This window comes from Epinephelus lanceolatus, chromosome 12 (assembly GCF_041903045.1).
Source record: "Epinephelus lanceolatus isolate andai-2023 chromosome 12, ASM4190304v1, whole genome shotgun sequence".
Lineage (NCBI taxonomy): Eukaryota > Metazoa > Chordata > Actinopteri > Perciformes > Serranidae > Epinephelus > Epinephelus lanceolatus.
In genome coordinates, this window is record NC_135745.1 from 16,696,006 (window position 1) to 16,818,351 (window position 122,346).

The window sequence follows — 122,346 nt, forward strand, 5'->3', positions numbered from 1 at the left end:
AACAGTCATATTCAGGAAGCTAATTAGCCATTACTCATTCAGCCAAACAATTTGTCAGCCAGAGAGGGAGGCAGACTTCTGGCCTGCACCTCAGTCAGTTATAACCAGGAAATGGAATTAGAAAGGAGAGGGGGGACGGCTTCATTTATGGGAGTCTGGCCTCCAATCTCTTGGCTTCAGCAGGGAGGAGACCAGGTTGTTTTGTTCAGGGGGAAATTAGGGTGGAGGGAAAGTCACTCGGTGTTGAAATTACCTTGGACACAAACTGTAATCCGCCTCGCAACCACCGGCCATCAAGGGAGGAATTTTCCTTGGATTTCAGCGTGACTTTCAATAAAGATTCAAATGGTAGGGGCTGAGAATGGGACATTAGAGCAGCACTTTGCGAGAGGCACTTAGGTACACCAAATGTGAATTTCCATTAGCTGGAATGGAGGATGGACACGTTAATGGCAGCGAGCACAGCAACACTTTGGGAAGGGTTGCATTACAGCGAGATTTGTTGTAACAGAGAGGCAGGAATTATGCAGTTCTTTAGCTAGATTGAGTTAAAAATTGTTGTGGCACTATAGCTGAAATAAGCAATAAAAGTAGCACCAATAAGCATTTATTACACCTCGCAATGATGCCCAAGCAGCAAAATGCAGCAGAATCAATTCCACAGCAGAGCAGAAAAGGATTTTGAATAATGTAGAGCAGAAGCTTGTGACCCTTCATCACAACTCGGGCTTAACTTTGGATATGTTTGTTTTTATAGGGAAAAGTAGCCCGAGACATTGTCAGATACTACAGCATTTATAGTGTATTCTAGTTTGCAATGCCCATCCCAAATACACACAAACTCAAAGGAAAAACATATACAGAACAATTCAATATACAATAACTAAAGTCCCTGAAATATATAAAAATTTTTACATAAAGGAAAACTTCACTGAAAACCATCTGTGTATTACTTAGTCATGCCATGTTACCTTGAACTCATGGAGAAAATGTTGTTTATCTCACATGCCTTCATGGAAAATGGCAAACATTGATTTATTAATTGGAGGCCATGTCGAACAGCAGCAAAACTATATCAAACATCTGTTTACAAATCCAAATCTTATTTATCCAGTCGTATGCTCAGTACTTGCCAAGCGCATGTATTTTCACTAATACATTATGATTTAAAACTGACCTGAAAGTGAAACTTATCTATACTCTCTTCAAAGCAAGACTCCAATACTAAGGTTTTTAGCAACAAAATAAAAAAGTTTTCTTCATAAATTCAAGGTGACTCAGCATCACTGATCGATATACAAACATTCATGTGAGGGCAAAATGTTCCTTTAAAGTACCTCCTGACTAAATGACTGATGTCTCCTTAGAAACTGAACATATTGGGCTTCTTGGGAACACGGCAGCAGGGAGATCTTATCAGCTTTATGTCCAAAGATTTTAATTGCCCAATCATTTTAAAAACACCACTTCACTGATTCTGCAAGGTTAGTTTACTCGTCATGGTTAATTAGCTTGTAAAAACACTTGTATAATGTCTTCTGTGGCTCTGGAGGAGCTTTGCAAAGTTTGCCTGTCTTACAAACTGGAGATGGCTGTTAGAAAGAAGAGGCCATTTAGGATGGAGACTGGGGTTAAACAAAATCAAGGCTGTTAAATGAAGGTTGGGACATGGTTTCTAACATCATGAGAGCTATGGGTATGACACATGCACAATGTAACTGGAGCTGCGATGTTAGAGGCTTAAAGCAGGCGTTGCTAAATATAAAGGGATGTTTTCTGCTCAGGTGCTCTTTGGGTGCTCTCAGTTTGACATAAGTATGCTTGCTGATGAGGATGTAAAAATAGACTAGTGTTTTGTTGTGTATTAACATTTCATTTGAGCGAGTTTATGAAAAGCAGGTCCCCAAAGTCTCCTCTCTCACACCATGTAAGTCTACTAACAACTTGCAGATTAATTTCATGACACGGTCCACGTTCCTCATATCTTTATTTTTTATATGAAATATGTTGCCACCTGAGGCTGACTGTGGACGCCTCAGTGAAACTAATCAATCATCCTCATATTCTATGATCGTGCGCCAGCTTTGGTACCAGCTATGGAGCCTTTCGGCAAGTGCAGACCAGATTTTACTGCACGTGTGTTGTGCCCCAATGATATGACATGGTATGACACCGTGTCCTAGCCTTCATTTATTGGCCTTGAACAAAATGTGCTCTTTGAATTGCATTATGAAAAATGTATGAGCTGGTGTTTCTGGAGCCTGACCAATACAAGGAGCAGAAAGTCAAGATATCTTGGAATCTACTGCTTCAATTTGAATTTTCTAAAAAATCTTTCTCTTGTTGGCCCCCCAATTTTATTGAAGTGCAATGCTAAACAAAAACAAAGACATTGCACAATAACGTAAAAGTCAAAAGATCATGAGATACATAAAACTAGAAAAACAAACAACCACTGATAAGTGTAATGGCACATTTCCATCATGTCCGGTGACAGAGGGTGTCTCAATGTTTTCTATTCATTTCCAATGGAGAGCAGGAGAAGCAGGAGAAGCAGGAGAAGCAGCCTTGCAGCGCATAGTGGGAGTGTTGCGGCAAGTTTGTAGGAGCTGTTGCAGTGGGTTCACCAGTCTGCAGCTGTACAAAGTAGACTAGATTTAACTTTATGCAAATGAGTCCTTCCAACGGCAATGCCTCTTGCTCCCAAAACTTGGACAAAGCTGTCAAACTAGGCAATATGGTTCTAATTAAAAGGCAAAAACATTTCTCTTATTTTGACATTTTCTTGATAAAAAATGTTGGAAAAAACTCAAATACAGAAACAGTTTAAACTATCGATGTGTACCTCAAGGTTAGTTGGTTGCATAAGTGGTGGGGGGACTCTGACACATCGCCACCGAGCTGCTTTCCCATTTGGCGAAGTCAGATTCTGAGTGCTTGTCTCACCTCTACCACAACAAAGCGCCGGGTCTCCCTCTGTACTCATGGCCCAGTCACCTCTGAAACTAGATTCCCTCTTCCATCATGCCTGAGGGAACAATTTAATTAAAAAGCCAGCTCAGAGCAAAGGACACCCATCACCCCTATTCTTGACGTGCCCACAGTCAACAAACATGGAGAGCAAATAAATCCTCTTGTGGACAATGTCCCGGCCCTGGTACACTAACTGTAAATACATACAAAGTGAACAGATTGTGGTATAATGACTGTAATTTACTGGCTAAAGGGGCAGGATTAAATATTGTTTGGGCTCTGGGTTATTTTCACGAGAATGGTGCTGATGATTGACATTATTTAATTGAATCCAGTCCTAGAAATCCTATCTGTTCTCTAATTTAGTCCAACCTGAATGGGCTTCATTTTTGGTCCCATCTGGTAATACAATCCATTCATTTCCCCTGTAATGACCTGTCAGCTGTTATTATCATGTTAACAATGTATTTATCACACAAATAGCCAACTCTACATTTCTAAAGAGATTAAAGTGGTCAAACTTTGACTGTATGTTTCATTTTCAACTACCACAATGGGCATTGTGTCCAATAATTAAAGGACTATACTGGAGTTTTTGCAGTTTTAACTCCTTGAAGGGGAACTGAGCCAATTTCACACATCAAAGTCTTGGAGAGCACTACTGCATGTGAGAATGACGTAACTTGAGGCAACGTCTGTTCGGGCTACAAGTTAGAAAATGTAAAAATCTAAAGTAATTGTACCAGACCTCTGTAGCCCACTCATCATGTCTGGCCAAGGCTTGAGGCTACATTAGCAGCTACGAGTTTACCAGAATCTCCAACCAAACTGTTGGCAGCAGAATCAAGTTTCATCCTGGATAATGTAGGTGCCAGGTTTTGACAGGGAAGACTAACAATACCTCTGGTATTGGTATCTTATCCTTTTTAAAAATTGGCCATTGTGATTTTGAGAATGTTATAGAGGTGTGTTGCTAAATCAGCAAAGCACTTTTTTAATTGTATGCTTAGGACTGAAATTACTTAATTTGGTCATGAGGTAAATAATCAATTAAGTAATTTATCACACAAAAAGTCCAGCTGGTTCCAGCCTTTTATATGTGAGGATTTGAGATTGTCTCTCTTTATGTCAGTCATGAACAAACAATCTGAAGAATTTCAAGTTTTATTGAACTCAGTTAAAAAAAAATAACCAAGAGATTGCTCAATAACCAAGGGGCTACTTCAAGAAAGGAAGTTCATTTTGGTTATGTAAAATAATCTCAACTCAAAGGTCAATTTACTAGCCAGGAAGCACTGCAAGTCATCGGCCAAGGCAAGAAGAGGAAGATCATGTATCACATCTTTGTGATCTCAGCCCCATTAACAAAAACCTGTTATCCCACACTGGGCTCTCCTGATTACGCCTGAAAAACAGTGTCATATGTGGTAATTTCTTCTTTTCTGAAAGTAATGGAAGCAAAAGTAAACTATTTTTTATAAAAAAAAAAATAGTTAGAAAACCATCATTAAATGATGTTACAATATGCACATGATCATTTTGATTTATATTTTTCACTTTCAGCAGTTAAAGCCTAAAATTGTTGTTGTTAACTTTGTTGGTGTCCACGGTTGAGACATGCTGCTTTTTAAATCTTTCTCTCCATCTTTCTTGTTCCTATTCTTTTTGTCACAAATGTGACAATCAATAAGCTGACCCAAAACCTTTTAATATAGTTTAAGTTGTATCATTCTCAACTGAGAATATGTTGCCTCCATTACTTTGGTGAGACTTAGACTTTTCTTTGTGCAGTAATGGAGGTGTAAGTGCAGACTGATGGAAAAAGTCTGATACCTCTTACTTACAGTGTCACTTTATCCTTTCTTTAACTTTGCATTAATCGATTTTTTTGTTTTGTTTATTTTATTTTTTGCTATTTGAAGGCAGCGTAACAAGCTGTAAACACAAAAGTGGTGAATGATCTTCTATAAAGTTGTTGTTTTGAATAAGCAAACTGTTGCCGACAACTCCTGAGTAGAACCTGGGTCTGTGGTCACTAGATATTGGTGCAGTGGTTGGCATTTTCACTTCACAGAAGAGGGTTCCTGGCTCAAACCCCGTGCCACTGTGGGTTTTCTCTGGGTACTCCTGCTTCCTCCCACAGCCCAAAGACATGCAGGTTAATTGGTGAGTCTGGATTGCCCATAGGTGTGAATGTGAGCGTGAATGGTTGTCTGTCTCTAAATGTTAGCCCCGCAATAATCTGGCGACCCCCAACAGGAAAAGCGATTACGGAGTGGATTCAAACAACATTAATGTCCTTATTATGTTACATTTGTCAGTTAGCCCACAATAAGTCTGTGTAAAGCATCAATTATTTATATTGCACTGCATGTGTAATTTGTTCAGACAGTAGTAGCTTCTATTTATTGCACATTTGCATAGCATACTGTATAGCTGGACTTGATTATGATAAATAAAATAATACAGTAGGAGTACTGTAAATTTATTATGTTGATCTGTTCTGTACGACATCTATTGCACGTCTGTCCATCCTGGAAACGGGATCTCTCCTTAGTTGCTCTTCCTGAGGTTTCTACCATTCCCCCCCCTGTGAAAGGGCTTAATTTGGGAAAGTTTTTCCGTATCCACTGTGAGGGGCCAAAGGACAGAAGGATGTCGTATGCTGAAAAGCCCTCTGAGGCAAATTTGTGATTTGTAATATTGGGCTTACTAAATAAAATCGAACTGAAATGAGTTTTCAAATTTTGGACAGACACCCTGTCAGATTCCCCAATGTTTATCCCATGGCTCTGGCCTTAGATACTCCACTTTTACTGTCACTGCCTTTATCTGGTTCATTTGGTGCTAGGCTTGTAGTGTACGGCTTAGTGTAGTGTAATGTAGTGTAGTGTAGTGTATGGCTTTATCAAAGCTTTTTAGCTGAAAACAGCTGTGTGCCACATCTGGAAAACAGTGCAAATGAGAGCAGTGAGTCTGAATCAAAGCAGAAAAGTTGCAGACTGCGAAACTAAAAGCAAAGAGCTGAAAAACACTAATGCACCATCGAACTAAGGGTTTGTCTGTGAGTTCATCTCTCTCAGATTTGACCCATTATTCATGTGAAATTATTAATTATTTGATGGATTCGGGCAAGTTTCAAGCATCTGCTAACTGATCTGCCATTTATAGAAACTAAACAGATGGAAATAAATGGAATACATAGAAAGAAGTGACTGCCTGAAGGACAAAAAAAGATATATATATATGTTTTAAAAATCCAAATGACAGCACAATTATTCTCTAATTGGTTGTCAGTAATTAAAAAAAGTGTTTAGATTTATGGTGACTCTTGTGGTCATTTAAATCTCAGTGTGTTCAGTCCTCTGGTGAAATGTGCAGATACTCTCTAAGAAGCATACATGTATAAAAAAAAACAGAATTACCTTTTGTGTAATATGATAACTGAACTACCTCGGACTGCGTCTCCTATCTCCCATCCTCTTGTATGCACTGTTGCTCATTCACCCCGAACGGGACAGCTAGTGAGCCTGCATTAAAGCAGGCCTCCTCATCATTTGTCACTGGGCCCAGGGGTAATGAACGGGGTGAATTGGATGTACTCTCTAATTATGGAAAGGACAAAAAGCCAGTCAGATTCCCTTGTCAAGGTCCTCCTCCTGCAGCACCATGGGGAGCAGCTTTCACTCATAAATCAGATCTGCAGAGGATTAGAGAGAACATAAAAGGGAGAAATATAGCACCATGCGGACCCTAGACAATCAACCATGTAACGGCCTACGACAGGCAATAAGTAGGTGCCTGGGCCCTCCTGTGTGTTAAAGGCATCGTAAACACCTGCTGATCAGCATCCACTGTCCACGTGCTCAGCAGCAGCGGCCATCTTTCACAGTAACCTCACCATCATCGTCATCATCATCGTCGAGCTGGCCCTGGCGATCAGACGCAGCTCTGTGAGCGCCATAACCTCAGTGTTACGAGGCCCATTAACATCGATCAACATGCTGCTGGTGCTGCTGCCGTGTTAGGTTGCTTGCATGGTGATTGCATTTTAAATTTGTATGACTGCTCACGGCCTGATCGTCATGGTAAGAGTACAGAGCGCTGAGCCGCCCACACGCAGCAGTGATCTGCACTGGCCCTTCATGAATACTCATAGTGAAACTCCTTTTTAAAAATGACTTGAGTTAAAGTTCACTAAAACCATAGTTATTTTAAGATTTTGTGCACATTTTTTTTTTCTGAATGCTTCCCCCTCGGGTCCCTGTGTGTTTGAAAAGCAGCGGTAAAGTGAGATTACACCAGCAGAATTGCAAGCACAGACTCTTAACAGCACATAGAAGAGAAACAAGCAGGGTTAGTGCTTTGGCTCTGACTTCTCTGTGTCTGGCTTTACAGCATTTGCCAGAAACTCACACTGGAGGTTTGATCCCTTTATCTTACAAAAGAGTCATGTATAAACACCAGCATACTATATGAGCTGTAGTAGTCGTAATATTTCCTTTCATTTAAATCCTTCTTGAAGTATGGAATACCACAACGAATCACATTAATCATTAGAACATTGAAGTATTTACTAAATCCCTGTATATGGGGATGTATCAGGCACATTCACCTCATGTTCATATTACATTTGGGTTAATCTCCAGTTTTCTCTTTTATTCTTTACTCGCGTCGAGGGACTGCAGATAAAACTAGCAGTTTAGTAACTCTGGGGGAATTAAAGTGCAGGTGTTGCCATACAGAAGTCCTGTTTTCTACTAAGTGCTCGTTGAACTCTTGGTACACTTTTGTCCTGTCTCCCAAGAGGAGCTATGAACATAAAAAACAGACTGTGCTCTTTTTTAAGCCGTACACCGAATGGTCTGATCGTTGTGTAGTTGGGGCATATTACAATTTTATGTCACAAATATTATCCTGGTTTTACTCTACAGTGTAAAACACAACTGCAGCCATAATGTAGATGCATAACACATCAAGACTTATGCAATAGTTACCTCAAAAAGTGCTTGTTAGTGCCCATTGGCCAAATTTCCTAAATATTCCCATTAAAGCTCAGAGATCCACATGCCCTTTCGCTGCCCTTCAGTAAGTGCACACTTCAGAGACGCCCTTTCTTTGAAACGGTTTTTCTGATGTGCTCTTGTTGTTGTTGTTATTGTTGTTGTTGTTGAGCCTTCCAACCTTACACCGTGTTATCACACATTCCCCCGTGACTCTGATGGCGATACTGATGTGGATTGTTGCTTTAGGGAAGTCTCTCCTGCATTTCCCATGAGGAACTTTTTTGTTTTATTTATTTCATAAGCAGATTGTAAACAATCACTGGCAAATCGGGTTGAAACATGCGGCATATTTCAGGTTTAACGTATTGTGATGTGCAGTTTAACTGTCGGTTGTGTGGTGGATTGTTGTGTGGAGGCTGCAGTGATGGGGCCAGAGGAGAGAGCTGGAGATGATGTGATTATATAGGCACTTTAAAGGATACGTCTGCAGATATTTTATGTTTTTTTAAATTAATATAGCTTATTCCTGTGCAGCATAGAGCTCCACTGTTGTTCAGAAATGCATCAGTGAGCCGCACTGTTGCAAGGGGCATGTTTTATTACAACAATTACAGCCAATGTTTATTTTGAGTCAATTGCACATACAGTATCCAAAAAAACATTACATCCATATTTAACAAATCTGTGACTCACATCCCAACATTCAGTGCCAAGAAAAGATGTGTGCCATTTTTAGGGTGTGGAAGTACAAACAACAACAAAAACAAATGTCAGTCAGTGTAGTCTGGGGTTTTGCAGGATCACTATCCTGTCTGGTGATGTGGTTGTCAGACACTGGTTTGGTACAGTTAATAATCACAAGAGCACCAAGTCTGTCTTATTCTGTCAGGTTTGCTAAAAACAGCAGTGACCCACTGTTTTAGGAGACGATGTAGAGGCAAACAATGCATTTCTGACTGGTTTTGAAACCTGCATTAAAGGTCCAGTGTGCAGGATTTAGGGGTGTCTGTGTGTTAGCGTTTTTTATTGGTTTATAATCACCTGAAAATAAGAGTTGTTGTGTTGTTGTTGCCGTAGACTGAGCCATTTATATCCACATACGAAGTGAGTCTTCTTCCATAGAGTCTGCCATGTTGTTTCTACTTTGTTCCAGAACAGACAAACCAAACACTGGCTCTAGAAGGGGCCATTCATGATTTCACGTTTGCCATGGTAGTTCTCCTACTCACTTGGCACACAGGAGAAGTTCCAGATGTACAACCTCACCACTAGATGCCACTTAATTCTACACACTTGACCTTTATAGGTTCAATATATGACATTCAGACTCTGGGCCAGGATTGCTCTCACAAACAAACATGGAGGTGGCTGAGCCGAAGTGGCGGCAAATGATGCAAACAGCAGTACAAACGTAACAGTGCTGTTGGTTTTCTGCTGTATTAATGTTAGGGAAAGTTGTATTGCATATTAAAACATCCAGTAGATACAGAACATCATAATCAATCATTCAGAGTCATGTTTCTGATCACCTGATAAATAGGTCTTTCTGGGTGGCACCCTAGGCAGCTGCCTATGTCACCTGTAGTAAGATCTGCCAGTGCTGGTGACAAAGCGGGACATTCAGCTGATTAAGAGTGTGACAGTAGGTCTGTAGTCAGTTCATCTTAATGTGTTCATCAGTGAGTGATTGTCACAGTCAGAACTAGAGTGTTGATGGGGCACTGGTGGATTGAAGTGCAAGAACAGATCATTGGAGTAGGAAAAATGAAAAGGAAAAAGACATCTGGGGCGCAGTACAAAAAAGAGACGAAGAAGACGACAAAATTTGCAAATTTTCACGTACCGTATTCTTTTATTGTTTGTATTTATCATAATTGTTTGTTAGCTAAGTTGTTTATGTGTGTTGATTTCTCATTAGCTCTTGTTCTTGCTTGTTCTTGTTCTATAGGACTCTGAATGTGCAAGGTCACTGGGCACTGGTCACTATAGTCTGCTGTTTGTACTGATGATAGATCCATATTCACATAAAGATATTAATTATAGTATTCTGAATGTGTTTGGGGATGTGATGCTTTGTTAGTTTAGATCTCATAACTTTAGTGTGAGTCAGAGGTTCTTTTTTCTTGTATCTGCTTATCTTTTCTAAGTTCTTTCTTTCATACTCATTTCTTCGTCTGTGAACCAGAAAACTTCTTCAAAAACACATTTTTTCCCACCCTGACCTGGTTAAGGTGAAATATGGTTTTATATCACCTCTTTTTTAAAAAATACTTCTGTGTGAGTCAGAATTCCCTCTCCTCTCTACATACAGTACAGACCGCAGCAGTGAGACTTCTGACTAAATCCACAAGACGTGACTATATTTCTTCTGTTTTCATCCTCGCCCCACTGGTCGATTTCAGAACCATCATTTTCAACATTTCATTGATCACTTTTCAAGTCTGGTGCTTGACGTTGCAAACATCTCCAGTCAAATCCCATCATGAGACCTCCGGGCAGTACGGGGAGCTTTTAGTTAATCCTGAAGCCGAGCTGTAAATGAAGGGATCTGACCTTCTCTGTGAGGTTAACATCTGTAGTATGGATGAAACTGTCAGGCTGTAGCTCCATCATTGTCTTGTTTTACATCACTCTTGTACAAACATGGTGTTACTTCAGTTTTGTTTGTCTCTCTTTTTTTTGTTGGTTATTTTATTTGACTTCATTTTCTTTTTCTCATTTTAAATGTTTTTGTTTTGTTTTCGCTACAGCATCACTACGACCTCAATTATTGTGATCAACTGGTGATGATTCATACACTTCAATCAAAAATAATTTCCTAATAACCTGAAGTATGCTGAAAAGAACCATGTAATTTGGCACTAGTTGCGGTCAAACTGTGCACCTCTAAATAATGAATATTAATTAACTGACATTGTCTTTTAGTCATTGCCCAGATATGTAAAATGTACACCTGCAAAAACAAGTATACACTTCAACATAAAAGTTACAATAAGAAATTAATTATTAATACATTTTACTTCAATTGAGTGGTCCTTTGAGGGAACTTCCTCTGGAAATCAACAATTGCTTTTAAACTAAACTAACAAAGAATAAATAATATCCTAGAATTCCTTTCCCTACAATTTGCACCAAATCACACAATTATTTCTAGTGAGTTTTCTTCAAATGATCAGAAAGTAACGACCGAGTAAAATAAAGTGTTATGAAACCAGCAGCTGTATTATGAATATATTGAACTTTGACTTTCTGCAGAGTTGTTCGAAGCTGTCTCAATACAAACTGTTGTGAATTCCAATTAAAAAGTCCCCCAAAAGTCTCCTGACATGTTCCCGCTGTTTTTTGTGGTTTGGTAGTTTTCTCTCTCTGCTGCTCTGTGAAGCCTTTTGAACTTTGTTTTGGAAAGTGTTCTGTTGCTTACATAAACTTTATTAATATTTATGCAAAACTGCTGTTGATGTTGCTTGAAACATTAAACACATCACTTTCAGAACTCCACACAGAGAGTTTAGAGTTGCCAATGTAGTTTTCATTTTTCAAGAGATGGCTGTTTCTGTGTGGCTAGAAAAAAACAAACAGCTATTTATTGTGCTGTATGTGTACATATGGAGGACTTTGATAGACAGATACAGTAAGCAACAGCACACACAAAGCATGGACATATGTTCACTACCAAGATACCAACAATAAAAAGAGGTGCAGCAGAGGTTCAGCACCAGAGCCATATGCTGCAGAATGTTGATGCAACACTGAAAATGATTGTGCTCACTTTCGTTTTAAAGCTGAAATACATGATGTTTGTTCAGGTTATGGACTGTGTAGTCTCATTTTAAGACTAATGGGGCTGCAGCTAGGTCAGATCGACCTAAAAAAAAGAAAGTATTTTCAGCTTTGCTTTTAACAATAGGTATCACATAAAGGGAAAGAAATGTAGAAAATGAAAAGGTAGCAGCACACTCAGTGATTTTTAGGTTGGGTGGTTTCAGTAAGTCAGTAAGCAATTTTTTTATTTACATTTTACAATCCATAGTATGAAAGAGAAAATTTGACAAATATTAAAAAAGAGGTGGATCAAAAGCTGTTGAACTCATGTTAAAAAAGGGTGTTCTGATGTAACAGCAGTGATGGTGGACGTTTTCATATCTTATAAATTTAAAAACAGTCCCCCGCACACACACACACAGGTTAAAAATACTGATTTAAGTTTAAGTTTATTTACTTTTATTAATCCCCCTGAGGAGAAATTCAATGTTTTCACTCTTGCTTGTCAATTACACACAGGTCTGAAAGACACACACATGCACAAACAGGACCTATACATGCACAAAGTGGAGAGATGTCAGAGTGAGGGGGCTGCCCTTGGTGAGGCACCCTGAGCGGTTGGGGGGTTCGGTGCCTTGCTCAAGGGCACCTTGGCAGTGCCCAGGAGGTGAACTGGCACCTTTTCAGCCACCAGTCCACGCTCCATTTTTTTTGGTCTGGACGGGGACTCGAACAGGCAACCCTCCGATTCCCAACCCAAGTCCCTATGGACTGAGCTACTGCAAGTAAAAGCAATGAAAGGGCTGCCCCGCTGGGTACTGTAAGTGAGTATGTGTTTATGAAGTGTGTGTTTTTTTACCACTGACCGGTTCAGATCGCCAGTGCTATCTCTGTAAATAGCATACTAACTTAGCCTTTCCCTTACCTCTGGGCTGTGTGATGTCACAAGCTTTGCTCCACTGTGTCTGTAGCTCTCTCTACTCGTGGGACAGCCGCTTTCTTGAGGAAGAGGTGTTTCGGGATTGGATGTCTTCTCTTCTTCAGCTGGCAGTAGTCATCATGGGAGAAGTGAGCACTGCAGACCCGATGGTCTGCAAGGCGCAGTGTCTGGACAGGAGTGTTAGCATCCATTTGTAGCACAACTAGACGCAACTTCAGCATCTCGCCGTCCGACAAAGGCAGCCTATGAAAGCTGTACGGGGTGTTGCGCGACATCCTGTTCTTGCGTTCGGGAAAAAGGCCCGTTTATTTGAGCACTCCAAAAACTCGGTAACACTCCAGGGGGTAGCACGTAAAAGACTCCGTCCTCTGACTCTGACTCTTCTAGCGTAACACACACACTTCATACACACATATTCACTTACAGGACCCAGCGGGGCAGCCCTCCGCCTCTCTGCTCCAACACTGACTGACAGCTGACTCCACTCATAGCACTGGCGTTCTGAACCGGTCAGTGGCGAAAAAAGCACTTTTAATGCGCAAACTTATACGGGACGTATTTGCCCCTGTTACCGTTTTAGCTCATTTCGCGGCTCCGGTTGCATCCGCCTCCCTCAATACTGAACCAGTTTTAGAACGAGTTGTACCCATGAATCATACGCACACATACACATGGGGAAATAGAGCCCAGGTTGAAAAATACCGAAGTTGTCCTTTAAACTGTCAAACAAATGTAGTGCCTGAAAGCATCTCTGAAATGTGAAGTGGAATGAAAGGGAAATACTCAAGTATAGTCCAAGGACCTTAAATGTGACCATAAATGTGTACTGAAGTGCAGTGCTACCTGAGTAAAACTACTTGTAACAATCCACCTGAATACCAGAGACTCAGTGTGTTTGCTCCAGGATATAATCGCTGCCGTTTAACTCCTCCTGCAGTCATACTCCACCTTATATTTTATCCAGCAGACGTCAAAAGATGACATGGCGTGGGCTCACTGTACCCCAGAGTAATCCGAGCAGAGATTCCCATCAAATACTGCTCAGCAGGAAATAACCATTAAACAAAACGGCCTTATCACCCTCTTGCAGGTAGTCTCTTTAATTAACTGCGCTGCGCATCCACTCCTCCAGCCTCACAAACTCGGGGGGCTTTAAGACCCAGCAGAGGTACAATAGTGAACATCTGTCGCCTCGGTCTCCACAGTATGAATTGCGCCTGGGCTCCGGTCTGAAGACACACAGGCAGCGGCAGGCAGGCTGGCACAGCGCGGACGGACTGGAGTGGATCCGGGATGCGGACAGCTGCCGCTGGACGATGAGAGAAAGTGGAGTGAGACGCACTGAGCCGCAGCCGTGAGATAGCGCGCCGCAAAATGAAGACACCTATGGTAAAGGTTTCTGTGATGCAGCCCTGTGGGCAACTGTTTGTGCTCGCTTTTACATCCAGCATTGTTGAGTGAAGTGCGCTCCAATCGCCATAACGCTGCTGTGTGCACTCTGTCGGATCAAAAGATTAGGATCTGAACAATGGATATCCAGCTGTGCACTCTGTTTGGCACTAAGCCCCGCTTTGCTTTTTTTTCTTATTATAATAAACACTACAGCATGGGGCACCGCGCGCTGGGCGGCTGTTTGTCCTGCGCTTTAATGCAGATGCACACATTTAAAAAGTGCTTTTTTGCTTCAGTATTCTTTCTATTAATGCATGTTATGAAAATTTAAAAAAGATGCAGACAATCAAGACAAAACAAACCAAAAGTGGCACAAGCTGCACGTGCAAATTTGATTTAATATAGATTTTAAAGTGGAAGCTTTTTGACCCTCAAGGTCAGGATATGAATATGAACTTTTACTTTATAGCTTTGCTGCTCCTGAACGCACCTGAGCATTAACATGCAAACTTAGTAAAAACTATCATTAACAACTTGACATTTTGTCAATGTCGCGAGACCGCCTATGCTCTTAAATTAAGCCGATAATAGCTTTTCTTTAAAGTTTTGGTCGCACGTGACATGACTTCCAGGAAGTTGGGGATGTATTGACAAACCAGCTGGGGATGATGATGGTGGTGCAGACTGCTCTTCATCTGTCGTTGCGCCTATATGTGCAGCCTGAGCTCAGTCCGGTGCAACAGGAATATTTAGTCAGCATCTGTTTGTGTCTTTTGTGTCAGCGCCATGGGATAGCTGTGCTCCTCGTGCTCCTCCTGTGCGCCAGCTTGTTCCTCGTCTACAACGGCAGCTTCAACGGCGCTTCCAGGGACGCTAACGACACGCACATCCGACAGCATGAACAGCTGCGGCGGCCCACTGAAGCCCCCGTCAGGGTGGCCAAGCCTCACAATCCGGTCCTCCAGGGATACAGTGGCATCATCGACCATAAGGTAAGCAGATGTGTTTGTGCGCGTGTCCCATAATGCAGGGAAGGGGGGCGGATGGATGCCTTCAAATGTTTGGCTAATGCGCTGCAAAGTGGGCACCACAGGCTTTGAAAGTGAAGCCAGTTTTATTTTCTGCTTTCAGAAACCCATTTGTGCATCTTCACTTTCTCTTCACTGAAACATATGCACACACACACTAATACACACACCTTTCCTCCTGTCTAATGACCAGCAGTCATCTATCTGCACAGCTCTTTAGAGGGAGAGAGCCTCCCCCCCTGTCATTTATCACAATTTTCTCCAGCACAGTGTTGCGCCACACTCAATACCCACCTGTCGTTACTAATAACAGCTTAGGCTACAAATGAAATCCTTGGCTGCATTCTTACGCTCTAATTGGTAAACCCAGGAGACCTGCAGCTAGGTGAACCCTGACGTCACAGCAGGAGCATATTGACTTCCATCTATTTACCAAGCCAGGGGAAAACAATCAATGTGAGTACTGGGGAGCGAATGCCCTGCGAGAAAAGCAGACCTAATCACCTTGTAAAGGCTTGTTTTAGGCAACATAGGAGACGGCTTGCTTCTCTGCAGGCAATTTGGTTGATGAGCTGTTGGGCGGTTTGTGTAGCGGTCTGCACCACTGAGCCAAGTGATGGATGCAACAGTTCTCCAACCGTTGGATTGAAGATGTTTTGAGAATGAGAGAAATAGAAAGTTTTGTCCCAACTCGTAAACAGATTATAAAACAATAGGCCCCTGGGCACAGACATCTGAAAGGCTCCTGAACCCTGCTACATAACAGGAAGTCACTCGGACTGAGAGAGACACAACATCAACCATTTTGAGTCTCTTTGTTTTAGTTTTGTGGCTTGTTGTTGTCTTGTTTGTCTGTTTGTAGTTGATTTATGACTCATAGTCGTCACCTTATGGCTCTGTAGTCACTTTTCATCTCTGTGTAATTGTTTTGCGTCTCTTATAGTAGTAGTTGATTTGCATCTCTGCAGCTGTTTTGTGTCTTCATAGTTATTTTGTGTTTCTTTGTAGACATTTTATGTCTCTCTGGAGTCTTTCTGTCCCACTGGAGTCATTTTGCAGCTCTTACAGTTGTAGTTGCTTTGAGTCTCTGCAATTGTTCTGTGTCTTTTCTTTATAGTCATGTCTCTTTGTAGCCATCTTGTGTTTCTTTGTAGTTGTTTTGCATTTCTCTGGAGATGTTTCGCATTTCTTTGTAGTTCTTTTACATTTCTTACAGTTGTGGTTACTCTGAGCCCCTTTAATTGTTTTGTGTCTCTTTGTAGTCGTTTTGCATCTCTTACAGTAGTAGTGGTATTTTGTCTGTGGGGGCATTTTGTGTCTCTTTATATCTGTTTTGTGTCCCTTTGTAGCCTTTGTGTTTCTTTGTAGTCCATCAGGAGTTATTTTGCATCTTTCACAAGGTGTTTTTCTCTGGAGTTGTTTTGTATTTCTCTAGAGTCATTTTGTGTGTCTCTAAAGTTGTTTTGTGTTTTGGTAGTCGTTTTGCATCTTTCTGAGGTCATTTTGAATATTTCTTGATTCGTTTTGCATCTATCTGGAGTCGTTTTGTGTCGCTTTGTAGTTGTTTTGCATCTCTCTGGAGTCCTTTAGTGTTTTTTTGTAGCTGTTTTGCATCTCACTGGAGTCATTTTGCAATCCTCTGGAGTCATGTTGTGTTTTTTGTAATTGTTTTGTGTCTGTGGAGTCATTTTGCATCTCCCTGAAGTTGTTTTGTGTCTCTTCATAGCTGTTTTGCCACCCTCTGGAGTCATTTTGCGTGTCTCTGGAGTTATTTTGCATCTCTTTGCAGTCGTTTTGTGTCTTGCTGGAGTCATTTTGGGTTTTCTTTGTAGGCATTTTTCAGCACTTTGTACTTGCTTTGTGTCTCTTTGTAGACCCCGAATGACTTTCTGACAAGAAATGTAACAGTCACTTCAACCGGAGGCTTTGTTCAGGGACCTTAGGAGTCAGGTGGCCCCTGGGCCTGTTTCCAGGAGGCCTGTTCAGTAAACACAGCAGTACTGATGACACCTTGAATGATGGGGCTACTTTGTGCTGCCTCACTCTTTCAAGAAAATTATATGTTGGCTGCTGAAAACATGCTTTAAATCATCAGATTATGTCACAGGTTGATTTGCATATGAGTAATTTGACAGCCTATTCCCTGCTTTCAAGACAGAGTGTTGCTGTGTGGTTGAGATGAATAGACAGCTTGAACATGTATCAGTTGGACAGATTTGGAAGTAAACACATTGTTCTTGAATGTCAGAAAGAGTAGACTGGTTGGGAAATGAACTTTTGCTAAATTAAACACCGGGGGCTCTGAAGAGTCACTTAATCTTGTGACAAAGTAATGCAGGTTGGCAACGGAAGTTGGAACTATTATTCATTAGAAGGAATCTCATTGGTGCAGAAACTACCAAGTGTGGAAACCTCTAATGTTGATGACTGTGAAAAGTTAAGCTGGCAGAGTTTGCTCAGAAGAAATGCTGCTCGTCTGTCCACTTAAGTTTCTCTCTTGAGTTGCTGCGCTCTGTAGGAAATGCATGCTGGAGATGTGCACTGTGAATTCACAGTTCACTTTACGTATGACACACTGCACTTGTAGTCACGGTGACTTAAACTCTATGTGAGCAGAATGAATCTTAACATTTTCTACATTTTTGTAGGGAACATTTTTAAGGGGAATATATATGTATTTTTGCATTTTATTTTCATCTTATTTTTTCCCTCATTTAATCATCTTATATGTCACAGTGACCATAGAGACATGTCAGGGATAGAGGGGAGAGAGAAACAGGGAGTTACATGCAGCAAAGGTAAACTGGGAATGTTGTGGTTCACGGTTGGAGTCTGACCCCCTCAGGGTGGTAAAACTGTATTAGGCTAGGGTTTGGTTTAGGCATGTGGCTGTAAAGGTGAAGGTTAGAATTAAGTGCAGATTATACTTTCCGTGTCCACAAGGCCATGAGGGTCTACATGGACTGCCTCGCATGCAGACATTAATCACCGTGTTGACAGTGATGTGTGAACACACCTCGATATGCAGACGTCCCATGCAGTGTAAACAGAAAATACATGAACATCGGCTGTTATGTCTCTAGCCCTTTAGGGTCCTGGGACTTTATGTCAGATGAAATGTAGAATGAACAATTTCACATGCATTCATCCTTTCACCTGTAGATAATTTGGTTGAGATATTTGGTTTAAGCTGGTGTTTTTACACAACCTAGTTGCATTAATGTGCTCAATTAAAGAGATCTCAACAATTCAGTTGGTGTTTCATTCGTCAAGTTTTTATGGAAACTATTTTTAGCCAATGCCCAAAAACAGAATTTCCATTTAAATGTGTAGACTTTTAAAGTTGCGATTTTGTTTTTAAGTGGGATGTGGATGTCGGACCTGATGTGCAAGAGAACATTAAAATCCAGTTAATATTTGTCCTGAGTCGTGGTCAATATGCCAGGGGCTGTTTTAGCTTTTGGTCTTGGAATCAGAATTATTGCACAGCTAAGTCTCGCAGTTCTGTCAGAAGTCGAGCGGTGCACAAATAAATATGAAATGAGTCATTCATATTTTAAGACAGCTGACGGGGCACACGGCAGCATCTTTTTTCTTACTGCCTGAAATGCCAATATTCAGTGACAGTGTACGTTTTGATTTGATGAGGATTTGTCTGTAATGCGTCAGTAAACCCAGCTTTGGATGAGAATTGATTTTCCCCTCTGACGGGAGCAGCCGAGCATCGTAAGTAAACCACCAATTTATTTTTTCTCTTGGCAATAAACTTATTGACATTTTAGCGACAAGGGACATCAATTAGGGCCACGGCTCCACTGAACATCGTTTATACTTCTTCAGTCAAACCTGCTATCATGTCACCCTTCACATTCTGCCACTGCGAGCTTCAATCAATGCTTTATGATATGAATGCACTTTTGTACTACAGCGTGTGAATGTGCATAATGCAGTCCAGCCTTCAAATATTTTGCATTCAGTTTCTAGAGACATGCTGTCCTCCCTGCGGTCTGACAACATGCATAACATTTCTCTGTACATGTCGGGAAGTGAAAAAGTTATTGGCCTTTCCTCACATTTGTTCTCCCGCAGTGCTGAATGATTCGTGTTTAGAAAAAAAACCTCTGACATGAACATTTGTCTTCTTCATCTTTGCTTGCTGACCTCTCTGCCATATTGATCTTTCCAAGATATCAGCTTGCTGGCACAGAGGGTGCAGTGCCAGTCAGCCTTTGACCAGTTCACTTTATCTTCCACCAGAGAATTCAACTCATCACAACCCAGGAAAAATTTTGAAGCCTATAAGTTTTCTGCAGACTTTTGGCCATGATGCTAAAACATTTACAAGAACATTGGAAATTATGACATAAGAAAACTTTATGCTTTTTTTCCCCTCCTCATTGGGTTATGAACCAAAGCAAAGATATATTTTTTCTGTGCTACAGACAGTATTTGTGCGTCTGAAATCCATTTAAATCCAGTGTAGCAAGTATTTTCAATACAACATGTTTGATTTGGGTCAGAATGAAGGGTAATTTATTTCTAGTTATGCAGCAGCATTGGTTGGCCTGGACATGTGATGTGAAGCCTGTAGGAGGTGGAGGGACGAGATAAGGAAGCAAAGAAAAAAACTTGGGAAGGAGATGAAAAGGGAATGAAACTCTTGAAGAGTAAGGGCATAGGGAATGAGACGAAAGAACAAAACTAGGAAAGGGTAAGGACGGAGAGAATGATAAAAGAGAATATAGGACCCAGGAAAGGTTCAGCCTGAGAGAATGAGACAAGAGAGTGAAGGAAGCAGAAACCGAGAGCGAAAGATAGAGAGTTGAAATCCCAAGGGGTTTCCTTTCTTCTAGCAGTATCCTCCATTTTATTTTCTCTATAAGGAGAAAGAGGAGGAGGAGGAGGATGAGGACAGGAAACCACTCTCCCCCGTCTCTCTGTGGAGATGGAAGGACGAAACGGCGTAACCATCTCCCTCTGATTGCCTCTCTGACACTTGTATCATGTAGATTCCGAACCGATACCATGCAAGACAGGTGGAGGCGAAGTAATGGGGGAGATTTCGGTGCAGACGAGAGCGAGGAGTCTTATCAAACAGGAGGGCACCCTGATGTCATGCTGGAAAGGGATGAACTATGCTGACTTTTCCCATCTAACAAATACAAGATGGTTTCATATGATTTAAAAGTCAAACCTTTGGCTCCTTAACAAACAAGACAAAGAGTGTACAGCCATGTTGGCTTCTCTGTGAGAAAGAAGGGCACTCAATATCAAATATCACACTCAAACAAGCAGAAGCAGAGATTTTGTCTCTTTATTGCACGTATTCGTCCACAGTGATAAAGCTAACATGCTGATGCTTAGGGATAGTATTAAGTACATTTGCTAATAAGCACTAAACACAAAGTACAGCTGAGGCTCATGAGAGTGTCATTAGTTCTGCAGGTATTTGGACATAAAGCAAAGTACTGGATAAATTGTCATTCCGACCTGATGTAAGGGAATCAATAAAGTGATTTGAAAAGAACAAGAATGTCTAAACAGAGTTAATGGCAATCTATCCAATAGTTGCTCAGATATTTTACTAAAAAATGGCTATCGTCTGATGCCAAGTTAGATTTATGTTTGCTTTTTTTAAAATGTATTTGCATTCATATGCAGATTTCTCTTCATAGAGATTAGCTGAAATGACTGGCACATGGAAGAGGAAGTCTTGGCTCAGATATCAGCCAGAAATATTGGCCCTCACCCCAGAGTCTTATTGTTGTCGGCCAGATAGTTGATGGGTTTCAAGATTGGGTAATCACCAACATCATCTAGATGCATCCTCTTTGAACCATAATTGTCTGAACCAAATTTTGTGCTTATATATTTGATGTATAGAAGTTGAGATATTTGACTGAATAAGTGAAAGCTTTGACATGATAGTGGCGCCAGATGATAAAAAGTCATTATAATATGATGAATGCTTGTCCTAAATTTCATGGCAGTCCATCCAATAGTTGTAGAGATTTTTCAGTCTAGACCAAAACAGTGAACCTACTGATCCACCAACCAATGCCAGAAGCTGTTGTGCAGCTGCAGACAATCCCGCTGAGATGACACAAAAAATTTACAAAGCAGATTCTTCTGCACAAACTGTGGGCAGTCAGTTTTAGACATATCTGCGCTCTGAGTAGGTACACTCTGCTTGAAGGCAGGAGCCAAGGAGAACGGAGCCATCTGTGCCAAGGAGACATGACAAGGCATCTTTCTCCCAACCACAGCTTTAGTGACAGCTGGAGAAGTGAGATGTTTAATATTTCATCTCAGACAGCCACATCTTCTACGGTTTTCTTCCAGCAACAAAGCCATTTTTCACCGTTCATTAGGAGTTCGCTATGCAATCAGCCAGCTGGATAGCGAGACTGAAAACTCCCCAATTAGGCCGTTATGGCCAAGGACTCTGTAGTCATTTTATGCAAACTAACAGTTTGTGAAGTTTGCAGGTCTGTGTGTGTATGTGCATGACTTGTGCGCGCGTGTGTGTGTGTGAGGTCTGTCTTTTTGTTTTGTTCCATTTTGAGTTTAAAACATGAACTGCACGTAACATTAGAACCAGATAACCACAATTTTTATGCAGACCTTGTTAGAATACTAAAAATGCTCAGTTTCGACCGAAGAGAAGAGAATAGTGGTTTCGTTATGCCACAGTGGTCCCAATTGGGGCATGGTCTTGGATTTCAACTTATCTCCAGTGCATTCTGCTCCCACCAAACATAACACAGCTTCAGGCTCTTTCCAATGCAGGCCTGGAAAGCAATTATGGATGAAGAGTTGGAGGGGGAGGGAGGGGGCGCTGCCTCTCGATAAGCATTCCCTCGACAGAGTAATCTCACACTCGGTGCCTTTTGGCATTCTGTGGTTAGGGAATCACTGGTGAAGTCATACATTTTCAACATAAAGGAAGTGGAGGGAAATTTCTTGAGACGTGTGTCACGAGCTGAATGGTGATTTCATGCCTCTGCGTGTTTTAACCTTTGGTGCGCGGTAAGCTCTAGCCTGTGGGGCACTCTCCTTATTTGGCCCCTGAGAGACCTGTGAAGGATCTGAAAAGGTTAAACTATGATAAATGGATGATACCTTTTGGCACAACATCAGGAGATAGATGATGGGCTGCCGCCGCTGCCTTCCATGTCGTTGAGGGCGAATGCAAAGAGAAGGCTGGCAGAAAGCATCGCAATAAAACCCAATTTCTCTGCTTTTTCCCTCCTCTGGCTCTGCAGACCTACGAGGCCGGCTACATTACTCAGCTCTTTAGACGTGATTAATGAGCATGTCCTCCATGGTGGGAGAGAGGAATGATCAAACTGTTACTTGTAGTTTGGCATAATCTCTTTCTGTATGCCGCGAGCATCCCCCCCTCCCCCCAGATTAGAAACATATTGGATACCAAGGTTATTAATCATGGAGGCCTGGGGTTTGCCAGAACAATGAGCTTCTTGGCCAAAAATAGAGCAAAGGAGCTGTGTAAAAGTTGGCCAAGTTTTTTTGTAAAACAAGAAATGACAAAAGTTGTAGAGAAAACCTCAACTGTAAGCACCTGAGAGCCATGAAGAAAGAAACCTTCTGTAGCCTTGAAGTGTTTTGCTGATGTGACATTTAATCGTTGCCTGTACCAAGATGTCTGCCTCCGTTCGAAACAGTCCCAATTACAGAGTGGACTTTGATGTATATCCCATCACCCCTCCGTCATTGACTAGACGGTGTCACGGGTGTTCATCGAAGGTTCTTTGGTCTCCCGTTCTAACTGACGAGCCAGCTGATTACACCTCCAGTAGTGTTGAGGAGTAAGCACTTTTTCCTGGACGTTACACAGAGCTGCCTCCACTTCCTCTTCTTTTCTCTCTGTTGGAGAGACTCCACATTAATTCAGGTTATATCAACAGCAGGGTCTTTCATGGGACCCCAAGTCTCTGTAGTGTAAATCAGGCGCCATAGATACTCCATACTCTTGTCTCAGAGCTATTGTAAATGACGCCCCATCTCCTCTGCTGCAAAAAAGCCACATTATACATCCAAATGAGGAACAAATTAAAGGGAAAAAGCTGAATAAATGAGTGTAGAAACAATGTTGGATGCTTGAGGGCTCACTGAATGGTTCATGAAGATGTTGTGAATTGTATGCTGGCTTTCATAGTCACCAGATCTCAGCCTAATTGAACACCTGTGGGAGATTTTAGCAAGACGTTAGACAGGACATTGAATGAGGAATATGTTTTGGAGAAGTAGACTCCAGAGTTCTGGGTTGGATGCTCCCAGCTTACAGAAGCACATGTAAGTAGCTACACATGTAAATGAAAATGTATTAAACTGCACATGGGGCCTCATTTATAACTGGTGCATACATGCAGGTCGAAGCCACTTCCCACGCTAAAGTTAGGATCTATAAAAACAAACCTGACTGGAGAATGTGTGCACCTGTATGGAAATTCTGGACATTGCTGACACATATCGTGACATGCTGAATTGAAGCCAGTATGTAGAAATTAAATGTGAGAGGAATCAAATGTAAAATGATGCCTCTCACACATTTAATATCACTTCACATATCCCGTTACTTAAAAATCCACTTTATCATGAATATTAAAACCAGCAGTGAGCCAGAACCTTTCCATAAGCCCCTTTCAATTGTTAAAGATATCAGCCAAGTCAAATCTCAAATCAAATTCTGCTCAATATTTCATCGGCGCTGTCTCCCCATCACATGCCTCATCCCTGGAGCACAGAGGAGAGGGCTGGACTGAATGCTGCTGACACTCACGGTCAGCTGTGGAGCGCACCGCAGCTGTTAAAATGCTGGATGATGCCAGAATGTGGCAGGTGGCAGGATTCAGGAAAGTCTGGCTTGCCTTTTCTAAATATCAAGCCTGAATATACAGTAGTCCTTTTCACCTGAACCACATTAAGTAGACTAAATGATGATATTATCACTATCAGTTGCAGAAATCCAAGTCAGCATCCAATACCACAGAAGAGCAAAGAATTGCAGAACAGAGTGTCAGGAGTTTTCAGTATTATCTTCTAATACTGTGCATATATCCCCAAGTACGATTTAAGTTAGTGTGCTGTCACACACACTCTGTCTTCTCCAGTCATCTTATGTGTATCTTCACCATCTGCACATGGACTGTGTAAAGTCTGGAAATAAAGCCAGTGACAGTTCTTACACCAGTGGTTGTCACTATCATTTTTGCAAGGTGTGAAGTAGGGCTGCAGCTAGTCTGTTGATTATTTCTTTGATAAATCGATTTGCTGTTTGGTCTATAAAATGTCAGAAAAAAAAAAAAATTGTTGATCAGTGTTTCCCAAGCCCAATATGATGTCCACAAATGTCTTATTTTGTTTTGTCATTCGAAGGTTTTCAGTTTACTGTCACAGAAGAGTAAAGAAACCAGGTAGAAGTCACATTGAAGAAGATGGAATCAGAGAATTTGGACTTTTTTATCTTAAAAATCTACTCGAACTGATTAATCAATTATCAAATTAGATGGCCAAAATTTAGTAGTTGACGACTAATCGATCGATCGAGTAATTTTTGCAGCTCCAGTGAGAAGCAGTCCATATGATTGCTGTAAACACATGCTGTGACACTTGTATAACACTGCAGCAGGCTCATTTCCATGCATCAACATTCATGAGGTGCTTTCATAGACTGTATGAAATAATGGACGTAGCTACCTTGACGTCACCTGTTGGTTTGGGTGCTTTGTATTGACCGTTTATGGTTGAATGTAGCCGTGTAGCAGGAAGGATATGAGGCTGAACCATGTGTGCATTTTGCAAGTGGACTGGGATTTATAAAGGGAACATTGCCTGCAGTCTGTTTGATAAATCTGATTATGTTTTGGTACATGCCATTTTCAGCTTCTGTGTGCACGTACACTTTTAATATGGATCCTGCGCACTGTTTCATAAATGAGGCCCCAGGATTTTCATCGGGATATGGGTCCCTTTTTAAATTAACAGTGACGATGGGAAGGTAGAGATGAGAAAGATTTCCATGTTACGACTTTCGAGTGTTCACGTCACGAAGACAGATTTAGAATAATAGTATTGGTTGTGTGAGGATTAGAAGAATATAACACCATATCCTTTAAATGTGGGTATATTGACATTGAACACTGGACTTCCGTAGTTGTGATTGCAAGTTGGATGTTGACGTTGGAATCTCTGACTTATAACTGATGAAATGAAGGTGACAAACAATACTTTGTTTGTCTTTTCTTTATGCTGTCACCCATGTGTTTGTTTTTCGAGAGGCTGCCTTTGTAAATGTAACAAAAGCCGGTCAGCATAGCAAGAAGGAGGGATGATAAAGCAAGTATGATGCAAGCTGATGCAAAAGATCAACAAACAGGCTTCAGAATGAAATATTTCATTTACACATAGCACACATGTAGAGCCGTCTCCTGTTGTATAATGAATACCAGCTGATTCAAAAACATGGAGTGTGTGTGAACAGAGAGTCTGTCCAGGTTGCTTCATCTCCTCTCTGATAGTCTCCATCTCTGCCACAGCAGACCTCTTAGTGTGGTTCTGCAGTGACCACAGACAGTAGAGGAAAGTGGTGATTTGAGGAGAGTGGAGGATACAATTTGTCCGTACATCTTCCCACACTGGTTCACACCGTGTCAGTCATTGTGGAAAGCTGTTGTGACTTGTTGGTTTGTTTGTTTCAGAAAGAATATCTTAGCCTGCAGATACAGCACCTCTCACCTCCATCATCCTCAAGAACTGAGGAGGCTTGTATCATCGCAGCATTCAGATCTGAACTGTATTGAGATCTTGAGGACAAGCTTCAGCAGTTGCAAGTGGGTCACAGTGACATGTAGGTCAACAGTGGAAGTTTCCATGATTGTCAGTATGACTAAATTGATTTTAGGCAGGCAGGCAGGCAGGCAGGCATAGGGTGTAGTTGATGTGGTGTAACCTTCACTGGATTAACACAATCTCATCAAATGAGCTCTCAATTTCCTGCATTAAAAAATAGAATAGACAGATAAACGTGAAGTGGGAGAAGCTGCTGAGTTCAGAAGTGTTTGTCTGCATTATGTGGTCTTGGTTCCAATCAGAGGTCATCAAATCACAAATAACAAGTTAATAAAAAACACATGACATGAGATAAGATACCCAGAAAAAAATATGTCTGTCTTAACCCATAGGCTGTGAGAAAAATGGTGAAGCTTGTAGAGAATAATGACAAATCACAAAAAACATGTTAAGTCTATATCATCACTGAGACCAGGATACTTTAAAGCATCCAGTCAATGGATCATAAAAAGCTTTCAAACAGGTTTCTACAGTACTGAGATGCAAATCATAGTGGAAGCATTTTCAAACCGTTCTGTTGTTGAATTTGTGAACAAAGCACAGTGTTAAAATATTACCCAGAATCCAAAAGTGAATTAATTTAATCTGCAGATTGTGTTGTCAGTTTTTATAACACTAAACTTTGGCTTTCACTCGCTGTTGGCTGCACACGCCGCACAATTTTAAGCTCAGTGATTGGATGTTTGTAGGTGAAACGCACCCTAGGAGTCATTGATAACGTCTATCATGAAGTTTCCATGCACACAGTGACGGACACAAATACACCAGAAAGTATCTTGTTACAAATGACAAACACTTGCTCATCAAATGTACCAAAATAAATTAATAATAATTAATAATAATAATTAATAATTAATAATTAAAATATTTTTAATTTATTTGAAAATACAAAAATACATTTCATACAAAATGATATCAACACATTTTAGGCATTAAATAACCTCTATATGGATCTGACAACCTCTCAAGATGAACTCTGTTATTTCCCATATCATAGATTTGAAGTGGCCAATCAGAATATCTTGGAGGCTGCGAATTCAGGGGTGGATGCTGTGTGGTTTCTGTTTCTAATGCCTCGTTTCCACTGCAGACTTGGTTCACTTTTTCTACCTGGTTCTTTTCGCTATTTCATTTTCCACTGTACATAGGCTGGACTCTCAGTGGATTGCCACAGTGACGCCGCTACACTCACTGGATCCTTTCATTGGCAATGATGTCTGCACTTTGCCAATTGCATGGCAGAGTGTACAGCATAGTTTTGCAGGTTGTCATTTTCAAAAAAATCTGGGCTGAGTAAATAAAAAAATAGAGGTAGTACCAAAAAAAGTATACGGTGCTATCCACAACTTTTGCTGATGGAAAGCCACAAAAGAGTCAAGCTGAATAGAGCCATGCTCACTATGAATTTTTAAGTATTTCAAAACACAAGTTTAATCCTTTTTTCTCTGAGGTAATAAAAACATATTTTAAATAGATTAAATTTAAATATTGACCATCCGTGTATGAACACAGGCTTGTACCTTTGACTTTTTTTTACCAAAGAACCAGATATTTTTGTATACATGTGCCATTTTTTCGACTGATGATCCAACCAGGACAGTAGGAGAGCTCCAACTATGAATCACTGAACACTGTGTATGGCAAAAATAAATAGGACTTTTTCTTATGGAACCACAGTCGTCTGAATTGGAAAAAATATATATATTTATTATTCTGTTTAAAGTTTCAACTGAGCCACGAGAAATCGAAGCCCCCAAAAATCCAGGTTGCATTGGCAAAATGTAGTCAAATAAGAAAAAGCTCACCATAGCCTTTTCTACTTTGTCCTTGATGTGCTATAAAAAGATTATGAGATGAATTTGAGTACCTTACAGTCAGAGAACACATACAGTGACTAAAAAAACACTACCACACAGTTCTGGATCTTATTATAAGTTATATTTGAGTCAGACAACCTTCAACAGGTATTGCAAGGCTGCACAAAAATGTATCGCCTGAGAAAAAGTTTTGTCGGTGAGTCCTTGTTCTGTCCTGTATTGTGCTCCTGCACAGCAAAAGTAACCTGCGCTGATAAATAACAAACACAACAACAAACAAATTGGAGCCCGACAGCTTCTTTGTGGAGTCAGAGCTTTGAGATAATACATTCAGAATCAAGTCTCCATTATGAGCCAGCAGGCAGGTTGCTTTTTAACAAGGTTGCTTTAACTTTTTTGTAACAAATAAATTAAGTGTTGTTGGGTTTTTTTTGCCAGAGATATGAAAACAATCTAATAAAAAACTTGAAATGATTTGCTCATTAAATTTTGGAACAGCACTTGTGTATCTCTCTGATCGTGTCAGCAGGGATTCACTTTTTATTTACAAAGGAACTCCTTTGAAACTTCTGCCTTGTCTCAAACTGTAGTTATTTGCAGTCGAGATAAACAAAAGGATCTATGAATGAATTTGCTTCAGCGCTTGTTATCCTTCAGATGTGTCAATCGAAGCGCTCTGCTTTGGTTAAAAGAAGTTTAGAAGTGCTCCCTAAATACTTAAATCTCCGTCACAATCACTATTAATGCTTTGAAAGTTTCATGAACATCAACATTGATATGGGAAAAAAGTTTTGGATTTGAAAAAAACAAACCTGCTAACACTGAAAACACTCGCTTTTGCACTGAGGAAGAATGATGTCAAGACAGCTGGCTACAGCTAATAAAATTAACAGAAATTAACAGATGCGGAGGCTCGTTTCAGCAATGCAAAAGAGTATCTGTCTGTTTATGAGCCGAAGATGACTCCATTTCCTTGGCTCGTAATCACAGCGTTAATTCCGTCCTCCATCATCATCTTGTTAATAATGCAACAAAAGCGTTGATGATGATGATAGCATCAGATGCTCCGCTAATAACTGAGAGGAGCAGCATTGACTGCACAGGCGTAACACACAAAAAACAAACTGCAGCCACAGAGCGGACGGCTGTGTGGTAGGGGAGAGTAGCTTGTGCTTTACTTGAGTATTTTCATTTGATGCTACTTTATACCTCTACTTCACTACATTTATCTAACAGCTGTGGTTACTGGTTAGTTTTCAGATTAAGAATTTCCATTAAAAACTAGATAGGTGTATGAAATATAATGTAGTGTTCTAGATTAAACCAGTGGTTCCCAACGTTTTTGGGGTGTGACTCCTTTAAAAATCAGCAGTGTCTATTCAAAAACCTTTGTCGAATGTTTTAAAAGACCATTAGCAGTTCCACCAAAGACTTATTTCCCTCTAAACGTCTCCCATTGACTCATTTAAATACTTTTTTGAGGTTCAAAGAGGAAAAATGATCCATTATTTCACCAAGAAGCAAAAGATTTGATGAAAGTCTGAGTAATGAATATAAATTTGTGAAGCAGAAGTTTGTTCTTTTTTTTCTTCTTACAGCCCTTCAAATTTATCTTGTGACCCTTTGGTGGGGGCCAGACCTCATATTGGAAATCACATGATTACACATTGATGTGTCTGTATTAACGGTCAAATATTATATCACAAACAGGGGACATTTGGTACAATGAGTACTTTTGTTTGATACTTGAATTCAGGACTTTTACTTGTAACAGACAGTTTTACACTGTTGTGTTGGAGCTTTTACTGATATAAATGATCTGAGGACTGTGTCTATGTGACGCTCACCTTCCTTTCAGCATGCGGTAACGTAAAAAAAGCTGTTCAGGGCTCATTAGGAGATAAAACGGTGTGGGAGCAGCTCCCCGACAGAAGGCTGTTAGCATGCATGCGCGCATTGTTTGTGTTTTTTATGAATTCCTGCTAGGCAGAATACACTCAGGATTAGACTAATGAGCCCCGTGTATGTGGGGGAGGCTCATCACCTTGGTGAAAAACTGAGAAAACAACCTCCAAACAGCCATTTACTGATGTGAGGAATTATTTCTCTCATTGTGAAGATCAACCTGTGTGAATGTAACGCTCACTTGCATGTTCCTAATCATCAGTTTGGCTATTATCACATCTCAAGTGCCTACCCATTAAGTAAATGAATAGGCATTACCTTGGCAGTAAACATTAGGGTTGTGATTCATTTCAATAGCGTTTTTCTATTAAAAGTCAGAGTCTCTGGAAACGCAGCTGAAAAAAAAAAAAATCACAAACAAGCTCTCCAAGTTCCACTTTGTCACACTGGGAATTTAAGTTCCATCATGCAGACGGGATCATTATTGTTATTATTATTAATATGAATTATTTGAGTTTGCAGACTCAGTGGTGAGAGACTCATTCATATTACTTAAAGAGATAGTTTGGATCTTTTAAAGTGGGATGTGTGAGGTACTTATCCATAGTCAGTGTATTACATACAGCAGCTGTTAGTTTGCATGCCCCCAGTTTGGAGAGGCAGGCAGGAGTCCAACAACAAAGCTAAGCACAGGAAACTCACAGGAAACTGAAGCCGTTATATAGACCCTTTTACTGTTAGTAAACAGTGTGGTGTTTTTTGGTGGGCGGGACTTAGCTGGAGGCAAAACACTTCTCTACAGACATTAGCCAGTGCTAGCTAGTGAGTTATTTTGGCTTGTTTTAGACAATGGAAGAAGATTATGTGAGTGGTGCATTCAGAAATACTCATTCGAAGTGTCAGAGCATACTCTAGCATAAACTGGACCGTTCGTAAATTTGTGATGTTGCTGGAATGTACCATTCAGTTATCCAGAGCACCACATTCTCAGAGTGGCAGAGCGCTCTCTTGGCACTCTGTCTGGAGAGACGGAGCAGCAGAGCACCGAGTGGCGTGAATGCGTGATTAACTCAACCGTTTGTAAATTCAAATAGAAATATAAAGCTTAGTTTCTTCGACCAACAGGGCTCTCATTTTAGTGTAGAGCATCAGACTGAATTTATGAATGCACCACGAGTGTTACTTGAATAGATAAACATTGACCAACAGGACCAGACTGGCAGACCTGATGTCCTGATGTCACAGGAAGCTTTGTAGTTGATTACTATGCCAATCTTACAAAGGAGGAAGACACTTGAATGGTTTCCTCCGGTTTGTTTTGCTCTTGAATCTAACGTTAGTTAACGCTAAAAGGTTAGTGTAAGAGGGATATCCAATATTCTTATTAATACCTCCCCAGTTTCTGATAAGGTGGACATGATCATCCTTGATACATATAACATTATTCATCCCCACAACAGTATATGCTTTTTCCTTAACCTGATGTGAAGTATGGCGCTGGACACGTTAGCATTTTTGATGATCGCTCCCATGTAGTCCTTGTCCTTGTCCCATTTAATCATAGCTGTCTTTGTTTTTGTTGACGGGCAGTGGAGGCTGGTATGTGTTCATATTTAAGTTTTGAGCCATGACTCCTTCTATTCTGGCTCCCAGTAACACAACAAGACAACATTTTAAGACTCCCATGCAGCCTTACAGCCCAGTGGTGGCGAGTCGTGTTTTGTCTCCAGATGATAAACCCTAAAAGGGTCTATTGCTCTTCAAAACCAGAATCTATTGAGAATATCAGTGATTTAACATCACTGAACACAGGAGTTACTGGTCTACCGTTGCCTCAATCAGTTAGTGTGTTTGTGTTATTGTGTGACCTTGGTGACACCAAACTAACCCTTTTAAATGCCAAGTCACACAATAACATGAACTAACGAGCTGATTGAGGCAGGGGTAGATCAGCAGCTCCTGTGTTCAGTGAGGTAAAATTACTGTTTTTGTTGATGGAGTGTGGTGGCTTTGATAAGAGCATAGCCGTGAACTACCTCTTGTCAAAACTGGCTGTCTGATGCAAAGGTAAAGCAGTGAAAATACTCTCAATATAGCGTACACTTAAACTGTTACAGATTTTTTATTGTAACTTTTTCCAGAGGAGTACTTAACAGACAAAATGACCAAAAATCAATGTAGTATTGTAAATCAATTAGTATTGTTGTGTTACTTTGAATCATGAAGAAAATCTTGTTTTTCTTGCATGCCTCAGACAACATGATGATTTACTGATTGATTGGGGACCGCGTTTAATAACAGCAAAACTATATCAAGATCATCCATTTACAAACCCTCACACAACTCGCGCAGTGTAATCCAAGTCTCATTTATCCAGTCACATGTTCAGCACTTTCTAAGCACATGCATTTTTTCACTACAAAAAATCTTGGTATTCATTGAATAGAGCATTGAAAAGTTTCACTCTCAGTTCAGTTCTGAATAGTAATGTCTTAGCAGCCAAGTGTAAAACCTTAGTGTTTTGAATTTCGTCCATTTCTACTCAGTTTTTTATGTGTAAATTATAAATGCACATTAAAGCAAATGGATGAAAAGGGGCCCCAGCTAGATACTACTTTTCTTAACGGGGCCACAAGCCAAAAGGTTTAGAAATCACTGAATTAATTCAAGTGACTTGTGTTTTATAAGCTTGTCGCGTTTTATAACATAGTAAAGTAAATGGTTACTACAGCTGTCAGATAAAATGTAGAGTATATTTCCTTTGATATTTAGTAGAATGTCGTACAGAGTATTTTGAAACTGTACTTCAGCCCTGTACCTGAATAAATGTAATTAGTTACTTTCCCCCACTGACAGACATACTGTAGACACAAGCACAAAGAGTCTGAAAGACTCACTCACGTGTCTTGCTTGCCAATAAGAAATCTGCCAGCTCCCAGGAGATTCTTCCTGCTTGACGAGTGTTGTCACTGGCAGCTGGTGTTTTATACACTCGCACGCACACACACACACGCACACACACTTTTGGTTACTGTCTCTCATTATCCTCTGCTCCAGCACATAATGGACAAACTCCAACTAGAATATTTAGTATTGAAAATGTTTTCAGAAGGAAGCAAAGCCTTCCCCCACATAGGGACTGTAGTATTGGCGATGTATTATTGATGTCTTCTTTTTGTTTTTCTTGGGCTTGTTGTTACATTGCGAGAACACAGCAGTAATTGCTCCTTTGGGATTTAGCTCAACGGGATTTATTACACTCGCACTCCAAGATTTAACAGCCAGTCTCTGGTCTGGAAGAAGAAGTTTCTTGCGTTGGTGTGAAAATTGCCTGTTTGCCCTTGTTCACAACAAACTTGTCATCTCGAGTTTGACGGTTAACAGTTCGCCTGAGTGCCATATTCAAATTTCCTCCCGCTGTCCCTACCCATGCATATATTCGCCTTCACGCTAGGATTATACTGCACCTTTTATCTTTCAGTTTCATTTCCAACTCGCTGTATCTTGTGTAGAAAAAGGACTTTTGCAGTGCAGGGGTGGACGTGATGTGAACGTGAAATGGTGGCACACACCTTGTGCTCAGACATCTCAGAATCATTGCTCTCACCAGACTTCTCTTAACAAGATCATCTTCTTGTTATCGATTCAGTCCATTGTTTACCACGCCGCGCCAGACCACGACCATCAGTCCAACGACCAATCTGAGAGGAATATAGGAACACAGTGTATCAGCCCACCACATCAAGAACCAGTGTGGTGATAAAGGCGGATAAAGGCTCGCTTGCAAATGTGAAATCTTCCTCAATCGGAGATGTCAGGTGTGTGGACGCGCTCTGGAGGAGAAATCCTGCAGATGTGTTAATGATGTTTGTGATGCTGCAGCTTTGCGCTCGCATAATGACCTTATCAGATATCATGACTTCAGCACGAAGCAAGTGAGTGTGCATTTCTAACTTTTCCGTCATCAAAGGATGCCCCTGAAATCCCTCTTATGTCTCTCTGAAGGCCCTGGCCTACATTTCTTGGTCTCCAAAGTGCTTCTTTCTCTGACAGCCACTCCTTTTTCTTGCTCCTCTTTTTCATCTATCAGATTGCCTTTCATTTTCCTCCCCTCCTCAGCCCGCCTCTGTCTGTCATGCCCCCCCCCCTTCGCTCTTTGTCTTTTACCCATCTTTCTGCCTCCTTCTCTCCTTCCTAATGTCCCCCTCTGTCATTTCCTCCCGGCTTTTTCCTCCTCCATCTTCTCCTCTCACCACCTCCTGCTGCAATTTTAGAGCAAAAAAGATGGGAAGAGGGAGAGATCCTTTGACCTGGTAAATTGCACCTCATCTTTTGTATTCATGCCAAGGCAATCATTCCTACAGGGATGTGTCTGTGTGGTCCTAACAGCAGTAGCTTTCTCCTCCTCTATCTGGGTGGAGGTTATAGGGACAAGCAGTGGCTGCACCATTGTACAGTCTGCACACTAGCAGCTATCAGGCATATATGGAGCCAATTAAGGCAAAAGGAGTGTGTGTTGTAACAAGGCGCAACCTGATTGTCTCCACACTCCCACTGGCTTGACACGTCTGGCTGCCTGGGTCCATTTTTCCAGCAGCTCATACTAATAGAAACTCACAGCAAGTGTCTCCAGTCTCCGGGTCAACCACGCTGGACGAGGTGAGGAAGAGGAGGAGGAGGTGGAGGTTCACGGTTTTATCTGAGAGAAAAGAGAAAGAAAAGAAACAAGGTGCAGCATCCTTGTTTTCACCTTTTCTGCGCAGGTGGTGAGGAGAGTTAAGGTTTAATGACACCGAGTCCTGCCTTCAGGGCAGTGTCCAACTGCACATGAGCTGCAGAGGTGTTTGCTGTTTGGGATACAAGGGCATTTTAGATTGGGGAGGCAGTGCAGGGGAGTTGAGTGAGAGACAGAAACAAGGCTGCGGATTTACTGTGGGTGGACACAACAATAGCAACATGATAATAAATAATAAAAGTGTGGTACAAGTTTTAACACCATGGTCAAATTTTGTTGAGGCTGTGTCACACAGATGCTGCTACAACTTTGTGGTCAAGGATCATAGATTGTGGTGTTCTTGGATTTTATTATAGTCTATAAGTTCCTTTCTGCACATACTATCCTAAAAAAGCAGGAGTTACGTCCTCTTCAGAGCTCTCGTCATAAACTGCACGTGTATAAAGTGAGCAGTTAACATTTTCACTTCTAAGATTATTTCACATGGATCATTGGTAAAGGCCAAGAAATAAAACTAGATCATTTTACAAGCAAAGATTCAAAGATAAGAGAAAAGCCAGAAAAGTATCAGGGCTTTATTTTTTCGTGTCTTCTACCTGGGCAATCATTTCATGATGCCCTGTCGAGGTCCTGACCCTGTTGGAAAGTTTTGTTCGGTAAAGATTGTTTTCACAGTTACAAGAAACCAATGTGGACTTTTGGTTGAGTCACATCAGCCCTCTGTCCAACACATTGCTTCACACTCAGCCCCTCGAAAAAGGGACATAATGTCATAGTTTGATGTGGGTAACAAATAATGACTGAGCACAGAGACCACTGAATACACTAAATGGTGTATTAAGCTCTGTTTGCACTGGACTGATATTGCCAGGGGACTAGGGCTGCAACTAGTCTCGCCACCAGACAATCAGAGATCTCTGCCTTCTGATACTCTGGGGACACTCCTTTCTAAAGTGTGTTTAACACACCGGCGAAAACAGCCGGCAACAAAGCAACACCTCTTGCATTTTTGAAAAGGACACGCCTTCTCGGAAATGTGCGCTCCCCCGTTTCTCGTCCGCAAGGAAACAAACACACAGAGAGCTTGAAAATGGATGCCGAGAGATTAAACTCCGTTTTATCAAACGTGTGCTCATCCGTGAAGAAAATATTTTTTCCAGCGGATGTCTTTGTTACAACATTATTGAGCTAACTGGAGTAGTTTCATGTCGTATCCGACAACGGGAGGCTTTTAACAGATGACGTCCCAATGTTAGCTTTGCTGCTGCTGTTTTAACAGATGACGTCCCAATGTTAGCTTTGCTGCTGCTGTTAGCTGTCCTGTCAGCTGCAGCCACTGATGCTTTCTAGACATCGTGATTTCCCAAAACTGAATAAATACCACACGTAGCAACACAAAACTGCTTTGCTAGCTCAATCATGTTGTAACTAAGATATCCGCTGGAAAAAATATTTTTTTCACGGACCGTTTAATCAGTTATTACCTATTACTGACACCGCTAACGGCTAAGAAATAGTAATGTTTGTTCAATCATTGTGTTTATAGACTTTACAAACATCGGATTAGTCTAAACGGTGATAGAGTGATGTGAAAAATGTGAGATATATATATATATATATATATATATATATATATATATATATATATATATATCATTTATATATATATCATTTATATATATCTTTGCCAAGAGTGTGCAAAGCAGTAATCAGAGCAAAGGGTGGCTATTTTGAAGAAACTAGAATATAAAACATGTTTTCAGTTATTTCACCTTTTTTTGTTAAGTACATAACTCCACATGTGTTCATTCATAGTTTTGATGCCTTCAGTGAGAATCTACAATGTAAATAGTCATGAAAATAAAGAAAACGCATTGAATGAGAAGGTGTGTCCAAACTTTTGGCCTGTACTGTATATATATAGCTAAAAGCTCTGCTGGTTTTCTACCCGGAAGTAGGCTATTTGTAAACAACAAGGCGAATCCCTCTATAGTCCAGCCGGACAGATGAGTCATGGCCTTGCAAAAGGTTATGTTTGTTTCTTTTAGTTGGCGAGAATGTGTCGCCGCAAACGCAACAAACATCCACTAACTTTGACGGCATTTTCTGCGAGCGCGGCTGAGCCATTTTGTACCGCTACACGTGTTTCTAGTGGGACCATGTTTACGAGCACAAGAGTTCAGCGAGCCACCAAAGAACTGCCCTGCAGATTTACTATTGGTTTTTTTAAACTCTGAAATTGTATCCGCCCATCTAAACATAAAATCAGGGAGAAAATCATCAGTCTTTAGTTAAGCAAAGCGTCTAAAGACTGACTTGTGAGTCTAGGCTGCAACTAACAATTATTTTTACAGTTGATTAATGTGTTGATTATTTTCTCAATTAACTAATCAGTTGTTTGGTCTTAAAATGTCAGAAAATGGTGAACAAAATGTCTATTAGTGTTTGTGATAGCTCAAGATGATGTCGTTAAATGTTTTGCTTTGTCTAAAACTCAAATATAGTCAGCTTATTGTCACAGAGAAAGAAAGAAACCAGAAAATACTCATGTTTAAAAAGCTGAAATCAGAGAATTTTGACTTTTTTTTTCTTATAAAAATACTCAAACTAATTATTCCATTATCAAATTAGATGGCATTTAATGCATTAGTTTACAACTAATCAATTAATTAATGAATCTTTGCAGCTCAACTGGGGATCTTGCATAATTTGTAATAACTGAAGAAGTCATGTGTGATTTTAATCCCATGCAAATCTGCTATGTCTGTAATTTGTCAAGTAAGTCTGTCATAAAGTATCTACTATAAATCACCAAACACAAAGGTCATGTGGTATTTGTCTCGTGCAAATTCACATCTTTGTGATTTCAGTTTTTTGTTTTTGCAAGTTTTTTTGTTTTCTCTGCAGCTTTTTTCTGACTCTTTTTTTCCCAGTTGAGAATTATGGCAGCTACGTTGGCAATTATAAATGAAGTTATGACAAGATTTCGGGTGCAGGAGGCTCATCTGGCTACACAGTGTGGAGACCCAGTTGCTGAAAGAGCGAGCTCAAATCCATCATAAGAGCATAATGTCGAAAGATGGATGACACGGATGACATGTGTGGCAGCAATGATGTGAGGTCATGCAACGCAGAGCCTTGACATAATCATAATTCAAGAAAAATACAGCCTGTGCTCATCCTGTTCGAATGCGTCACATGAAACTCACATGTGGGGGGTAATTTCTAAATCACATGAGGTCCCCTGCTAATACTGAATAATGTACAAAACAGGGTTCTTGCTGCAATTATTACTTCTCCATCTCATAACGCAGTGCGTCAGTGTTTCTACTGGCACACTCTCGGTTTAAATCTTTGCAGGTGTAATGTGACTGTACATTTTGTAGCTGGATGAACACGTTGAACATGTTGGTGTTTTTTTCATTATTAGCATGACCACAAGGAGTTACTTGTCAAAACAACGTAACCATGGGTTGATTTGGGGATATTTTAACAAGCAACAAGTGTTTTTTTGTTATTGTTGTTGCTGCACCAGACTCTCAAAGCTCCAGTGTCCTCTACACTGACAGTCTGGGAGCCAAAGTTGGCATCTTTCCTCTTTGGCTCTTCTTCCCTCCTTCCCTCGCTGCCTTGACGGAAATATAATTGATACATGCAGGAAAAGTACAAACAGGAAACGTTTCCAAACCAAACAGATATTAATCCTGTGTGATTTCACTTTATTACACGTGGCAGGACAGCCAGCAGTCACCTTTGGTACTCAAAGAAAGGACACTTCAAGAGAGGAATTGTTGTCATTTGTTTCTCCGAGATGATTTTCAAAACAATATGTTGCTTTTATTGAATTGATTTAAGACTTGTCATCAATTTGTCTGCGGGAAGTCTTTCTAGACGCCTCGCCGCTAATAGAAGAGGCTGCTAATATGCCACTTCAGACATTATTCTGTTTATTTGACACCAGGTAACCATCAGTTTATCCATGTTGGCGGCATCGTAACTGTTTTTATTTTACACATCATTTTTTAACTTAATCCTAATCACTGTTTTTGTCTCCCACTCAGGCTATGACAGTCCTCTATTATCTGCCCTTTTTATAAATGAATAAAAACAACGTGAGGCTCTGGTTTACACTTGTCAGTCTGATGAACTGCAGCTCACATTTGGGAGTCATTACTGAATTTTTCTGGTTGTGGATTTGATCGCAGTTTGTGTTCAAAAGTGTCTAGTCAAAGTGCCAGATGTGTTTTGGGTGTTTTTGGTGTGTGTGTGTGTGTGCGTGTGTGTGTGTGTGTGTGTGTGTGTGTGTGTGTGTGTGTGTGTTTTTGGTCTGTGTGTGTGTGTGTGTGTGTGTTTAAGAGAGAAAGAGAGAGACTCGGTTTGATGTCCTGCTAACTGTTGCATCCCTCTCCAACGGCTGTACACTTTTACTTTGATCACAAGCGCACGTTAAATCTCCACTCTGCAGCACTGATACACACGCACACACGCACACACACACACACACACACACACACACACACACACACACACACACACACTTCTATACTTGTGAGGACACTTATTGATGTGATGCATTCTCTAGCCCCTAACCCTAACCTAAACCTAGTTCTAACCTGAACCTTAAAACCAAGTCTGAACCCTTAAACAGGCCTTTGAACATCTGTCCGAAGGTGAAGACCAGCCAAAATGTAGTCATTTTCCAAAATGTCCTCAGTCACAAGACCTAGAACTGAAATTGGTTCTCACAAAGATAGCTGTACAAGCACACACACTCAGACACACACTCACAGGCAGTAAAGAGCCCTCTTACAGTCCTGCTTGCTTTGAAGATCAGAGCTGGGCCGCCAATCTCTCCTCTTCTTCAAATGCTCTGGATGTTATTAGCTCTTGTTTCAACCAGTGCCCCCACCCCCACCCCAGATCCTCAGCCATGTCACTTATCAAAAAAAGAGAGAAAACACTCTCTACCTCCGTCACTGAACTTTCATTAGTCTTTTTTTAGGCCAGATGCTATTTTTTTATTCTGAAGTAGATAATTGCCCTCCATCAAAGATGTCTTCTTTTCAAGGTGCTCACAGAAAACTCTGCCCTAATTAAGAACAGAGCGTCAGAGCAGCAGGAGCTGTCAACCTGGAGTACCACTGCTGATCGCTGGAATCCCTAATTGCCCCTGTTTCGATATCCACTCTCCCTTTCTCTTTCCTCCTCCTCTTCTTCCTCCTCCCCTCCTCGTCTTCATTAGTTCTCAGCAGTGCTCGCTCCCCATCTCAGCTGTCTCTAATGACCGGTCAAACGTACATACCGGACAAACAGCTCCAAATAAGCCCTCCTCCATCGACTCTGCCCTGCAGCACTCAACCTGTGTGTTCCAGCGCTCATCAGCACAGTAGAAACAGGTCTGCTTCTCCTCTGAATACAGCACCTTTGACTGAATTCAGATTTTCTTCCTCTCTGCCGTAGCCTCCAGCTGTTGAGATTTTACTCTAATTGGTAACTGCACTGGTACCGCCCCTCACATCCGCTCCTCCTGTGCCGCTACCGACTCTAAATGCCATTTTGTTTCTCTAATCGTTAATTCTCCATTCATTCGCACTTTCACTCTCTCTGACTATTTAATTTCTTTATCCTTGCATTTCTCCTTCCATTTCCCCCCTCTTCTTCTTCTTCTTCTTCTTCTTCTCCTTTTTATCATCTCATATCATAAATTACACATTTTGGCTCTCACAGTATGAACCAACTTAAGAAATTAAGTTATTTTTAGGGCATTTTTGTCCCTTTTTTTTTATCAGATCTTAGAGGCTTTTTATGGCCTTTTTCACAGGCAATTTTAGTCAATTATGAAATAATACATTAGCATTGCAAATATCCACTGGATTCATCCCTGTGAGATTTGTTTTAACTTTACCCTGCTGTTAGAAACAGCTGGCTTTACAGATGACTGTGATGCCATTTTCCCCAACCACTCTGTCCTCTGCTCTGCTTTGCTGATGTTTATTGTGTTCAAGGATTCTTTATGGTATTATTTATTTCATTCGTTGGCTCTGGAGTCTTTAGTTAGAATGAGCCATGGCTTTAGGGATGACAGTGTTGGTCAATTGGTGAGCCCCAGCAGTGAAAATATCACAAAATATACCAGATTCTACTTTTAGATTTTTGTACAGACATTCATGGTTCTTTAACGACTCTGGTGATCCTGACTTTTTTTTATGCCTCCATGCCAGCCATGGCTGAATGCATTATGTTTTCGGGTTTTCCGTCTGTCCCAATTTCCTGAACGCAATACCTCCAGAACCCGTTGAGGGGTTGCTTTAAATTTGGCACAAATGTCCACTCGGACTTAACAATGAACCGACTAGATTTTAGTGATCCAAGGTCAAAGTCACTGTGACCTCACGTCTGTCTCATTCTTGTGAACGCGATATCTCAAGACGACCTTGACCTGACCTCAAATTTGGCAGCAACGTCCACTTAGATACAATGCCTAAACTTATATATTTGGTGGTCAAAACACGTTTTTGGCCATAACTCAAGAATTCATATGCTAATTATGACAAAATTTCACACAAATGTCTAATTGAATAAAATATATATTTTTTGTAGGAACAGGACACAATTAAAAGTAATTCCAGACATAAAAACAAAGACAACAGAACAGCAAATACAACACATAAGAATTCATCAGTGTGAAATAGTAAATAAAAATCGTTAAAACAATAAATACAAGGCAATCACTGGTGATGACCCTTTCGTGCTGACTTTAGCCAGAGCTTAATGTTGGTTTTAAACACTGCAAAGCTTCCTAAGTCTCTAACATCTGTGGGTATTGAATTCCACTTCCTCACTACTTTAACCAAGATAGCAGATTCAGCAAAGGCTGTCTTTCTGAACTGCAGTACCTAGTCACCCCTAGCAGATGCTCTGGTCTTACTGGCACTGCCACTGCCCGCATAGGCCAGGCCTCCTCTAACAGAAGAGGTTGCAAGATCATGAATGATTTTAAACATCAAGCAAGCCTCAGAGAAGAATAAGAAGTTGTCAGAATTGAGGAAACAATGATGAAGTGATGACATTTTATATCCAGCAGGACAAAGGTCAGCTTCACCCTGACATAATAATGTTATGCAAAAACACTTTTCTGGACATTATTCAGCATCATAACTAGAAGGGAAGACATTTGTTCGCATACTGAGTTGGTGACACTGTTCTTGGGTCACCACCTTAAAACTGCTGATTGTATAGATCTTCTCTGCCAGGAGGAATATGTGTGTGAAGCTTCTGTGTTTTGGAATGTTAGCTTCTTTGCAGCAACATCCATATTTGACGCATTGTCAACTGTCATGGCAATATATGAGTCTGGACAGACATGGATGTAAATCAAAATCTACACTGTAATGTGGGTATCTATGGCGGGGCTTGTGTTAAGAATAAGTGCGGATTTGGTCTTGTTTCTTGGCCCTGTGGTGCTAACATCTTACTGTAAGCTGCTTCTTTGGCTATTTCGTGTTCAAATCTTGCTTTGTTCTTCCTCACCCACATGACGCTAGAGAATGTGATGGAGGATAAAAGCTGCACTCAAAACCCATCGCATGAGCAGAGTGACATACAATGAAAGATATTTATATGCATATTGAGGTCAGGATTTCCCCATTTCTTTTTTTAAGAGCTTTTCCAAGAGCATTTTTGCTTCAAGCCACCATTAATTTCTTACCACGGATAGGAAGGCTTCTCTCTGAAGAGGCTACAGAAAACAAAGGCGTCTTTGACGAGCCTAAAGGTCAGGCCCGGAGGCCTGGGGGAGGCTAAGAATGTTCAGTTTTGTTGTTGTCTCTCTGGGCAATACTAGACAGCCAGACAGCATCCTGCTGGGCTGCATGATTGCCGCCTCTCAGCACTCACATTTACCGACCATATCCTCCATTTCGCATTCCTTGAAGACCCAGCATCCTCACTAAGCCCCTCGCTCGATCCCCCCTTTCTACTGCATTCACCCACACAAAATCAATAACAACACTCGAATGCCATTTCTCCGCTCTGAGGGGGTATGGCACACGTCAAGCGTAATGGTTCACTGCAGTGTAAGTATGTCTCTTCCTTAAGGGACCGAGCTGAGTTGGAGAAGGGAGGGCGGTAAATTAAAGTTGATTTCATGCCCCCTTAAGACCCATGTGAGTTTTAACCACCAATTATTGCCTGTGTTACCCATGGGCAGCAAAGGGCTCTGTGTGCTGAGTTTGAAGCCAATCAGGCCGGCCGAACTGCACGATCGCCCAACTACAATCACATAGTAATAATGTGTGATTATATGAGTAATTTTATTCCTCTTGTACACGACCCACAAATGCCACTCAACACTACCAGGCTTCTGACTCACACAGGATGTCCAGAACAGCCTAATAACACTGGGAGCACATTTTCAGTGGCGAGCATCGTGTTTATACAGTGCTTGAATCAACACCAGAACACTGTCTTTGGTCCCTAACCACCCCGTCTCAAGGATACTGCCTCCCCAGGTGGTCTGGGACTCGAGCTGCCTCTCGCTTTCATCTCCTCCACCATCTCTCTCAAGGTTAATCCCTGCAGCTCTGACAACCATGTTTTCCTCGGGTCAGGAAGTCAGGCAGGGTGAGCGGTGTGCAGACAGTGATGGTTCATGCAGCCCTGTGAAGGACGGGTTCACTGGAAGCTGAGGAGGGTTCAGATGCTGACCAGAATGAGGAAACAGGAGAGGGCAGGCCCCGGCTGTCTGGGTTGTCGCTCTGGCAGGCCCAGCAGAGATGTGACTGGCTGTTGTCTGTCTGCCTCTTGGGGCTTTTGTACCTTTACTAGGCCACTGTGGATGGATGGGTGGGCTTAATGAAACCAGGGCAGGCTTCCAGTGTGTGCCACAAGTGGGACAAGTTTAACCTCTAAGGCTAGAAATCTCATTAAGAAATGAAAAACGAATTTGTCATTCCTTGAGCTAATAAAGTGAGTAGCAAGCTTTCTGGGTCTAGTTTCTTAAATGTGCAGATTTACTACTTTTCTCTATTTGCTATGATAATTAATTTAATTTTTGGACAAAACATTTTTTTCTCGGGGACTATGATGGGCATTTTCATCATTTTCTGATATTTGAAGACTAAAGGATTACTCAACTAATCTAGAAAATAATTAGGCGATTAATTGAGAATAATAATGAGTGGCAGCTCTACAACTGCCACATATTCATTCAGTTATATAACAGATGGATAGTTTATTGTCCCTGAAGGGAAACTTGTTTTCAAAGCCTTACCCAGGTACACGTATTCAGTTACGCCCCTACATTTCTGTTTTTTAAAAGGTCTAGTTTTTAATGAACTGGATTTGTTATAAAGATTGTAACGGCCTCCGTTTGAACGATATTGTGCACGTTAGGGCCAATTATGTCCGACGGCAGCTCTCAAGGTGATGCAGAGTGACTTTTACTTCACCAATACTGCATGAAACCACTGAGTAGTCAAAATCTAAATGAGGCTGTCAGAAAAAAAAGAGCGCTTAATATAGGAATGGACACAGTTAAAATTCTGCTTTGCCTCCAGAAATGGTCACATGATGAAGTCAAAGTCTAACTAAGGTAGAAGTACAGAAGTATCATCAGCAAAATGCACTTAAAAGTATTGGATGTGAAAGTACTCATTCTTCGAAGAAATGTCCTATGTGACTGATGCACTACTATGTACACTGATCAACCCAAACATTAAAACTAATGGCGGGTTAAATGAATAACATTCATCATCTTGTTACAATCCAGGAAATCTTTGGTCCTGGCATTCATGTGGATGCCAGTTGACACGCTCCACCCACCCAGACACCATTGCAGACTAAGTGCCCCCCATGGCACTCCTTGAAGACAGTGCGCCATGCTACACCGCAAAAACTGCTCAGGAAACGCCTGGGGAATGTGATTAAGAGCTCAAGGCATCGACCTGGCCTCCAAGTTCCCCAGACCCCAATCTGATGTAGTATCTGTGAGAAATCCTGGTACCTCACCTCACAACTGACAGGTCCCTGACAGGTCAGAGCCAAGTCGGATCAAAAGAGGCCCACGGTGGCTCTGGGGCACCACTGGGGTACCAGCATGTCACACACATGCTTGATCAGATTGGGTTGTGGGTAATTCGGAGGCCAGTTTAACACCTTGCACTCTTTGTCACGTTCCTCAGGCCGTTCCTGAGCAGCCTATGCAGTGTGTCCTGCTGTATTGTCCTGCTGGGGGGCTGCTGCCACTGGGGAGTGCAGTTGCCATGAGGGGGGTCACTTGGTCTGCAACGCTGTTTGGGTGGGTGGTGGTTATCAAGGAGCATCCACATGAATGCCAGGACTAAAGGTTTCCCAACAGAGCATTGTAACAAGGTGATCCATGTTATTGTCAGTGGTTTTAATGTTTAGGCTGATCAGTGTATGTCATTATTAGATTGTACTGATGCTTCAGTGTAAAAGCAGTTTTTTACAGACATAGCTGATTGAGGTGGAGCTAGTTTTAAGTACTTTATATAACCTACACTTAGGTGGTTTAGTCCAGTGCTTTCAAACCCTGGGGTTCAGGCTCCTTCAAAGGATCACAAGATAAAAGATAAGGAGTCGTGAGGTGATTAACGAGACAGGAAAGAAGAAAAAACAGAATGTTCTGCTACATAAGTTTGTATTCATGTTTTGGATTTTGCTCTCATCTTTCATTGTGCCTTGAAATATTGGATAGTTTACTTAAATGTCACCATGTCAGAAGTTTAGAGGTAATATGTCTTTTTGGTGAAAATGCTAACAACTTATAGACATCTGGAATGGGACATGGGGTCATAGCTAAACACTGCCTCTTTGTTGGAGGTCACAAGCTAAAAAGTGTGGGAACCACTGGTTAAATCTGTAACAAAATCTTTATGTTTTTAATATAAAACCTTAATTTGAAAGAAAGAAAGAAAGAAAGAAAGAAGAAAGAAATAACTATAGTCATCAAATACATGTGATTGTGTAATATGTAGAATGTTTCCCTCTGTCTGACATGTTGTAGAAGCATCAAGTTGCACAAATGGTAGATAAAGTAACTCAAGATTATTTTATGGTTTTAGCGAGGGTATCTTGATAGATTAGGAAATATGATAAATTAAACTACATTTCACTCCCTAATCAGCTTTTTGTGGATAAATCTAAATCCATTTCAAACCCGACACCACTCTACAAAAAACGTGGTTTCATGCTGTTTAATTGTGAGTTTAACAATGGAATAAGCTCCTTATGTGGTTTTGTATTCAGTTAAATTATCTCAAAGATGGTTTCTTGGGGAAGTCAGAATGCAGCTTTACTGTTTTCTGGTTATAAAATGTGGCACAGCAGAGAAATGAGTGTTTGCTTTGTGCAAACCTGGAAAACATTCCCATTTCTCTTCTTTGTTATGGCTATTTTTATGCCTCCAGTAAGACAGAAATAGCCTAATGTTAATCAGAATACATAATTTAGTTTGGATATTCACTTGGGTTATATTACTGATTGCAGCTTTGATCAGGTGATGTAACGGGACACTGATGGAGTACACTTTGAAAGAACCTTAACAGCCGGAGTTTAGATGTGGTAAATGTTTTAATTACGATCAAAGGTATTTTGTTGTGTTAGAAAGAACAAAGCCAGCAAATTTCAAACACATTAATGATAGATGTGTTTTAAATTATGAGCCATTCATCACATGAATCATTGAGCGGAGAACAGTTTTCTCTGGAGTTAGGGCAAGGATGGATTCAATCTGAATGAAATTTACAGTTTTTAGGAGTCATGAGTCGCTCGCAGACAGTTCAAAGGTAAACTACAGTTTACCTCGAGTCCATCACATCAATCCAAACCGCCATATTGGATGGGTCACGTAATTCCGGCTGAAATGGAGAGCCTTGTCCAGACCATCAGCCTATTTCTCTGTAATAGCCTGACCAAGCTCCCTGAAGAGGCCAATTCTGGCCAGCAAGGCCCACTTAAATTCTCCATGAGACAGAGGAAGAGAGAATAGGGTCTGTGGAGCCACTTAAAAGCCCCTGGGTGAAAATGGGATTTCAGACCTGCTCCACTGGTGCTGCAGCTCTACAGCCAGATTGGCTGTCAAGGCGCTGCCAGGTGGGAGAGGGGAAGGGCAGGGGTGGGGGGAGATGGGAGGAATGGATGGATGCTGCTGCTGCTGGTGATGGTGTAGACCGCCAGGACCTCATTAGCTCAACATTTCATCAAACACTATGGCACCGGGGTGGCTCTCACTGCCTCCATATATTTCTTTTTCTTTTGCCATCTTTTCTTTTTTTCTTGTTTTTATCAATTTTCTCCTTCTCTTTCCCACCTCCCTCTCTGTATCATTGTCCCCCTGTTCCTCAAGGTCTCATTAACCAGATGAGGCTGTTCATCTGGTAATCTGCCACTAAGTCAAAGTCAGCAGATGAGGATGATAATGACACATCCCCCCCACACACAAACACATCCAGCTATAATCATTTGTTCTTGCTAATGCCATGAAAATGTAAATTTGTTATGGCTATAAGAATGTAAATAACCACCATATTTCTGCTGGGGAGATATTTCAGGGTGTGTTAAAGGGCTCTGCAGGGCCTGGTTTGCATATCATTGCTTTTCAGTGCATGGGGAAAATTCAAGACACACCCACATGCACATACTAAGTGCATGTGTAGAGCAGCCTCAAGCGCACACACAGATCATGCAGATCAGCTTAACATACACAAATAGGTCTATGTTAATGATTTATGCACAAGCACAAACTCAAATGCAAATGCAGGCTGTAGAGAAAAAGAGGCCACACACTTTATACATGTACAAATGCATGACTTCCAATAGATTTAAAACAACAACAACAGGGGATGATTGTTTGTTTGACTGTGTAAAAAAACAAACAAACAAAAAAAAACAGCAGAATAATCAAAAAATAGTAAAACCTGCCTGCAACCATATTCATATTTGTCTAAGCTGACATACTGAAATCTGATCAGCATCCCAAAACCCAAAGATATTCAGTTTAGACGTTCACTTGGGGTCCATTACTGATTGCAGCTTTGTTTAGATGATGATTTACTAATGTACCAGGGGAAGAAAACAGGCAGATATTCCAAAAGGAGAAAATGGAACAGATTTATTTATTTTTTCTTAAAATTTGACATGAATGATTAATTGTTGCAGAATAAATTTTTTAACTCATGTTTAAACTCATCATTTAATTTATTCATTTTGTGGCTATGGCAATGAGACAAAGTTGGTGTGAGATGACAGCATAAAGAAAAACAAAGAACATGAGGCCACAGTGTTTCATCATTTTAAAATAAATGAGAAAAGCATCTGCACATCATAGACTGTAAAAATAATGGACGTAGCTACCATGATATCAACCACTGATTTGTGGACTTCCATTGTGAATCCTCGAGGTCGGCGTTTCGGCCATCGCCATCTTGGTTTTTTATAGCTAGAAGTTAGCATTTTTTGGACAGGAGGGTGGGGCTGTGGAGGAGGAAGGGGTGGATCTAACTCACAGACTGTAGTGACACCTCACAGGCATGTCTATGGAGATTGACTGGCTTCTGGAGCCAGCCTCAAGTGGCCATTAGAGGAACTGCAGTTTTTGGCATTTCTGTGTGTGTTGGCTTCAGTTCTCAGCCCTATAGGTTGATGCTTGCTGCAAACTCAAATCTGTGCAAAATATTTTTTATAATAAACACGTTTTTGGTCAGAGGCCTTCTTTAAGACATGAACAGGTTGAAAGTGAGTGCAGCAGTGTGAGAAGTAAAAAGATCACTTGGTTTGCCTGAAAGTTCTGAATGCAGAACACTTGAGTCACTTTGTTGAGCTTGTGTGGCAAAACATCAAGGGATTGTAGTCTTGAGCATAGTGGACTACAAGTAAAAGTCCCAGTGTCTGGAGAGACAGTGAAGAAATACCAAACACATTGAATATAAAACTTTACAATATACACAAGATAGTACATGCAACAATAGAGATAAATGCTATGTAAACATCAGGCTACAGCCATACAATCTATTATACTTTATTCACAATCAAACACTTTTGTCAAAATCCTCATTGAGACCCAGTGTTGCAGTGTTCTAAGGAATGGATCCAAAGCAGCTCTCTCTGGCATAACTCGCTGTCAACATCGCCCTCTCTATGAAGAGTAATCTACTCTGTGCACAGAAACTTTAGAGAAGAAATGGGATGTGTGTGGTTATTAAAGCAACAGGCTATGGGATAGTTCATATCTTTGCGTCTTATGGAACTTTCATGCATGTTCACTAATTCTTTGCTTAAAGTCGAGATGAAGTGAATACTGCCTTTTGATCCTTCAGATCACATCCCTGGCTACATTGTGCACCTACTGGTTTAACAATACCTATAAAAAATCCTCTTATTCTCATAGTAAAAAAGTATGTATTCTTTCTGTAAAACTAAATACTGGTACCAACCTACATGGCATCCACCCATCACTCGATCTGCAACTTGTAGCCGAATAGGGCTATGATTAAGTTAGCTACCTAGCAACAGCATGCTGCATTGGTGTGTCTTTGTTTCCCCATAACACCGTGGCTAAGGGCCCCCTGGCTACAATTTATTCACTCTGAGGAAAATGGTACCTGTGACTGCTCCAGATTATGCCCAAGGCATTTTACAGTATACTGCTTCAGCAGCTACATGGAGCATACAATGGGCTTCGTCTCTCTCTCTCTCTCTCTCTCTCTAACATGCTACCATCCCATCAGCGTCACATTAAGGTCTCACTGTTATGACACACCCACTGTTATGGCACAATCGTGTTATATCCTGCCTGTCTATCTTCTAAGACTTACAAATACATCACAATACTGAAGCTAGATACTGTCAAAATGCTGTTTCACCTGGACCTGAAGACGGTGGGTAGATTTACCAACATAGATTTTATCAGACAACATTTTTATATTGCATGTGCAACATCCACTTACTGGAAACTTTTTCCCCATCCTAGGATGTGTAAAGTCATTAGTTCTCCAAGTATTATGGCATTGAGCTTAGTTAGGATCTGTTTAGGATTGGGTCAGTATGTTGGCTTTAACCAGTTCATTGCGCAGGTCAGGTCCTCTTTTATAGACTAAAGGAGGTCAGTCCTTAAAATGCAGGTCAAGATATACCAGTATTTCCGGATAACGTTTTTAATGTGAGTCTGAGGAGTGTAAAAAATTAATGAGGTACTGATTTATGTTTTTCTTTTTATGCCTCTGCACCAGTGATAGCTGTGGACAGAGTCATGTTTTCAGGTTGTCCGTCCATCATGTTTTCGTGTACACAGCATTTTGAGGGAATTTCTTCAAATTTGGCACAAATGTCCACTTCAACTCAAGGGTGAACAGATTACAGTTTGATGGTCAAAGGTCCCTGTGACCTTACAAAACATGTTTTTGGCCATAACTCAGAATTCCTACACTAATTATGCCAATACTTCACACAAATGTCTAATAATTCAGGAACATTTGGTCAGATACTGAATTGGTGACACTAATCTCAGGGGTCCATCTTGAACTGCTGATTGTATAGATCTTCTGTGCTGCTTTAACATGTGTGTGAAGCATCCATGTTTTAGAAATTGTAGCTTCTTTGCAGCAATATTCATATTTGAAGCATTGTCAACTATTGTGGCTACGAGTGTGTGGACAGATATGGATTTAAACTGCAACTTGACTGGTTTGTGAAAAGTCTTCCTAAAGTCTCCAAAAGTTGAACAGGAGCCAGAACCTTCAGCTATCAGGCTCGTCTTCTGTGGAACCATCTTCCTGTTTCGATCCTGAAGGCAGACACCGTCTCCACATTTAAGGGTAGACTTAAGACTTTCCTTTTTGATACAGTTTATAGTTAGGGCTGGCTCAGGCTTGTTTTGGACCAGCCCCTAGTTAGGCTGACATGGGCCTAGTCTGCCGGGGGACCTCCTATAATACACCAAGCCCCTTCTCTCTCTCTCTCTCTCTCTCTCTCTCTCGCTCTCGTTCTCTCGCTCTTTTCTAAAAAAAGATTCTGAAAACTTGGTTCTTCTTCATTTGCTAACATTCTTGTCCTATTACTGCATGTCACTAACTGCTTCTTCTCCAAAGCCTTTGTGCTCCACTGTCTCGCAGGTTCCCTCGAAATGCGGCTATGCTTAAAGCAAGTATACAATCACGAGGTGGTAATTCTAGCCTGACACTTTTTTTTTTTTTAGGTAAGTCAGGTCTAGGCTGTGATAAAGCACTATGATAGACCTCATCTATACACAGAGTTAAAAACAAAAACCTTTCTCAGAAGCCTTGTTTCATCTCCACGGCCCTCAATATAAAGTTTTAATCAGAATGGCAGAGGCGTCTTAATCTGCAAAATTGACTTATTTTAAGCCATAGTTTAAAGCTCTAGGGTGGGCACTGCAAGCTAGAAGAAAAGTGTTGCGATCTGTTTCTCTCTTGTACAACTTGGTATCAGTGCTCCCAAAATTGAAGTCAGCCCACATATCAAGAGAGCATACTCGTTGAGAATTTTAAATCAGGAGTTTGTTCTGACTAAGCAGTTTAATTGGACAGAAGGCATACCGTGACTGTTCAGCGGATAACCACAATAACTGTGCATTTTACGAGAGAAGCATGAAATCTCTAACATAGTTGGTGCATACCATAATGTTTATTTTCAGATGTGGAGGGAAGTCAGATCTGCCCTCTGAGGACTGTTAGAGGTCAAATCCAAGATAGCAGCCAATCCACTGGGTCTACAGCTTAGATGTATTTAATTTTGGAACCAAATGGTATAGAAAAACATTTAAGGTGTCATTTCCAATTCATTTGGGGATGCCAATTCATTTGGTGATACCTCCGAGATTGCCAGAGCTCAATAAAAATGAAATAAGACAATGGTGCTTAGAAGATCTGTGTTGAAAATCTGCACCAATTTCATGTTTTTATAACAGGTGGTGCAGGGACAGGAAAGAGCCATTTAATCTAATTAAATGGCTCTTTCCTGTCCCTGCACCACCTGTGCTTTGGTATGAGGCAATGTGGCTACTATAGACACTATGTCGTCACCCTGAGGACATTTATGTATTGTTAACTGCTCCAAATGGCATTAGTGCACAAGATTTTCATTATTCAACTATTCATAAAACATTTAACATTGACATGGACATGAAATTACCTCACACACCTTTGGGTGGGGAAAACATCAATAGTTTGCATGCCAAATACAGTGATCTGCAGATGTAATTAGTTGGTGAAATATCTATGGCTGATCATTAACTGATGTCATATATTCACTGCAGATTACAGCAGATCAAACAGAGTGGTGATTTTTCCCTCATTTTGTAATGTAAGTGTGGTTGCTGTTGGAGATTTCTTCCAGTTGCTTCCATTAAAAGGGAAGCCATTGTATTTTCACAATGTAGGTGTTGCTGTGGCGTAATGTATTTGAAGTTGTCGAGTTAAAGACCCCTTTTAGCCAGAAAGATGCTTTGATTGCAGAGTTTTTAAATAGATTGAGGACACATTCAGGGGAAACACCGTTTATAAGCAAGTGATGTAGATTTGTTGAAGTGGTGTGAGACTGGTGGAGTCATAATCTGGATCTATTATTAAAAACATGTCCAGAATGTGTAGAAATAGATGCTCAGGATTTGGGACATAGTTGGGAAACTTCAGTTATTGCATTGACATACCACAGTGTGTTATACATGTTTAGCTGAAAAGCACTGGAATTTCGGACATTTAGTATTTACCCTAAGGTTTATTTTCAGACGTGGGTGGAAGCAAGATTTGACCTCTGAGGTCCATGAGAGATCAAATCCAAGATGGCCACCAGTCCACCAGGTCTAATAACTTGCAGATACATCTGAGATTGCCAGGATAAAAAAAAATGTATTTAGACAAAGTAAAAATTCACCAAAAAATAAGCAATTAATTGAAATTTGTGAATAAACAATTCAGTGGTGTCACTGTGGTGAATGTGGTTGCATAATTTTACTGTATTTTGTTCACCAAATCTTGATAATTATTTCATTTTTGCAGTTTTGAACTTGTTCTATACATAAGATAAATGTTTGTCAGTACATGTTTAAATGCAGTTGCAATGCAGGGAAAGTGCCTGTTTTTATTTTTTATATATTGAACGCACATCAAAAACATACAAGAACATTTAGAGGAAAAATGTGTGTAATATAATACAACATAAAGGATAGAAAAATACAGGAATTTAAAAAACACAATAAGTTAACCTGACATTGATAACAGCCTGAAGTTTTTCTTCTTCAGCATTGTAAAAAGTCCTACATATAAAATAATAATACAACCCCCTCATAGTCACTTAAATATGTCTGCAGCACTATTGACCCTGCATCATACTGTGTTGTTCCTAAATAAACATGGTCAATTAATGTGACTTTTCCTGTGTAGGTTGTTTGACAACCTGAACAAACTTTGTATATAATTTGTGTTGTAAGGCAATTTAATGTCTGTGCCAATGTTAAACGTATTAAGAATAGTTGAAGCATTTAAATTGTGTGCACTGAGCCAGTTGGAGCAGTTAACAATACATGAATGTCCTCAGGGTGACGACACAGTGTCAATAGTAACCTTGTTGCCTCACACTGTAGTACTTAATTACATGTCTCTTTCCTGTCCCTGCACCACCTGTTATAAAACCAAATCATAACCTGTTGTCACTTTTTACAGTGAACTTATAAATGGCCCTTGTAGAAATGTTGTATAAAAGCAATACCACACTCATGCTGTTGTACGACGCAGTACAATATCAGCTTTGTGCCTACGCCAGAATCACATTCCTGTTGAAATGGAAAATGCAAAACACATCAGTACCATTTAAGGATTTTTATTTATTTTATTTTTACAAAAAGGTTATCAAGATTGAAACTTTGCGCTCAGTGAAACATATAAAGGTTGCCATAATGTGAAGCAAAGTTGAACCTATAGATGTGCCATTTAGTTGTGAGCTGGAATCCCTTATATAGAAGAAATAACAGAGTTGAAGGACCAGGGAGGCTAATTCACAAATGAATTCACTGGGGAGGAGGTCAGTGTGATCTTGAAGATGAAAGCCCAAAGCATCTAGTCCTCTCTTAAGGTACATGTTTGCGTAAAGGCTCTCCACATCAGTTGTAACCAATTTAGTATCTCTAGGTAGGTCTTTAACATGTGGAACACATGAGTCACAGGATGTTTACTGCTGAGAAAGTAATGTCTTTAGATATCCAGTTCAGTCCCAATGCCATGTCTGTGACATTTAAAATCTTCTTTTGGAAATCTGAAGTAGTGTTAACCTTTAATTTCCTTTGAAATGGTTCATTATGAAGCTGGTGGTAGGCGTCTTTTTTTTAATAATCAGCCATGTCAGTGTCACTTAAGAGTTCTTGTATGGCTAGTTTCTGATTGTGATTCGTGTTCAAGTGAGAGGATCTTATATTTGTCCAGGATTTCTTTTTCATTCACTCTGCAGAAAGTGTAGATGGAGGGATTCGAACTCAAGGGACTGAATGTACTTCTTTTTTTAAGCACAGATTTATTTTGTGCTTCTGAAATACCAAACGTGCTTCAGTTGAATCTTTCTAGTCAGCTGTGTATTAGGGGTCGGTCTGGATTGATATATTGAGTCAATTTCTGTCCAAGCACACCTCCCTCCTAAACATTCGAACAGTGCTCACAGCCCAGCAGTAGGCAGACAGTGGTGAGCAGTCAAGAAATAGACAATGAGGATATTTACTGATATCGTCTCATAGCGATCACAGGGCGTGAATTGAATCAAAACCTCATTGTGGCAGACTTTGCGATATCAACACACATCATTGACCAAAGAATCAATTTGATATTTCATGGTGGTAAAAAGTTGGGTCTATGTGTAGTGAGTATCTTACTTGAGAAGTTCTTCACTGGGCTTTCGCCTGCTGGCGGGTGTTTGGTTTGCTCTTGGTGTCTGGATTTCCTCTTCCCACGCCTCATCTTCCCCTGTCTCTGCCTAGTTGGCTGTTTATTCGGTTGTTGTTGTCTCTCTGTTGGATGACGGTAGCCTCAGGAGGAGTCAGAGTCACTGGAGAGTTCACTGTTGGGCCATGGTGACGTTGGAGTGGTGAGTGGGCTGGCGTCTCTCAATAGGAAGGCTGGGTATCTTTATTGCATATGCAGACCTTGCCATGTTGGCAATTTGTAGAATTCCTCTCGTATTTTCTAATTTTGGTGGTCATCAACCACTCTCCCAAAGTTTTGTTTATGAGAAGTGAAGTTAATACCCAGTTTCACTCACAAATTAGTGCCTAATGGTTTCAGTGTCTCTTAATGTGTCCCCTGTCTGATTTGTAACCTCCTCAATAATCAGCAGCATCAGGTCCATGGAGTGTTTATTGAGAATTACACACCATCTTTTGACAACGTTTTAAGAGTCTTTGCCAATGATGGGTACTTTCTAGAGGGATGGCTTTATTGTGCCAGTATTCACTCCAGGTGTAGCCATGGAGTTGAAGACGTATTTTTGTCTTATTTATGTGTATGAGTCACTCTTATTTTTCTCCACAGCCAGCAGGTGGTTAGATAATTTATAGATGAAGTTAAGTGACAAGCAAAGTTAAAAGAGAAAACACTCAGGAGAGATGTATGTAATAAACACGAGTATGTACATAGGTACCCATATGTCCTTTATATACATGAATCAAACCAAAGGCATACCAAGATAAACAAATCCCCATATCAGGTCTGTCATTCTAATTTGATGCAATGATAATTTTCTGCAGTGTGATGAAGTGATAAAGCTGTAAATTTATGAAGTAGTAAACAGATTTGTGTGTGTATTTCATCTACATATTCATCATGTGTATTATGTTATGATCAGTAATGTCTTTATGAGTTTCCTATAGTGTTCCTGAGTTTCAGATTTGGTGAATACTTCATAGGCTCATATTTGAGAGGAATTTAATATGAATTTTATGCATCAGGACTGTTGTTTTGGAGGTAAACACACATTCCTCTGTTGTGTGCGAGTGGGAGAAAGATGTAAGGTGAATCCTTTGTAAGACCCCAGGGTTTCTACCAATCGCAAAGCAATATGACAAGCTACACATCCCCAGGAGGCTCTGTCGCTACCCATTTGTCAACAAAGCATTTTCTGCCTCAAACACATAGCAAAGCTTTTTACCAAAGTCCCCCTAGGTGTGCATTTCTGTCTGCTTTGCATATTTCTGTATAAACCAGGGCTAAACACAACTTTCAGAGCATTTTTGACTTCTGGAAAAAAAAGAGTTTGTAGAGTTTATAACAAATATGTTGCAAAACTAAAAATTCTGCTGGCATTGCTGCAGGTGCTTCCACAGGGAATGAGGAGGCCAAATATTTTTATGCAGACAACATATTTGTATAAGAAAGTTTATATTTTTTTCCCCCTGTTTACTTCATTCTTGTTTTCTTCCATCAATCAGCCTCCCAGGATGCACTGCCAGACCTGCGCCCTGGTGACCAGCTCAGGTCACCTCATCGGAGGCGGCCGGGGTGAAGAGATCGACCGGGCCGAGTGCGTCATCCGCATGAACGACGCCCCCACCTCCAGAGGTTATGCCCGAGATGTCGGCCGCCGGACCTCCCTGCGCGTCATCGCTCACTCCAGCATGCAGAGGGTACTGCGGAATCGCCACGAGCTGCTTAATGCTAGTCAGGACACAGTGTTCATCTTCTGGGGCCCCAGCAGCTACATGAGGCGCGACGGGAAGGGCCTGGTGTACAACAACCTGAGGCTGATGAACCAGGTGCTGCCCAAACTCAAAGTCTACATCATCTCCTGGCAGAAGATGCTGCAGTTTGACGAGCTCTTTAAGAAGGAGACCGGCAAAGACAGGTGAGGGAATGTATGAAAACACAATATGTCATTCTGATTCTGACCATGAGATGCATGGGGGACAGCACATATAGCTGTTTAGTAGTGCTGAACAATGAACAATGCAAGACTGGGAAAAATATGCACCTGGTTCTGCTCACACGACCTGCAGGAAGAGGCAACAATGTGCAGCAACTTGAGGTAAAATATGTTGTTAAATATAAGTTCATTTCCAAGGCTGGTGGTGGATAAGAGCTTAGCTTTCTCCTACGGGCTCCAAAAATCTATTTGTTGAAGTGGCCGTTCTCCATAGTAATAAAGTATTCGTTTTACTTTGGTCCAAGGAGAAGTAAAACATAAATCAGTGAAAGTAGTTCAAGGTATAAAAGGCAAGGATAGACTTCAAGTGAGAACCACTTCCATACAGTTGTTACTGTATGTGTTAAAGCATCATCTGACCTTCAGGGCAAAACAGTCAGTACTTATCTAACATTCAAGGTACATAGCTTCTCCAACATATTCTACCATAGTCATTAGTTGTGCTACAAATTAGTTGTTTGTACCTTTTAAATCAATAATTCTTGTGCACGATTCATGCCTCCAAAGCCAATTCAAGCTCTGACTGTAGTGAAAATTCATATTTTACAATATTACGCAACACAGATTTTTCTTTTATTTCAAAACATTTAGAAAATCGGCTTTTATAAGAGACAGATACTTTTAAATGTTCTGTGAGCTAAACCAGAATAAGAGTAGAGAGATTGGCAGATATTTTTATCAATTACAAAACAACAGTAGCACTTATAAACTTTTAATATCACACATTTTTAGCTTAGAATTTGCTCATATTTTTGAGACCCCAATTTGCAGAAAGTTTTTCGGACCTAATTGTATTGCGGAGTTTTGCACAGTGGCGACCGGATCTTTGCTCTCAAACCACAAAAAAATGTGATGGCACAACAGTCTCCTTCAGTACATTATTCTATGCTTTCTTTTGATTTTCACATTGGCTAGTCATCCTGTTTAATTTGTCCTCTGATTAAATCAGAACCGTTGAAACAACTTGTAGGAAGCCTCTGTAAGTAGGCCTAATTGGTTGCTGGCAGACACTCTGTGCTGCAATAAAATGGTTAATCAGCAGTGTCGTGCACTGTAGAGCTGATGCGCTGCTGGTCCTGCCAGCCTGAATAGAATATAATGTCTATAGCCTTACTGTTGTGTGTACAGCCTTATAGACTGAGCTGAGTAGTGATGCGCGGGTCGACCCCTAACCCGCGGGATCCGCAAATGGACCTGTGGGTCGGGCAGCAGTGATCGTCTGTTAAATCGGTCTGTAAATGATATTTTGACATTATTGGCTATTACTCTCATGGCATCCGAAAGTACTGATGCGTTGAGCAGGTGACTGTTTTCAAAACACACTTGTGTCACGCACTCCAAAAGAAACTTGTTGAAACTTTAAACAATAATTTATTGTACAAAACGGGGAAAACAAACGTTGACAAAAACGGTTCCATAATTCATATTAAATTCAAAAGATAACGAAAAAACAGCTACAAGTTAGAGGGAATAGTGATAAAGTGGTAAAACTTGGCATTGATCCACAGCCTCAGACGGATGCGCTCAAGCGTGCCATGCACACAAGCTCCGTTGATAGGCTATACTATATTTTCACATTTCTAACAATGCAATTTAAAATTTTTTATTTTTATTGATAACCTACATTTACCAACAACAAAAAGACTACATTTAGCACCAAAAAAAATGTAAAAAAAAACAACAAAGAAATTAAAAAAACGAATATCAAATACCAAATTTTCATAACGAATACCTACCCATAGAAACGAATATTCGAATATCTGAATATTTGGGTACAGCCCTAAACTAAACTGTGCTTTAATGAAAATGCCTGATGTTGGAGTGTCCTGCAACTACATGAATGCATCGCCAAGGGAAATGTTTCTAAGTGAATGCTCGACATTAAATAATAATGTAACTAACCCAAAAAAAACCTCTCCCTTTGCTAATGTGTGATGTACAAATGGTTTATAAAGTCTATTCGAGTATTTGTGTCTGCAGCTCCTCTCGCGCTGAACAGTGTTAAAGGACTCAAATTTAATGAGTCCAAGCTGAGTGCTCAGTCCCGTGGCCATTAATGCTTAATGAAAACACTATTCCACACACACACACACACACACGCACACGCACACGCTCACTCTGTTTGTGTGTCTCTCTCTTTGTCCGCGGTGTCGGCGGAGACTAAATCTGACTTCAGCTTTAAGATAGATGTCAGGGGGGAAATTGCCTAGTAGAGGATTTGGTGAATAGCTCAGACATCCATCCTTCAGGATCAATGCCTACATTCATGGTAAATGTTTACAGTGAGCAAGCAGCTTCTGATATACTGTTATCCTTTTATAGCATTAGACATTAATATCTGTGAGGCTTATATGAGGTCATTTTTCCTCCGTGGAGCGTGGGAAGACAGGGAGAGGAAGCCTTAAAGTATTGCTTCTATGTCTTCCGAGTGTTGGAGAAAAGTATAGGGGAAGCGATCAGTATGAAATGATATTTTTACCCTAATATATAAAATGAATCCTATTGTTTTTAAGGCTTGGGAGCCTGTGTGAGCAGCATTAATAGCAGAGTTTCTGGGTAATCAACTGTGCGATCGGCAACCCTGCAAGCCTGTAATTGTAATTATGGGTTATGCCGTTTCAGTAAAGGTAATTAAGAAGGTGTGGGATGTTGTCACATCCACCCATTTTAATAACACTGGCAGAAGAGCAATGAAAAACAGCTGTCCCTCTGCATCCTCTGTGTTAAATTGCTAAGCCGGGATGAGCATCAACCGGTGATTAAAGGCAAATTAGCTTTTGAAATAACTTTTTCCTATGCAGTATTTTATGCTCCTGTAATGCTTTGTTGTAATCGCCAACAGTCCCACTGTGCTGCACGGTTTCTACTTGATACATTTGGGCTGAGTAGTGATGTAGTTTGCTGGAATAAAACGTGTAGTTGCCAGGTTCGTTCAGTTACCAAGAGATCACAAGTCGATCCCTTTAACAGCAAAGCTACCTGCTGCATGCCAGCCAAAGCTGCGGCAATCCTGGAAAACTAATCTGTGCTGACTTAAAAGGTCAAAAAGAGGATAAAAGAACCACAGTAAGCCCTGTATGCAACAGCTGCAGCAGAAGGGCGAGTTCACAGACCTGGGAAAACAATTGGCCACAACAGGAACCTTCCAGGGACGCCCTAAAAAGTTGGTATTTCGACCGTGTGGGTGTGCACGCTTTGGCAAGCTCCATGACAGTCTCACCCTGTATGTTAAGCTGTGTGTAACCATGCGCATTTGTAAGGATGCAAAAGAAAAATCCTGCATTATTTTGGTTTTGATGAAAATGAGAGGATGGACTGGGTAGCAAAAAATTAGCTAGTTTTATTTTTAAAGCTTGGAAAATTAGGCAAACTAGACTGAATAATACACACATACAAAATGAGATCAGTTAATTTAATGCATGTCAAGTGTGAAGGCATACAGAATACACTGTTCATGTTTTCCTATAATCTGGTCTCACACCATGTCACACACGTTACCTGCCTCACAAGCCTGTCGGAGCATCTATCTGATGCAAGATAATACATTGATATCAGAATACAGACCCCCATCTGAGTAGAGTTTGTTGTTGGACATAATTTAGTCCATCTAAATGACTATATTTCAGCACTATTTAGTTTTACATTATTATTTTTTGTTTTACATTCCAGTATAACGTCATGATGGTCAATTTGAGAATTCATCAGCAGTCAGGTAAAAGTTATTTGAAATCTGCAGGGAAGTCTAGTCGCGGTTGCAGCCGTACCAGCAAGGAGCATGAATCCAAGTGATCATTATAAGTTACAGTTACAGCGTGAGGTCTCCTGTAGGTTTAAGCAAAGATTAGGTGAAAGAAATACCTCACTCACAAAATGACCATTTGTATATCAGTTAGGCATGCTATGTTACCTTGAATTTGTCAAGAAATTGTTTTCTTGCATGCCTCCACAGAAAATGGGGGGACCACGTTTAACAACCACAAAACTATATCAAAACATCCATTTACAAACTCTGGATAATGGATAAGTTACGGAAATGCATGTGTTTGTGATGTACTGAGCATACGACTGGAAAAATGAGACCTGGATTATACTGCAGGAGTTGTGTTAGAGTTCACAAAAGGATGCTTTGATATAGTTTTGCTGTTGTTAAACGCAGCCCCAATCAATCAGTAAAACCACATTTTCCATGGTGGCATGTTTCATAATAATTTTATATGTTATGGTTTTGCAAGCTTATCCAAAAAGTGATGAGATGACCCAATGCCACAGATGAGAACATGCCTCAGGCACATAACACTCTGTGTGATGCAGAGTGTAAGGCACTGTCCTGGAGTGAACTACCAAGTTTTTAGGGAGTCACAAACCCTACAGGCTGAAATGGATCTAACGTGACCAGAACCAGACCAGCCGTTAGACTTATTTATCTGTTGTTAGAGTTACACCCAGGAAATCTCTACAGAATTTAGCAATCTAAGGGCCTCGCTAAATGTGAAGAATGAGACACATTTACAAAGAAATTCGCTTCTACTTACAACAAAGCATCTGAGTAACTTAAAAAAAGGCCAGCAAACACCTGCACTTATTTTCAGTTATTTATCACTTTTTTGAAATTCAGTCAAAATTTGTGCTACGTCTGGATGGAAACTACAAAATGCAGTCTGTGTATGCCCAGTCAGACTGGAAAACAGGTTGGATTGGCCAAAATAAGTGAAATTACCTGTGTAGGTAGACCATCAGTGTGCAGGGCAAAGACCGTATAGCCAATAGACCATTTTCACAGCAGACATTTTGGCTTGTCATAGCAGGAAAAGAACAGAAAGATACTACAGTAAGAGTAAGGAGTAAGAGTAAGGTATTACAGTAAGATATTAAATAAATGGTTAAATGGACAGGTACCCTATAGTACAACCATATTAAAAGGGAGGAATTTATAGAAAATGAGACAAAAAAGAAACAAAGAGCAAACCAAACTGAATCACGAAAGAAAATCGGTTGCTCAAAGCAAGCAAGAGCAGAAAATACATATAACAATAAGGGGAATGTAGTGCAAAAACATGCATGGAAAAGAGATTGCAAACAAAAGAAGTGGCTGCTTTATTCTTGCAGTTTTCACCCTGAGGAATGCAAGAAAAAAAGGTGATGCAACCGAAATGGGAGCTGTGATCAGACAGAAAGTGGCATGAAAGTCAAGTAGAAGCAGGAGTGTAGTACCTTAAATCAGTAATCAGCACCAAACAACTTCTAATCACTGCAGTCATTAGAGGTGTCGGGTATAAATAAACCTTACACTGTATACATGCCTGCTGGAGTTTCTACTGTTAGAAGCAAAAGAAACCTTTACAACAAAACAAAAACAGTTATTTTCCACTAACACGTTTTGGCTACGTATCCTCAAGGGTACACAGATAATGATGTTCACCAGGTGTTTCAGCTTTAACTGATTGCACCTCATCACACCTTCATGTGACCTCTACCTCTCAGCAGTTACTTAACAACTATTATAATAATCTTGATGACAATACACCTGCTCTTTAGAAATGAATACAATGCAACAACAAAAAATCCTAAGAGCAGCATAATTCCATTTCATAATTAGAGATATACACTTCTTGACTAATTTGAATCTATGGTATTATTTTTTGTCGGAGTAAATAGAGCGTGTGTGCCTGCAGGGTGTGATTTTTTTTTTTCTTTTTTTTTTTCCAAGGCAAATCAACTTGTTTTCTTGTTATTATATCCAAACCAGTCATCTCCTCTTATTAAATGGGAGCAAAAAATAATCTCACTTTTTAATAGAAAAAAAAAGTTAAGACTCAAGGATCAACACACAAATAAACTACTCATTAACTGGGTACTTTTGCTAGATTTTCAATACCAAACTGTAAACACCGTTCTCCTTTGCAAGGATAAATCCATCTTCCCACTCACAGCTTACTTCCAGTCCTTTTCAAAGACAGCCATTGAAGCTAAGAGCTTGACATTTCACACCACATTATTCATCAGCATGTTCATAAACAAGGAAATGAGGAAGACTTCTTAAGTGAGATTGGCTGCATACCTCCTGACTAAGACCTCTGCTGATCAACTACTGACAAAATGTTGTGCTTTGAACTTTGAAAGTTTTCTAATTTGCGAGATGTGTGTGTGTGTGTGTGTGTCTGTGTGTGCGCTGTTGTCATAGTAAAGCCCAGTAGCTGTGTTTGCATATCACAACAAATCAACATGTTCCTGACAACCTGGGTCCTGTCGTAATTAAATGAAAATGAGAAGTCTGTGCTTCGGCTGCGATAGCATCACTTTGGGTCGGCACTGTTGTTTGTCGCCTCGACAGACTCTAATAAAGATGAAAGTCGGACAAAAGTGTGTCGTCGCTATTCATCACACTGTCACTCAGTGCAGTGTGGGCAGACTGATTCAGAGGGTTTGGGGTTGTTTGGCAACACAGTAAAACAGCAGGAAGTGACCGTTTGCAGACGCATTTCTCCTGCAAACACAATGTTGTTGTAATAAAGGTTGGACTGAGGTGAAATAATGGAGGGATGAAGGAGGAGAGTTGTTTGCTCATTTGCTGAAAGAAAAAAAAAATAAAGCTGTGTCTGAAATTGCCCCCCATTTACTACTTAATGCACTATATTTACTGTCTGTCATTTTATTTTAGTGTCTGAATTCGAGAGTGAAACCTATGCTCGGTGTGGTGCCAGGGTTTCCGTCACATTCATTTATATGTGGCAACCTGCCAGGACATCAGCATTTACTGCCATGTATTGATTTTCTATTTTAGGAGCTGGACCGCTCATTAGGAGCACTGTTGGAATATATATCGATACTCAGAGCACCAGACCCTCGGAGCACAGGCCATCCTGTGGGCAGAGACAGAGCAACAGAACACCAGGCGTCAAAGAGAAATTTAACTGTTCATTAATTCATACAGAATAGAACACTCTATTACTTTGACCAACAGTACTATCATTTCACTGTTGGCTATCATATTTCTAATATAAGTCAGGGGTGTCAAACTCATTTTAGTTCATGGGCCAAATACATCCAAGTTTGAACTAAAGTGGGCCGGACCAGTAAAACTATTGCAATAATAACCTATAAATATCAACCCCTTTCAACTTTTCCCCTTTTTTTTTAGTGTAAAGAGGCACAAGTACATTCTGAAAACATTCATCCATTTACAAAACAAATGATGAAAAACATATGTGCAAATTCAACAGTATGTTTCAGTTTTTCCACATGCAGTCAGTCTACTACTCACTTTCATTACATGTGCATTTTTTTCTTTTTTTCAGAATTTTCTATTCCTAGTCAAGTGGAAGCAGGTTAAAGCTATAGCGCGTAACTTCTGTCGCCTCCCAGCGGATAGTACGTTATTACAACTAATAAGCTGGCGGCACTTCCATGTACACAGAGTAACACTCGCTACACACCGTGTACACAGAGTAACACTTGCCAGTCACCACACACCGTACACAGAGTAACACTCGCTACACACCGTGTACACAGAGTAACACTTGCCAGTCGCCACACACCATACACAGAGTAACACTTGCCTTTGTGGTAGGATCCACTTCTGAACCGTGTCTCGGCGGCTTCTCTGCCATGTTGCTTTCTCTTTCTACCTGCGCTCTACCTCTTGCTATGACACTCAGCTCTTCCTCCCCCTCCCTTCTTGTTGTGAGGAAGCATTTCCTGTGTGCCAGCGTGGGAAAGTCGCCGGTCGACACGCGTACTAAAAATGATATATATTGAAAAATACCGCGAGATGTTAGAGGAGCCGATCGGCTTAATCAGCATTGTGTCATCTCCTCTAGTAGTGGCTTGGGTGAAACGGACATTTACGGACCTGTAGAAGTTACGCACTATAGCTTTAAGTCATCCCCTGCCTTACGAACCATTTGCAATATTGAGCATAGCGTTCAGGCAGGACACCATGTCAATCTCAGCTCACATCCCAGCTACATCAGTTGATCTCAAACAGCCAATCAACTGATAGAACAGATGATTGATGGAAGGGAGTCAGCTGATAAATCACATGATTCCTTTCTATGCAACCAATTGGCAAATCTCATTCAGGGTGCCCTATTTAAATGGCTTTAGCCTGCCTACTGTTGCTGCTTTCTCTGCAAGCCGCTTTGCAACCCGCCTCTACCCCAGCTCCTCCTTTTCATGCTGTGTATGACTTACAAATGTCATTTCTGTTTGTCATTGATGCTGGCTCCGTTCTGTTCCCGGGGGGTCTTTGCTGCTGCTCTCCCTGCCTTAAGTGCAACACACACTGCCGCCATACAACACACGTCACGCGCCGCTCTGCTTCAGCCCACTGCTCTATTTCCAGCGCGGCCGGCGCTGTGAGAAAAGCCTTTTATATACGTTTCGGCCGCCGTAGTATTGTAGATTTTGATAAGAAACTCACCCGTAAAATCCAAGTTGTTGTTGCCTCAAAGTTTTTCCTCTTCTTCTTCCATTACTAGCAGTTGGCAACCGTTGGCAACTAGTGCAGGTACAGCCACCTAGCGGGCTGGGGTGGGAAATACACTTTAGTGTTGATGGTGCCGCTGCCAATGTGTATTGGGCAGCGCCGCGCCGGCGGCAGTGTGTGTTGCACTTTAGGCTTTCCCTGTAGGCGCATGGAAGGGCAGAGGAGTATGCTCTCTCCGCCTTAGGCTTTCCACGTAGATGCGTGGAAGAGAATTTCTGCAAAGGCCTGAGGACAGACAGAGAGGCCCCGGAACAGAGCCATACCACCAAATATAATACAGCACACGGAAATAAAGTTTTCTTTGACTAAAGTGGTCCTGACTGAACTGGATTTTTGTCAGTACTTTAGCAACAGGGTTCCACCCATATTGTTTTAAGATAGAAGTCTGATACAGATTCTTTTGTACTGAAGATGCTGGTTGACAATATTTTGCACAATGTTCAATATCTTTAAATATGGCCACAGTAAGTATTCATTGTTATTTAAGAACTGTATTCTAGTCAGGGTGGAAAAGCAACTGAGGCAGCATTTTACATGAAGTACCTAATCAGTGTTTAACTTGCTCCTGAAATTTGGCACCTCTTAGGTTTCACAAGTGCATCAGTATTAGGAGTGCAAAGTCATCTAGTTGGCCGGATTGGACCCGATTAGCGGGTCAGCTCTGGCCCCCAGGACGTATGTTTGACACATCTGCTTTAGATGAAACTGGCTGAGTTCCCATAGAAACCATGCTGAGTCGAAAAGTTTGCAATCACTCGCTTCTGCAGCAGTTGCTCCTCTAATCTAATCCATAGATCTGATCAGCTGTGATCAATCCAACCACAGACTGATCACTTCTCTACCCTGAGACTCAGAGAGCTGCTGCTGAGGGAAAGAAAACTAATTAAGAGTTCTGCCTGCACTGCACTGTTGATATACTGAAAATTGTTCATCACAAATGTAAATCAGCACTACCTATTTCACTTAATGTTGTATTTTCTAGTGTTATTTTAAGGGAAATCAAAATTATTTGATATTTTAGTGTTAAATAAGTTTCCTACAGTGTATTATATATGTGAGCTACTGTACTTTTCCTCTTAAGCAGACCTTATTGTCACTTGCTATACATTTAATTTATTTTTTTAATCCAACCATTGTCAGTCGTTGCAGTCTAAAGAGCCATAATGCATTTTTGGATGGTTGAGCTTGTGTTTCATATTCAAAATTTCTTCTACTCAAGTATACATCCAGTCCGTTCTCATTCCCAGAGTGTCATATACTGCTGCTTTGTCACATAGATATGCTAAAGGTTGCCCTGTGCATCAGTATGAGACGCTGAGGGGGATGAAGAAGCGGCTGTATTTGACGCCCTGGACAAGAAAACGAGTTGATGCAGCTAAGCATTTCTCATGTACAGAAACTTCATACAATATGCAGTGCATCCACACAATGTACTCAAATTCTTGTCATAATTAGTACGAATACTGTGATAGTATGTGATTATAAACAGAGCTGTAGTTTCCATGACACTGTCAGATCGTGTTCACAACGCCCCCTGAATATTTCCACACACCCTCCACAGCATCCCAGGAAGATGTGTTTCTATTCCATCATCCCAAATCACTGTAAGTGTTCAAAATACAAATGCTTAACAGGGTTTTTATGTAAGGATTCCTGCCTGACATGTATCCCTCCCCTACACTGTTCTCTCTGTGAGAAAATAAGAGAAACACCTTTTCAAACAACCAGGTAAACCCTCCACTCCAAATGTGTCACCCTCATCAACCGGAGGCGAGCAGGGTGTCGAGATGCCTCCCTGGTTGTTGTCTTGTCAAGTTTTTCCTTATCAGGCCCGAGCCTTGTTTCTCTGTCTTGCTAAGTTAAAACCTCCGCCGCTGTGGATGCTAGTGTGTGGGAGCAGACGAGAAGCAGTAACAAGCTCTCTGAAAGCAGTGGGGTGACGAGCTGGTCGAGAGATCAGGAGATCCTGTCAAACTGCACTTAAGCAAGTTTGATCCTCTGCCTCCTCACTGCTGTTTACATCATTTAAAAAATATGATGACCGAAGAAAGGTTCAGACTTATTTTAACACATTTAAGGGTTTAAAGTCAAAGAAAAATTACTTTACAGCCTGCCAGTGGCATGGCTCTATGTAAGGTTGGTCTTTCTGTCAGGTGGTCCACGACTCCAGTTTGAAGTAGCTCAACAACTATTGAATAGATTGCCATGACATTTGGTACAAATGTCATGTTATCAGGAGAAGGAATCATGATTACTCTGTTGGTCCCCTGTCGCTTCATTCAGCACCACCAGCAGGCCAAAGTTTTCACTTTTCCAGTGAAACATCCTCGAAATTGATTTTTGGACAGACGTGCTTCCTGATGATGTATCCTCATGGCTTTAGTGATCCTCTTGACTTTTCCTTTAGTGCCACCATGAGGTTGACAGTTATGATGCTGAGCGACATTAGTCGACAACCGTCGGATTGTCATGAAATCTGGGACACACATATTTGACCACCCTCAGAGCCACTAGACTCACATTTATACAGTTGGATTCAGTTTGTCCAATACTTGTTTTATGACCAAATACCTGCAATGAAATGAACCCACCTCAGCTGTACTTTATATTTGCTGCTAACCAGCAAATGTAAGATGATCATGGTAAACATTATACCTGCTACATGGCTGAAGACTCATGTTGAAGTCTGTCTAAGGTCCAAATCTCAAGTCTGATACTTCTGTTAAAAAATGCAAAAATATAGATTAGTTTCCAGTAAATTCATAACAAAATTAATTCCATTTGTCATCTGACAAAGCACAGAAGTCTGACAGTTTTGGCTCTGGACCATAAAGTAGTCTCTTTGTTCTTTATGTGCTCTCTCTTTGTCCCAGTGCTTTTTCTGCAAAATCCAACTGGACTTCATGCAAAATAAAATGCAATATGTAATTCAATGTTAGACAAAGGTATAAGAGTTACTGTGGCAATGATTTACTGATGATAGAATCCTACAGATGGCACCATTACGTCTTTAATTATTGAATGAGGAAGTTAAGTAGGACTCATTTTTTTCCCTTCATTGTTAATTTATTTTTTCTCATAAATGACTGATGATGTTGGAACAGTTATTATAAAGGTTGCAGGGTTTACTTATATTCGTCTTGCAGCCTCACCACCATATTTGATATTTCCACAGGGGCCCATCTTAAAACGTACCTGATAACTGATGCATGAACACATCCACTGGTCACCAGTCACAATCCCAGTCGAGATGAGGTTCAGCCGTGCGGCAGTGGGAGCGTGATGAGATACACAGCTGTGCCTGATTCAGCTGAAGGATTCAGATTTATCCCTGCTGAATTGTGTTAGATCATCTCATACTTGAATGTTTTCACACTGCGTGTGAGGGAACAGGAATTTTATTTGCACTTTAACTAATTTATAAATTGATCTGATGAATACTGATTGTTCCAAAAGTGCTTTGGACCATAAGAGCTAAACCTCCCGTAGGCTGTGCTTGGCAGCGATTAGAACCAACGAGCCAGAGATCAACATCATGAAGTTTTCTGTCCCTGCTGCTTAGGGAAAACCAGAGCTAGCAGCCATGCTAACAGCTCTGTAAGGCTGCACTTAGGGGGCCTGGTTATTTAAGAAGGAGAAGGCGGTGGTACAAAATGGGGCAGCAATGTCAAATGATTTTTAGCACTGGGGAGAGACTAAGATTTTTAGTCATGCTTTGGGAAGGGACCATTAACTTTAAATGGTTGTATTTTGTATTTAACTGGAATACCATCTGAACCCTTAAACCAGCTGGTGGGTTTAAAGGGCATGTTTTCTTTAATAATCACCAAAATCTGATCATTTATCTTGAAACTGTAAGAACAGAAATTATTGTTGGATTTGTAAAGTTTGCCCTTAAACAGATCATTTCATCCAAACCACTTTATCCTACATGTCTCATTTGAAATATTCCCAGATTCTGCACCCATAGCAATCGTGAAATAACAAAGCTTTTTTCAACCCCATCATTTCATTTTCTACTTTTAACTTTCATCAAAGAGTACTTTTAAAAAATCTAATTATGTGCACCATGCCAAGTTTCAGGTAAAGGTCATTATGCACGTGTCGCAAATGCGGACTGTAATGTGTGCATGTGTGCAGGAGTGTGTGTGGTGTGTAGATTTATTCAATTTTTTTGGTTTTGTGTGGTCAAACGGGGGACTCTCATGCACCCATATTCTGCTGAGTGCACGCACAGCTTGTATAATGATGTGATATATAAGGTGTAATTGCATATTGCTTAAGAAGTTAGCTCTTTGTTTTGGTGATAACTTTAACTCCTGTGCTGTTTGCTTGTTTCATTGGCTCCAATACCTTATTTACCTGGAGATCAGTGAAGAAATGACACTTTCTCCTCCAATGGACTGTTAATAGCTGTAGTCAAATTTCATACAGATCCACTCAAAACCAACAATGTGAGTCAGGTCGTGGTGATAGAGGAAAAAGTGAGGGGATCACCAAAGTCACAAATACTGACAAAATGTAATGGCAATGGCAATTAACTGTAGAGAGATTTCAGTCTTGACCAGTGTTTGGGAGCTTCTAGTTACATGTAATTAAATTACAAAATAAATGTAATTGTAATCCGTCACAGTTATTAAGAGAAAAAAAATGTAATTAGATAACAGTTATTTCTCAAAATGTTGGTGATTAAAGGGGTTACATCCAACTATATTTTTTTGGTTAAAAGAAAGTCTGATATGTTGAATATAACTGTTCTTTTGCTTTGCATCTTTAAGCTTTGGGTGTAGCCAGATAATGTTCAACCTTATTGCCCCATTTAAAACAATTGTTAAAAAAATAAATAAAAAAAAGTAAAAAGTAAGCAAATATAATAAGTTACACTACTCTCATCATCCATCCATTTTCATCCACTTATCTGGGGCAGCTAGTAGTGGGGGCAGCTAGCCTTGAAATCCAGACCCAAATCTAGAAAGATTTAGGGTCTGGCTATAAGTAACACAAATGGCCCAACTCGAGGGGTGGCACCAAGCATGCATTTGAAAATATCACTGCACGCAATTGGATTACACTACGACCAATCAGAACAATACACGGGGTGACGTATCCAGAGCTTAGCTACCAGCGGAGCTAACTGGTAGATTAGACTCTTGCCGTGTCCAGTCGGCAAAACAGCAAAAATGTCCTTCTTGCAAAGGAAAGATCCGAGCGCCGTCTTCTGTTCCTCTTTTAGAGAAAAAGCCAAGTCTAACTCGTTCATTGTAGCGGTCAAAGCCGTTTCAAACAACTGGTGTTCATCCGTAGCCATCTTGCAATGTTTACTGACTGATTCCGGACTTCTGCATGAGTAATGAGCATCGTAACTGATTGCCAGAGTGACTCGCTGAGCTAATTCAAATTGTGCTCTCGCGAGTGCTCTGGATTTCCAGGGTAGGGGGCAGCAGGCCAAGCAAAGCACCCCAGGCATCCCTCTCCTCAGTAATGCTTTCCATCTCCATCTAGACCCCAAGTCCCTTCAGCGTGTTATGGGTCTGCCCCGGGGCCTCCTATGAGTGGGACGTGCCCACTGCAGCCAGGAGCGGGGCCCCAGGCGTGTTGACCCCTGGTGTTGCATATTACTTTGAGCAAGTAATTCAGATAATTACATTACTTATTACATCTGAACAGGGTAACTAGTAAAATGTAACCTTCCCAGCACTGGTCTGGATCAAAGTGGTGAACTGACCAATGTTACCTTCACTTGAACCACCACTGGGCAAAAAAACACATAAAGCGTTGTGGTGATTTATATGATTTACTTCAGGCCATTAACATGGTGTGTAGTCAATCATCAGGTCCAGAAAACACATGCTCAACACATGTTGGCATAGCATAAATGTAAAAGGAATATTTTCCAAAGTCTTTATTTTTCTGCTGCAGCCTGAGTGAGAGAGGCTTATGATAAACATTTCAGTATCTTGTATATTTCATAATGTTCTCATTACAGCACATTTCTGTTAACTTTCATTAGGGCTTATTTAATTTAGTGTCGAACCACCAGAATCAAAGTATCAAAGTTTTGATTACTTTTATTTAATTGAAGTTATTTTCACTTTAAACTGGAGATTTTGTGGTTCTTTTTTTTTTTTTTTTTTAAGAAGTGCAAGTTTTATGACTCTGGAGCTCATTCAATTTATTCAAAACCAACAAGGGATTCTTAAAAATGCATGGTAGTCAGACTGTAATGTTTTTTCATCTGACAGCAACCCTATGAGAGAGACCACTCAGATGGACATTTAAATTTAGAGAGATTTTTTAATGGAATGAAAATATAATTTCATATGTCTTTCATAAGAAAACTCAGAAAACTGTGAATATTGCTCATTTCTTTTCAGGCGTGACTAAAAAAAAAACTGCAGTGTGAAAGCAGGCAGATCAGTCTGAGGCTGAAGCTTTGTCATTTCAACTATTTGCGCTACATGCACACCAAGACTACTTTCTGATTAGGGGTTTGATTATTTGACAGGGTTCATTTGTATCAGTCGATATGTAGGATGGATCTGTATTTTAATGAAGCTGCGAGGGAACTTGAATGATCTTGCAGTCCGCGAAATCGACCTCTGGATTTAGATAAATCTTTATTCTGCCGTATTACGCAGATGTGAGATTTTCTGATTATCTATCCCAGTTAATCACATTCTAAAAAATCAAATATGGTACAGTTTTTCATCCTCGTGATCTCCCACGCATGAAATCCATCTCACTGTCTGTCTTCTTCTCTCCCTCCTCCTCTCTTCTGCAGAAGGATATCAAACTCCTGGCTGAGCACTGGCTGGTTCACTATGACCATCGCCCTGGAGCTGTGCGATAGGATCAATGTCTACGGCATGGTTGCCCCTGACTTCTGCAGGTGAGACAGTGGGGCTGAATGTGAAACATCATCATCAGCTCACCAACGAACACCGCCACGAAGAGTTTTTGAAGCAGAGCGTGTATATGCAGTCGCTTGGAGAGTATAGAAATTCATAACATCACATCTACCTGATAAGAAAGATTAAAACTGTAAATATATTCAGGCAGCTGATAAATAAAATGTCAGTGTGGCTGGAGATGTTTTTGGAATGCTTAGATTGCCTGAATATTGTTGAAAATAAGTTCGTAAACAGGCAAGCGTTACAAATATTGAAACTTCATGCTGATTTTTTTAAATATCTGTGTGCATGTGAGATATGAGAGAGAGCAAAAACAGAATTCTCACCCTACTCCTTTTTCTGGCCGCTACAAACATCATTGCACAGTGGGTCAGAGTGAATTATGGCTTTGTTACACACATATCAGGTTTTCTTTAAAGTCTGTCAAGATATATGCAAATATCCTGAAGTAAAATGTAATACTTTTTAAGACCCTTTGAAACCTCATTGCCACCTACTGAGTTCTAACCGGTTACATCAGCGATACAGCTTACATTTACTGTACACTGATTGTAAAATAATCTGAATCTGAACAGAAGACTGGACCACAATGCAACATAAATCAGATAGACAGGTTGTGAAGAAAGTACAGACTCAATTGAGTGACTAACATAATTCAAGGTTTATTTCAGAGTAATATAAGTAGGACTAAAAATACAGTGTTGCCATGAAAATTTTACAATATAGTATGTCACTGAAAGGAAAAAGAATCATAAAACGTGTGCTGAATGGTTAAAGAAAACCTACTTTCATTTAAATTAACATGATAAAAATTGAACTTATCAGATAATGTCTGAATAAAGACATAGTATAGTATGCCTTAAAAATGTCTATAGTATATTGTATGCCATTAAAAATGTCATAGTATAGTATGCCAAAAAAAGTCTTTAAAAAAGTCATAGCATAGTATGCCAAAAAATGTCTTTAAAAAAGTCATTATGACAAAAACTGTCTTTAAAAAAAGTCATAGTATAGTATGCCAAAAAATGTCTTTTAAAAAAGTCATAGTATAGTTTGCAAAAAAATTCTGTAAAAAAAAAATTATAGTATAGTATGCCAAAAAATGTCTTTAAAAAAGTCATAGTATAGTATGCCAAAAAATGTCTTCAAAAAAGTGTCTTTAAAAAAAGGTCATAGTATAGTTTGCCAAAAAAAATTCTGTTAAAAAAAGTCATTGTATAGTATGCCAAAAAGGGTCTTTAAAAAAAAAAGTCATAGTATAGTATGCCAAAAAATTCATAGTATAGTACGCCAGATAATGTCTTTAAGAAAGTCATAGTATAGTATAGTATTCTCTGTCTGTCGTCAACAGGCCTTTGCAGGGAGATTGCTCACATGGTCTAACTCCCTACTCCACTACTTACCCCAGTGACAATCATTTTCCCTTTGTTTCCCCCTGGCTTTGTCCACCTTTTGGTTTGGTTATATTCTTCTGTTTGTCACACCATACAGCATCCCTGCAGCCCATTTTTCCACTCATTCATCCTCTGCAGCACAGAGTCAAACACTTCACCCAAGAATTGACCAAAACACAAAGTGGGTAGATTATTGTCTACTGAGGGCTGTGAAAGATACAAAAGTTGTATTCCCCAAAGTTCAGGCAAAAGAAGGCTTTGTTTCTTGGATGAATTTGAGATAAGACAGGCTTTGTTCACCCTTTATGACATATTCCGTATGGAAATGCAGACTTCTGAAGATCAGGCTCATGAACTGGAACGCAGCTTATCTAAAAGAGGTGCACTTACATGAGGGATAATATTGCCCACTTGTGAAGCCAAAGGCAGGCCTCATTTTACTTGAGTGATTTCTCTACCAAAATAGTTTTTATGCCTCTGCGCAGGCCATAGCTGTGACCAGAGGCATCATGTTTTTTCAGGACGTCCATCCGTCTGTCCGTATATACAGACATACAGACATATGTTCGTATGCTCAATTCTCATGAATGCAGTATCTCAAGAACGCCTCAAGGGAATTTCTTCAAATGTGGCACAAACTTTAACTTTGACTCAATGATTGAGTGGTTAGAATTTGGTTGTCGAAGATAAAAGGTCAAGGTCAAGGTCACTGTGACCTCACAGAACATGTTTTTGGCCATAACTCAAGAATTCATATGCTAATTGTGACTAAATTTAACACAAGTGTCTAACAGGATAAAATAATTAAGTGTTGACATTCTGTATCCAAAAAGTCAAAGGTTAACTTCACTGTGACATCATCATGTTCTGCAACAAAACACTTTTTTTGGCCATTACTCCATGTCGTATCTCGGGGACAGAGAGGAAGACATTTGGTCAGATACCGAATTGGTGACACTCGTCTTGGTTGTCCACCTCGAAACTGTGCTGATTGTTTAAATCTTCTGTGCTGCCGTGCGAAAGATGTGTGTGAAGCATCTATGTTTTAACAGATGGCTAAAATCTTAATTGATACCTAACGACATTAGCTGTTAATATTTAATGTTTGAAAAATACTTAGAAACAGAGAAACAGGTATTTTTTTCTCAGCTCATCAAGGAGCATTTAATCTTTTATTATTGGAGGTGGAGTACATGCTTTCTACTGGGTAGCAGTGATAACCATAATTAAGTTTCTCTAAATATTGTCATTATTAGTGGAGACTTTGCAGGTGACATTGAAATGAAACTTCAAGTGATTAACTGCAAATGAATGCAGTGAGAACTCTGCCATGACAGAATAACACACACAGAGACACCAACTTGGAAACAAAATGTATCCACCTCAAATACTGAAATGCAGGATAAAAGCATCCAGGTTAGGCCGGCTGCTAGCTGCCATGGCGACAGAATATTTGGCAAAAATAAAAAAGGGATTTTTTTAGCAGCGTCCACTTTCGATAAATCTCAGAACAAACGATTGTTTCCCTCTATATTCACTCAGCATTTATGACCCCCATGATGCTGGTCCAGTGCAGCAGAAATGCAAAGAATTATGGGATACATAGCCAGTTCTGACTGTCTGGCTCCTATAGCAACTAACTCATCCAGCCTCTCATTAGCAGAGTTTAATGGTTTAAAATTACAGCTCACGTCTCATCCGTCTCAGCCAACGCTTTAATTGGGGGATTTTATTGGACAAGGAACAAATCTTATTAGATTTCTCAATAAAAAAGAACAAACTGTAAAATGCTCAGTATATCTTTGTTCCTGGCTCTGATTGATTAAATAATTAATTTTTTATTTTGGGTTTAGGCACCACTTCAATCTTGATGGTAATGAGGAGGGAATGCCGGTTCATTTTCTCGAACAAATGGTTGGCTTAGGCTGATACTTCGCAATCCTTTTAGTTGTCACAACGAATGAAGTCTGCAGAATTTACTGGATGTGATCCAACCGAAAATACAAAAAACATGTTTCTCTAATGTCATGTCAAATATATTTTAATGGCATGAAGGGTAGACATTTATGAAGCCAAAGCCGGAATAAATAACCAATACATCCAAACATCCTGGTAAAATGGGAGTATTTTTAGATGCCCTCCTCTTTTCTTCTTACTTTTTTTCTAGTAACTTCTTGGAATTGTTTTCTATTGTTACTGCAACTCAATGTTGCCCTTTCCCTTTTTTTCTAAAAATACATTTTAAAAATGTCAACTCACAAAGGAATCATTGTTCTTAATGACTTCTTACAGACTACTTAATCACTTCCAACCTTTAATTTTTTTTAATTTAGTGGCCCTGTGTATAAGCCTGCATTACTTTTGAAAGTGCTGGAGCACAGTGGAGTGAAAGTGTCTTTCCGCCAGTTATTATTTTTTCGGCAGATTTTGTGCCCTTTCATTTATAGTCAATATGTACAGAGAGACTACAATAGGACATGGATCAGATTTTTATGACATTGTATTATTTAGCGTATGGATCTTAGACCGATGAACAAGTACAGTTTCAAAAGTTTCACCAAATCCAAGTCTGTTGTGTAGGGCATCTGGACAAATAAAGAAAAGTTCATAGTCTTGCCATATTAACCAGTCAATGTCTTTTTAAAAACAGTAGAGGAGGCTTGGTTTTACCCAAAATCTTCAAAAGCACATGATTTTAAGTTTCTGATATATAGAAAAACAAACAGTACAAGCATCTGTATTTTAAAGAGACAAAAAATGAGACAGCGCTGGGCTTCATAGTCTTGTTTATTCTCTTGTATACAAAATGATTCTCTTGATAGCTGGATTAATTTGTTTTTGCTTCAAGATAATATTAAAAAGTTAATGCAGTCCAAAATATGGTATGGTGATTAATATATGTGGATAAATTAGATTAAATTAAATTTTATTGTCATTGCACAGAGTACAGGTACTGAGACAATGAATGCAGCTGTGCATCTGATTAGCAGTGCAAAAAACAGTAAAGTGCTGAGTAATGGACAGAGTGTACAGAGAATAAATAGAATGGAATGAATGAATAAAATAAAAATATTAACAGTGTATATGAATACATTCAGATACACACGGATGACCACAATTCTGCAGGTATAGCGTATAATATAAAGTTCAGGTGTAATTACAGTAATACTAACAGTAGACATTATATACATACATATACATCTGTACATTGCAAACAGTGGCATAAATATGGATACTCCATAGGTCAGTGTATATAGCTTGGACAGTAGTAAAATGTGTGGGTATGTAAAAATGTCTAGTGCTTGACTAGGGCAGGAGAGAAGAATGTATTACCTTTGACAGACAGTTCAGGGTAAAGTGTGTGAGCTGTGCATCAGAAGGATAAACTGAAATAACATAAACAAAATTCAAGGATATCAACTGTTAAAGGAATAAAAAGCAAACCAAAGATACAGATTCACAAACAACTAAAGGTTAACACAGAGGTGAGCTGAATTTCTGAAAGCAGGGACGGAGAGCTTGCCTGTTACTATAGGTATGCAGACTGCTGACAAAGAGAGAACATACATGTAACTGTGAATGGTGTTCGTGCCAGCCTGAACTGTGAAAAGGCTCCATTCTCAGATGTTGTTTCTTTATTTGGCTTTTTCATACAGTGTTGAGCTGCAGGTGGCATTTAGAAGTTATTAAAATGGGTAATATTTGGTTGCGTAATCCATGCAAAGACAAACAAATGAATGCAAATCAGTCCCCCGCCCTCTCCCACCACGGAATACAGACACACTGTGGTGTCACATGAAACTCCAGTCACTCATTAAAGTGTTTTTAAATATCAGCCATCTCTCTTTTCTCACTGCCACTGCAGGGAGCCTCAGCACCACTCCGTCCCTTACCACTACTACGAGCCACGTGGTCCAGATGAGTGCGCTATGTACATCTCTCATGAGCGTGGGCGGCGGGGAAGCCATCACCGCTTCATCACAGAAAAGCGGGTCTTCGCTAACTGGGCACGGACTTTTGACATCCACTTCTATCAGCCGGACTGGAGCCCCCCACCTCTCCCAGCCAACCAGACCCTGGAGGGGACGGTCACAGCGGCGCCCCTGGTACCCCAGAAGACGTGACCTGTGTTGGGAAGGAGAACAGGCTTTAGAGCTGTATCTAAGAAAGACTGAGAATGGGGAACGTTTGCATTGAGGGCTGCTGGACCCTAAAAAGAAAGGGTAAACATGAAGTAGGCGAGGAAAATTATTATCCCAGATGAGGACCGATACTTGTTGATCCTGCTGGACATTTGTTCTGAACATTTCTCCAGCTCCACCACTGCATCTCCAGCAGTGTGTTCTGTTTACCAGTTCAAAGTTGTACATGTTTTGTACAACTCTGTAAAGTGAGTTTATAAAGGAGGCAACACAATTACATACTCCACTTTCAGTGCATGCATGCAGTGTCTTACTGTGGATCCTCCTTGTCTTTTGTATGTGTGTATGAGTGTGTATGTGCTGGATGTTTACCTGAGGGATCACAGAGGATACAAGCTTGAGGTTGGGCTCTCCACAAAGCCTCCATTGGGTGAAGGATCTACGCAGGATTCACTGCTTACAGTTCACTGAAAGAAAAATACCATCACAATGCCCGTAATCTAATAATGTAGTGCTGGCAACAGTGCAAGCTGAATACTAATAATAGTGTAGGAAAATTTGGCTATTTGAAGTGTGAATCACTGTTCAGAGTCATATTCTTCTGCAGTTTTTCAAAATTGAGGAGGTCAAGTGGGATGAGATTCTCTAGACTCCTGTGTCGTGCAACAAAGGCTCAGACTCGTTTAAAAGCAGGAATGAATCACTACCCCGACTTTCATTTTTACTGCCTTTCAGATGTGAGTGCATTGTGAGCTCACTAAAGTGTCACCCAAGTCAAACTTTGCAATGCCGCAACTTCCTGGCTGAGTGACAAGTGTGTAACATTAACCGGGAGGCTATCTCATGTGTGTGCACCTCCTCTGTCCCACCCATACGTGTATCATAAGGCTTTGTCGGCTCCTGTCACCACTTAATAGCGCAATTTATATAGCTACAAGCTGGATTTCCATGTAAATGCACAGCCATGTCACACAAGACAAGTGGAAGATTAAAATCGAGAGCAGGGCTGCAGCAGCACCATCCATCCTACTATACAGTATTCATCTGCTGCCTCTTCCGTGAGCCTGAATAGCCTCGCAGGAGAATTACACCGTTTTTTGTTAAACTGATGAGTATGTGATCTGTCAGTCCTTTCCTCTCTCCCTCTCGATTGTGTTTTATGTGCACTCTCCTCTCATTTGATGGAGTATATGCTGCTTGTAAACTGCCCCTTCCTCTTTGAGATCTCCTATTTTCCCCCTCTTCTCTCCTCTATGAATAAGAATCAGGTGTTGGTCTGAAGAAAGTGATGAGACGTGTGGTTATCTTAATGACACATCCTGGTGCTAAGTCCCTATTGATTTTGCCCTCATCTCTGTAATGTGAGTAATGAGAGGAGGGATGCTGAGGGTCAGATACATAGGTGCTCACACCATGAGGACATGTTTCACATTGCGTTTCCTCGGTGGAGACAAGGACGCGATTCCTTTTCATACATCACACACAGCTGCAGGAGGGGTGCTACTGTACTGAGAGTCCTGCTGCTGACTTTGTGCTGTAGCAAAGCCAGAGATATGTTTGTTTTCTATAAACTCATCTGCAAATGGCTGTGACCAACGGTCTGTATGAGCAAAATGATAAGCACTTGAATATTTCTGGGGTTTGCCTAATTAACTGAGTCTCAGTCTGTCGTTTGGGGCTGCAACTAACTGCTGTTTTCATTTCAGATTAATTGTTTAGTCTATAAAATGTCAGAAAATAGTGAAAAATGCCAATCACAAGTTCCCAGAGCCCAAGGTGACATTTTCAGATTGCTTGTTTTGTAAAAACAACACTCTAAAACTCAAAGATACTCAATTGGCAGTGATATAAAAGAAAGCAGTAAAACCTCACATCTGGCAAGGTGAAAACAGTGGAATATTTGAAATGTTTGCTTCATGAATAACTTAAAGGACTAGTTTGAAATTTTGGGGGATGTGACTATTTCCATTTTTGCAGAGAGTTATATGAAAGGATTGATTCATCTCTTGTGAATATCAGCGGCCACTTAGCGTAGCTTAGCTTAACATAAAGGGGAACTCAAGTCCCGGCACATAACCTCCCCATAAAACATAAAATTGTGTTTTTTACATTATAGATAAAAAGATATAATACATACATAAAAATCAGTAAGCTATAGAGGTGGTTGGAGCAGGTGCAACCAGCAGTTTCCTCTCTCTATTCTAGGTTAAGCTAACTGGCTGCTTATTCCATTAACATTTACTGTAAAGTCAATCTGAACATCTAACTCTCAACAAGACAGCACATTTCTCATAATATCCAGCTATTCCTTTGAAACAATTGTTGCCTATTCATTTTCTGTTGATGGAATGATTGACTAATCATTTCAGCACTGATGTTGTTAATCTGTTTTTCTTTCACATGATAGAAATGTATCATTCCACTCAATAAAATACTTTATCAATAAACCTGCATTCAGCAGTGTCTATATGTAACAATAACAACATGGTAAAAATGTGAGAGTAAACATTTAAATGTAACATCTGTATGTATGTGTTGTAGCCTCGCAGATGTGAAGATGAAACATGGAGGTTTTGTGGCGGATGAGAGGCCAGTGACTCACCTTCACCCTCCACTGAAGGCAGCTGCCATTTTTACTTTTCAATCTCTCTCTTCCTGTCTGGTTGTGACATCAGGCTGTGTCACACTGAAATAATAATGAAAGACAGGCAGCGTTACAAGGCCATTACTCTCTGGAGCTACAAATAGATCCCTGACTGTCTTCATGACGGAGCGTTGGAGCATTTTTGAAAAATGAAAATAGCATTGCCGTGTAAACTGAGGGTAAAGCAGACAGATCTAGGTAACATTGTGAGATGATGAAGGGAAAACAAGTATTCAGCGGCGGATCTTAAATAGTAATTATTAGACAGCTGGGCCAGATCAGTTAAATGTACTTGATATGAATGAAAGTGTATCAAAAAACTATGAACAGGGTTGAAAAATTACAGAGTGCTTTTTCTCTTCATCCTCTTCAAACATACACAAAAATACTAACAACTATTTTTTTCATCATCAATCCTTTTTTTTTTTTTTTACTTGAGCGTTAAACTGGCCTATACACAGGATTGTGCAGGGCTAGCCAAATTAAATTTAAGACTTTATGAGACATGTTTAATACTGCATAGAATGTCATTTATTATCTGTTTTACAGTCCTGCCAGCTATAAGTACAAGTGTAATGAAAACACTTTTTAACATGTAAGCAGTATTTAACAATAATTTCTAATGACATGATTTATGAAATCAGTGCTGCCTGGACTCAAATAAGTGGCAAAAAATAAAGGGCTAGATTAATCAATAAAAAACCTTATAATTTAGAATTGTATTTATCCCGAGGGAAATTGCTCTAAATTACTGTTATTAAAGTTAGTTTGAGTCTTTGGTAAAAATCAAGATTATGAGATGAGGTTCCTGGCTACTGTAGCTGGGAGCAGTGACAGTGATTGCTCAAGGTCTGATGAAAACTCTGATTAAAACTCCACAAAAAAGGATATAACAGCTTCCTGTGCACACAATCCACTGTCACAATAATCACATTTAGTTTACAGGTGTCAAACGTCTCCCAACAGACAGTAATTGCATACAGAAACATTTTGCAGCTAACATTACAGCCTACAGCAGGGAGGAGACTTTTGTAAATTATGTCTAAGAGTTTTTAATACCTTCTAGGGCCTTTTGTGAAGAATGGTGCTTTTTAAGACTTCTAAAAGACCGGCAGATACCCTGAGAAAAAAATAAGAAAATAGTGAAGTGCTGTTCCAAATTTCCCACAGCCCATCTACGAAGGCAATGTCCTTGCTGCAGCAACCACAGGTGTAATTCCAACCCATGGCCCTTTGCCGCATGTCATCCCTTCTTTCTCCCCCGTTAGCTTAAACACTACATAATACACAATTCTTGTGTTTACATTAATGCCTATAAAAAAATAAGGAGCTTAATAACTTGGGACCTAAGGGTAAAAGTTAATTCTTGACCTTTTAAGATAGTAAAAAATAAATAAAGTCACGGTCTACTTACCAGTTTCTTCTGGAGCTTACAACCTTGTCCACTTGAAAGTTCACGAGTTTGCTCAGTTGTCATGCAGATGGCTGGGAGTATGAAGACCATGAGATAGGCCTGAAAGCAGAGGAATAACTAGTAAGCGCATATGTTGTTTCAAAATTGGGAAATGTCACACAAAAGGTACGCTGTATTGCCTTAAAAGTTATTGCCATGCACATCAAGGCATTAAACATATATTTTAAGTGACAAAACAACCTCACCTCAAGGTCCACTTACTACCTTTTTCTGGAGCTTTCATCCAGATCTCTGTCTTCAGCAGCAGATGGAGCATGCCCAGTTGTTATGGAAATAATTGTCTCCTTGGAAACAGCAATTAATAAAGCAGTCTACTACAGTTACTAAAATTATTGTCTTCAAGGCTGAAAAATGCTATCAGTCTATTCACTTTGGGATTTAAACATACCAAAATGATTTTTATGCTTATAATGCACACAGTGTTTATTTTAGCAGTCCTTGAGTTGAATTATTTTTGCTTTAGTTTATACTCTGTGAAAAATTGCCTTTGCATAAATGAATGAAACATTCAAACAATGCAATCTGGAGAGGAAAAGAAATCCGCTCATATTTATTACAGGACTGTCTGTCTGAGCAGCCATTATTAAAATGTGACACTCTCTCCACTCTTCAGTTTTGTTTTCTTACACTAAGTTGAAGAGAAAGCCGTATATAAATAAAAAAAATTATAGTAAGCAAGCGCCACTGAGCATGATTTATGCCACAGCTATTGTGGCAGATGAGAATGAAAATCTGACTGCTAAAATTACTATCATCATTCCTTGGAATGATTGACATTACAAAAGCTCGCTGACAGCCAAGTGGCTGGAAATCCTGAGTTTCCATGGAAATTGGACATCCTGTCACCATCTCCAAACAGCATGTGTGCGCTTGTGTCTGTTTGTGCGTAAATCATTAAATTTAGCAGGCTGCCACATGGGGCTAATGTCGATGTTGTTCCACTTCTAAAGACAACGAGCGTATGTGCGTGTGCGCTCACTGGTGAATACCGACGCTGTTTGCCGTTTGAACAACCTGTGTGACATATTCAGAGCATCCTGCCTGACTCTTCAGCCTGAAATCTCGCTGCCTCTTTGGAGATGGCTGCTCTAATATTGTCCTGTCACTGGCTTTTCTCCCCACCAAGTCAGGTGTGAAGGAAAACAGACACAGATCTTTATTAGCATAGGGAAACCATAGTGACAGAGGAGACGGGAGAGTACATCACCACAGTGAAAGGCTGAGTATATTCAATTCCATCTGCGAGCACTGAAGTAAGAACGAGAGGCACAGAAGAGATGGAGTCAATTTTGAAGTGGGTTTAAGTACAAACAAATCCATCTGAGATAGTTTGGCTTTAATTTTTATTGTATCTGCTGCCAGCCTGATTGCTGCTACACTGATCGTATACGGAGGCTTGGTTGGATCGAATGGCTGCTCTGCCTTTTGAAATAGCAGACTGGAACAGAAAGTAACTACATTATGAAAAGCCTCTCTGGATTGTTTGAAATGTTTCCAGTAAAGAAAACAACACAGCAGGTATGTAAGTCAACTCGAGCGCACAGATTTCAAGGATGTCTTTGTGGTATAAAATAAGCTTAGATTGAGCTCTGCCAGGCATACCTTCAAGGGTTTGTAACAGTAAAGGCAGATAGTGTGTTTTTATACAGTATTAGGGTCATTAAGGAAGGAAAACAAACAAACAAAAACAACAAATACATTTCTTTGATTCAGTATTTCATCTTTAATCAGGGTATCAAAATTCTCCCAATTGAGGAAGTAAAATGAGCTTGCTCTCTCTGAAAGGGGACCAGGAGGAATGAAATTACAGGAAATCAGAAACAGGAAGGAAAAAGGAAGAGGAAATAAGCGTTGGATAAATAATGTATAAGAAAAGGTACTTGGCGGCTGACGCAGCAGCTGCTTTCCCATACATATGGTTTCATTTCCAACTCCATCTATTTTCCACTTCAGCCGCGAGGGAGAGTGGCAGCGGGCACCTGATGGGCGGGTCCTTGCGCCAAGGAGCAAAGATAAACTACCGTAGGTTCAATCCATATGCTTTGAGCATCCGTCACTCCCCCAACAATGAGCCTAATGCAGAGTGGTTACACATGCAGAGAAAGGGAGAGGGGGGAAAAAGGAGGAAAACACGTCTCAGCATAGAGGAGATTCATTCGGGACGGCCGGCGGCTTACTAGGTTATCACTCACTTATCGCTGCTGTAGCGCGAGACGTGGAATGGCCGGGGAAATAGCTGTCCATCACCAAGAATACAATCAGCGGAGTACACGGCTGGGGAGCTAATGGATGTTTCCACAGGGAGGGCAATTTGGTGAATGGGAAAGTGGATGGGTCCATCATGCAAGATGGGATTATGCGTGATTGTTATCCTTCACAAGCGCGATATGACGGTCAAGGGGTGTAATGTATATGGACAAGGGAGACATTAAATGGTAATCTCTTCACAGCCCACTCACAGCCAATCAGCCTGCCCTCGTGCCACACTTTCCTTTTTCTGACCGAGCAGACACTCTGAGTAGCACTTAAACAAAAAGGCTGCTGAAATATGCAGAGCAGCGCGCTCTCGAAAATAAATTAAATTCTTATCTGCGGACTCGATTCAGTGCATTTTTAACCAGATCAATGCAATTATGGAATTGCTTGACAAAACACAACTTTTGACACAAAGAGAAATAAATATAAGTTGAAGTCCTTGTCACAGAGAACTAATTAAAACAGTTAAAACAGTTGTGGTATACCCATGGTATACCCACATATTTGATGCATCACTTTCAAGTATTTGTCCCTTTAACTCTTGTCACACAAACAGCTTTACATTTCATCAGTGGAGAGCAATCATCCAAAAAAGGCACCATTTACATCACAGTTTTTGGCCAAGCAGTTTTGGTGCCATACATCCATTTTCAGGAAAATAAGTCTGTCACAAACCACACCTTCCTTCTAATATCCCTTCAGTAAAAGCTGTCCGCAGATACCCAGTGGCATAAACGCTCAGGCCTCAGAAGATGTGTTTGAGGTGCTTCATGCCATATGTCTTGAAAAACACCAGGAGGATTAGAGTCCACAGGCCCAGGATGAAGCCATCAGGAGGATGCCAGTCTTTCTGCTTTGGTTTCTGAGTGGAGGAGGGGGGTGAGGCAAGATAAGGTGAGGTGGGGATGATGGGGGAGGAAAGCAGAGAAGGGGGGAGATTGCAGGTTAGCAGTAGTGTGTATATTTCTCCTGTTGAGGCCACCGCTGATTGTTCTGTCATTCACACAGGCAGGCAGGCGCAGAATCACATATACACTTGCTTTATCTCTTCGCACACTTTATGTACACTATCTGCTGTCTCACACACACAAGGTTCACACAAAGCGCCGGTGGTAAAGCTCATCAGTACACCTCCCCTGTCTTGTGTTTGTCCCATTCACTGCCACATCATCACTTTGTGTATGATTATACTTTTAAATCTCCCCCATATTAAACATGCATCTCACAAGGAGCACATTTATATGCTAATGCGGGCGACAATATTCTGTGGAGAGATGAGATTTAACCTCTAAAAAATCTTCCTAACTCCTCCGCTGGCGACAAAGCTATAGATAGGCTGCGAGGACACACTTAAGAGATTTCTGTTATCCCTCGCTATACATGCTGCCATTATCCAGTCAAGAAATCACTAGTCAGAAAAGGCATCCCCCAAAGCCAAAACCCAGAGACTTGGAAAAGAGGATGAACACACAGCATGCACTCCAACTCTGCTTGAGTCACTAACTGTACAGCGTCAGGACGACATACAGCGCAGTAAAGCTGCTACACAAATACTTCGGAGATCCATGTCTATCGCACTTGGCTGACTTGGCTATTACAGTACCTTGTGTACATTTACTCTTTCTGAAGTATCAACGTACACACACACACACACACACACACACAGCAGCAGCAGCAGGAGATGGAACCAGGCTGACAGAAGACTGACAGGCCCTGGAGGATTAGATGCTAGTGTGAAAGCTGAGGCCAGGGTCATTATTACCCACAAACTCAGTCCGACTACGGCCTTGATATAACAATGTGAGCAGGGACGCTCAGAGTTAATATCCTTTGTTCAGCTTCAGCTCAAAATAAGCTTTCTGTTTCATTCCTTTGAGGGTCATTCAGACTGATGATAATTCTTCTGTGATACAATGACACAGTGAAACCATTACACACACACACAAAAAAAAAAAAATTGCTGACCTGTCCCCCATCTAATTTGTTAAAACTGTCTAATTGACCATACTGACCTGCACAACTTAAGTGGACATTAATATTGTGCTGCATATCCCTTTTCTAAGAGGTTGAGAACTGCTCAATTGGCATTAATACAGTGGACAGTATGTGCGCATATGCAAAGAGACTGGCACATACTGTAGTGAGTTAAGTATGTGTAGTGTCTGAAATTACCACCCATTAAGTGTGCCATTAAAATGTGTCTTTGGCACCTAAAATCTCTACAAAACTGGCCGAGATTAACATTTGAACACCTCAGTTATATTCACTTTCTCTAACTCTCCTCCTGCTGACCATCAGTCAATCAAATCAAAGCAAAACAATGGCTCTGGCCCTGTTTACACCTGGTTTTAACATACATCCTGGGTGATCTGATCACAAGTGAACGCTTTAAGTAGAGGTGTGATCTATGCACCCGATGCGTATTGAACTTTATACATAGACAAGACCACATTCAGAGTTGGTCTGGGCCACAAATTGCCACATTCTTTGATCAGTATGTATGTTAATGTGTTCCGGGGCACATGAATGACCACCTGCTCAGATGATGTTCTTTGCAAAGTATGTATTCATTTGCATGCAAAATTGCACTTGTTTAAGTGTGAAACAACAAGAAGAATTCATAACAATAAAAGATGAAGAAGAAGAAGAAGAAGAAGAAGAAGAAGAAGAAGAAGAGGAAGAAAAGGAGGAGGAAGAAGAAGAAGAACACAAAGACAAAGAATACGACAAAGAAGAAGAAACAACATCAGGCAAAATGGATTCTTGTGAATGAAGCAGCACCATGTTTTGAAGCCAATTTCACATAGTGGGCAAACTGTGGAATTACAACTTCCCAGTCAGTCAATTGACCTTCTTCACATAGGCTAACATTGTGAAATAGGCATCTGTAAATCAGCAGATCTATATTTTTTGAGGTGCACCAATTTCCCAGTATGAAGATTTAAACTGTCCTTAACCAAGTCATTATGTCCTAAAACTTCGTAAAATAGACGAAATTATTTTTTCTCCTGTCATTCATTACAGCATGTCTGAGACAGAGCAGTTAGAAGGCAGGGGATTACACGCTTGTGCACTTGCTCTATGGGTCCATGGATTTCGAAGATTTGGGTGATTCATACTCAGAAATTGAAACCTTTTTTGGTTTCATGCACCACTGAACAACTATCATAGGAATGAACGGGGCCCCACCTCCAATAGAATACACACAAAACACATTGCCTGCTGAAATTCAGGTGACAACGGCAATAGTAACAATATGTACCTTCTTTGAGAAAAAACTTAACTTGTATTAAAAAAACGCATTTGGCCTTTGCTAACAGAAATATTCACATTTATTTTTCCACAGAATGAGGCATTATGATTGATGATAATGAGTGACCAGTCGAGACACATGTGGAGATGCTTTCTAACACCGGGTGTTCAACAGACTTCAAGCTGTCCACTTGTGATCAGATCACCCAAGATGCCAGAATACCAGGTGTTAACAGGCCCTCTGTCGCAAACGGGCTTCTCAGTGGCTGACTCTCATGCTCCTTCTACAAAGCAGCATTATTCCAGCTTGTGGAGAGGGGATGACAATGAACTTGACCCACTGCATAATGCAGTGAATCTTAAAATAACACACTGCACCCGATTCTATTCATGAAATAGCATTTAGAACAGGCATGACTACATGTTTCTTAGAGTAATGAATATTAAATACTTTGGCTGGTGAAAATTATTGGAATTTCTTATTAGTTTAGCAGTTCTTGGTAAGTGAGGCGAAAAGTTAATTTCAGGAACTCTGTGGCTGTGTGCTCACGCCTCTGTGTGCAGGGCATGGTCCTCTCAAGTTTGTCTTTTCAATGCAAACTCCAGGTTTACATAACAATGCTGCCAATTTCTAACGTAGAAAGACTGAAGACAGCAGTAAAATTGGATTACGTCTGACTCCAAATTTATTTAACAGCTCAATCAAGTCAAATCAATAGAGCTCCACTGCCATCCAGAATGCTAAAGCAGAGACAGCAAGGAATTTGAGCCCTGAGCTCCAGACTAGGCACAGTGTTGGACAGTGTTAGGGCTGCTGGTCTAAGGCAAAGCACTTCTGATTTAAAACCGCATTCACAGTGCAGATATTACCTAATATTTTCTGCTTATATTCTTTTTTTTATTGGCCAACAATGCCGGGCAATAACCATGTATGAAATGGAATCAGAGGGGGAAAAAAAGGACTGAATTTATATTCAGGTTTATAGAGGAGCTGCAGCACATCAATCATGTTGTGAAACGGGCCAATCCTCCAGTCGGTCACAGGCACATTTCCTACATACACTATATCTACGGCAGATAGTGTCTGACAGAAACCAAGCTGCAGGTTATGTGGTGGAAAGAACTCACAGACAGACTGTCTGATGAAGCACTGAGACAATGAAAACTCAAACTATAAAGGGATGTTTTCAGCATCTGATTCAATGGCGCTTTTGTTAAAGAAACTACAGCAACCATCTCAGACACAGACAGACACATCTTGGTCTTGTTTGTCTGACGTCAGAATAGCAGACATCAAAGTAGGTGTTTAGTCCAAAAATAACTTTGTTAAAAAGGCACTGAAAACCTATTTTCACAATCAACTTCTTACAATAAATGATGGGAGCCAACATGGGCACAATACTGAAAACCTATTTTCACAATCAACTTCTCACAGTGAATGATAGGAGCCAACATGAACACAATACTTTCTAAGTTAAAACATTCTTGGTTATTTCACAAGAAAGACTTCAAATCTGAACAAACCACAGATTAGCAGGGTTGAGTGTTAATGAGAAATACCTAAAGACCAGGGCTGTACCAGAATATTCAACACTTGTGACCAATGCATAAACTCAGTGGGTATTTTATGTCTTGTGCTTTCGCAGTTTTTTATCAACAGATTTATAAATACTTAACATTAATACTGATATTTTTTGTCAATACACCGCATCCACAATTATGACAAATATTTTATTTATGGTCTCTGCAGAAAAGCTGCCCTACACTCAACTAATGCAACAGCCTACATGGGGAAGGTTTACGCTCAGGGATGGCACAATATAAGATTTTATAGTGGCTTGTAAAAAGAAAAACAAAACAAAAAAAAAACCAAGAAATTGATCTTGGTGAAATTTAATTATTGGGGTAATTGTAAATATCGTATCCAGTAGCACTTAAAGAGACTTCTGGGCAACCAACATTAAAAGAGACTTTGCAAAGACAGGCTGCAAACACACTGAGAAACCCTGGCTTTTAAGATTCTTTGCTTTTCACTAAAGAGGATGCTCACTATAAAAAGAGATGTGTGCCCTATCCGTGATGCAATAAAAGTATTTGTTTCTTAACAAAGTGTAAAATGATTTCAGTATGCTGTAGTGATATTTTTAGAGTTTAAGCATATTTTGATGATTATCAGCACAATATCATAAATCACATTTATTTTGGCTAGGACAGTTGTGAAACAAAATTTTTCATATTGTCTCATACCTGCTCACAGTTTACTACTAATGTTTGTCATCTGTAACATGAAAACAATAGATTTCCACAGTCAGTGAATAAAAAGGGTGCATCCTGGTCATAAGGCAGTAATAAAATCCACCACAGATCATCTCTCCTGCTGCTGACAGCGCTTCGAGCCAAGGAGTCAATCACACAGGACGGGAGTAGAGGAGTTTTTCACCAGCATCTGGTTCAAAAGTACTTCAGTTAACTTTGCTGTGAAGTAACGAGAACAAGCCACACTGCTCTACATTACTCTACCCTCTGTTTCCATCTGTTAGTTTTGTAGTTAGGTCACTTTGAGACAAGACTATGTAAAAGTTTATAGCCTGCCATGCTGTTGCTCCTGCACTGCATGACGTAGCTTAAAAACAATTCAGGGACCGGACTGGCAAAATGTTGACTCACTGTCAACGTTTAAGTGGCTGCCCTTTACTGACTTCAGAGCTGGGGGTTGCTTATTTGTCATGGATACTGAATGGTACCATAATCAATAGTGTTACACTAATAATAAACAGAATATCAAAAGACAATGCGATGGTGTGAAAGGGATCACCTGTAGTGGTGAACCTACAGAGAATTATCACCTGAAACTGCAGCTCCCCTTGTCTTTACTAAGTTTCATAACAAGTGTTCACACCAATGTCCAGCCATGTTTCCAGCAGCAGGACCAGAGGATTATTCAGATTGTTATTCAATTTTGACTGACTCCTCACACAGTTTCAAACGCTGGTCGATTTTGACCCATCTGTTCTAGTTTAGCTGAAACTCCCCAAATCCCAATTAAATTTGACAGCATGCTTGAGTTGTCGTCCTCCATGTTTTACGGTCAAATGGAGACAGAGCTATAACAACAGTGATCTGTCCCACTGAGACGCTGACATAATCAGATGAATACTGATTTGACAGTTTCGGCTGCCATCACACATTTGTAATGATTTAAAACAGCAAAAAAATGAGGTGCAAATCATGTTCTCAATGTGTTTTCTTTTCTGCTCTTGCTACACTTACACGCGTCAGATCTGTGTTACATAACACAATCTGAGCTGAGACACTTTCAGCTACAGCCTTAGTGACAAAGTGGCCAGTGGGAAGACAAGAAGCTGAGCTGAGGGTTAAACACCTGGAGGACAAGGCAGAGCCTGGCTGGGGACGTTCATAAGAGACGACTGGGAGCGTGTGGCCATTGGGGGCAGTTGACCTCTGTGACAATGGTAGGCAGAGGTGTGCGTGACTCTGTGTGTGTGCGTGTGTGTGTGTGTAAGTGCAAGCCCCTTGGGTAAGGAAAAGCAAAAGGAGATGGATCGACTGTGACAGGAAGCCACGTCAGCACCGCCGGCAGAGAGAGGAGCATATGTCAAGAGGAAAGAGAAAGAGAGACATTATAAGAGAAGTAAGCAACATAAAGCCAGAGGAAACCACACATTTTCACCAAATGAAATTTAATCAACTAATTTTCACGATGAAATAATTTGTCAGTTAAAGGTCCAGTGTGTTGGATATAGTGGCATCTAGCTGTCAGGTTGCAGAACTGTAATCTTTCCCATGTGCCAGGCATGTAGAAGAACTACGCAAAAAAGCAAATGGCCCTGTTCAGAGCCAGTGTTTAGTTTGTCCTTACTGGGCTACTGTAGAAACAACATGACGGACTCCATGGAAGAGGACCTGCTCCGTATGTAGATATTAACGGCTCATTCTAAGGTAATGAAAACACAATGATTCTTATCCTCAGGCTAGTGTTGGCACGATACCAAAATCTTTGTTTCGGTACCAATACCAATATGAATTTCGATACTTTTCAATACTCTTCGGTACTTTTCCTAAGGAAAAGTCCTTTTGGATACAAACCTTTAGAACAATAAATAGTAGGGGTGTAACGGTACCAAAAAAATCATGGTTCGGTAAGTACCTCGGTACGGACGTCACGGTTTGGTAACTCAAATGTTCCACCAAGTTTGTGTTGTCTCGTGTTGTCTCCCTTTGCGAGGCAGACTTTCTCTTGCCTTTTTTCACGTGCGCCAGCTGCGAATGTTGATACAGGTGTTGTCATACACACCACTTGCGCAATCTGTGCTCCAATAGGAACAAGAAAGGCATTTGTGTGCATAATTGAGCAAAATAAATTAACTAAATTAATGAATTGAATCAGTTTCAAAGTACCGGTATTTTCCGAATGCAGTATAGTACCGTTTGGAATACTCTAGTTCCGCGGTACTATTTTAGTACTGGTATACCGTGCAACACTACCTCAGGCGATTATACACTAATGAAAATATGATTATGAATATTATACACCATTTCTGCCCCATTTTTATGCCCCTAAATCCTACACACTGGACGTTTATTTTTTTCATTAACTACTTATTTGTCTGTTTGTAAGATGCAGCCCACCCACTTTTTTTAGCATACAAACTTTTTTGATAGTTATTAAAGAATTGTGATCAATATACACTGATAAAACTTCACCAAAAAGATCAGCACTGTTTTTGGCCTCACTTTAGGTTTCTACATATATATTTGGCATTTCTGTGCTCACATTCCTTGTAAAAAAAATAAAATAAAATAAATCAATCAACCTAGGCATGCATCATTACCCATATATCTGTAATATGCTATTATCACCTGATATATTGGTCCAGCTTATTTATCAGTCTGGTTTAAAATGTGAAAGAACTGTGATGTGGCCATGGCAAGTTTCCATAATCCAAGGTGACATCTTTGAATTGCTTCTTTTTTCTGATCAGCAGCCCAAAACGCACACATTCAATTTATAATTAAATAAAAAAGAGTAAAGCAGCATGTGCTCACATTTGTGAAGCTGGAACCAGCAAATGTTTTGGAGCTTTTGCTTGATAAATTACTTCAACAGATAATCTGTTATCAAATTTGCTAATTTTCTGTCGGCAAACTAATTGCTTAAATGACTAATTGATACAGCCCTGAATTTAATAACTAATTTAATAACTGCTTTGAATATCAAATTTGGAAAGCCTTGGACAGAAATCAAGACCACGAAAAATGAAAACAGGTCTCCTCTCAGTATGAGTTTTTCACTTTCACACAATGAAAAGAATGCAGCTTTTTCAGAAAAAAGACACAGACATGAGGGAGGCAGAGGAAAAAACATATTATGCACAGAAATAACAGCGAGGAGCAGAAAAGAGGGGAGTGTTCGCTGACCTTCACTGAGGGGTCCATTCACATCCCACAGCCAAGGACAGGGACTTAGACTCAAGCAGCCTGCCTCCATTACACACGCTTTGTGTTGCGTATTCAATTCACAAGTAAAATCAATTAACAGCTACCCATCTGATTGATTGGAGCTAATTAACATGGCCATGCAGGATGCTAATGGTCGTTGAGGGAGGTCTGAAACACCCTGCCAAACACCAGCACTCCAAGGTCAAAACTGCAGCAAATTTATGTTGTGTGGAGCTGGATGAGAGAACAGCAGCCATTGTGCACCGCCAGGACACTCCACTGTATTGCCTAGATATTTAAGAGCTGGGAAAGTCAAAGCAGCGGGTGTATTATTCTCTCATAAAGCATGTTTTGCTCTTCCAGACAATATTATTTTTGTATAACACTGTGCACAAGCATGAGCCACTCAATCCCAACATCCACTTTTAAAAAGTGTCAATGTTGCAGACACAGTAAGGGTAGGGGGATTTGGCGAGAGATGGAAGGGAGGCAAAGCATTAATTTTCAGTGTTTCCATTTTCAATTCTCTGGAGCCATATGGTGTGGTGTCAAGCTGGCAAAAGAACAAATAACAATTTGACGCCAGAGACCAGAACTCACAGCAGTGAGGCAGGAAAAAAAGTAGAATACACAAGAGAGTGGGAAAAAAGGAGATCCTTCTAGTTATTTCCAGAACTGAACATATTGTGATTAGGTGTTGGCAACGTGATGAGATGTGCGAGGTTGAAAAGAGAAGGTAGCAGGAAGAGGGGACTCACCCTGTCACCACTAGCGAGACAACTGCCAACGGTGACAGGGCATTAATCAACTCCTCACGTACACGCTTCCACATACACAATGAGGGGAAGTTTGTACACAAACACCATACAACACAGGCTTATATATCCGCTGTCAGTCACTCTGATGACTTTTCTATTTACAAGCCGTCGCCTGGTCTACTTGCAAATGGAAAAATGGTTTTCTTAGAAGATAAACACAGTGAGAAAATTTGTTTTTGTTGGTGGCACAACTGAAATCAAACCACTTGGGAATATTTTAGACATCAAATCTTATGAGATTCAATCACATCCAGTTCTTCAGATGAGTGCATCTGATTAGCGACAGCAAAGGACGCTGCCACCGTGGCATGAAAACAAAGATATCTCAGAGAGTGCTGTGCACAATATGACAGCTAATCAAAATGAGGAGAGTTGTCAATAGGCTTTATGGACATTGGTCATTCTGCTGCAGTGCAGATGGATTATGGTGAGGGGAGAGAGATGACTCAGTCTGTCAGGACTCCCATCCTCAGCTCAGCAGGAGTGCTAGCCAATAATCGAAATCTCTGACAGGGGTCGTCGGGTCGACGAGTGTGTTTGTGCGGTGTTCGTGTGGGTGCATTTAAAAAGAGGCGCGGGGGGGGTTAGACAGAAAAAAGATGTATTGATGAAGAGACAAAAAAAGAGCTAGCCAAGATATGAAGCCAAGTAGCAGACGGCGGAGGCTTAATGGGGTGTGTTTGTGTGTGAGCGTGCGTCTTTCAATAGTGTGATTGCTTCTGTGTATTGAAAATTACAGACACAGTTTATGGGGCACTCTCATGTGAGCAGTGGGCAACAGATCTGAAATCAGCCAGCATTTGCCAGGTTTTTGAGGCAGTCTTCAGCGATCAATTTCCCAGAGGGCCACTGGGTGTGGAGACCCCTCCTGTTTCCCATCACGATACTCAATAAGTGTCTGACAGGGCTCAGGCCTGTGGTCAGCTTCATTTCTCTGGGCCAACTGACTGTGACACCATTGTTCACACCAAAGTCAGTGTCAGCCAGCCATGTTTCCAGCAGCAGGACCCACAGATTTTCAGATATTTAATTATTTTTGATCACTTACTCAGTTCAGCTGGATCTGACCTTTGGTATTAACACCAATAGTTTAGGATCTGTCTACACAGTGGAGAGGAACATTATTTTCAAATCAAATGTCAGCAGCTTCAACTCTACAGCAGTCACTGAAATCTGAACCATGAGCATTTCAAACAGCTCTATCAAATATCTAACAAACAGCTGACTCTTTAAAAAACTCGACTTAGGACTCTCGTCTTGGCTCGCCATCACGCCAAGACCTTGACGCACACGCACTAGTGTCATCTATACTCTGAGTACGTCCTGGCTGTAGATGACTGAGTGGGGATGTTTCCCCTAACTGTATTGGCTCATAGCTACATCGCCTAAGCAACAGCGGATGGAGTTTAACCAAGGGACTGTTAGACTACAACTTGACAAAACAATTGAACGGTATAGGTAACATGCAACATGTCTTCTACAGTGGAGTCACTCGCTGTCAGGCAGCTAAACGGTACTTGGATACAAACATGGAAAATGAGCTAAAGAGAACATTTGAAGAGCTACATGATGATGTCGAGTCTGTCGCCCACCGCAGACATTGTCTGTCCACAACAAAAGCTTCCTCGGGATAACAATGGATATCATGTCACTGGATATAACATTACTGGGACTAAAAGTACACAGAAGCACTACCGCTTAATGTAACATTACATCACTGTGGTGAGGCCAGCAGGTCGACAGTGCCTTCAGAGATGGTGAGAGACGTGTTTCATTAAGATGCTCTGGTAAGAATTGTTCATATACCTCTATCTGACTTGACTATCTTTTATTGTTTAGGGCTAAAATGTTTTAGTGAAAGGGATCTTCAGTTTGTGAAGGAATACTGTATGCTGCGCGGGGTTTAAAAACCTGGCCAAAGATAACGGAGTAAAGCACCGTCTGGTAACGGTAACTGAGTTACTGAATTTAAAAACTAACACGTTAGAGTATTAGTTACTGCCAAAACTAACGGCATTACTGTAACACGCTACTAATAACGCGTTACTGCCCAACACTGCTGCTAACTAATCAAAAGGGAAGTGTTGCTGACTGTTACTCTGGTAACCCACAAAACAGCTGCTTTGGCTCTGGAATGCAAGGCCACGTTATAGAATTGACATCACTTCAGCAACTTTTGTTTCATGCATTTAAAGAAAGAGCTCAGCCAGCACTTCCTAGCCTGCCCCTTTTTGCTCTGTGCTCCAATAACAGCTGAGCAAGCTTGGTAACCAGCAGTCTCCCCTTTCCTCTTATACTTTGATATGCTATGTGCTAGGCTCTATGTTGAAAAGAAAACCACATTTTGAAGATGGTTAAAAGACGTGACTGGGGCCTGTTAAAGCTTGACTTTGATGTCACAATATTCATAGACTCATATTCATGTATACAGTCAAATGTTCAGTTAGCTAATGTTAGCAAAATGCTAGCTAACAAATAGCTATATCAAAAGGAGTTGCTCTAATGTCAGATCACCAACATTACCCAGGTTTGCTCCCTCCTAATTTCTGTGGTAAGATTTGGAAAGGGACAGATATGTTGCTGACATATTTTTTAAGAAGACATGAATTATCATTAGCCAGAAAATATCAAGGCTAACGTTCTTTTGTTTATCTTATCTCTGTAATGTATCTGCATCCCCCAAGTAACTTTTTGTGCTATTCATTTATAAACGTTATTGTGAATGTATCCTTCCATCACATACAGTCGTCCTTGCTGTCAGCTTCTTGAAGCTATGTTGCCTGACCCCAACTGTCACATTTTCCTGAGTAAAGACGTTGTATTAAATAGTTCAGCTCTATTTTTAAAACTTACTGTATGGAAGACGCAACTCTTAAAAAATACAATTGTCATGTATCTTTGTTAAAATGATGAGGCGCTCAAATTTTGTTACATGGGATACTGGCAGATTGATGCATCGACTATTATTTTTATATCATCATCCTTTTAATGTTGATAAAAGGATGAACATATTAGCTATCAGTATTATGGCGGACTAAGATTATTATTCATTTGGAGTCATGTTTTTTTGTCCACTTGGCAAATATAAATCCAATATCCACTCTCTTTTTGGTCTGTTTTGCTAAACAGCTCCTGAGGGAAGTATTTGGCTTGCTAGCTTAAGTGCTTCACTACGTTCATCAGCTAGTCACTAACTTTGTCTGTACGTTATGTGGTGTTAAGCAGGTAGTGTACAATTGGTTTAACAGCTGCCTGTTACTGCTGAAAACAATGTTGAGAGAGAATCAAAACACACAGCTGGGCAGAAAACCAAAACAATAAGCTGAAATACACTAAAACACAAAGCAGCTGTGGATTCATCACTATGAGTGACCCCCTTTTTGGACACAATCAATATTTTTTTTTCCTTTGTTAAAATAAAAGTAAGGGCAGCCTAAGAGATATACTACTATATCCCACGGTACGTGGGAGAAAGACAGCCGACGTGTGAAGACTTTTTCTTTAAACTGTTCATTAAATAGTAGTTTTGCTAACACAACACAACCCCCACCACACACACTGTTAACAGAAATGTGTGTACAGCACAGTATTATGTGCAGCTTTCAATGTGACTTGTTAATGCTGTCAAAGTGCAATTTAATACAGCTACAACTGAAGCAATAACTACAGAGTTGAAATAACACTTCTCTGACAGTCTCTTACTGAAAGGATACTGCAATGCATAACTCTGTCTCGATGGTCATGTTAGTGTTTTTAAGTATGGGTTTCTCAGAGGCAGCTGAACCTCAAATGTAAGCACCACTAATGTCTGCTCTTACCTGTGGCAAAGATTAATGCGATTTCTTTACTTTTCTAAGGCACAAGCTGAAGGGGAAGTATAGAAATAGTATTTTTAATAGGCTCTTAATGGAAAATCTTACAAGAGTGATACAGAGGACCCAAGACCGTCTGTTTTGAATGCAGAGCACACGTTCTAAAGGTGGAATGAGGAGGAATAGGTGTTCATTTGTGAAGGTCGGCCCGAGTGAAAGCCGCAATCCATTTGGGAATGAGGTGAATGCACAATTCTTTGCCACAATCCTGCCTATCCATTCTGCTGGATTTCACGGTGGCCCCTCCACACTGAGACCAGGAGGCACTTGCATTTCACACTTAGAGCTGTCACCATGGAAACGACACAAAGACATCTGTTGGTGGATGTTGCACATAACTTTCTGTTCTGTGTCCAAATTAAGGACGAGGCCGTGGACACACTTCGAATTACAAAAAACACAGGAGCCCAAATAAATGGCTCCCCACACAAAAAAGCGACAAAAATAAAAAGTCGACATGCCATCCCACATAAAATGGATGTTAAAAATGTCAGGATTGCCTCAACATGGGCCAATTCATGGTTGTTTTAATGTGTCCCCAAGTGACCCTGGTGTTTGTGTCGGCCTCTTACCTGATGAATGATCTCAGACACTGGTAGCTGGTCCACATACGAGTACGTCTTTTTTTGCAGCTCTCCATTCACAGGACTGAAAGACATGACATAAACAAAACAGCATTTTTTAACATTTACCTGAAGTAAGTTAATTGCACATTGGATACATTCAGCTTTTGTTTTGTGGGATGCAATTATTCAGTGATGAAGAAAGGCTGTCAGGAAGAGGAAGAGACTCCAGCTCTTCTGTTGGCAGTGTGAAGACAGGGTGTGTGTGTGTGTGTGATTAACAGACCATTTCAGAGCCGAGTCAATGACTGCAGCGCAAATTGATGCGAGTAAATCCATTTTTACTTCCTGATAAATTAAAAAAAAATCATCTTGCGGAACTATGAGAGAGTCAAAACCATTTTGACAAAATGTGTGTCCTGTCCTGTGTATTTAACTACAGACGACAAATGGAAACTACAATTACTGCCTTGCAGTTGTATGCCTCAGCCAACCAGTCAAGTTACAGTTCACATAATTGTCTGTCCGACTCATATGTAGCTATGAGAGTTGACAATGCCCCAAATATGGATGTTGCTGCAAAGAGGCTACATATGCGAAAACATGAATGCTTCACACAAATTTCCGAACTGGCAGCACAGGTGATCTACACAATCCCCAGTTTCAAGATGGACAACCAAGATTACTGTCACCAATTCAGTGTCTGACTGACTGTCTCCTCTTCTGTTCCTGAGTATTGACGTTAAATAATGGCAAGAAAAGTGTTTCTGCAGAAAATTATGATGTCACAGGTTTCCCGTATTGGACAGTTTCCCTTTTTACACAATGATCACACTATAGGGCCACTACAAATTCCCTTCATGCCGCCTGTGCATTTTTACACAGAACCAAACAACAGCAGCATCATGTCGCTCCCATGTGTGATTTTATTTAGCATTCCGGCAATGCAGCATCATAAGAGGCACAACAGGCGTGACATGTAACCTAGCAACACAGCCTCCAGTGAATCACATAAAATATGTGTCAGCAGGGCTTTATAAACAATAACAATGGCATAACATGGCATTAACAGTCATGTACCATCTCTGTTATACGGCAGCTGATCTCGTCCTCTGCTCGGAGGTTAGGCATCTCCCAGACTGCATTGTTTTCCCAATTTGCTAACATTTTTGACAGCAGTTTTTTTCCCTTTTGAGTTAGCCGCTAGCTGCTACAAGCTACTTTCAAATCATTCTCAGTGGGTCACACACCATGGGGTTAAAACATTGCACCCATGTTGCCCTTGATCCCATTTTGCCAGCTGTCCCAATTATACAGACACATTTCAGTGCTGTCACTACCTCCAATGCCAGCTCAGAGGCGAGACAACTCTGTCCCTAATTCTGCGATTGTACCTTTTATACAGAATGCAATAATATTACCGCCTTGAACAAGGAATTTAAAGGGACTAGTGATTGGCTTTTAACTTAGTGACGTAACTAATCTACATTTGAATGTACATTTGAATCTCAGATTTTAGTGAAGAGCACAGACATCGCTCCCCTCAGTAGAGGAACTCTCTGATGACCAACTCTGCACAGATACAAGTCAGCATAGTCAACTAAGGACAGACATTTTAGGGGACATAAACATAAGAAAAACACATTTTTGTGTGGAGGGTGTCTTTAAAGGTTTGATTAATCACTTTTGGGTTTTTGGAGAAACAAACAGACTATCAGAGTTTGTGTCTTCTGAGTCGCATTTTTCTGAAAAAGCACTTGGTTGGAAAACTTTGTGTGCGTATCCTTGTGTTCAAGGCCGGTACACAAAGACGAATAACCTGATGAAGGACAAAACTCTGCTCAGTTTTCAAAGTAAAAGGGACTCTTTCGTTCCTTTAGGAAATCTGACCCTAAAACATCTGTGAATAGTGAGTTAGGAAAAAAGCTATTTACATGTAAAGCATTAAACGCTCCTAGCTATGGAGGCTTAAATTAATGAATTAAGTTGAGGTTCAGTGTCTTGCTCAAGGACATAGAAAAAGGTCACTGCATGGCAGTTGATGGATCTATGTTAGTTAATGTGAGACAAGATGTATTAAACCTGTGACCTTTCAGACACAAAACTGGTTATCAAACTAGTCACAGAGCTGTCCTGCTTCCATTGTTGCCCAAAAGCAATTAAAAAAACATAATGAGCCACACTGGGTTACATGTTCCATCATAACAACGAACATGGGCGCTGTAGTTTATTTTGAGTCAAACCCACAAACACCATCCTGCTGCTGTAAATACTCACTAGAGCACCAAAACCGCATCTGAAAATAGCACCACCAACATATCCAAAATTAACTCCTGTTTTATTCTGCTAACACCACAGTGCCTGCTGTTGGCTTAATTACATTTTTTTAATGAAACTTTATATCTGTGACTGTTCTTAAATATTTACATTTGTACAGTAGTTAGAATGAATGGGCAACAAGCAATCTGGAAATAAGAATGTGTTTAAGCAGACAAGTCAATAGATTTTGGTCTTTTCATGGGATTTGTTGACAGTCATAGAGATATAAAATATTGCCGGCCTTATTCAACTACTATATAAGCTATGCTGGCAATGGCCCCTTCTGGCTACTACTAGCTGACTTACTCTACTTGGCCAAAGCATTATTTTCTGGTGTCAGCTTTACTCCGTGTTAGAAATCTTTGCCACTAAGTGATGAATTAAAACTTAACTACAACACTGGAAGAGATCAGAACCACCTTCAGCACCGTATTAGCTAAATGACTTGTCAGGTACCCAACACTTCTAAAAATATCTGATTTGCTCTGAGGGATATAATTTAGGAATTAAGGAAAATGTCTTCATCACTTTTCTGGAGGAAGTCCATACCTATTCGAATGATAAGACTCTGATAACTCCAGAGGATCAGTCTAGAATTGCTACTAGCTATACTGTTACTTTTTTTAACGTTTTTTTTTTTTTAATTAAATTTTATTTTTTGTTTAATCACATAGTGCACTCTTTACTACATATCTAATGTGTTCTTATATGTTAACCATGTTCTGTGTTATATTGTACTGACTTTGTTTAATGTGAAAGTTAGATATGCCAAATTTTGCAAGCACTATTAGAGCTTCAAGAAAAATATATATGGAAAAATAAACATAAAAGCAAAGAAACAAAACTCTTACACTACCAATAGATTCGAGAAAACACATATGAATCTATTTGCAACACTACTGATCTCAACCTGTGTGTATATTTCTATGATCCATACTGTTAACCTGATGCTGGCATCATATGTATTGTGTGTATTTTGGATTTTTAATTGGTTATTGTTACGTCTTCTACTTTTATATTTGCAGTGTTTATATTTGCACTCTTTCCACTTCCTATTGCTGCTTGAGAGAAATAAAGTTTATCTTATCTTTTCTTATTTTATCTTAAAACGGTCAACATGCCATTAAACAAACCTTTTACAGTGACTTAGATCCACCGATATGCCACCGCTGCCATGGGCAGTTTTGACATGTTTGTATGCCTCCGTCATGTACCTCTTTTGAAAGACTGTTTTGTCTCCAACATCACAGTTGAGAGTCAGGAAGAAGAGTCTCAGCTAAAGGTCACAGTCGAGTGGAGGTTTGACAGAGTGGCTGTCTTTGTCTAATCAAAGAAAGTTCAGGTCAGACAGCTGCTGACAAAGTGGGCCACATCTCCCAGTGAGCCACCGCTTGCTGTGTGAAGCAACCTGTTCTCCTTTTTCTCTTTTTTCTTCCCTCTGAGTTACATTCGCTCAAATTCTTTCACCCCGGCTTTCTCGCTCTTGCCCTTCCTTCTTTATTTTCCCGTCTTTACCCCTTTCTGTTCAACTCCATTTCTTTGCCCGTCTCTCATCACACCACGTCTGTGTGGTAGTGCAGGAGTTGCTCTGACAGACAGGAACACAGACAGAAGAAAACTGGCCAAGCTGGCAGGCAGAGAAGCGATCTCCTGCTGAGCCCTCTATGTGCTCCAAGCTCTTTCTGCCACTGGAAATATGTCACAGAGAGCACCGACGTCTCACCGCCACCCCCCTCCCCTTTTCATTTAGCCCAAAAGATGAACTCTAATTCAATTCAAACCACTTTCCACTTTATTTTCCATATAAAGAGATATTTTTGGAGAGGATTTTTCAATCCACTTAGCTGATTCTAATGGATGTGACTGCCCCTCCCCGCACTTTCAGCTCCCATATCACTGCTGTCTCCAGCTGCCATCTTTAGGTCAAACAAATTTCCTTTTAACATCTGCACAACTAATGACCCAAGTCGTTTTTGTGGACTCTATTCAGCGCCACAGGTCACTAATTATATTACATGTATTTTATTCCTCAAATGGGATATGAATTTAGTTTTAATTTGATAATTGACATTATCCTTGGAGCTTTGTGACCCACAAGATGACAATGATGTTTTGGTCAACAAGTACCTATGGGTGGGAGGGAGTGACTACACAATGTCATTACACTGTTAAGCCCATGTATAATGAAGAGGATTGAGGGGGTCCATTAAAACGTCCTCTCCATCAAGAGCAATTCACTTAATGGGGCGCTTGTTCTGAGGGAAAAAGCGGATGTTTAGAGATGGGTGAGAGGAGAAGAGAGAACAAGAGAGGGACAAGAGTGAACAAGAGAAGAGAATGAGTAAGAGACTTACACACTTGAGCACACATGTACCCGTCTTCTCTAAATATCCTGCTGCACTTGTCTGAGTGGCCGAATGAACTGACAAAAGTGGATTACAGCAGCACTATATTTAATAACAGCTTGTTACAGAGAACATCTGTGATATTTTCTCCGTGGGAACACGCAGAGCTCAGTACAACCCATTTTCAGGTCTTATGAAACGCTATTATTTAATTTTACCAGTGGTGTCGTGACAGAGGTCTCATAATGATCCTTCTTAGTGATTGCTTTTTAGAGATGATCCAGATTTGTTGGCAAAGGGTTTAACCGAGTTCAGTCCTGATTTTATGGACAATAGCCCAACCCATATGAGATTTATTTCTTTAATAGAAGGTGGGATGAGAACTGTAGGTAAGGCTACAACTAATGGTTAACTTCAGTACTGATAATCTGCACATAATTTTTTTCTATTCACTGACTGTGAAAAGGTGAAAAATCCACATTTTAATTAGAGCCTAAGGTGTCCCATTGGAATTGATAATCCGTTTGCTATCATATATGACAAAGAAAAGCAGCAAGTCCTCATGTTTGAGAAGCAGAAACCAGCGGACAGCCTTTTTTCTTGGTTTATCGATCATCAAAATAGTAAAAGTACTGTTCTGTGGATCAATTAATCAATTAACACTTCATACAATCCATACCCCAGTAATAATTACAGTCCCAATTACCTACTGCATTTCTGGTCTTTCCCATAACTGAAGTCTTACATTTCTGTATGTGTGTTCATAACAATGGATTTCTGTTATTGAATATCCATCAACTCAGCACACAATTTCAGTTTTGTGTAACTAGAGGAAATAGAGATTTTTTTTCCCAACCTGACAGATAGCAGTTTGTTGACAACAACAAGCAGTCAACCCATATCATGAGAGAAAAAAGAAAACTGGAGCATTATAAAACCATAATACTGAAAGATTATCAAACAAGCTATTTTAATGTCATTTCACAGGTGATTCTGATGTGGTTAATCTACCTTTGTATAGCTCAAGTGTTATTATGTGCATATTTATCACTAGCAACACTGTCACCTTGAAAACTGCTGTTCTTCCCAAACATAATAACATTAATTTACATTATTTGATAAGCATCCGTGGTGATGAAAGTCATGGTTTTCCTGCAGAATATCATTGTATACCAAACCTCCCTCTCAGTTTGCCAGCAAATATTTGATCACCCACATCCCCTTGCAATATTAATCTTGTCCGGCACTTAATGCTAACGACACACTGTAATGTGACAAACAAAAAGACGAAAAGTGTCGTTAACCTCCTTAATATCTTTAACCTTTCACAATGGTGTTTTCTATCATTCCTAAAAGTACAAAGACACAACTACTGCTCTGCTGCATCAGTAAACGTGACTCTATTAAACATCAAATAAATCAGGGGATTGCTGGTTTCTTACATCAGAATTGGAGATAAAATGTCTCTCTCTCTAGGACTGAATTAGGGCAACAGCCGGTTCAATAACGCTGGTGGTGTGTTTCTACATTGCATGGGGGATCAGTAGACCTAATGTGTTGGCCCTAATCAATAATAAAGTAATAGGGGAAGTTGTGTGCAATGACTAACTTGCCTAAGGCCAAAACAGCTGATGACTAAAATCGGTATGGCAATTGCCTCTAATTACTAATTAGCAGCCAACCACATTAGATTCTTTCAGTATGACACCTCCCTGTGGCTCAATTAAATCCCATCTTAATGAAATTAATAGAAGTGGGGGTGTAATCGGGAATAAAGTTTTAATTTCAATCACATTTGTTTGTACAGCACTGCGATTTATTCCTTCCCCACAGTTTAATGAGTCAATATATGGGGGACTGTTTACATTTTGGTAAATTAGCTGCGCATTTCCTAAAACTCCAGGTGATTGTCCTTATTATGGGATTAGTGTATCTGAGCGCTAATATGAGCAAGTAAACAGTATGTCACCAAGCACAGAGGATGCTGAGCTGACGCTGTGTAAGAGTCTGACAGCTCTCTACAGACATCTAGTGGCCAAATGTATTTATCACAGCATATGTCAACCTGATGCCAAGAACTTCACTGGATGCATTTTATCCAGTTCAACACAGGGTGGTGCCACAGATAACACATCAGATGCACTGTAGCTCCCTAAATGCCACTTACAAAGAGTTACTGAGTTATAGCCTGAAGCCAGAAAAGGAAAATGTCTAATTATATTCTTCACTTTGCTGCGAAATAGAGCATTAAGTGCCAGTACCGATTATAAATACTATCTAAAAGAGCTATATTATTACCTCGCACAATCATGTTATTGGTCAGCCTTAAAAATCAGGTGCTAAATTACATACAGGGTAGTCATAGCAACATCCACTGCGAGGTTTACTCTCCCAGGGACCGACCACTCAACACATCATTAGTGGAGAAATCAATATCACTAATGAGAGATGTTCTAAATAGAAATCAAAGTCTGGTAAGTTGGGAATGAAATGTAAAACGAATTTGGTCCGCAGCCCTCCAATTAAAACTAAGAGAGGCTGACCCCAGTTAAGATTTTTACATCCAGGCTGTCCCTAATCCACCTCAAAAATCACTTCACTTAACAGCTAAAAGTAACACTAACTTTCATCAGGATGACTGGTATTCTTTGCACTATAGTGACATTTGCTATGCATTATAATGTCTTTCCTTGAGTATCTTGTATTTAGCCTTTAAAAATATCATTGTAAAAAGAGGAATCAAGAAGAAAAAAAGATTTTTAACAGATATTTAAAGGGAAATTTCGGTTTATTTCAACCTGTCTCCTATCGTCCTAAATTTGTTTCAAGTGACAATTGACATAAAAATAATAGTTAGCATGTTAGCCGTTAGCCTAGATACGGCCGGGGCGCATAGTAGGGTCAGACCTGTTAAAACGTAAGTGAACGGGCATACTTCAAGTGCAAAGTTAGTCCACTAAGCAAGCTTTTTTTCCACAAAGACCGCCTCATATCATTAGGATAAATGTCAGAGAACATATAGAAAACGACATGTAAACGTGTTGTCTTACCTTACCGGTGTGGTGCCATGTTTGTTTACTATGTAGCTCTGCTTTCCAAAGCGCGGCCGAAATATCGCGAGAACAAGCAGTGATCTCATACCGTGCCTGAAATCTAACAAGAACAAGCGGCAACAGCTGGAAGGCAGAACCGGACAGTAGCCTGAAAAGTTCATTCATTTATTTTATGAAAGATTTATAGAATAATGGCTGACTTTTTGCCAGACTTCGACTTTGTGGAGGAGGAATTTGATTTTGCAGAGTTTGATGGCCACCCTTATTTATTTGAGCCAGAATACACTGACGAAGAGCTTTGTGAAATTGAAGAACGGAGGAGGAGAGAGAGAGAGGCACAACAGGTAGAGGATGGGAGAGGAGGAATGGCTGCTGCAAGGCTGCGTAGCTCTGGAGATTGGTGGTGTACCTGTGAATGCTGTGCCCCAGTGCCCACAGAAGAGGAATGCCTCTGTTGCAAGGAATGGGACCGGTTGCAGCCTTATTTTCAAGGTCTGGATGTGACCAAGGACGAGACACCTCCACCTGGAGTAGTATCCAGCTGGGCTTTATCTAGAGCTGGTGAGATATATTTCGGCCGCACTTTGGAAATCAGAGCTAGATGGTAAACAAACATGGCAGCACACCGGTAAGGTAAGACAACATGTTTACATGTCGTTTTCTATATGTTCTCTGACATTTATCCGAACGATATGAGGCGGTCTTTGTGGAAAAAAAGCTTGTTTAGTGGACTAACTTTGCACTTGAAGTTTGCCCGTTTGTTTTAACAGGTCTGACACTACTATGCGCCCCGGCTGTATCTAGGCTAACAGCTAACATGCTAACTATTATTTTTATGTCACTAGTCACTTGAAACAAATTTAGGACGATAGGAGACAGGTTGAAATAAACCGAAATTTCCCTTTAAAAGCAGAAACAAATTTGTCAAGCCTTGTTGGAAGTGGCAGATTGTTCCAAATGGCCTTCAATGAAAAGGCTGGTCTACCTTTCGTAGGTCAGGTCTTAGGTTTAAAGGCTGAGATAAACCTGGTTTTTAACCACAAGTTCATGTAGACAACCTGTTGTGTCATGAATGGAAAAGTTCACACACTTGCCTATGTACTATACATGTACAAGAGGACATACCAGAGAACTTAGACCGTACAGAGCATTTAAATTTGTATGATGTAAACAATAAACATGGCGACACTCAAACAGGTTCCTGTATTTTTAATTCTGACATCCCTGCAGATGATGGCAGGAAAGCCAACAGCGGCACCATCGTAGATGGTATGTATAAAGCATGTCTGTATGTACTACTAAATAAACAATTAAGTATGCCATTACCAACAGACTGTTCACACAGAAGTACACACAGGCAACATGACTGGATCACATAACAGTTGGCCTGTCTAAATTGGCCAGCTGCTCTCACATCTCCACAAATGTCCCAGAACATTGTCAAATTCCATGTAAGGAATCTACATAGTTACTTTCTGTCTATAGAAATATTTAAACTTAATACAGTGACATATTAACACCTCTTTCCTAGCTTTAGATCTCTGCCGTTGCACTAATTTTAAGAGATGCAATGCATTGTGGGGCAGTTTAGTATGTCCATTAAGCTCACGTCTTGTACTTTCTGCTCATGTAGTATACATCTAGTCATGTCTCGCGTACATAAAATCCACATACTATGCAGTGTCAGCACACTACATACTCAATTTTACGTCATACTTAATACTAGCAGTGCATTTTGAACACAATCCATCACTCCAAACAGGTAGTTAAAACCAAGTCTACCTCTGGCTTAAGAGCCTGCAGAGGAAAGATATTGGCTTATCAAAGGGTATGTTTCTATGTCTCAAAAGCTGCTATCCATATTATAATTACTGTCATGTAAAAAAATAAAGCTGAATGAAAACATGACACTAACGACAAAAACAAGGAAAGAAACTTAGCTTACCTCTGCTCCGCCTGCTTGATGGGGTCGGTCAAGTTGATGGTTTCCGTGGTGATCTCCACTTTGCGCACGCTACCAAAGAAGTCTGTGATGAGCACACTTCCTGGGTCCCTCAGGAAAAGGTCAGTGCGGTGGCCTGGTGTGGACACACACTGACTCTTGGGACAAACTTTGAACTAAGGGGAAGCAGACAAAACACAAGCAGTGCGTTATAAATATGTAACCTGGTGCGATAAACAGCACACAAACAGCTAAAGTTTGGGGGCTTTATTCAGGTTAGAGCCATCCACTCAATAAATTATTCTTAATATGTAAATACTGTAAACATCGACTTATGGTGCAGCCAGGAGCTTTAGATAAAAGCATTAATAACAGGAGAGAGGGGATTTGAATACTCAGACTGTGTTAAAGAGTTTGGGTCTCCTACTTTTCATAACACCACAGATAGTAACCAGCTGCATTAAACGTGGCTGAAGCTGCAGTGGGAGGTGCCAAAATATGCAAAAGGGTTTGAAGAAGATTAGAGGCAAGGAGCATGACATTTGTACATGTCGATGTCAATTACAAATCTTTCAGCGCCTGGTGTGTGACCACTTGTGGTTTAAGCCACTTAAGTGTGCGATTCATCGCACAGTTGTCCAACTGTGCTCTCCATTTGAAAAGAAAAGAAAATCATTAAATTGAGGTGAACGTTATCTCTATCAGTAAAAGAGGACTTGAAAAACACAAGACTAGTGGAGGGTATTGTTGGGAAGGTGGAGGCAATTTCTGTCTCATCAAAGGGCAAGCCTTTGCAGCTTGGATTAAAAAAAAAAAAAAACTTGGTGGACTCATCCGGGAAATCCATAGTATCGATCCTTAATTCCACAGAATAGCTCTAGAACAAAGAGCGCATCTCCAGAATCAGTAAAGTTGGAAAGAATAATAAGCATTAGTCAGAGCACATTGATTTAGGTGGGACTTAGTGCAGGAGTAAGGATTTAAGGTGTTTTGACTGGGAGGTGGGGTGGGTGGCAGTGGGGAGCTGTGGTCCCTGGGGCCAGTGGATCTCTGCAGGAGTGTAAAAGATGAAAAGGGAGGTGCTGCTGAGATTGAGCCGTGGCCCGGAGCAGCATGTACTCACCATCACCAACGTCATGTGTCAAAAGGCCAACAACCTTACCACAATATCAGACATTCTGCTTCAAGTGCAGAGTCCTGGGTGACTTTTATCTGGCTCCTTTAGGACCAGAAACGTCATAACAGCAGACAGAGGAGGAGGGCATGGCAGGACAGATAACTGTCTCAATATTTTAGGTATCAAAGCTGAAATGCTTTGGAACAGAATCACTGTGCCACAGGCCACAAAAAATGGATTCCTGCAGGGATACCCTTTTAATCAACCGAGAATTATCTTAAAATGATAATCTAACAATTATATTTTTTGGTTAATCAATTAATCAATCCCATTTTCTCAGAACCTAAACTGAGGTCTTCAAATTTCTTGTGTTGTCTGACATAAATCTACTGATAATCAACTTAGTGTGAAGTACTAACTATGGTATAAAACCTATAAAACCATTTGAGATCCAGTCAATATTTGACATTTTTGCTTATATAACTAACTGATACAATTAATTATCATCAGATTTGTTATCTATTGTTTTAGTTTAATAGTTTAGACATATGATTTGTCATTTAATCATGTAAATTTTCAGTATTTTTGTATTCTGACTCCTTGGAAGTGAACAGGGGTGCAAACTGTAGCTTTAAGTAAACACTAAGTAACAGAGAAAACACTATTTTTGTGTTAAGTGTTTATATAAAACAAACTTATACTGCTTAAATGTGTACAGGCACGCCTATGTGTTATACCAGGTAGCAGCATGTTCACTTATATAGAACTCAATAGTGTATGCAGAGTTGACATCTAACTAATACGGAAAAAAGCCTCTGTTGGTTTCTATGTACTGTATGTATCAACAGAATATATCTATTTGTAGTGTGTTAATTACACACTGTGTAGTGTATGAAGAGAAGACCCCTATTAGCTGTAACACTGTCGAACAGCATGCTGGGTACAGCTCACTCTTCATTCCTCACTACAGTGCTTTAGCAACAGATGAAGAAAGGGAGATGGGAAATGTTGCCCTGCAGCAAACTCAGACATTTCAAGCATCATTAATGTAACTTTCAGATTGAATGCTTTTGTTTCTGGATCTAACCTGGTCCCACGTAGCTAGCTGTTAGCAAATGACACATGTACCCCAGCATTGCTAGGGGACTCAACAGTGTCATGGCAGGTGTATTGTTCAGACCCAAGGAAGTGTGGTGTCAAGTGTGAAGTTGTTTGGATGATTGGTTCTCTAGAAAGCTGCAAGCAGCAACACCAGAGGCCAACCAATCAGCCTGTTCCAAATAGGAAATGAGCACTACACTAGTGTATATAGGTGTGCATGGTTCTCTAGAGCTGAATTGAGTAGTCAATCCAATTACCACTACTTATTTATCCAGTAAAAATGTTTGCAAAAGATTTGATGACCTTAACTTTGCCCCATGGCCTGAGCCGAACCATTTACAGCTCAGCATGACAAAGACAAAAGCTGCTGGTTGTGGATCTGAGGAGGACAAAGGCACTGGTGACCCTAGTGGTCAGTGTGGACATTGTGGAGTACCACAAGTCCCTGGGAATGTACACTGAAAATAAACTGGACTGAGCTAAAAACACCAAAGCCCTTCACAAAAAGGGCCAGAGTCTTCTCTCCTTTATAAGGAGGCTGAGGTCCTTCAACATCTGCCTGAAAACAAAATTGCTGTTTGCAATGCTGGGGCAGAAGGTTGAGGGAAGCAGACTTCAACAGACTCAACAAAGTTACCCACACGGCCAGTAATGTTGTGGGGGTGAAGTTGGATTCTCTGGTGGCAATGTCAGAGAGGAGGCTACTTTCTAAGTTCCCTACCCACTCCATGATGTGTGTGTCAAGCACAAGATTACAATCACTGCAAGACTCACTTCTCCAAGATGCATCACAGTGTGCCACAGTAAGTCATTCCTGCCTCTTAGAAACTGTAATGGGCATTTTTCTCTGTCTATGTCTTTTTTTTTAAAGATATATTTTGGGGCATTTTAGCCTTTAATTGATAGGACAGTCAAGTGTGAAGGAAGGAGAGAGAGAGGGAGTGACATGCAGCAAGGGGCCACAGGCTGGAGTCAAACCCGGGCCAGCAGCAACAGCCTTGTGCATGGGGTGCCTGCTCTATCCACTAAGCCACCGACGCCCCTGTCTCTCTATATTTGATAATGAAAATAAACATTACCTTATGCTCTATGCTACACATGATCATTGGTTAAAAGGCACACACATCCTCACCAGGTCATTCATGTTGGCTTTGCTTGCAGGGTGGATGTCCTCCAGGAACTCCAGCAGGTAGAAGGTGTAACGGTCCATCAAATGCACTCCTATGGCCAAATCTGGCTGGTGCTAGAAATACAAGAATACGAATATTCAATATCCAATAGCACTTAGCAGTATAGACGTTTTGGTGACATTTTTGGACACACTGAAATGTATTTTCTTTAGATTATCAAAACAAGGCAACAGTCATATGTCATCCCCCACAAATAACTGATTCCCTTCAAAAGGATACATCACAACAAAAATGTCACTCTGTTTTGATGTGTAATTACAGTGTGCAGAGTAATTTTTAAAGTACTACCAAAGTCTGATAAGTGAAATTTGACACTCTAACAGGTTAATAAATGGAAGCCAACCCATAGCTGCCAATTAAACAGAAATATTAGAGTAATGCAAGTGCATTTGTTTTTATTGTAAGGGGGAATTTAATCAGTGGTTAGTGGTGGCAGGGTGCCATAATGAGTGACTATCATCACCTCAAACTCCACAGTGGTTTTGTGGATGTAGGTTGAAGAACAGCACCTATTTTGTATTCCGAGATGGTGTCTGGGTGAAATAAATAGCACCAACAGCAAAAGGTACTGACATCAAAAGGAAAATATTTTGACAGCTTGTCTTCAAACTATGCCACTTTTGCCTCACCCCTAATCAGTGAGGCAAAGTGTGTAAAGCCAAGTGACATGGGTGTCAGTCTGTGATGTAGAGAGGACACATGTCAAAAAGCATGTCAGGTTTTCTGGGAACTATAATGAGTATGCAGTAAGGTAAAACTGATCGCAATTTTAAGACATTAAAACCCAAAGTATTTAGATGATTAAGCATAGGTCATGAGTTTTTTTTTAACAGTAAATAAACATTTTGGAGTGAAGAGGTTCTGAAAGGAGGCAGTCTCATCTGGCTTTCAAGAAGGCAGCTGCAGCCAACCTTAAACGTCATCCACTGTGTAACTAGAGCATTTATCTGAAACTGGAAAGTAACTAGTAGGGCTGGGTGACCTTAAGAAAATCAAACATCACAATATTTTTGACCAAATACCTCAATACCGATATGGACGCCACTATATAGTACAGTTGTTTATTTATGCGCTCACAAAATGTTTACACAATGAGATTTTTAATAAACAATAATCAGTAATGTGGATATATTGGTCCAGCCCTCGGGCGGTGCTTGGTATCTTGTTTCCAACATGGAGGCGGAGTCACAAACTTTTTCATTTTACACCTGAACAGTACACTACAATATGTTTCTTTAGACATTTGAGGCAAGAAATAGACAATGCAGTAACAGATTTATGATTAAAATTTGATCAGCGCTGCCTAGTTTGACAGTGTGACAGCTGCACTGAGCGACTCCTCGACTCTGATTGGTTGTTTTGGTTGCACCACAGTAGATTCTAGCAAATGCCATAAGAGGCAGTAGGAAGAGGAGGAGGGGCATGATTTTTCCCAGACTATCTATTTCGTACTTCTTTCAGAATGTAATGACAGTTTCAGGAAATGTGACACAAAGTTATTTTCATGAAGACAACTTACAATACTAAAATCTAAGATGATATCTAGTCTCATATCACAATATAATATCAAAATATTGCCCAGCCCTAGTAACTTCAGTTATCAACTAAATGTTGTGGAGTAAAAAGTTCAATATTTCAACCTAGTGGAGTAGAAGTATAAAATGTGAACAGGTTGCTTAAGGGTAAACTTATCCAAATCCAATAAAGAGCAGGACATGAAATCACCTATTATATTCCAATTTGCAGAAATTTGACACATCAGACTGTATTATGGGGTGAGTAGGAATGAACACAGTGCCCAGGCTCAGTCTCCAGTCGCTGTTATCAAATCACACTGCTTATTAGTAAACATGACAGCCTGATTGATGATTTTTAATTTCTCTCTTCCATATGAGGGCAGGTAACTCACCGACAGGGAGTCCTCTCCAACTTGACTGCTGGCCAAAGCCATGAGGTTTGGAGAGTAGAACCTCTCATACATGGAGGCGCCCTGACAGGTGTCAATGATGAAGAGCAGCTCGTTGTACCTGGAGACACACACACACACACACACACACACACACACACTTATGTACATTCTCAAACAAGGCTGCTGAGAGAATACACAGCTGGCATATCACTCGCCCATTTGCTCTAATAAAACCTGGCATAACACAAACCTCCTAACCATCTCTCATACTGCAGTTGCCATGGTGACCAAGAAAAACCAACAGCTTCATTCTGCCCCTCTTACACACCTACGCACACAGTTTCCTCAGTTGCTCCCTCCTTTCCTCCTTCCTCCCTTTTTGTCTTCCTCTATTAAAGAGAAATTTCCCTTTAACTTCTCTCGGTTGTTTAGTCAAACATGATAAGACTTTTATATCCAGTTGACTTAACTGAACCGGTGGTTTGGGGACGATGAAGGGAGGTGGCCAAGTCTCTATGGTGACAGTAATGTGGCAGTTGAAGCCAGCAATTATCACATCAGCATCAAAGCTGGCGTCACTAAGCTTTTATCAAGCAGCCTGGGGCCTGACTGTAACCCAGACTCTCTATTGATAGGTTTGGAGGACAATAGAGGAGCTGGTAACAGAGAGCCGCTTTTGCTCATTTAGTGTCTCACAATTCACACAAATTAAACACTGCAGCACCTTAAAAGGCGACCGATTCCATTTATAAACAGAGACAGTCTCTCCTTCATAAGCAGTTGTGTTAATATATGTATAACAGTAATTCCCTTGCTGTTAAAGTGATGTATGATGTGTTTCATTAGTTTAATAGATGGGAAACAAGTCACATTCACGGCAGTTTCAACAGCACTAACACTGACAGAATTCATTTTGTTTATAGAAAGTTTTTATCATCAGTATTTCTATACTAACAAAAGACCAAATATATATGTGTTATGAGAAAGGTCCCCTGCATAGTGCGACTCCCACAGAGAGTTATCAACAGACCACACCACATCATTCCTGGGTCTTTTCACTCATTGGTTTTGTTTTACAGTCTTTCATCAGCTTAGTTTCCAAACACATTGTTGGTTATGTGTCACACTTTAAGCAAATTACAGCAAAATTGCACTGTCAAGGCCATACAAGGCCAGTGAGCCAGTTCCCCTGTGGCAACACTGTTGGGTGTAGCTACATGTGCAACAGAGCTCACTTCTGACCACATCCAGCCAAACTACTCTGTAATACTAGGCGGTTAGGGAATTGAGGCTCCTTTCACAATATTCAAATTCAAATACTGCCATAAAGTAGATCTGCCATTGTGCCACCTTTGCTTCTTTGCACTGAACCAAACAACATCAGCACAATGCTGCCCCAGTGTTTGATTTTAGATGCCATGCTGGTGTGAAGGAAAAAGAGGTATGACATGTAACACTGCAATGTCAGCATCTACTGTGTCTGTGCGTGCCTATAGTCCCACCATGCTAGCTGTCCCGTTTACACAGATGTTATTTTGGCTCAGTTACTGCCTCCACTGCTGGTTTATCCGACAAACAACTCTGTTCCCAGATTCCATGTTCGCACACTTTATACAGAACAGCAAGGCCAAATAACAGCGCAACATTTCCACCTTGAACAGGCAGTGTGAAAGGGGCTTAAGGAGTATGCAGTAGGCCCTAAATCACCAGGCAGTTCCTTAGAAACTAAATACATTGAGTTTAAAAGTAAAGGAATTCTATCCAGAAAAGCTCCGTTACACAAGTTTAATGTCTGTTCCACCTTTGACAAACCCAAGGGCGATACAGAGGTGTGCTCTGTTGTATTTGTAGTCACATCTAACAGCAATTTCACCATGTACTGACCACTGACCCTGAGTACACTTCTACATCACTGCAGCAAGAAGAGGAGTTAAAGCACAGGAGGTAATGAAAAACATTGTTTTGAGTTAAGTGAAAACCCCACTGTTCTGCACCAAAGCACTGCTGCATCCAAGTGTTGTAAATGAGACAATCAACAAACACTATGCACTTGTGCAGCATACTGTATGTATATGAATGTATGAGGTTGGGGAAAGAATCTATATAGCATAGTATCGTGATATTTTTGCATGGCAATATGATATCTATACACTGTGCCATGTATCATTTTTTATCATTTAAATTATTAATATTACAATTACAAATTCAACGTGTGGTAGCCCACTGGAATAATACAATCAAAAGCTTCAGTCTACTAGAAGAAACACTCTGCTGCAATAAAAATGTATGTATGAATATAGTAGTGTTTGAGCAAAGAGCTATTAGAAGTCTGTACCATCAAAACAAAAGGAAAAACCCATCTTCTATCTACTGGTTTTTAAGTTTCATGCCATTAAATGCTTGTTGGCATGCACCACAGCTAATTGGCCCTCAGGGGACAGAAGGACCAAGTGAAGTGGACTTGCAGTAGGAGAAACGCAGTATTTGATGTTACTTCAGAAAGACCCTTTCCATCGCAGTTTCATGTCATTTTCTAGTTTATTTACCTTCTTTTCTGCCACATCTGCTCAAAAGCATCGGCCAGTTCCACATTACTTATCTCCTCGGAGTCCTGGAACTTCAGAAAGCCATTTCCGCCATGGCCTATTAAACACACATATATTATTAATAATTCATTAATCTCTGATTCATGATGCAAAAATATGATACAGAATGGAAAATAACAAGATGAACATGCAAAGGGCTGGCAACAGTACGCACTCTGTGAGAGGAACAACTGAAGGATTGTAGCTCCACTCAGCCACAGATAAATGAGATAAAGAAAAAGTTTGATAACAACTTAATATTTCAGTATGAAAACACACAACTTGCATGATGTGAAGGGCTTTTTATAACTTACTAATATGTGGTAGATAATGGTCAGTGTTGCAAGTGACAAATTTACAGCTTCCTTTTTGTGGTTGCCATTTTTAGACTTTTGCATTTCAATTCTGGTGAAACAAATACTCCCTCTTGTGATTTTACCATCTGGGACAATTTTGTTGTATTGTGGAGATTCTTTTAAATCCCATACAGGACTAACCAAACACAGATGACCTGTTAATGTAAACTTCATTTCAAAGGCAGCTACAAGCAGCAATATATTCCAGTAAAGTACCCCAAAATGCAATGTAGTGACAAGCTACCAAGTCCATCTAAGTAATACCATACAACTATCCCTTTTTCCTCAAGAATAAAAACTGTTGCTCTTACTATGTGGGGTTTCCTCCTGCAGCGTTTTATAGAGGAGGTGGGATACATCACTTGAAACAAAAGCTACCTCTGTTTTAATCATAAAACTTAATTAACTTGATTTAAAGTAACATTAACCTTTGAGGGAAAAGAGCAGAGGTGCTATTTCTCACAACAACTGCCTTACTGTATATTTAATTACTGTGGCTGTTAAAGCCATCATCTACTTACTGAACTGATGACTAGAAGCACCATGATCTGAAAAATTCCTGGAACAAACCTTACTGTTCCTGCTCTGTTTGCCTTCACATGTAACTGAAAACCCAAAGGTGTATGTTTTGATCTTGTCTCTTTGGGTTGTTGAAAGTCATTCTGAGAAATGTAAGGCGTCTTTAACTAAATAAGAGGTGTAGACACTGTAGGAAATATACATACAAGCCAATGCTTCAGTCATAAAAAATCTCCTATTACTGTCTACTGCACATTAATTAAACATAAAGTGAGTGAGTGGAGTATTTTGAGAGTAGATCCTTTAACTACCTGTAAGGTATATGAGGATGTTGCTGCGGTCATCGGAGAGGAGGCGTTTTGAGCGTGGAGTGCTGGGTGGCAGCCTGCCAGTCAAAACACGCAGGAAGTTTTCCACTGTCACCTAAAACATGGACAAGATATGAAACGGAAAAGATTTTCGTAACCTAGGATGGATTAGAAGCGATACATTATGCAATGAACATCTTCTAAATCTATGCACATAGGTTTAATAAAACAGTGATTATATTGCAACTGTAAAAAACAAAAAACTTTCACCAAACACATTTCACAAACATCTGCATCAGTGGGGTGCACTTTACGTAACTGCTCTACTTATCTTTTAATTAATCAATCACTCATTGTATTCTTTTCTTCTTTTACCCCTCTTCATCTTTATCAATCTTTCTTGCACTTGATTACCGTTTGAACGCAAACATGGTTCAGCAGTGAGGTGTTTATTCATATTTAAAGGACCAGCACAAAGCAAAGTAAATATCAAACTGTGATAAAGAGTGGGTACACCACTGGGACTCTGCCTTAGAATAACAAACAAAACACTGGGGTGCTCCTCTATTTGAGAATGCAAATGATACCAAGTCATTTCCTGATAAACATACAGAGCAAACACCAGACAAACAGTGTTGACCATAACACCCTCTAATACCCTGCGGCACCTGTATAATATCTGCCTACAAGTGATGCTTTAAAGTACTCAGTTGTTATAAAGCAGGTGAAATATTGTATGTGACACCTCCACCTGTGCTGCACAGGTAGCAAGACATACAGATCACATATATCAACCAAAAGCTTCATGTCTTACACAGCCCTTTACCAATGTCTTTTCCATTAAAGTGTAAGTCGACAAGTTTTTGGCTTTTAACTTATCATTATGAAGTACATGTTGATCACATAAGGTAACGGCCATAAAATAATGACAACATTAGTGTTTACCCTGGTTCCCTATAAGCCTGCATGCACTATGTAATTCTGTCTGCCAACAGGTACAATATCCAGAGAAAATCGCGGCTCAATATACAGTACAAAAGAAGTGTTTCAACCATTGTGAAACCAACACAGGAAGAGGATAGAGCTTTTGTTTTCCCTGGTAGCTATCCCACATTACCAAAGAGTATCAGTGTAAGTTATTAGCAGTTACTGTCCTAAGTAGTGTGAATGGAAATGGTGGAACAACCACAGTAACTGGCTAAAACAAAATGCAGCGTGACAAAAATGTACATTGAGTTGTTATTTTTTTTATCCTTGTGAAGTGTTCTGCCTATTCAGCTTTCAAGATACTGACATGTAAACATTACAATCCTGAAGCCAGTGGAAAATGTATGAAAAAGTAAGATGCATTTTTAAAACTCGATTTAAATAGATTTTAAAGAGACAAACTGTTGTGTAACTGTCCAACTGAAATGGGAACTGACCTCATACCCTCGGTAGTCTACCTCCACGTCGTCACCGTACACATTCAGCTCCATGTTCTTGTGGCTAAACACTGTGGCAGGTTTGGGGTTTCTGTGGTTACAGGCCATGTCGTCAGCCAGCATGAGAACTATGTGGCTGGAAAAACAGAAAATGACAAAGACATTTTACATTATATCATTAGAAAATATGTGGAAAGACAAACGCTGCACTAATGTTTCAACATATGTTCAGTTCTATGTTGATGATTAGTTACATTACAATCATTTTGCTCATCATGTCTGTGTCCAAAGCGATTTAAACTTTTTTTTTCCGCATACACAAATGGGAAGAAATATGATTGTGTTTTCCTCAATGCAACTTCATCATGTTAACAGGAGTAGCCAGTGATTGAACCAACAACACTATAGTTAAGAGCTGACCCACCTAAGCTATAGGTGCCAGTAAATGAGTGAAAACACAAATTTACTTTGCTAATATACAGTAATATACAGTAAATTGTATGTACTTGATAATCTGTCATGATACAAAGCAGGTAATTTACAGAATAATGATTCAGGACACATCATATCCTGTTTCATATTGGTATTGGTGCAGAGAAACCAATAAAAAATGTTAACAATAAATGACGGTGTATGTTAAACAATAAAAAGCAGTAGCATTTGACCAGTGTGTGCTTTAAAAGCAATAACAATCTTAATGTTTTTCACCAGAAGCACCTGATCACTGCTCCTTTTAGCTGTATACTAGCCAAGGTGAAAATCACCTCTGACAAAGCATTTTGTTTATCATTGTACAAAAAAATAATACATCTTTGTTCTCTTAGCTCCGGACACCCTAGCAGGAGCTTCCCGGTAGCCCAGAGGTACGTCTACTGTATCCTCAACATCCCCACATCCCCATAATTGAATCGTCTCAAACTCTCCCCTGTTGACCACTACAGCTCCACTCTGTTTAAAGAAGAGGAGCCAGAAGTGTTTGAACATTGCATACTGAGGAAGAGCTTTATAAACTGCTTCTTATTTTGTGTTAATGGACATGTACTGCTGGTATTCTAACTGGTCCCTCACAATGTATGTAATGTTAGTTCATCCCTTCTGTCACCACCACTACAACAACAATACACCTGCAGTCACACAGAAAGAAAATACAATTGTAATTTATCCTTCTAGTGTTTAGCAGCCTCCAACATATCAGTAGTTGCAATGTCAGGACACCATAACCATGGGAAAAGGCTTATATCAACTCAACCCTTCATAACTATTTATAATTCAATGCTTGTGTCTAGCTGCAGATTATTATCACCATTAAATATCTGGAGATGACACAATAGTTTAGACCTAAGAATGATACACATTGTACGACAGTTACCTGTCAGGAATGCCCAGCCTCTTAACACTTCTGTAGACGGACAAAGTATTGGCCACATGACGGTAGTTGAACCAAAATCTGGATGTACACACCTATGCAAAGCAAAAACCCAATTAGCATATACTCAGCTAAAGATGTGACGGTTAAATAAATGAACGAATACTCACCAGAACAGCCCAGTTGTTAGTGTGACCACTGCTGAAGAACTGCCCTGCGCTATACTGAGAAACAAGTGGAGGAAAATGAATAGATAAACGTTTTTTTAAACCTAGTTTCGGCTCGTGCAAGCAACAATACTCAACATCATGACAGCTAGCATGACAGCACATAGGGCTAACATAGGAGAGACATTTAAGGTAAAATTCAACATTAAACAAATAAATATCGGGATATTCACTGCTGCATGCGAAAGAATACATACTCACCTCAATGTTAACGCCGTTCGCTGATAAGAATGGGGAAAACAGGCTCAGTAACGTGAGTATTTTCATTGTGCAGCACTGTTAGCTGTGTGCATCAAGGAAGTGAACAGCGGTGGCTCCGCCCAGCTAGTGCTTCCGGTTAGTGTGTCAAAATAAAAGCTTCGGTTGATGAATAATGTGGATGGACCCAACATCAATTTTTAACTGGTAGAAAAAATGGCATGTGAAGGTCACACAGTAAGCTGCTCTGCCTCAAAGTCATATGCAAACACATTTTATGACTGAGCTTGTACATCATGTCTATTTAAAGATGTCACTGACGTATACTGTACATTATACAACACTGTCCATTTTGTGATCAATTGATTGTTTCCCAACTAAAAAATTGAGTCTGGAGAAAATTTCCTTTTGCTCTACTGTTGTACATGCTCATAGAAATTATATAACCTCCCTAGTATATCAGAAAGAGCCTATATATTATAGCCTGTTCAGAGCTTTTGCAGGGGAGAAATAAAAACATAAATCACAGATATTTACATAATACATGCTGAAAACAAATTAACTTCACACATCTTAATTTCATATGGGAAAGAACTACAAATAAGTAAATCACTATTAATGCAAAACTTACAGTGATAAGAACCTTTCTTGAGTGAAACACAAAATCATTCACTTATTGACATTTCACAATTACAATTCATATTCAATATTAATGAAGGCAAATTACCGCCAATGGGATGATAATGGGAAATGTGGGCATTGCTACAATTTAATTCACAAATGCTAACTAAAAAACAAAAACTACATTGTTATCATGTTATCTTTTTGTGGAAAATATGAAATTTATTATTGTAATTATAATAATTATGTAATTATAATTATTGTGTTTTAATTAACTTCATACTTAATATTGGTGGATACATGCTGACAAGACTGCTGAGAGTGACTATTCGCAGGAGCTCTATGCGGTTATCAGATGATGCAGCTTGTGCATGTGTGGCTTATCGTTAAAGAGACAGATACTGAATTGATGTAGGAGTAAACGAATTGATTTCAAAGTTAATATCGAGAGAACCAAGATTATAATTAATAACAGTGACTGTGCATATGGGTTGTTTTAGAGGCACTCGATGGGATATCATGAGACAATGATTTTATGGACTTGCAAATTGGATCTCACTGTGTTATTTGATTTCTGCTGTAACAAATGTATTCATATCCCTGCAATGTCTTCATCCAGCCTGCTATGGAGTCATGTCTCCCTCTCCCTCTATTACCTCTTTTTGGTTAATGGCTTTTAATGGCTTTTTGGCATGTTTCACTGTGGTATTGCAATGATTTGTTGGTGTTTCTTTGAGTGGTTTTGCATTAAGTGGCGATTCTTTTTTAAGTAAGACACTTAAGGGGTTAGAGTACACAGATGACTGCGTGTTTAATTCAGTGAATCATTATTTGGTCATATATGGCAGATGATAATAGCAGATTAGACATCAAGTGATCCTGACAGCTTCATATTCAAATGCCCTCTCCAGTTCACTGGTAAGGGCCCTCATAATGAGAGGTGACATGTATTTCACAGGCAGCAGATGTCAAAGTGCATGTCATGTCACTGCTGAGGGAGCCTCTGGGAGCCCTGCAGTGTAAGGTGGAGCTATGAAAAAAACAAAGCCTTCATGCAATTCTCATGTAACATTACAATGCAGCGAACACAGGGACTGCTGGAAAAGGCAACAACAAAATCAGTCTTGACACAAAGCAGAGTGCCTTTGCAGGTCTGCCATCTGCTTCAATCCTCCAGACGTCTTTTACTTCTGTTGTTTTTTGACCCGCAGCATCACTCCCCTTTCTCATCATAGTAATGCCCTTCTCATGCATCACATTAGAAAATGAAAAGGCAAGGGTAGCGCTCCAACAGAACAGTTCTTCTGATATAAATCTAATCATTATTCCATTTTCAATCCATAAATTAGCATTTCCCTGTCAGGCTGTTTTGTCCTCGGCAGTGATTCATGGTTATGCGTGAAATGTTATTCAGATGTAGTGATCCAGACATTCTAACACACTGATGTCACAGAACTAATCTAAAGTTGCTCTCTGATATAACCAACATGGAGACTTAAAGTCAGCTGTCCAGTTGTCAAGAGGATTAGTGGCCTATAAGGATCAAATCCTATGGGACAAACCAGTGGCCTATTCCCGTGTTGCCTAAAAAAGGCTTGATCCAGTGGCATTGAACTTCTTAACTGTTTGTTTACATGCATGCCCCAAACTAAAGTTATACATTGTTATGCAACTTAAGTGGAACCTGCAGCCAAACACATACACCCAGCTATATTTAGCTGCACTGAAGGGTTTCATTGTTTTAGTTTGTACCACTCAGTGATGCAGTCTGTCACATATTTTGGAGTGCCATGCTTTTATTAGTTTATTACATTTGTCAAGTACAAAAACCTTAAAGGGGAACTACAAGAATTTTACTAGTAATGATGAACTACTCCCTCCCAAATCCAAAAGCTACTCAAATTTGTGATGTCATAGGATATAAAGTCTGGAGCTGCTCCGTGAAAATGAATTGGGAATGATGTTAGAGATGACAGTGAGAACACCCAGGGGAATGTTCTGAGTATATGGGCTGGGTATAAAAACATCCCGTGGGTCCACAAAATCAGGCTTGCATTCATCGTCTATCAAGCAACTCCAGACTTTATACTTGATGACATCATGAGTTTGAGACTGACTTCTCTGGTTTC

General features: G+C 40.3%; 2 protein-coding genes and 1 long non-coding RNA gene across 4 annotated transcripts; 1 reads left to right on the forward strand and 2 right to left on the reverse strand.

Annotated features, from left to right (window-relative positions):
• The first annotated feature begins 13,887 nt into the window (after nucleotides 1-13,887).
• Nucleotides 13,888-79,745, forward strand: st6galnac5a (ST6 (alpha-N-acetyl-neuraminyl-2,3-beta-galactosyl-1,3)-N-acetylgalactosaminide alpha-2,6-sialyltransferase 5a). Of its 2 annotated transcripts, XM_033651293.2 has the most exons (5): nucleotides 13,888-14,070; nucleotides 14,856-15,065; nucleotides 55,876-56,288; nucleotides 71,633-71,740; nucleotides 77,022-79,745. In XM_033651293.2, exons 1-5 carry the CDS (start codon nucleotides 14,056-14,058, stop codon nucleotides 77,278-77,280), a joined length of 1,005 nt encoding a protein of 334 aa, XP_033507184.1. In that variant the 5' UTR covers nucleotides 13,888-14,055; the 3' UTR covers nucleotides 77,281-79,745. The 2 variants fall into 2 exon arrangements, with proteins under 2 accessions (XP_033507184.1, XP_033507183.1); XM_033651292.2 differs by lacking the exon at nucleotides 13,888-14,070 and having other exon boundaries at nucleotides 14,703-15,065.
• Nucleotides 77,181-82,017, reverse strand: LOC144465084 (uncharacterized). The gene is made up of 3 exons (XR_013492429.1): nucleotides 79,901-82,017; nucleotides 77,671-77,765; nucleotides 77,181-77,281 (listed from the first exon to the last, which is right to left on the reverse strand). It is a non-coding gene; the product is annotated as an uncharacterized LOC144465084 (long non-coding RNA).
• A 1,509-nt stretch (nucleotides 82,018-83,526) lies between these two features.
• On the reverse strand, nucleotides 83,527-119,726 carry pigk (phosphatidylinositol glycan anchor biosynthesis, class K). The gene is made up of 11 exons (XM_033651476.2): nucleotides 119,600-119,726; nucleotides 119,342-119,395; nucleotides 119,175-119,266; nucleotides 117,806-117,941; nucleotides 116,385-116,496; nucleotides 115,160-115,256; nucleotides 112,614-112,731; nucleotides 110,647-110,757; nucleotides 107,300-107,472; nucleotides 97,647-97,722; nucleotides 83,527-84,534 (listed from the first exon to the last, which is right to left on the reverse strand). Exons 1-11 carry the CDS (start codon nucleotides 119,663-119,665, stop codon nucleotides 84,418-84,420), a joined length of 1,152 nt encoding a protein of 383 aa, XP_033507367.1. The 5' UTR covers nucleotides 119,666-119,726; the 3' UTR covers nucleotides 83,527-84,417.
• Nucleotides 119,727-122,346: the final 2,620 nt, after the last annotated feature.

Coding starts and splice junctions, on each gene's coding strand:
- st6galnac5a (XM_033651292.2), top strand. CDS start 14,739: ATGATGATGGTGGTGCAGACTGCTCTTCATCTGTCGTTGCGCCTATAT. Junction 15,066..55,875: donor GTGGCATCATCGACCATAAG/GTAAGCAGATGT, acceptor TCCATCAATCAG/CCTCCCAGGATGCACTGCCA. Junction 56,289..71,632: donor AAGGAGACCGGCAAAGACAG/GTGAGGGAATGT, acceptor TCTCTTCTGCAG/AAGGATATCAAACTCCTGGC.
- pigk (XM_033651476.2), bottom strand. CDS start 119,665: ATGAAAATACTCACGTTACTGAGCCTGTTTTCCCCATTCTTATCAGCG. Junction 119,267..119,341: donor CTAACAACTGGGCTGTTCTG/GTGAGTATTCGT, acceptor TGCTTTGCATAG/GTGTGTACATCCAGATTTTG. Junction 115,257..116,384: donor CATCCTCATATACCTTACAG/GTAGTTAAAGGA, acceptor TGTGTTTAATAG/GCCATGGCGGAAATGGCTTT.